Below are 126,610 nucleotides of genomic sequence, written 5' to 3'. Positions count from 1 at the left end.
GAAAATATGTCGCATGAAAATACATCGACCACAACCAAAGTTATACGCATGTAAAACATGTGCATGCACCCTCAGTTCCTGACTGCCATCCTAGTACCAATTGTCGTGTCAATAGGCATAACTTTGCAATATACAGCCTCAAATCTGTTTTCTTGTGCTCTACATTCGTTGACACGGTATACGATAAAGGATTGGTGAATCAACACGAACTCCATAACTTTTCCCCTAAGTGTCTCTAGATTCTACAAACTGATTTTTACGCAAATCAGACAAAAGCTTTAGGACGAGTTCGAAAAAGTTGATTTTTTTTTATTCAAATCGGCGGAAACGTTTTTATGATGGAAAATGATGTCAGAGGGTGCAATCGAATCAATAATTTTGTCGGCTTACACATCAGAAGTTATAAGCAAAAACGTAAGTGAAACTTTGGGCTGTTGGTAGCACTAGCGGGTTTGAAATAAGGGCTTGAACCCTAATAATATATTCAGATTTTATGTTATGCAACAGACAATTTATCCAAAGCGACTTGCAATCAATTTATAGACGTTTTCCGCAGCAACAACATAAATAAACGGCTATTGTGGACCAAACTTAACTTTCTGTAGACTTCCATAAATAATACATTCCAACAGAAGCTCTTTACAGTAGATTATTTTTGATATCAAGCTAAATAAAAAAACAGCAAATGACCTAAGTTCAAATTATAGCTAAAGTGTATCAACGATTTCACTGAGCTAACATTACTGTGTAAATTTAATGTATGCAATGTTACATTTTTATTTTCCACAAGGTATTTCAAGAGATAAGTCTAATCACCAGCCAGACCGATAAACAAGCACAAACCGGAAGCTAACTTCAGGACAGCGCGTAACCCTGGAAAAGCGTGTGCATCAGATGAAACGTCTCGGTTACATATGTAACCCTCATTCCCTGAAGGAAGGGAACGGAGACTTCACGTCGTGACCGACGAATTGGGAACCGCTTTGTGGGGACCTATCTACTTTGAGAAACCTTTAAAACGCCAATGAACTTGGCATGCAGATAATTGCATCTGCCGGCGCCGCCCCGCCGCACAGGTATTTAATGAGAGGCAGGTGCAGTTATCAAATCAGCTATTTTTTGCTGGACAGAAGGAAAAGGTCCGGCCGATATCAGCAGTGGAACAGCAAACTGTGGTGACGGGACGTGACATCTCCGTTCCCTTCCTTCAGGGAACGAGGGTTACATATGTAACCGAGACGTTCCCTTTCAGTCGGTCACTACGACGTCACGTTGTGACCGACAAATTGGGAATCCCTACCAAAGCGCCACTGAAGCTGACCCTTCCAGTGCCTGCATAAACCCTCTGACTCTCCTCTTTAGGGAGACAGAAATGGGGTTGAAGCAGAGGCCGGTCACTACTTGTTCCTTAACCCACGATAGTGAACTAGGCGAACTGGGAAGCGAACTCGTCAGGCGGAACTAAGATCGCTGCGGAAAGAGAGCCCTCTAGGGGTCTACCACTAAGGTGATGGTTCAAAGACTCAAGGTCTATCATATAAACTCTATATATCATATAAACTCATATAATACTAGAGAGGCGCGGAGCGAGCTCCGCTAAGGGAAACATGGTAAGCAAGAAACTCACCCAGGTTCTTAAGGATGCATCTAGTGAGAGGCTGGCAGCCGATGCTCCGCAACATCGGCCACCAAGCGGTGGAGGAGACAAAAAAAATTTTTTTGTAACGTTTTTGCCTTAGCCTTCAATAATGGTGCGGTTGTGCAGCACCAAAAGAAAAAGGCTCCAAGCCAACACAGGAGCCGTTCCTAGATGTTCTCACTGATCTGAAGAGAGAACTCGAGAGGATACCGGCTCAATACGAACACTGTAAAATCTAGTGAATGTATTAGGTGTCGCCCAGCCAGCAGCTCTACAAATGTCTGAAAGCAAGGAACCACGAGCCAAAGCCCAAGATGAAGCCACGCTTCTCGTTGAATGGGCTCTCAAACCAAAAGGGCAAGCAATGCCCTGTTTCTCATAAGCCAGGGCGATTGTGTCTACAATCCAATGAGACATCCTCTGCTTAGTGACAGCTTTCCCTTTCTGCTGACCACCGTAACAAACAAAGAGCTGTTCTGAGGTGCGAAAGCTTTGAGTCCGATCCATATACACACGTAATGCACGTACAGGACATAACAAAACCATGGCTGGGTCTGCCTCCTCCGAAGGCAGCGCTTGCAAGTTCACCACCTGATCTCTGAAAGAAGTGGTGGGAACTTTAGGCACGTAGCCCGGCCGGGGTCTCAGCGTAACACTGGATTCAGCCGCCCCGAACTGAAGGCACGAATCGTTGACCGAAAATGCATGAAGATCCCCTATCCTCTTAATAGAAGCCAATGCGAGGAGCGTCAGAGTTTTCATAGTGAGAAACTTAATACTCACTGGCCGCAGAGGCTCGAAAGGGGCGTCCAGCAGGGCTTTCAGGACCATGGACAGATCCCAAGGAGGAATAGAGGGAGGGCGTGAAGGATTCAGCCTTCGTTCACCTCTTAAAAACCTAATGACCAGATCGTGCTGACCCATGGATCTACCGTCTATGGATGCGTGATATGCGGATATCGCCGCAATATCTACTTTAATAGTAGATGGTGACAGCCTCTTCTCCAAGCGGTGTTGGAGATATAAAAGCACAATTCTGATCGAGCATTCCCGAGGGTCTTCTCGTTGAGAAATACACCATTCAACAAACAGGTTCTATTTCAGCGTATATGCCTGTCTCATAGACGGTGCTCGCGCTGCAGCGATGGTGTTAGATACTGCCTGGGGTAAATCACCTAAAACCTCTGCACCCCGTCCAGAGACCACACATGGAGGTTCCACAGATCGGGACACGGGTGCCATAATGTGCCCTCTTCTTGAGACAGAAGGTCCCTCTTCAGGGGAATCCTCGTCCTCTCTGACTTTGCACAAAGTCTGCGCAATGAGACTCACTGGGGGAAATGCGTATTTGCGAAGACCTCTCGGCCAGCTGTGTGCCAATGCATCCACGCAGAGTGTTCCCTCATTTAGTGAATAAAATAGGTGACAGTGGGTTGTTTCTGGAGATGCAAACAGATCTATCTGTGCTCTGCCAAAACGTTTCCAAATCAGCTGAACCGACTGAGGGTGGAGTCGCCATTCGCAAATGCATTGAAATATGCTCTTCTGCGTCAGCATTTTGAATGGCATTCTGTGAAGTGCTTGATTTAAAACGCGCAGATCCAGGATCGGTCGCAACCCGCCGCTTTTCTTGGGTACGAAAAACCCTGACCTCCTCTCGGCTGGAGGAACCGGCTCGATCGCATCCTTCGCCAGCAGGACGGCAATCTCTGCATGTTTCACTATAGTGAAACGAATGCTCGTAAACTTGGGAGGTCGCCGGGCGAATTGTATCGCATAGCCGAGACGGATCGTGCGTAAAAGCCAATGGCCGTCATCTCGGGATCGAGATCGGAAACCGCAACCCTTCCCGAAGGAGGGAGAGGATCCGGATCAACGTCCGAGAGTGACGGCCCCCCCTCCGATGTTACGACAGATACCGAATCCTCGGGAGGTCCGACGGAGGTAGAAAGTGACGCAGAACGCGCACTCTCCGTCTCCATCGGAACCTCAGCTGGTTGCGGATCCGGTTGCTGAGAGCCGCTGGACGAACCAGCTGACCGATTCAGCACCGTGAGGCGGAGGTCGTCTCTCTGTAGCTTCACAGCCGCATTCTTAGGGGCGATCAGCAACGAAGCGCGGCGTTCCCGGAGAAACGCCACACGACCCCGCAGATCCGAAGAGTCAAGCTCTCGCAAGCGGAGCATGTCCCTCCCACGACAGCCGCCTCAGCGTGCTGGAGACCCAGACACGAGAGACAGCGATCGTGTCCATCACGAGGACCCATGTATTTGCCGCATCCAGAAGTGGAGCACGGACGAAAAGACATCTTTAAAAAGACGCTTAACGCCGTGAGCAGAGAACGGCTGTTTTTAAAAGACGCAAGTTCAACTGCAGCTCTTTTAGTGAAATCACTCTTTCAGATATGCAAGTTGATAAAGCACACAGGAAGAAGAACGCACACACTCAACTAAAGACTGAAAGTGATCAGGTAGATCAAACAGAGGGTGGAAACACTCGCGAGCCCCGCTGTGGTGCCTTCGCCCAACCAACTAACACGCAGCGATCTATTCCAGCAAAAAGAAGAGAGAAAAGGGCAGCTTCTTGTGAGCAGTGAGGTCTGCCAGCTTTCGAAGCTAAAAAGCTGATTTGATACCGGCACCTGCCTCTCATTAAATACCTGTGCGGCGGGGCGGCGCAGGCAGATGCAATTATCTGCATGCCAAGTTCATTGGCGTTTTAAAGGTTTCTCGAAGTAGATAGGTCCCCGCGAAACAGGATATTATCACTGAGAAGACCTTGAAAGTGTTTCAAAAGTCAGCAGGTTTTCCAGATTAATTTAGGTTGATTGAATAATTTATGATTTTTTTAAACACGGTATTAATAAATAAAAAATTCGTAGCAGGGATTATAGTTTTATTTATTAAACGAAAACAAAACTGCCGTAATTATAATTGCAACCCAGCAAGATTTAGTTCCTTTTAGGTTTACTGTAAGTAATCAGACAAACTAAAGACTCCCTCTAATTCTGTCAATCATCAAACCTAGCTCCCCGAGCAGTCGCATGCCTGAGCAATCAGAAGAGAGACAGGCCCCCTCACCGCCGTCCATCATTAACACACAGTTATAAAGTAACCTGTAGGGACAGTCGCCATGGAAACTTTCCTCATTACGCCAAAACCGAGAAATATAAAGAGAGAGAGGGGCATGCACCTGCCATTTCACAACACAACTTTGCTAGAGTTTCATTTTGTACAGTTAAACAGAAGGGAAATGCTCTTTGATAAGAGGAACAACTTACAACCAGAACACTTTAACTGGATCAGATGCAAGTGGACATTTTTTTCTGGAGTATATTTCCACTTCAAAATTACAAGTTCGAACAAAGTTAAGTGAATTTACCCAGGATTACAAATGTATGATATTTATGTGGAACAAAGAGTTTACTTCCTGGAAAGAAGGTCAAGAGTCTAAGGTCGTTCCTTGAGAAGCACTGCCTTCTAATCAAAGGTACTTTAGGGAACATCCACACAAAAGATTTGATTTTCATTAAATTAGTCTCATTGTGTATTTGTTTTCTCCATCAGGTATTTTCATATATTACTTACTTAACTGGAGGCCTGGATCATGGGGAATAGCAACACCAGACCAAAGATTTGCCAAGTTGCACCGTCTCATGATCAAGCACTAGAAGATGAGCCCTCACTGCTTCCAACCTCAAAGTGGATGATCACTACTGTTCAAGGCACAGAGGCGCAAGAGAAAGGGATTCTGGGACAGAGGAAGTCCATCCATCTGCCTCCTCTGACAGGAAGACAGGAAGTACACCACAATGCCCATTTAGAGCCAGGTCAGATCATTTATTGACTTCAAGTATATCATAAATACAGCATTTGCTGCAAAATACAATGTTTAATCTTTATTCCTTCTGAAATTATCAAACATTTTCAACACAAAAACTTGTGAAACTTACACAAAAGTTCTTCAGAAATTACAGTATTACTGGGTATTAGTGGCAACTAGCTGCCAGTAACTTACTGTAGATTTTAAATTTATGTTATTTACTGCCAACAGTTTGTTCAGAGTTAAATGAACAAGAAACATTTTCAGTCTTTATCTTCTACAGTAAGTTACTGGCAACCAGCTGCATAATTATAGCTATTTTTTATGCTTACTAGTACACAGACTGCCATACTGTAAAAATGCGGCATTTTTGTCAAATCAACATTTTGCTGCTTTAACTTAAACAATTAAGTAAAATAATTTCAACGTGTTTTTATATAGTTATGTCAATTATTCACAGGTCAAAACTTAAAATAGTTGTTTTAACTTCAAGCTGCATTTTTTTTACAGTGAAGTGCAAGTACACTGTAAAATATTTCTGTAGAAATTACAGTATTACTGGGTATTACTGGCAACTAGCTGCCAGTAACTTACTGTAGTTTTTACATTTATGTTATTTACTGGCAACAGTTTGTTCAAAGTTAAATGAACATGAAACATTTTCAGTCTTTATCTTCTATAGTAAGATACTGGCAACCAGCTGCATAATTACAGCAAATTTTTTACAGTGTACATATGTTAATTTAACTTTGAACAAACTGTTCAAACTGTTCAAACTGTTTTACATAAATGTAAAATCTACAGTAAGTTACTGGCAGCTGGTTGCCAATAATACCCAGTAATAAGTACCTATATGATTTAAAAAGTACACTGTAAAAAAATCTGTAGAAATTACAGTGTTTACTTGCAGCTGGTTGCCAGTAACTTACCGTAGATTTAAATTTATGTTATTTACTGGCAACATTTTGTTCAAAGTCAAATGAACATTAAACATTTACAAGTCTTTGTCTTTACAGAGTAAAACTAAAATAACAGTATCAAGCAAACATTCTGGGAAACAAAATCTGAAGCAAAAAACAGAAAAAGGTTGATGATTTCTGATTCCCAGAATGCTTTGCATGAGGCTGTTATTGTATAGTTTTATTCTGTAAAGATAAAGACTTGTTAATATTTAAAATGTATTTAACTTTGAACAAACTCTTGCCAGTAAATAACATAAATATTAAATCTACAGTAAGTTACCGGCAACCAGCTGCAAGCAACACTGTAATTTCTACAGAATTTTTTACAGTGTTTTAATGAATTTGCTTTTAAAGTGTAATTTTTTATGTTTACATAATTATGTTAAAGTTTAACTTAAATTAAATAGCAACATTTATTCAACAAGTGACGTTTGTTTGGAGAAGGACTCTCTTAGTTTAACCAATAAAGAGCTATTAATAAAGCATTTAAAACTTTTTAACTAGCTTTTTATGTAGTTTTACTAATTTATTTACTGACAGAAATGAAACACTTAAGCTTTAACCAGTGTTGGGGAAAGTTACTTTTTAAAGTAATGCATTACAATATTAAGTTACTACCCCCAAAAAGTAACAAATTGCGTTACTTACTTACTTTTCATGGAAAGTAATGCTTATGTTATTTTTAAGTTACTTTTGCGTTACTTTTTCTTACTTGGCTGAGGCCTTGATCTCTTTCAGACCTTGCTGGTGTTTTTTATGACTGAGAAGTTCTGCATTCAGAAATTGCAAACTGTTCCCGCTCAGGCGCTCACGCATAGAGTGCGTAATTCTACATTACCCTCAGTTTAATTCAGTACATTATTTTTTTAATCTAATAATTTAAACTGAAAGTAACGCACGTTACTTCTTAAAAAAAGTAACTCAAATATTTATGTGTACATTTATAAAGTAAGTTGTTACTTTACTCGTTACTTCAGAAAAGTAATATTATTACGTAATGCACGTTACTTGTAATGCGTTACCCCAACACTGAGTTTAACTATCAAACCTTTTTAAAAGATTTCTCAAAATATAATTGTTTTTAATTGGCTTTTGTTTTTATGTTATTTTATTTGTGTTTAAGTTGTGACATGTCACCCACAGGATCTCAGAGTGTCTGTGATAAAACTGGTGTCAGTATTATAAAGTCTCACCCACCACAACCAGCAAAGGTCTGAACATATACTTCATCTTAGAAAGTTGTTCATACGAATGAATGCATACAGTTGTGGTTTACATTTATAATCATGAAATTTAACTCACAGGGATGGCAACCAATGGCCTCTGCCATAGGGTTTGAAGTGAATCCTGTCAAACATACATGCATGGCAGAATCTGAGGTTTTTTACGTTTCTTTATTTTCTAGGATGAAATGACAAATTATTTCTAGCTATTTTAAAGAGGATAAATAAGGGTAGTTAATGCATTTTAATAAATATCATGCATTGTCTTTTTCAGGTCACGGAATGGAAAGATGGGCCTGTCCACCGCTATTCTACTCCCAACCAGAGAGGGCACTGTGGCACCAACAACACAGTACAGGTATAGAGCTCTTTAAAGTCAGACTCCCCAGTGCTTATAGAAAATGTGAAAAAGAACAACCCAGTAACTTAATTTTGGTAAGCCATTCTCTGCAAGCATTTGAAAAAATAGGTCATTGAAATTTGGCTCCCCTTGTGATGGCAGAAGGGGATAATACTGCCGCTTAATTTGCACTATTCAACCACCAGCACTGCCATTTAGTGCAGAGATCAGCTCATTTGCATTAAAAGGGACACACCCAAAAACAGCAGATATTTGCTCACACCTACAAAGTGGCAATTTTAACATGCTACAATAAATTATCTTTTTGAGCTAAAACTTCACATATGTACTCTGGGGACACCAAAGATTTATTTTACATTTTTAAAAAGTCTTGTGAAATGTCCCCTTTAACATTTACATTCGGCAGACACTTTCATCCTAAACAACTTACAATGAATTCAAGCTACATTTTATAGCTGAGCTACAGGAACACATTTTTTGTGTTGACATTTAAAATTCATTGATCTGAACACATTCAACAAAAATGTTTACTTCTAAATATTCACTTTTTATGAACAAATGTATTTACACCAATTTGCTCTGTTGTATCACCATTCTTTAATTTATCAAATTTGCCGTGAGATCATGTTGGTAAAACTATGTTTTTGTTTGCCATGAGAGTTATGTTGCTAAATTAATTACATTAAAATTAATTATTCATGTTTAGGTGTATACATTTAAAATTTGTACCAGCTTTGCTATTTTTTGTCACAATATTATCATAAAAACAAACAAAGTCATCTGTCCATCCTCTACCGTTAATATATTCCTATTGGGGTTACAGGGAATGCTGGAGTCTGTCTCAGCTCTCATCTCTAACAGAAACAGGAAAACACCCTTGACAGGTGGCACATAATGTGGTCAGTTATGGCCTAGTGGTTAGAAATTTGGGCTTGTAATGTGAAGAGTGCTGGTTTGATTCTCATAGCTGGCAGGAAGCTACTGAGGATATCATACTTGATATGGCAAGAATAGGCAGTATTAAAGTATATAAAGTATACAGTGGGGCAAAAAAGTATTTAGTCAGCTACCAATTGTTCAAGTTCTCACACTTAAAAAGATGAGAGAGGCCTGTAATTTTTGTCAAAGGTACACGTCAACTATGAGAGACAAAATGAGAAAAAAAAATCCAGAAAATCACATTGTCTGATTTTTTAAGAATTTATTTGTAAATTATGGTGAAAAATAAGTATTTGGTCAATAACAAAAGTTTATGTCAATACTTTGTTATACACCCTTTGTTGGCAATGACAGAGATCAAACGTTTTCTGTAAGTCTCCACAAGGTTTTTACATATTGTTGCTGGTAGTTTGCCCATTCCTCCATGCAGATCTCCTCTAGAGCAGTGATGTTTTAGGGCTGTCGCTGGGCAACTCAGATTTTCAACTCCCTCCAAAGATTTTCTATGGGGTTGAGATCTGGAGACTGGCTAGGCCACTCCAGGACCTTGAAATTATTCTTATGAAACCACTCCTTCTTTGCCCGGGCGGTATGTTTGGGATCACTGCCATACTGAAAGATCCAGCCACGTTTCATCTTCAATGCCCTTGCTGACGAAAGGAGGTTTTGAGTCAAAATCTCACGATACATGGCCCCATTCATTCTTTCCTTAACTCGGATCAGTTGTCCTGGTCCCTTTGCAGAAAAACAGACCCAAAGCATGAGGTTTCCACCCCCATGCTTCACAGTAGGTATGGTGTTCTTTGGATGCAACTCAGCATCTTTCTCCTCCAAACACAAGAAGTTGAGTTTCTACCTAAAAGTTATGTTTTGGTTTCATCTGACCATATGACATTCTCCCACTCTTCTTCTGGATCATCCAAATGCTCTCTAGCAAACTTCAGACGGGTCCGGACATGTACTGGCTTAAGCAGGTGGACACATCTGGCACTGCAGGAATTGAGTCCCTGGCTGCATAGTGTGTTACTGATGGTAGCCTTTGTTACTTTGGTCCCAGCTCTCTGCAGGTCATTCACTAGGTCCCCCCGTGTGGTTCTGGGATTTTTGCTCACCATTCTGGTGATAATTTTTACCCTACGGGATGAGATCTTGCGTGGAGCCCCAGATCGAGGGACATTATCAGTGTTCTTGTATGTCTTTCATTTTCTAATAATTGCTCTCACAGTTGATTTCTTCACACCAAGCTGCTTACCTATTGCAGATTCAGTCTTCCCAGCCTGGTGCAGGTCTACAATTTTGTTTCTGGTGTCCTTTGACAGCTCTTTGGTCTTGGCCATAGTTGAGTTTGCATTCTGACTGTTTTAGGTTGTGGACAGGTGTCTTTTATACTGCTAACAAGTTCAAACAGGTGCCATTAATACAGGTAACAAGTGGAGGACAGAGGATCCTCTTAAAGAAAAAGTTACAGGTCTGTGAGAGAAAGAAATCTTGCTTTTTTGTTATTGACCAAATACTTATTTTCCACCATAAATTGCAAATAAATTCTTAAAAAATCAGACAAAGTGATTTTCTGGATTTTTTTCCTCATTTTGTCTCTAGTTGAAGTGTACCTATGATGAAAATTACAGGCCTCTCTCATCTTTTTAAGTGGGAGAACTTGCACAATTGGTGGTTGACTAAATACTTTTTTGCCCCACTGTATATCCAGAAAGAGGGATGGTGACAACACACTGTAAAAAATTAGCTGTAATTATGCAGCTGGTTGCCAGTAGAAGATAAATACTGAAAATGTTTCATGTTCATTTAACTTTAAACAAACTGTTATAAAATCTACAGTAAGTTACTGGCAGCTAGTTGTAATTTCAACTGTAATTTCTACAGAAACGTTTTACAGTGCACAGAGATGAGAGTTTGTTATGACGTTTAAAAACTAAAAGATGTAGATAAAGTATGAGAAGACTGACAGCTGGTGATCATTGAGCCTTGACCTGTGGTCCCACTGGATCTGATTACAGTGTTGGTGGAGTGGAAAGTAGATTGGGGTGCAGCAATGGTGCATCTATCTCTGGGATCCACCAGAAGGGTATAGGGAATAGGAAAAGATCCCTCTTCCACACTCTGGAAATCGTGTCGTCTTTACATACAAGATCATTTCACCATTCTAATCATCATATATTTAGATCATTTAAGCCTTATCTAAATAATAATGGTAATGTTTAGTTACTTATGTTTTTTTCACATTTCCTTTGCTTAACTCTGTGTTGTTTAAACCCATGGTTGGGTCAAATACAGATAAACTGTAATTAGGTTACTTTCAGGGCTTGATCGTGCCTTGCCGGGGCTTAAGTTTAAAAGTTGCTGGTACAATACAACTTGTTTAAAGTGCAACAGTGCAATTCACACTGATCCAACAACAACCAACTCCAACAAACACCAAAAAAGTCTCATTTACTTTAATCCAACAACTGCAAACAGGGGTTTCACACTGACCCAACTGACTCCAAAGATGCAAATAAAGAGTAAATATAATCAGCATTACAGTAACCACTGTAATTTTTTAATAACTCAGACTTGATTCTTAATGAGCCAATTTTCTAATGATTTCTAACATTTAGATTTTTGGGATGCAAATAACTTATTTCTGTCCTATTCAGCTATCAGACAGTTGTTCTTTATAGACAAAGTATTCATTTGACAGTTACTTTTTGTTTCATGTGATGCTCAACTATTGACATTTTCATGGATAAAGATCGAATATCACACATCTTACATTGTCTAAGTATCATTGGTGGCCTGTGACTTCTTTTTTTGAGGGCGCGCGTTTATGTAGCACGTCATGTGTGTGGTTCTTTTTTTCAAAATATGTGTTCTGCGCATTGAGAGATCCTGTGTGCATCACGTGTCATGTTGAAATAAGTACCTGCTGTAGACGCGTCTAAAGGGTTTATGATAAAAGATACGCTCGCGTTTGCCAGATCCTCGCATAATCTCATGCGTAATCAGAGTTTACTGTTAAGGGAGTGTTTTGCGTGTATTTTGTGAAAGTGAGCGTTTCTTTTATCATAAACGGTGTTGACGCATGTGCAGCAGGCACTTATTTTGACAAAACATGTGATGCACACGGTTCCCTTTCAGTCGGTCACTACGACGTCACGTCGTGACCGACGAATTGGGAACTTGCTTAGAGAGACCAATCTGCTTCGAATACTACTAAAACGCCAATGAACTTGGCATTGAGATATTTGCATAATGCTGGCGCCCCGCCAGGGACGTATATACAGGGAGTGCAGAATTATTAGGCAAGTTGTATTTTTGAGGATTACTTTTGTTATTGTACAACTACACTCTTAAAAAAAATGGTTCTATATCAAACCAGAAATGGTTCTATCACCCGCTTCATATATGGAACCCCCAAATGGTTCAATATAGAACCACTTTACTGGGTTCATTAAAAAGAACCCCAAATGGTTCTTTGAATCAAAGTTAGATGGTTCTATTTAGAACCATTAAAGGTTCTTTATTATTATTATTATGAGTAATTTATTATTGATAAGAAATTATAACCAATCCAGAAAATTATAAAAGTTTATTATTTATAAATTTTATTATACAGAAATATAAATCTATAAAAATTACTTAAAATCACATCTCTTTATTCTGTATTAGACAGCAAAACTTTAGTTTACATTTAAAATGTCTCATTACATTCAACCATTTAGTTATTTAATTATTTCCATTAAGCATTTTCACTTTTTAATAAACATACATACGTTTATACATAAATAAATAAATTGCATCTCTGTATTAAACACTCCAAAAAAACTCTTAATTACACTATACATTAAAAATTTTGTTCAAGTTATTTCCCTTACGCATAGATACTGTACAGTATATGCAGTACTAATTTTTAGTAACTTACATGTGTCTGAAATGATGAAAAGAAATCACGGTAACACTTTACAATAAGGTTCATTAGTTAACATTAGTTAGCTACATTAGTTAACATGAACTAATAATGAACTGCACTTATACAGCCTTTATTAATCTTTGTTAATGTTAATTTCAACAATTACTTTATTAAAATCTTGTTAACATTAGTTAATGCACTCTGAACTAACATGAACAAGCAATTAAAGCTTAAATTTGAATTAACTAACATTAACAAAGATGAATAAATACTGTAACAAATGTATTGCTCATGGTTTGTTCAAGTTAGTTAATACATTAACTAATGTTAACTAATGAACCTTATTGTAAAGTGTTACCGAAATCACAATGCATTTAAAGACAATTCATGAACAATCTATTAAATAGAATGACAATTTACACAAGTTGATTGTACATTTGTTTTGTACAGGTATTAAAACTTAAGCATATATTTTATAAATTAAAGTCACTTTGTGCTTTATGGCAAAAGGGTATTGAACATTGAGGAGAAAAAAAACGCAAACAGTTGTCACAGAGTGACTATGCGGGGCGGAACCAAAAGGAGAGTGAAGAGGTTCCGCCCGGACCAGTTTGTACAGACACCGGCACTTCCGGGTTCCCCGGGAATCCCCGCACTCGCTGAAACAAGGCACAGCTGTGTGAGTGACGTGGCGAGCGATGGTTGGGGATATAAAGAGAGAAGGTAGAAGTTACTGGAAGTAAACTTCCGCCTTGGGCAGCACAACGAAGACCAGCCTCCGAAGAGTCCGCAGGCTCTGCTGATCCGGCGACCGCTAGGTAGCGGGCGGAAAGAGTGCGGGGCTGGTCCGGGCGAAAGGACGGCGTGGTTGTGTATAGGAAGTTAATTGTCAGAGTGAAGTTTGATCGCGTTGGATATACGCTGCAGATGCCGGCTGGGTTGTTAGTCGTTCGGGTGCTGAAATACGTAGTTCTGCTACGGCTGGGAGCTGTGGAGGGAGAAGAAACACTGTTCAACAGTCAAGTAAGAACCTCTTGAAACGGAAATACACAAAGCTTTCTTGAAGATGTGTGCTGTGTCCTTGTCATCCGTACTCACCTTAGGAGGGTCTTGGACCTTTGTGGATGCGATCAGGGGCCGCCGCGACGGTGTGTGCCCAACCCAGCCAGATACGCTCTGTAGCGGTGTTCGAGGTGGAGTCACGTGGAAATCCTTCGTCCCTGGCCCCTTAATACTCCCCCTGAGGGCGAGAAGCGAGATTTTTAGATTCCCTTTCCCATTCCCCACTTTAGTTTTAGATAATTTAAATAAAGTTTCTATTTTTATATTTTACTTATCTCTGGTTTGTCTGGTCATTGGGGTGCTTTGGGACCTCCTCAAGGTGGAACTAGGAGGAGCGTGATCCGCGACAGGGGCGGTCCGCTTCTCCGACCTGTGACACAGTCATTCCACAGCCTGTGATGTCAATGTCTTCCACATATTAAGTTCACATTGTCCATTATACAGTTGATACTTTCAGATTTGAGATGATCAGGAGAGCCGTTGAACACTATGGTTGGTGTGGGACCTTTGGGTTCCTGTAAAACAAACATTTCACCTTTTAAGTGCTTTTTACCAATTAACAGAAGCCATCAAATAGACTTAAAATTATCCCATAATAACACAAATAAAGTATGACAACTAGGCAAGCGACACTCACGAACCAACAAGACTCATAATAATTGATATGGAACTGTATGCTATTTAAGGGAAAACAGAGTAATATTTTTATATTTGCATTGAATGCTACTTTAAATAAAGTGCCTCAAATGCTAACTAAATTACAGAAGACTTACACTATTTACACAGTAAAGGAAGCTGGGATTTTCTTGAAATAATGCTTGCAATAACAGAAGTGCAGCATTCCTCACCAGACCTACAAAGATACAAATTATTGTACATTAGGTACAGATATCAATTACAGGGACGTTTTACTCAAAAAAGAAAACTCATTCACTCACTCGTTATTTCAAACGTTCACAGCTTTCTTTCTTCAGCAGAACACTAACACAAAAAAAGATTTTGAAGAATGTCTGTAACCGAACAACTCAATTTAATGGACACAAAACCAATGCAGGTCAATGGGCACCATTGTTGTTCGATTACCATACTTTTTCAAAATATCTTCTGTTGTGTTCTGCTGAAGAAAGTGACGATAATTTTAATTTGTGGGTAAACTTTAACTCTTTCTCAGCCAGCGTCTCTTAATTAACAAGTTTACTCTTCAATAGCAAGGAAAAAGTTTATACTAACATTATTTTCATATTTTCACTTATAAAATTTATAGGTGCTAGAACCTTTACATTGACAATGCAAATAAGGCTACTTTACACTGGACAAAGAACAAGCACCTTCTGTGGTTTCCTCTCCAATGAGATTGGCGTAGAGATGTTTTTTACTTCCTTCTTTTGCACTCCTGATGATGTTTGGCGCCATTTTATTTAGAGATGTTTCCATGTTCTTCACCAAGTCTGTTCCAAACCTCATTGTCATTCCATGCAGCATCTTAAAACACAAAATCTTTATATATCCACTTTCAGACAAACAAGTTCCTTAAAGTCTACATTAACTTGAGGTTGCAATTGATGTATTTTTCAAAACACAATGTTCAATAAAAAAATTTGTGTGAAATATACAGAATTTAAATTAAGTCCTCAAACACTTTACAGTCTTTAATGCTAAATTCTAAATGAAATACATACAGTAAGAATTATCATTAAAGCTACAAAACACAGATTTCTTTTATTTTGCTCTTTGATGAACATTAGTGACAGTCAGGTTTACGAGGTCTTTTAAGCACCTTACCTTTTTGCATCAATGGGGTTTATATTTAAAAGCCAGTGACGTGTCTGACCATTTATTAACCATGGTTATCTGTGAGGGAGAGGAAAAAGCATATAAATTACACTTCACAAACCAAATACACATAAAAACCTGAACACGTTTGGTTTTTAAAACATTTGAATGTTAAATGTAAGTGTCTTAACAGCTACCATCACATTAATTATTTGTGGGCATCACAGAAAACATGCCATCTAGACGTGTTGCGGATACGAACGCTGCACTGCAATCGTGCATTAATACAGACCGGCGGAATGTTCTTAACTGTGGCCAGCAGTTTCCACTTTCCTTCGGAGTTTAGCTCCAACCCTGATAAAACACTCGTGAACAAGCGAAAAATACTCATGGAATATGTGTAAAACTGCGACAAACATTTACATACTGTATAATTTCCCTTACACCGTCTTTCACCTGGTTCCTTTGACCACGCGCTTCACTGAAATTACTGTCTCGAATTTCGTCTCCTTACAACACAGCTGTCTTATTGTGCTTGGCAATTTAATTTAAAATGACAAAGAAATAAAGCAGGACTGTAACGTAATTCATTAAAACCCGGAACAAAATGTATTTAACAGACCTTTTATAACTGACGGTTGACGAAGCCCGCCAGTGCTTCAACGTTACCAGCAGTATTTTTTAACTGAGGTAAATATTATAAATGTAGCTTCTAGGATCATTATTTAGCACAACGCCTACTCTTACAAAATAAATATTAACTAATTATACTAAATGTTTCAGTAATATTGTTTCAAAAATGTAAAGTTTACTTACCTCATGGACAGGGTACAAACAAGCAGAAATGCCGGTCCGGAGTCCGAACTCCTCACCTCAGTTTGAAAAAAAACTGTCACGTCACGAGGCTCATCTTCTGGTGCAACGCAAATATTCACCTTATTCCGCCACGCCCCTTTTTAATTCTTCGCTCTTCCGCATTTTGTCAACCGACTTCCGCTGCTAATATGGCACAGTGCATTCGGTGGTTAGTTTGGGGGTTAGAAGATTGTTTGTAGTTCACTATAACTTTAGCCAAATGACAAATATCGCTACTGCTGTTAATGTTTTAAATTAGGAGCACGGAGAAAACTTCATAAGACGCTCGGATAGTCTTATATCGTCCCATCAATCGTCTCGTGGTTAGACGATATGAAGCCGCCGCGGCAAGTAACCTATGGGACATATTACCTCGTCCTGTCAGGAGTTGATGGATCAGCATTGGAAATTATTAAAGTACTTATGCCTACCAATATTTACACAGTGATTTCGTCTTTTTTAAAGCAAATGTGCACCTTAGCCAGTCCAATAACTATTTCGTTTTTATGTGGTACCATGATAGAATTCATTTGCAAACTTGCCAACACTTATTCCTTCAAATCAGGAGACTTAAATCCTTTTAAGTGGAATCTACAAAGCTCACATATGGTTTAAGAAATTCCTTACAGATAATATCTGATCACACTGTAAAGGCTTATATAACTGCATGGCAGGTTACACCTGATCACATAGTAAATGTTTAATATAACTGCACAACATCTGATCACATTGTAAAGGTTTAATATAAATGCACAACATCTGATCACATTGTAAAGGTTTAATATAAATGCACAACATCTGATCACACTGTGAATGTTTAATATAACTGCACAACATCTGATCACATTGTAAAGGTTTAATATAAATACACAACATCTGATCACACTGTAAATGTTTAATATAAATGCACAACATCTGATCACACTGTAAATGTTTAATATAAATGCACAACATCTGATCACACTGTAAATGTTTAATATCACTGCATGACATCTGATCACATATGAAGGTTTAATGTAACTTTACAAAGGGTAAAGCAAGACCACCCTGCAATAAATTAAGACACAGCTTTATCGGAGTCATCAGGAGCTTATCCCAAGTGTTTATCTGGAAGCTGTTGGTGTATGTACTGGTAAAGTGCTTGGCGACTGTGTAATGGATGCAACATCAACCCTGTGTAAAGCTGACACAAAGATGGTTGTTTCTCAGCAGAGATATGTACATTTGTGCCAGCTCAACACATAGGAGCAGTTTCTCGGACAGGGTTTACAGGACTAGGATTTAATTATATTAGGACATTTTAGTTTTTACAAACAAACCTTACAAAAAACAAGACTGGTGTGCATCTTGTGACAAAACAATGGCACTCATATATGTTGAGGTATGTCAGTAAAAGGTGTTTTTAAATTATTGTAGCTCAAATATGCATTTTAGCCTGGGACCAGCATAAGCCCTGTCAGGGAAACTGCACCATTGTTTTCCCATATCAGATGTAGGTTGCTTCAGGTTGAGTTGTGATTTTAAAGTGTAGTTGTGGTCAGAGACGGATGGATCCTCCCATTGTGTTTCTGCATCACAGTTTAGGAACATGTTGATTGTATCATCCTCACAGTTGTCCACTGCTTCACTACACATCAATGCATCTGTGAAAACAATATAACCATAAACATTTTTATGTTAGCATTTAAAAGAAACTTGCATCATGAGAATTAATATATAAATGGCACCCATACTTAAACAGAACAGTGTGTAAGAGAGAGATGCATTAAACAGAGACAGTAACATTATACACACAACCTTTAACTTCAGTGTTAAACAATACGTTGTTTAATAGGTCATTATCAATATCTGAATGAGAAATGAACTGACATTCTAGCATCTGAAATCTCAGTAACTTGTAGGAATCACGTGGGCTACTGTAAGAATGCAATGTACTATAATATCTCGTTGTACTATCGTAAATATAAAAATATAGGTGGACAATTAAAACCATTCAAATAGTTGCATTTTATAAACTAACGTTACTGATCTTAAGTGTATTTGTAGAACGGACTTCACAAATCTTTAGGCGAACGAGCACAAAGTTAGCTACGATAGCTTACCTGAAACTGGCCACCTTTTCAACACCCGGCGTGGTTTAAAGTTTCCGGAACATCGTAGTCGAACCAATACTTGGGATAAGGGTGTTCCTCAGTTTGCTTAAAATTGGTAAGAAAGAAACATAAAGGCGCTCGAGTGAGCTTTTTAAGCTTAACGCGTCGCCTTCAGTCACTGCCTCAGCTGCTCATCGTCTATGCGGCCGGAAGAACGTTGACAAAATGAGCGAAATGGCGCCGCCCTTGTTGTCGTGAAAAATAAGGTGAATACGCCACCAGAGGGCACTTTTGCGATTATTTGTTTTTAATGCCCCTTCAGGTTAAATTAAACAAACATTGACAATATAGAATGTACAAAATAAAGAAAACACCTGATAATTCACCAAAAACGCAAACTGCACTGTAAGTTTCATGCTAATGTACAAACTTGCATAAAAAAGCTCACAGGAAATAAATCATACACTAAATATTAATAGCCTATTTGTTGACTCTCTCTTTTTTTGACCACAGCCTATTGACACAAAAAGGTTTGTGAATGAGTTGTGTAGGTTTGTAAATGAGTTGTGTAGGTCTGCAATTATTGTGTAATCTTTACACTTCAGTCAGAAAACGTGAATTATAGAACCATTTTAATAAAAATGGTTCTTTGCCTTCCAAGGGTTCTATATGGAACCCTTTTTTTGGTAAAAGGTTCTATTGGCCAAGTATAGAACCCAACGGTTCTATATAGAACCTCAAGGAACCTTTTTTTTTTTAGAGTGTACAGTGCTCTTGGTCAATTCAAAATGTTAACAAACCTTCAAACCTGAACATTTAAGTAGTAAAAGTGAAATTTTGGCTTTCTTAAGAGAATATTTCTATGTACATCATTATTAGGCAACTATTAGTGTGCAGAATTATTAGGCAACTAAATGAAAAACAAAGATTTTACCATCTCACTTGTTTTTTTTCACCTGTTAAAGTGAGAATAATAAACAAACTCTACATTTACAAAAAAAAAAAAAACACAATAAAAAATACAAACATTTAAACACTCAGTGACCAATATAGCCACCCTTCTTTTCGATAACAGTCACAAGCCTTCCATTCACGGATTCAGTCAGTTTCTTGATCTGGTCTGAACCAACATTTTGTGCAGACGCAACCACAGCCTCCCAGACACTGTTCAGAGAGGTGTACGGTTTACCTTCACTGTAAATGTCCTGCTTAAGAAGGGATCAAAAGGTCTCAATAGGGTTTAAGTCAGGTGAAGAAGGGGGCCATGTCATTAGTTTTTCACCTTTAAGGCCTTTACTGGCCAGCCACTCAGTTGAGTACTTTGATGCATGTGCTAAAGCGTTGTCTTGCATAAAAAAGTCTTATTGAAAGATGCAGATTTTTTCCTGTACCACTGCTTGAAGAAAGTGTCTTCTAAAAATTGGCAGTAGGTCTGAGAGTTGTTTTTTATTTCCATTTTCAACCCAAAAAGGTCCAACAAGCTCATGTTTAATAATACCTGTCTGTGCCTGCCTGCCTGTAATGTAGAAGACACTTTCTTCAAGCAGTGGTACAGGAAAAAGTTTGCATCTTTCAAGAAGACTGATTATTTTGTAAGACAACGCTCCATCACATACATCACAAGTACTCCACTGCATGGCTGGCCAGTAAAGGCCTTAGAGATGAAAAACTAATGCCAAGGACCCCTTCTTCATCTGACTTAAACCCTATTAAGACCTTTTGATCCCTTTTTAAGCAGGACATTTACAGTGAAAGTAAACCGTACACCTCTCTGAACAGTGTCTGGGAAGCTGTGGTTGCGTCTGCACAAAATGTTGGTTCAGATCAGATCAAGAAACTGACTGAATCCGTGAATGGAAGGCTTGTGACTGTTATCGAAAAGAAGGGTGGCTATATTGGTCACTGAGTCTATATATTTTTTTATTTTTTATTGTTTTATTAATTATTTTTGTAACTGTAGAGTTTGTTTATTATTCTTACTTTAACAGGTGAAAAAAACCAAGTGAGATGGTAAAATCTTTGTTTTTCATTTAGTTGCCTAATAATTCTGCACACTAATAGTTGCCTAATAATGATGTACATAGAAATATTCTCTTAATAAAGCCAAAATTTCACTTTTACTACTTAAATGTTCAGGTTTGAGGGTTTGTTAACATTTTGAATTGACCAAGAGCACTGTAGTTGTACAATAACAAAAGTAATCCTCAAAAATACAACTTGCCTAATAATTCTGCACTCCCTGTAAGGAGCACGTGCAAATAGGGAAATCAGCTTTTTATCGCTTAGAAAGCCGGCAGTATCTGCTACTGAGAAGCTACTTTACTCTGTTGGGATCAATTGCTGAAGTTGGTTGGACTAGCAGTACCACAGCGGACGCTTCGCAGTATTCCACGGCTCTGCATCTTTTTTGTTTTGAGTTTAGTGTGTGTGTTGCCTTTCCCTGTGCGCATCATCAACTGAGCATCTGAGTGAATTTCCCTAAAAGAGTGATACGGAGAGCTTTGTGCCTTGTTAAAGGCAGCCACTCTCTCGTATATCCGGAGATCAGCGTCCTTTTCAGGATGGCTTTTCGTCCGTGCGATCTTGGGTGCGGAAAGTATATGGGTCCGAAGGACGGTCACGAGCGTTGTCTTTCGTGCTTGGGCATCGAGCACGCGGAGGCAGCGTTTGCTGGGGGTAAGTGTTCTCACTGCGAGAACATGTCCCTTGTGGATTTGCGGAGACGGTTGTCTTTCCTTCGGGAAAAACGCAACCCATGTCCAACGAGTTCCGAACGCCGCCACGGAGCGGCCGTGAGGCTCTCGAAGGATGATCTCCGCATCACTGTGCTAAGCCGGTCGGGGGATTCGTCGCAATGGCGTTGCTGCAGGTTCATCAAGCGAAGGCTTTGAGGGATCTGCACGAGGGAGGACACGACTCGCCTGTCCTTTCGGAGCTCCGGGCCGCTACGGATCTGGCTCTCCGCGCTACCAAGGTTACAGCGCAGGCGATTGGTCGTGCCATGTCCACGATGGTGGTCCAGGAACGCCACTTATGGCTATGTCTGGCGGACATGTCGGATGCGGAGAAGAACAAGTTCTTAGACGCTCCCGTGTCCCAGGCTGGTCTCTTCGGTGAGTCGGTGGAGTCTTTTGCCCAGCAGTTCTTCGCCGCCCAGAAGCAGACGGAGGCGTTCGCTCAGATCATGCCCCGGCGCAAGCGACCTGCATCTCGCCCTCCAGCGCCGGCTGCCCCGTCTGCTCCTCGCCGAGGGCGCCCTCCGGCGGCTGCCTCCGCACCCCCCCCCCCCCGCTAGAACATCTTCCAGGCCACGGAGGGGGAACAGCCGTCGGCAGCCCGCACCACCCGCCCCACCCGCTTCCCGTGGCAAACGGAAATCGAAGCAGCCCTGAGACGGGTGACCTGGATTTGGATGGGATCACTCAGCGGGAGACGGTGATGGCACCGCTCATTCCACCGGTAGTGGGCCGGGTGGAAAATTTTTAGTTTCGTTTTGTTTCTGTTCCGCCGGCTTCTCAGCCGGCACCCACAAAACCACAAAAAGAGTGCATTCCTATTCCTTCTCCAGGTCTCCAGAGGATCGAGAGAGATGTGAGCGGGCAGTCAGATGCTCTTCCTCCCTCTCCTCTATCGCCAGCGGGTATTCTAAGGAGTTCGAGCTCTCCACTACGGAGACGGGACCACCAGCAACCCCTTCGGAGTCTGCGTCCTCCGCTGAGGAGACCAGACGACCTTCTCCCTCAGCGGGCTCAGGTCAGTGTCACACACACACATACTGTAGATGCTTATGCTGTCACAGCAGACGCACCGGCAGTCCCACCTGTCTCGCTTCGCTGCCCCACCGCGGGTACACCGGTAGTGCCGTTAATTCCTCTCGTGCGGTCTCTGGGGGCTTGGCTTCAGCTTCCCGTCTCGTTGGGTTTTACGCACGATCCCCCTCGGTTACGAAATTCAATTCAACCGGCACACACCCAAATTCTCAGGCGTACGTTTCACCACGGTGAAAGCGTCCGATGCACATGTACTGCGTGCAGAGGTCGAAGTCCTATTGGCGAAGGACGGGATCGAGCCGGTCCCTCTTACCGAGATGAGATCGGGTTTTTACAGCCCGTATTTCATAGTACCCAAGAAAAGCGGCGGGTTACGACCAATTTTGGATTTGCGCGTCCTGAACAAATCTCTTCAGAAGAGGTCTTTCAGGATGATTAACACCGAAGCAAATATTCAGTTCAATACGCCCCCAAGATTGGTTTGCAGCAATAGACCTGAAAGACACGTACTTTCACGTGTCCATTCTCCCTCGTCACAGACCGTTTCTCCGGTTTGCGTTCGAAGGTCGGGCATATCAGTACAAAGTTTTACCGTTCGGGCTGTCTCTCTCTCCCCATGTGTTCACAAAAGTAGTGGAGGCGGCGTTAAAGCCCCTCAGAGAGAGCGGTGTTCGCATATTGGCTTACCTCGACGATTGGCTTATAGTAGCGCATTCTCGGCGGACGCTGTGCGAGCACAGAGATCTAACGCTTCGGCATCTTGCCCGTTTGGGTCTTCGGGTCAACTGGAAAAAAGAGCAAACTCTGCCCCACGCAGAGGATCTCTTTTCTCGGTATGGAACTGGACTCGATTGATTTATCGGCGCGTTTGACAGAAGAGCACGTCCAGTCAATTCTGACTTGCCTCGGTTCATTCGGAGGGAAGAATGCGGTCCCGCTGAAACAATTTCAGAAACTCCTGGGGCGTATGGCGGCAGCAGCGGCTGTGACACCGCTTGGACTGCTCCATATGAGGCCGCTTCAGCGTTGGCTTCACGATCGAGTCCCGAGGAGAGCGTGGCGCGCTGGCATCCATCGTGTAACCATTACACCTGCGTGTCGCCTAACATTCCCCCCGTGGTCAGACCCCGCGTTTCTCAGGACCGGCGTGTCCATGAGACAGGTCTCCCGGCATGCTGTTGTCCATACAGATGCCTCCGACACGGGCTGGGGAGCCACGTACGACGAGCTCACGGCTTCGGGGGTGTGGACAGCACCCCAGTTGCATTGGCATATCAATTGCCGCGAGTTATGGGCAGTATATCTGGGACTCGTACACTTCGCTACGAAGCTGCGAGGGAAGGATGTACTAATAATCCGCTCAGACAACACTGCGACTGTAGCGTATATCAACCGTCAAGGCGGTTTGCGCTCCTGTCACCTGTCACATCTCGCTCGTCTTCTCCTCCTTTGGAATCAGAAGCATCTGAGGTCCCTTCGTGCCATGTACATCCCGGGCTCGCTCAACACAGCGGCAGACGCGCTTTCCTGAGCTGCGCGCCCCGGCGAATGGCGACTCCACCCCCAGACGGTCCAGCTGATTTGGAGGAAGTTCGGTTGTGCGCAGATAGACCTATTTGCGTCGCCGGACGATACCCACTGTCGCCTATTTTATTCACTAACCGAGGGCAGCCTCGGCGTGGATGCATTGGCACACAGCTGGCCGCGGGGCATGCGCAAATACGCGTTCCCCCCAGTGAGCCTAATAGCACAGACCCTGTGCAAAGTCAGGCAGGACGAGGAGAGCCTTTTAATGATCGCCCCATATTGGACGACCAGGAATTGGTTTCCGGAACTAATGCTCCTCGCGACAGCCCCTCCCTGGCGGATTCCCCTGAGGAAGGACCTTCTTTCTCAAGGAGGGGGCACATTATGGCACCCGCGCCCCGACCTGTGGAATCTCCACGTTTGGTTGTTGAGCGCGCACCAGGTTTAAGTGATTTACCCCAGGCGGTATCTAACACAATCGACGCGGCACGAGCTCCGTCTACGAGACGGGCTTACGCGTTTAAATGGAACCTTTTCGTCACTTGGTGCTCTTCGCAACGCGAGGACCCCAGAGAATGCCCTATTAACATCGTGCTTTTATATCTTCAACACAGGTTAGACGGTAGGCTGTCACCCTCCACTATTAAAGTTGATATCGCTGCTGTATCTGCTCATCACTCACTTATTAACCGCAGATCAGTTGGCCAGCATGATTTGGTTATTAGATTCCTGAGAGGCGCTCGTAGGCTAAACCCCTCGCGCCCTCCTTCTATTCCTCCCTGGGACTTGTCCATGGTGCTGAAAGCACTCCTAGTACCGCCATTCGAGCCTTTGCAGTCTGCGAGTCTGAAGCTTTTATCAATGATAGCTCTGACCCTGCTAGCATTGGCCTCAGTGAAAAGAGTAGGGGATTTACATGCATTCTCTGTTGACGATTCGTGCCTTCAGTTTGGTCCTGCTGTCTCGAGCGTGACATTGAGACCCAGACCAGGCTACGTGCTCAGGAGATCAGGTGGTGAGCTTGCAAGCGCTGCCCTTGGAGGACGCAGACCCAACCATGGCTTTGTTGTGCCCCGTACGTGCACTGCGATTCTACGTGGACCGCACGCAAAGCCTCAGGACCTAAGACCAGCTCTTTGTTTGTTATGGTGGCCAGCAGAAAGGGAAAGCTGTCACTAAGCAGAGGATGTCTCATTGGATAGTTGATACTATCGCCCTGGCTTATAATCTTCAGGGTATTCCTTGCCCCTTTAATTTGAGAGCGCACTCTACACAGAGTGTTGCCTCATCTTGGGCTCTCGCTCGTGGTTCCTCGCTAACAGACATCTGTAAAGCTGCTGGTTGGGCGACACCTAATACGTTCATTAGATTTTACAGTGTTCGTATCGACCCTGTATCCTCTCGTGTCCTTTCCTCTCCAGGGAGGGCACGGAGAGCAGACTCGCAGGTCGGCTTGCAGCCTCCGACTGAGGCTCCAAATTGAGTTTCAGTATGGAAGGCCATCAGAGTAAAAATGCGTAATGGTTTGAATTGCTCTTCCTCCACTGCCTTGGCAGCCTTTGTTGCGGAGCATTGGCTGTCAGCCTTTCACTAGCTGTATTCTTACGAACCTACGTGTTTGGCCAGGGCCCCACATTGTGTCCCATCGGGTTCCTTTGTGAGTATTTTTCCGTGGGGTTAATCCTACCAGCCCACGTTTCCCTTAGCAGAGCACTGCTTTGCTTACACAGCCACGGCTGTCCTTATTACTGTTTATTTAGTCCACCATTAGCCCCTAAGAGGGATGGTGGCTTCCGCAGCGTTCCTATCCCGCTCTGGTAGGGCGCTTCCCAGTCGCTGGCACTACTGTGGGGTTAAAGGAACATCTAGTGCCCGGCCTTTCTGCCTTATCCTATTTCTCCATTCCCTTAAGGGGATTTGGAGGGTTTTTTTGCAGACACTGGAAGAGGTCAGCCCCTAGTGGCGTTTTGGTAGGGATTCCCAATTCGTCGGTCACGACGTGACGTTGTAGTGACCGACTGAAAGGGAACGTCTCGGTTACGGATGTAATCCTCGTTCCCTGAAGGAGGGAACGGAGACGTCACGTCCCGTCGCCACAGGTGCTGCCACCTGCTGTTACGGCCGGTCACCTTTCCGGCTTTCTCAGCGTACAGAAGCTGATTTCCCTATTTGCACGTGCTCCTTATATACAGTACGTACGTGGCGGGGCGGCGCCAGCATTATGCAAATATCTCAATGCCAAGTTCATTGGCGTTTTAGTAGTATACGAAGCAGATTGGCCTCTCTAAGCAAGTTCCCAATTCGTCGGTCAAGACGTGACGTCTCCGTTCCCTCCTTCAGGGAACGAGGGTTACATCCGTAACCGAGACGTTTACATGACGCAACAAACACATATTTTGAAAACGCATTACAAACACGCATACCTGCATTTAAAGTAAACGATTCTACATAAATATAAAACAAGAGCTTGTACTTTAAAATGTTGTGTATATAGTTTAATGGCACATTTGATAGATGAACGCTTTATTTGTAATCACTCCATAAGGTTAACTATTGCTTATTGATCTGATATTGTCTCGTTGCGAGGTTGCTCATGTGCAGCCAACATAAACTATAAGGGAAACACCGCGGATGAAGCAAACATCTCCATCTTCTCATCTTGGCTTTCAACATACAAACAGCCACCTCTGTTCTTTCCACTATGTTTGTGGAATGACGATGCAATCCAACTCTTTAGAAAAAATTATCATACACAAGTCAAATTGCAGAATAAAGGTATTTTATCTAGACAAACAACTTTTGATAGCCTGTAGATTTCCCCAGTAGATAAATGAATAAGTGTTCCTTAGTCAGAGAGTCAAAAATGGAAAAAGAAAAAGAGAGTCATTCTCAACGATGATTGGCCGAGAAGACATAACATAAAAAGAGATGAAGTTGTAGCAGAAAGGGAAACAGCAACTGCCAAATGAATGCTGTTTTTATCCTAATCCTACCCTAAACCTAACCCTAAACCCAACATCTTGCGAGATTTAGGCCAAAGCTGTAGCCCTTCTAGCCAAAACCAAGAGATAGAAGGCATGTGTAATGCTATGTACACACCAAACGCGGGGCATCGCATTAAGCCTGATTAATAGTCATGCGTAAGCGCAACGCTGTAGGTTATCCGTAGCCACTGCGTAGCCTGACGTGCACCTCACAAAATTTTTAACACCACGTCAGTTCTATGCGGACCACAAACGCTGTGATTGGTCCACCAGAACCCCTCCCATCAACTAAATAAAACTGTGTCATAGGTATTTTCGTTTGCGATGGTGAAAACAAAGAGGAGCCAAGTTGGGGAGTGATTTAACTCAAACTGCAACAAAAGTCGCTGTTTATTTACTTCCGTCATTGCTGGTCTTCTCAAATCATACACAACAAGTTGCTGTTTCTTTTTCATTTGTGGGTTAACTTGCTAAGCTTCTTCTTCTTTGACGGTCACGCTGCTACTGTGGTAACATGCGTGGATACTGCCTACCAGCGGTCTGCGCGTTTTTGCACATCGACGCAAAAAAACGACGCAAAAGTATAAATGAAAACCGACGCAGAACCTACGCCGCTGCGGCTATGCCATAGGACTTACGCACAACTATAACGAGGCCTTTACTCGCTCTTGATTACTCGCGAGATTTAACTTCGTGTCATGCGAATTTTTCGCTCGAGTTGAATATTTTCGCAGCAAACACGCTGCCCATATCGCGTCATTCGCATAGCCCCACGTGAGGACGTGTCTTATCTCATCTTTGCATTGACTTTGTATGTAATCTACTCGCGCAAATCGCTGAACTCACATCTGGTGTGAACCCACAGTTACACGCATTTGCATTCTCCTCATAATTATGATGGTAATCGTAGGATCAACAGTTAAATCTATAAGTGAAGAGTTTCGTTGCAAAACGAGATAACCACCGTTTTTTAATTGTTCAGAAATCTCGTTTTTTAGGTTGAGCATTCCAATTAATTTCAATTCAACTGCAGTTGTTTTGTTTTGATTTAAACCTTCATAACTTAAAAATACAGCTAAGTAGCACCATAAAACAAAATAATAACATGATAACATAATAATAAACATGTTTTCACAAAAATGTTAAAAAATGGATTTATCTCGTTTTGCAACGAAACTCTTCAAGTATAGAAGCCTTATGATTGCAACGACATTTAAACAGATAAAAAGTATAGATTGAATTCACATAAAGTTGCTTGAATAGAAGCATCTGGCAAAAGCATTCATGCAAAATGTAGTTTGTTTCTCGATATCTAAATCTAACCTGAAAATAAGTTGACCTGATGTAATTACCTTATTTTAGCTATTATATGCAAGTGATACTAAAATTACATTTACACATCACACATAGCTATTCTTAGATGCATCATTCAAGCATTCTTGACCTTCACAGGGACACACGAAAGGTCTACTGCTGGCACAGACGATGCTCAGTCACCAAGCAACCAAGAAGCGGCATGCTCAGCAGAGGTGCTTCAGGGAGAAACGGGGGAGGCAGAAGAGGGTCTACACCTCTGAGGGTGAGTACCTCGAGTCACTTTATCAATAAATGAATGTTTTCTTCTCGAGTTGTGTATTTGTGCTCACTGAAGTGTCCTCAGATCATCAGATCGTTTTTTTTCTCCCTGCAAATGTGCCAGTGGAAGGAAATGACATGGAGGGAAGGCAGAGAGTCCGGCTTGTGTCCAGACCAACGCAAAGGAACATCTTCTGGGATGAGTCTGAGGGGCAGATTCTGGATGTAAGGGAATTGCTACAGCCAAGTCCACAACTGATAGACCCAAACTCAGGGGACTTAATAAAAGACAAACTGCAAACAGATCTTGGATTTGTGCCAGAGGTTGAAGACTGGAATTTTAGAGGTCCAGTGATGAAAAGCTATAGGAACTTCCAATGCTCAACACATCTAGACAGAGGTCTGACCGAAACTGGGCAAAGGTCTTGTGACTTACCTTGGCTTCAGGACTGGAGGGAATTGGATCAGAGACCTCATACATCTAAAAACACACAATCGCAGAGTAAAGTGTGTGCGTATGGACGTTACTCTGGGTTATCCATGAAAAGGTGTCAAGGGATGAGAGACGAACGGGAAATTAAAAATAGATCAAACTCTGAAAAGCACAGTTAAATGGGATGCATGCACAACATGAAAAGTACATTAAGGCTTAAGAGAACAGTTTTTGACCTTTTTGAAGTTGACCACTTGACTCTATTCATCAATGAATTGAAATGATTACAACTTGCTATGGTAAGGTAGGGGGTACGGTCCTAGTGTTTTTGAGTGAATACCATTCAGAATCATGGGCTTACTTGGAAAGCATTTTATCACACTGTGCACTCTCAGAAAAAGGTACAAAGCTGTCACTCACCTTTATATCTAAAGTGCATATTGGTACCTGAAAGGTACTGTTCATACTAAAGGTGTACATGTAAGACATTTTAAGGGTACTTTCCCAGTGTTCTCACTTTTTTCAAAATACTTCCCTGCTCTACTGCAAGTTTATTATAAAGGTCTTTGCTTTTATCAAATAATAGATCAAATTAAATGGTTAATTAAATGGACATGGATTACCTTGACCTGTAGTTATTATTGCAGAAAGCAATCTTCAAATCAGAGCGGACAGCTCAGGCACTGCACGGCTGCAGTCATCAAATCTGACTTAAAGAATACATGCATTGCATTTAAAGGGACACTCCTCTTTTTTGAAAATATGCTGATTTTCCAGCTCCTCTAGAGATTTTTATCATTTTGGAATCCATTCAGCTGATCTCTGGGTCTGGCGGTACCACTCTTAACACAATCCATAATATAATTGCATTAGGCGCAATGATATTACGCAGTGCCCGAAAATAGTCCCCTTGGTAAATTTCAATAGCAGGGGACTGTTTTTGGGCACTGCATGATGTCATTGTGCCTCCTGCAGCCATGTTACGGCAGCAAAGATTATTGATTATTATGCCAGAATGAGAGTATAGTTCCTAGCCATATCGGCCTATAAAATCATAAATTTTAATTTTCCTTCGGTCTTAGTACACGATGTAACTACAGAAGAGATGAGTTTTAAATAGGAAAAATATCTAAACTCTTTGGTTATTTTTATTGCGATGCTAATGGTCTAATCAGATTCAATGGATTGTGCTAAGCTATGCTAAACGTGGTAGCGCCAGACCCGAAGATCTGCCGAATAGATTCCAAAACAGTAAGAATCAAACGTTTAACTCTAGGGGAACTGGAAAATAGGTATATTTAAAAAAAAAGTGGTGTGTCCCTTTAAGTTGGTTATTACACGCTATTAAAAAATAAGGTGTGACGATTTGATTTGTGTGTTTTTGATTAAACACACAAATCAGTTAAACTGGAAAATGGGCGGGGCCCTATGATCACTACTGCTTAGACTCTGACTCCAATTGACATCATTGGCGCAAGATGTCAGCAGCCATTTTTTTTTTAGATATTTTGAGACACGTCATCCATCTATTTGCAGTCTATGGTGGCATTATTGCTTAAAGTGTATTTTATAATGAGTTACATAAATGATTCGGAAATTATTTGTGAAAATTTGGATTTGAAACTGCAGCATGATGAGTATGCAGAGGGAACACTGAATTACTGTATTTTTACAAAACAAAGGTCCATGGGTGAATTTATTATGAAAAGGCTTTGCTTGGCAACAGCATTTATTGTGTTTAGTCACAGTTCCTGACTTTCATTGTGCTTGAAGTCTTGGAATCTAGAATTTTTCCTCTTAGATTGTGGCTGCCATTATGGCCATCACGTGCATTGTCATGATGGCATATGGTTTCCATGGGGATTCCTTTAGGGGTGTGGCTTTCGCAGTTGGCTCTGGATTGTGCTAAGCTATGCTAAAAGTGGTACCGCCAGACCCGGAGATCAGCTGAATGGATTCCAAAATGTGTCCCTTTAAAGCCATTTCCTTCAGATGGAAACAATACCTTCAGATTACAATACAAACATGAGAGAGGTTGCAGTCGAGCAAGAAAGGGCCGATGTAAACATATCCCAGATCACCTTTAGCATGTAAACATGATAGCCTCGCTCAGACCATCATCATCATCATCATCATCATCATCATCCTCATCATAAAGATAAAGAAGAGTTCACACTTTAGGCTTTGCATTCACCTTTGACTTGTCCACCAACTCACAGCATGGGATATAGTATGTACTGAAAAAACACTATACTCTACATGAAATGAAGCGTTTCAATGACATGACTATTTCTAGCTTCAGTGTAAAAATCTGAAATGTTAGACTTATTGAACAAAACCACCTGATGCCCATTTTAAGACAAACAATACACACTATGGATAATTAAGGAAACACAACTAAAGAATATAAAAAAATAAATGCAACAGATCATGTGGCTCCTTTAAAGGTGCAGTGTGTTACTTTAGCGGCATCTAGTGGTGAGGTTGCGAATTGCAACCAATGGATTAGTCCACAGCTCACCCCTCGCTTTTGAAACACATAAAGAAGCTACGGTAGCCGCCACCGGACAAACATGTCATCGTCAGAGACAACGTAGTAAAAAAATTGTCCTTTAAGGGCTTCTGTAGAAAAATGGCAGCACAAAATGGCGACTTCCATGTAAGACGACCCTTGGTATGTAAAGGTCTTATTCTAAGGTAATAAACACATAACGGTTCATTATGAAAGTTCTTTATACACCCCTGATAATATAGTTTTGTATATTATTTTGCATTTCTGTCAAAAGATCCTTCTAAAAATTACACACTGCACCTTTAAATAAAAACACATGAAGTGCTATAAGTAAGGAATAATTGACAACGGGCCATTGAATTATAAGAAAATAATGCACACCAAGGTGGTAATGCGGCACGACGCAAAGCGGAGTGCCGTTACACCGCAGGTGTGCATTATTTTCGAATAATTCAAAGGACCGGATTCAATTATTCCTCTTATACCACGGTTACCACAAACATTGCTCTGGTGCCTATTTTTAAGACATTTAACAAGTTAGGTGTGCGGTTTACAGAAAAATAATCAACACCCATAGAACATTTCTCAGCCAATCAGAATGCAGCATTCAACAGACCCGTGGTATAATCGAAAATAATCCACAACGAAGGTGGTACTGCCGCACGATGCGAAGCAGATTTAATGCTTTATTTTCTAATTAGAATAAAGCATTCAACAGCCCTGTGGTACACATACTGCAGCTTGCAGAACCTGAGGTTGGTCTCTTTCTACAGTCTACCAAATAAAATATATTCTTGTGTCATGTGATTCAGTCTCATGTAATTATCATGTTAAAATAAACATGGAGTGGTCTTGAGTACAGCTGTCTCCTCTTCACAACAAAAATGAATTTTAACACCGATTTAAATTAATCAGAAAACAAACGAATAGCCCTGAATAATGAAGCTATTAAAAAACAACAATTTGAACTACTGCATGAAAACGATTTATTTTTACTGGAATTACTTTTACTGTGTATAGCTTCATTTGTTTATTTTTCCAAATGCCATTTCAGCATATATAGCTATATTCAAGGCAAGAACCAGTTAATCGATACACAAATTAATCTATACATTTTGAGGAAGAGCAATTTAAATTTTTTTGACTTTGGACTGTGGGAGAAAACCGAAGAACCTGGAGTAAACCCACGCTTACTGAGAGACCCAGCCGAGGGTCGAAACCGGGTACGTTCTTGCTGTGAGGCAATCGTGCTAAACACAGAGCAGCGCACTGTATAGAATATGTATTATTAAATGTATTGGGGCGGTTTCCCGGACAGGGATTAGACTAGTCCTAGACTTAAACACTTGTAAGAGCTCTCCAAACTGAAAACAACTTGCACTGACATTTCTTAAAATACATCAGTGCCCTTTGTTTTACCTCGAAATGCAGACAGGTAATGTTTTTAGTAAGGCATGTTTGTTAAAACTAGTTATATTTCCTAATTAAACTAAGGCCTAGTCCTGGATTAAGCTAATCCTGGTCCGGGAAACCGCCCCATTATGTATTGAATGAAATCAAAATCAAAATCAAATAAACATCATGAGTCGCAAGAACAAGCAAATTATTTTGTTTAAAAATCAAATAATTTATTTATAATTTTTAAACCAGGTCTGTTGTCCACTTGAAAACAAAGAAACTTCGCTAGACATTTTGAAAGTGGGAGAAGAAGGGGTGGAGAAAAATGTCATCAACATGCAAACAGTTTCTCCTCTCCCCAACAGAATGGATCCAAGTTGAGGTGCAGGTCACGCTTGTCCAGATCATCAGTTGAAAGTACAAGAGCAACACCAACTACAACGTAAATTTCACCTTTTGAGATGGTGAGAGAGTTAGCCACAAGTGCAGATTCAAAATGAGTCCCCTTATAGAATGATTCCCCGATGCAGTCTGAAGTCTGTCAAATTAGCGTCCACGTCATCTTGCCCAGCTAGAACCTGCCAGCTGATCATTACGGTAATAATGTTTATGGACCTTTGTGGTTTATTACTGTAAGCAGCCCATCAAAGTCAAAAAATGGCAGTGCAAAAACCATGATCAGAGTCATGCCAACTACAATTTTAAAAAAGAAGCAATCAACCCATATGGGTAGCAAAGGATGGCAAATGACTGGTAGCCAAAAAAGCACTACAGTCTGTCTAGGTTGGCATCTGGTGACAAATTTGTAATCGAATTTACTAAACATTAAACTTACATCTGCCATCTAATATTTGAGATGGTAGCAAATCAAGCTTGCCTTTCAATTTACAGAAGTCCATAAATGAAATACAAACAAGGATTTAAATGGCTCTAAATTATACTGTGGTTTATAACAACCACTGGGTCCTTAAAAGACGGACAGAAAGAAACCAAACTGAACAGAAACCAAACATCTGAGCCAAACTGGCATGTTCAGGGTTTTCTGTGGGGATGCGAAAGATGTACTACAATTGGGCTAAAAAAACTAAATCGAAACAAAACGGAAAACAATCAAAGATGCATAAATTTCTCTCAATCATCCATCAGCAAAACCGGTGAATGCAATTTATATAGCAACATGTTCATTTTTATCAACAATTGAGCACAGCAGCTCTGTGGGGGAAAACTTCAATGATAATTCGAAAACGACACAAAGCAAATGTCCATATGTACATTAAGCAAATCAAAAACCTGTTTCCCACTCAAACCAGAAAAAAAAAAACAAATGCAATGGTTTCCAAGAACTCATGAGCCAGCAGCAAAGCAACAAGGGGTCCATGGGCAATGAATGGAAACACAAACTAATAATTTTCTTTGACATAGACACATACTTTACAATGCGGGTGAGTGATGGTACAACCTGCCACAGCACACTACTGTTAAATACAATCCAATAAAAACATCTAGAACCACCTTCATTTTCCACCCTTTACAGAGAAATCTTACATTTTTAAATTTAAAATGTTGTGTTGCAAATGATCAACAGTCCTCAATCTTTTCACGTCTCATAAACCAGGCCCAATCGTGTATCTTGTATCCAATAAGCATGTTTACTATTTAGCACTATAGAACTGAGCTGGTAAGATCTATATGCTGCCCCCTACTGTTTAACTAAGGCAGTGGCACAAAAGGGAAATTCACCCGTTTAAATCAGTGCAAAAATGAGAAGTGCATCAGTTTGAGGTTTATTTGTCTTGATTTAAGTCAGCATAATGTGAGTAACTGTACTTGCGACAAATGAGTTTGGGCAAAACAATTAGCAATGCAAATACTAAAAAAACGGTTTATGGTCTCTGGCTGTTGTGATGCATCCAGATTCTTAGCTATGGATTATAAACACTGTTGTAAAAATGACTGAAAATGAATTGGGAATACTTAATTTGAGGCGATTGGCTGATCTGTTAATTCACTTTTGTTCAGCTACTGTTGGTGATGACAAATTTTTCATCTAAGTAGCATAAATTGAATTAAACAATTGCCTCCAAACACACACAAAAATATCCACACAATTCAGCATGGCATACTAATTTGACTGCCTTAAAAGAGCAGAGACAACATCCACACGGTTTCGCCGTTAACGTGTTCGCATATTTGCGTTTGCTAGTTTGACTTGTAGAAGTCACGTCGCTTTGATCAAGCTTCTAAAGTGGACAGAGCTCTGCTCAGTGTTTTCCAAAACATAAAATAAACACGTAAAATAAACCACAGACCCCCATATGCACAAAAAAACAATGCAAAGCAACAGGCTCCAATACAATCACAACCTGCAATGCTCCCGTGCACCCTCATTTAGAAGATAAACAATAGTAAAACAAAACAAAAAAAGAGATTGATTCGAGAGTAGTTCTCGTTGAGTCGGCTTAAACGCATCTCCATCCTGGTTTGTGATTGTTTATAAAAAATTAAACAACAGATGTGTGGTGCATTCTTTGCTTTCGTTTTCGCCGACACCGTCGAACCGTTCTTCCCGGTCTCCAACGCCTGACGCAAATACGCAAGGCTATCGACGCCTGATGGCAGATCCACCACACTTTCCTTTTCACTGTCACTGTAATATTAGTACCCAACTTTCTCTGTATTCATGTTTTTCTTTTTTGCAATAATCTCTCTTTGTTTCGCACAAAACGTTCGTAAAACACTTTATTATGATTTGTAGAATTGTCCCTCAGAGTTTCCCCTCCGTGGCTCAGCAAAGGTTGAGTGTCTTGTCAGGGGAAGCAGATGATCTGAGCCGTAGGTGGGCTAGGGCTGAGGAAGAGGATGCCAGAGGGATGAAGAAAGACTTAAGGAACCCATTAGCTTGATTTAGCGAAGCCAGAGTTTGAGCCGAAGTGCGTCCACTCCGTTTAAATAATATCTAAACAGACGCTTGTCCCTGACAAAGCCCAGATTCTCATAGAGCTTCAGGGCTGATTTGTTGGTGATCTCGGTCTCCAGCACAACCTGAAGATGGATACAAACACACACAAACATTATGTGCAAAGTGCAGATTTTAATCTTAACTGTAAAGACTGTAAAGATAGTGTGAAGGAATACAGATGATGGGCAGTGTTTGGAATGGAATACTACCATATTTTCCTTTTTAGAAATACATTGCAAATTTTTCTATATGTATTACATGAATAACCTATGACGAAAGCTGTGTCCCAATTCAAAGGCTGCGACCTTCTAAGGACGTATTTTAAGGACGTATTTTAAGACCGATTGCGGCAGCGCGACTTGATGCTAGTAAGGCTGTCCCAAATCAAAGGATGCTTAGAATGAAGCCTCAAAATGCGTCCTTATTTCTCCACGCTGTTTGGGATAGAACGAATGTATCCTTAACAGCCCAGGCTATCCCAAGATTCCTTGCGCGCCTGCAACGGCTATTTCTATGGTTGATTTCAATGTTAAGTCAAGTGTCTCGCGGCGCAGATGAGGCTTTTGGCACAGTACACGCAATTCCGCCTTATTCGCACGTCTAGTTCGCGAACTGTGCTTTTTGTGCATTTTGCGTTTGACGCAAATTTGCGGCAGACGCCCGAGTTGAAAAATTTGAACTTTGCAGGATTTTCGCGCCGCATTAACCAATCAGGAGCCCGCTTGCTGCTGTGGCGGCAGCCCCGCCCGGAGTCACTCATTCAGCATGAAGGTTTGATATTGTCCGTGAGCAGTCACCCGGTGCTATACGACACAAGTTCTTGTTTCTATTGAGACAGGAAAAAAAAGACCTCGCTTGGAAGAGTGTCAGTGAGGGCATTGGGCAACCTGGTAAGTTGTAAATACTAAGGGTGTCACGATTTCGATTTTAAATCGTAATCGTTCGAAATTAAGTCACACCCTCAAACTTCGAATTAAAAAATGGGATCGTCGATGCTGCCACACCCCCATGTCACGTCCAGTCGGCTTGCCAAGCGGGGGAAAAACTCAGAGATTTATATTTTAAACACGAGGGATGTATTGCTACAACTCCTTGAAATGCATATCATAAACAGGATTACTACCTAGTGATCCGACTTCGGACAAGATGCAGCGGGTTATATTTTAAACAAAAGGGATGCACGCAATGTGCATGTTAATGTGAAACTATAATAATAATAATAAAAATAAATAATAATGATATAGCATTTTTATCTTTCAAAAAAAGGGAAAAAAAAATGAGAATCGAATAGTGACCTTAGAATCGAAAATGTAATCGAATCGAGGATTTAGAGAATCGTGACACCCCTAGTAAATACACATTTCACTTTTGAGTCACATGGCATTTTTTTTTTAGACCCGCGCTGTTTATTTTCCCCCTATAGTAAGGTGTCCAAATACAAACCGGTAACTCTCCAATAAATGCACAATCAACATCAGCCATCCTGCAAACAGACAACCGCATAGCACTTGCCCCTCCCACAAGAAGCAGATTTTGCCTCTGACGCGCGTCAAATGCTTGCTTTTTCTGCGCGTCTACTTCGCTCTAAACGCGCGTATGCATTCAAACTGTTCAAGCGGCAAACTAGGCTCAGTAGACGCGATTTTGATGCCTGAAACGCAGTTGGTCTTAACACAGCATGAGGCTGCCCCCTTGAAAGACTCACGTTTTAAGGTCGCATGCTTATAAGGTCCCAGCCCTTGAATTGGGACACAGCTAGAATCTGCAGTGTACAAATTAATTACATTCTATCTATTACCGTATTTCAGAATGCAGTAAAAATGATGGGTAGTGACAAAACATAATAACACAGTACAGTTAGCCAGGTATTATCACTAAACCCATAAGGAAAATCAGGACTGAATAATTATGTTACGTTTTAGGGTGTTTTCACATATACACTGTTTAGGTCGGCCCAAATGACGTGTCGCTCCGAGTACGGTGCGTTTGGGTCAGTGTGAACACAACAGCCGCACTCGGGTGCGCACTAAACGGCCGCTCCGAGACCGCTCTAAACAGGTGGTCTCGGAGCGGCTGTTGCCGAACTCTGGGGCGACCCACCTGTGGTGTGAACACTGCCGGACCTCGGACCGAACCAAATACAGGAAGTTCTCCACATGTTTGAGCCACTGGGCTTCCGTTGTGACGTGAGCCGGGTGTTATATTGTGGGTTAACAACAAATAAGCCAATCTGGTCCGTTGCAGAGAGATTCGCTGTCTCCTTTACGTTTGAGCTGATGATTTTATAAATGCATAGCTGTCCTCCACACACAAATAGTGACATTACGGGCTTTTTAGCAAACGGCTCCGTGAGAAAGGCTTTAATAGAACAGCTACGCAATTTCGCGTTAAAGCAAAGAAACTTTGCAAAGACGTGCATCGTTTATCTCCACATCTTGATAGCTGCGCTCTCCCTGTCAGGCTGGTTGTCGTGGAAACGTGGGGGTGGTCATGAGACGGTAAGAGCTGTCAGAGACCAATGACAGCGCTGACCGTTGTCACATGGCGTACGGTGCGGCATTTCGAGTAAAGTAAAAAATATATATATGTGAACACGGACCGCACTAACTGAAAAATGATACAATGTATTTTGGTGCGCTCCGAGGCCGCACCGCGGTGCGCACCAACATATGTGAAAACAACCTTAGATAACGTGGCATGAAAATAGCACTGACATTACATGTTCGCAAAGTATAACTGTATATTTCGCAATAATCAATTTTTGTACGTACGTTAACGAAGACATCAACCAAGAAGTATGCAGTAGGGTAATATCTTTCCATTCCAAACATAAGAGGGTTATGAGGTCTTATGAAGTCATAGCTAGATTACTCTCTCACCTCATCGCAATCCCCTTCCACCATGGCATAGATGGCCTTTTTTACCAAGTTTGTGCCTAACAAAAGCAAAAGTAAAGCTTTTGAACATTTAATTTTTTTAATAAATAATCAATAAATCATGGTATATAATGCAATTTAATACAGTGGTTGGAATAGAAAACAGATGCGGAATGATTTCTAACAAAGTAAAAAGCAAACCTTCTAGTTACATATGACAGTAAATGACAGCACTGTACATGAACTGACAGTAAAGCTTATACCCATTTTCCCAAAAACATACATCATATAAAGTGACAAAATGTTAAATGTGCTCTAATTTGTATGCTGCTTTGAATAAAAAAGTAAAAACCATTAAAAAAATTAACATATGTAAATTTGAAATAATGAGATGATGCCTGTTACTATTTGGAGACATTGGCTACTGTGTTTTAGCGGTCACCTACGTACCAATGCCTTTCCTGCGAAATTTGGAGTCCACGGCGAGCATGGCAATGTATCCACGACGAAACATCTTCTTATGCATGTCTAGCTTACATACAATGGCACCAACACAGTCTTTTTCAACCATGGCCTGTGACACACCAGAAGGAAAGAGTCAACATGACAGTGCAATAAGCTTATTTTACTTGCTGAAAAGCATTAGGTGACACATCCTCCATCATAGTCTTGATTTAAAATAATCACACCAGCCAGACTTATAAAGACACTTATGTATCACAGTCTTTATATGGTAAATTAAGTGGAACTATGGTATGAGACCAAGTAAGAATAACCATGGCTGCCACAGATAGCATAGATGGCTTCACGTTGCAATGGTTAGTTCAATGGCACTATGACAATCTATCATAACTGATTATTGTATCAGATGGTTTAATATGGTATTTACATATCCCACAAGAATACCATCATAGTCATACTACCATGTTTAATGTCCAAACAAATTGTATTCCAAGGTACCATTTCCATCTCCCTAATAGTTTATTTGGGTGAATTTATAATTGTTACTTGAATACATGAAATACCATGGCACCATTCAGTATTAGTTAAGAAATTGTCACATTAACATGGGCAAATCTTTTTAAATTAGACATGACTGACCAGGCAAAAATTTTGGCAATATGATATTTAAGTTAACATGGTGGCATTTGGGGCAACAAATGTACAATAGTAGTATCACCATGTTTCATTAAATATAGTAATGTTGTCATACATAAGTTTCTGCACATTTACTACGAACACGTTGTGATTGGTTAAAATTAGCTTACTAAACGTAATAACCGTTATATTATTTCACATGTATTCAATAAAACCACGACGTTTCGTCAGACTATGGTAACTACCACACACACATTAACGCAACATGGTAATAACATAGTTCTCGTATTTTTGAATACTGTGGTATAACAATAAAGCACCATGCTATTAGCATCTGATGCCGTTAATGTATCGTGGTACGTTTTGCGAGAGGACTACGCATACTGCACGTGCCTTGATAACACAGACAGATGGCTGATCTCTTCAGCACGACGAGAAATAACAGAATGACATGATACATACCAGAAAGCAGAGCTGAGGCCAGTTGTGAATAAAGTACCTATAGGTGTATATGGAGTAGGGCTCAGACAAGTCTTTAGTAATAAGGCGGATAATATCAGGCATCTGTAGCTCAGACTCGTATCTCACGTATCTGATGGACTCGTCGTGTTCTTCCAGCGCGAGTCTCGACATCTCCGCGACCGGAGAGCTGTCAGTGGCCGCCGCATGCTCTACTCCAGCGCCGTGCGGGCCCGGGCCTGGCTCGACCCCGTCCATCGCCACTTGACCCTGATCTTTAGAGCCAGTCCTGCTACTTACACCACTCTCCGGTTGACAAGAACCGCACTCCGTTATAGCCATACCATCAGTGCAATTTATCCCGTTGTTCGGCGGCGGCTGGTTCTGTGATTTATCGATACAACGTTTACTTCTCGAACAATTGTTTTTCTCCGTATAATCGCCTTGTGTTTCACCGGTGCCGCCCAAATGATGATCAGAAGCGCCGGTTTGATTGTCGGTCGCCCGGTGTTGGACGTGGTTCTGGAGGTGAGTGTGGTTGCACTGGACTCCGTTCAGCTGGGCTGAGTGAAACTGGGCGCCTGATGCGTTGGGATGCATGTTGTTCTGGTTGGATTTAACGATCGTCTTGTGGTCGTTGGCGTGCTGGTATGGTCCTGGGCCGGGGGTGATGATGTCCAGTCCCCCATCGTTCCCCAGTAAGGTGCAGCCGTCCACGGGCAGTGATGTGATCTCGCTCGGGGATGAAGGCAGTGCGTTAGGCCCAGGCGGCACTTCAGCCATTCCACTGCATACAGTTAATATGATGAGAGAAACGGGGTCGGAATCGGCCTCTCACAGCTAACGACGGCAAAGACAGTCGTCCGTCCGGCTGCTGGTATCCGATAACTGTAGAAATAAAAGAAAGTTCGTGGACTATCTCGTGTCTGTTCCTGCCATTACTCAGTACACTCCACACTGGCCTATTATCTGCCGTAAAGCTGAGCGGGTGATTTACGACACTGTGTTAAAGCGCGTTACAGTAAGGATGATGGGAAATGTAGTTTTATTATTGTGTTTCCAGAATATTAGTCTAATTGTCTGACTCACTTTTGATTTTAAAAAATATATTTTATTTAAATGAATGTTTGCTGTAATATCTATACACATTTACATTAAAATATTTTTAATTTCAGTCTGGTCTAACTAAATCCATTTTTAAAGAAAAGCCACTAGATGGACCTATTCATCCAATTATTTGCTTTGTGTGCCCAATTGGACTCCACGTCTTCAAGATTAATACTTTATACTGTATTCATTATATTTATAAAGTTTTGTAAATAAATTATCAACAGACTAGGCAACATTATTAAACATTTGTGATGATAGTCAAACAGGGCTGTTCAAAAGTTACATGTGCTAGGTGTTTAATTTTTTATCCTCATTTTTTAATTTTTTTATACACAATTTGTACAGGGTTCCTGCTATTTCATCACAATTCGGAACCTATAGAATTTTCAAATAGAATTTTAAGGCAAAACAAAAAATCTAATAGTTCTCAATATCTTGACAATTACACAGCAAAAAGTCCAGTGTTAAATGAACTCTCACAGAGGCGTCAAGCGCAAATGATTTCAATGTACAACAAACACACGGATTGAAGGCAAGAGTTACTTCCTGGGATTGGTGATGTAGACAAGACCGACATTATCATAATTCCTCCTGCTTTGGACTCACAGCCTGTAAGTTAACTCCTGTTAGCAACCGAATCTTTCAAACATGGTAAGGAGCATCATGTCAGAGGTATTCACGCCAATCACAACATACAGATTAGCTGGCCAATCAGGGACACAGAGCTTTTCAAATCCATGCTTCAGGAAGAGAGTGATATCTGTAGCTACAAAAATGTACGGTATGTGAAAAATGTGTTTTTTAAACATAAACCACGCAAACACATTGTGTTATACGAAATACGCAAAATAACGTTGTTTTAGCAATGAAATAGGTGCTCTTTAAAACTAGATCAGAGTTTCTTTGACTTAAAAAAGTTTTAAATGGGTCATATGATATTATGATGGTTTTTAAGATGTGAAATACGTTTTTGGTGTCCCCAGAGTGTATATGTGATGTTTTATTTCAAAATATCCCACAGATAATTTATTATAACATGTTAAAATTTCCACTTTATATGTGCATGCAAAAATTATAATGCAAATGAGTTAATGAAATGCAAACACTGATCGCAATGATGGTGACTTAAATTAAACAGCCTTAAAACAAACTCTACAAGTAAGATGTAAAATGCAATTTTAGGTTTCAAACAGAGATGGTGAAAAAAAGAATAAAGTTACAGATTGCATTATATGAGCTTTTTTTTTTACGGTTTTACTCACCATCCGATCTGTAGGACACGTGGAAACAGAAGACTGAAATGTGTAGGCAAAGTGTAATTACATCTCTAAGGAGTTGGGTTAAAACCGGCATGATTAACTCCAACTCTAAACAACAATTTACTCTAATTTACTCTTTAGGTGTTGAATTCAACTCTCTAATTTTTGCTGTGTATGTGAACCAATAAAATGCATTATGTAGAACATAAACATGAATTTAAAGAAACAAAAAATGCGTTTCCAGTTGAGCTACAGAAACATTTAACTGTCCAGCAAGAAAATATTTATTAAAGATGCACCGGTATGAACATTTTCCAATGATGGCAATTATTTTTACTGATGTGATATCGGTCGATACCGGTGCTGATACCTACAGGTTTGTGCTTATATTAATTTACATTAACCAAATACTGAAGATTAAATTTTCTGAATGTTATTCATTCATATAATGACCATTAAAGAGGTAATTTCACAATACTTTTTTAGATGTCAAAAACATATTTTGTGTCCCAGAGCACGTCTGTGAAGTTCTAGCTCAAAATACCATATAGATAATTTATTATAACATGTTAAAATTGCCACTTTGTAAGTGTGAGCAAAAATGTGCCATTTTGGGTGTGTCTTTTAAAATGCAAATGAGCTGATCTTTGCATTAAATGGCAATGTCGTGGTTGGATAGTGCAGATTAAGGGGCAGTACTATCCCCTTCTGACATCAAGAGGGGAGCCAAATTTCATGTTTGCAGAAAATGGTTTACCAAAACCAAGTTACTGGGTTGTTCTTTTTCACATTTTCTAGATTGATTCAAGCATTGGGGACCCAATTATAGCACTTAAAACATAGAAAAAGTCATATTTTCATGATATGTCTCATTTAATATTAAACATCAAATGTTTCTTTACATTTTCTATACAGAACTCAATTCATTGCATTTCCCTTCTCTTTTGATTGATAGAATATATTGGCCATGACTATTGGCTGTTTTGAAATTATTGGCCGGTAGCTGGCAGTGTAAAATATTGCTCTTTATGATCGATACCGATTATTGGCCAGTGCATTACATTTTTTGAGAAATAATCTGAATCCAGAGGCATTTACATTACATTTACGTTTTTATCCAAAGCACCTTGCAGTGCTTTCAAGTTAATTTGCATTATACATGTTCCATGGGAATCAAACCCGCAACAGTTGTGGTGTTAATGGAATGCTCTGCCAACTGAACTACATGAGCACTTACAGACAGATGCATACACAGTGGTGTGAACATTCTTAACTCTGTCTGCTGCCAAACAAATAAAGAGTATCTTATAGGAGACAGGCTCCAATGATAAGATTGATCATGATGTTCTGAAGAGAAAATCCTTGCGAGAATGCAGACCAGTCTACTTTTCGCAAAGACATAGGCAGTCAGACATGGCAGACAATTAATCTCCCAGACAAAGATCTGCTTCAGTGGAGAGCTCTTATGTGGCTCCAGCTGAACTATTATCATCCTGCTGTCTTCTCTATTGAAATTGTCCTAATTGACAGCCAAACACAACTCACCAAAAGCTTAATTATATACGATACATACATTTGCAGTATTGGCTGCATTTTGCTGGCCAGAAACATGCTGTTTGTGTTATGGAAGGAGAATATATACTTGTTTTTCTCTTAAGAAATAGAGATGAGTACTTAGTAAAAAAAATAGCAATTGTCCTTGACTTTCTATTATAAAAATGAAGTGTGTGTTAGCTGTAAGGTGGATGACTGTTATTTTTAGGTCTCTGTTAACTGCTTTTGTTGGGGAGGAGAAAGTCCAAGACAGGCTTGAGTGGGACCTCTATATGGGTCACTTTGGAAACTAATTAAGAACCTCTTTGGATACCAGTCTGGTATTTCCCTTTAACAATCGCAGTCTCTCTCTCTTTCTCTCCCATCAGAATAAACTCTTTTCAAACTCATTAAACAAACACAGGACCAAAGTCCTCTTGTGTGTGAGCTCAAGGAGCCCCCATATAAACCAGCCAAACCGCTAACAGGGAAAACCAAAGCTTGAACACTTATAAAAACTCAAAGCCTATATCAAAAATAAAGGAAAAGTTAATTGATTTTTTATTCTTTGTACCTCTTATTAGAAAAGATAAGTTTAAAATGTATGCATTTAAAGCTTTTCTATATGTACAAAAGCGTCAATTATTCATAATGTGTCAGTACACAAAAATAAATTAATGCATGTACATAGGCAAAGACATAAACAATTTACATGATGTATTTCATTGAAAATTTAATATTACATTTTGACGTACTGTATTAAAAGAGTCCATGCAGCCTATACTGTAAATGGAAGGTAACACTGTAGGATCTACGGTCATTTAACCCGATCCTTCTTTAACATCTGAAATAAACCTTGGCGTTCATTTATTAAGGCAACTGGTGCATTATTGAGTCACAATCTGTCACAATATCATGAGACCAGAGGAGACAGGAGCATCCCCTGTGTAGTTCCAGATGTAGTATTCTGAGGAGACCAGTTCTCGTGCTTAAAGAAAGAAAAATATTATAAAAATTACATTTTATGCCCATGAGCCATCTCCAGTACTTACATGTATCGAAATATACTCACTTGTGACAATGCGTGGTTTAGCAGACGAGTATACCTGCACCGAGTGCTGATCCACACAGCATCCAGATAAAGTTAAATCTTGGATACGAAAATAAAGCTGCAGAAGTATAGATGTTACATCTCTATTAGATCGTAAGATGAATTTAACCAAAATATCATCCTTGCAACAGAATAAAAAACTAAACTGGTTTTAAAATTAAGATAAACTAATAAAAAAATGAATAACTCTTATTGCTTCCTCACTTTTATATAAGTAGTGAGTCCTGTGCAGAGAGGATCTGTTGGTCCAGCAACAGTCCCTGAAAAATGAACAGTCCCCTCCAGCGATACTTCCCTAGACTTTGGAAACTTCTGACCTGAGGACAAAAGAAATGTGTTATATTTATGACATTTTTTAAAATAATTACCAACAAACTGAAATATTAAGAGTTGACGTGCCAAGGACCCAAACCAGCAGGTTCTTCTCTTTTGACACCTCAAGCTGTCCTGAGCTCACTTTGACCTCCACGTTGCCCATTAGGTTCCTGTGAAGAAGCATGCACTGATTTAATAATTGATGTAATCTACTATATATAAGCATGACAACACTGAACCTACTAAAGACATGATAATACACTATGCTATTCTGAACCACTAGCCAATTTTCAGATCTATTTCAGTTTGCATACAAATCTCTCCAAATGTGTCACTTAGCACATGTGGAGTATAAAAAATTACTTACAAAATTTTGCAATTAATTTATTAAGCTATGCAAGAATGTGAACATCTATTACCGGTTGAAAAAAGGAAGGTGTGCCTCACAGAACTCAAAACTATTTTTTACACTTTCGTGGAGTTTCAGGACCACATTAATCTTTAGATGATTCTCCTCTCCATTCAGCTGGTAGTAGCCAAGAATGGGTGGCACAGGTACCTAATAAATAGTTATTAGGCAGTTAAAAACACTTAGGTAGTAGTGTGTATATACCATTATATACAAAATACATATATTTAAAAACATTTAATAACCTATTTATAACAGGATATCTACCTGTGAGGTGTAACTGCATAGTCTAAAAAGCTCCAAAGGAGGTGAGAACGGGAACTTGTAAGGCCCTGAAAAGGCGGAGCCATCATTTTCCTCCACGCTGCAGGCGGTGAGGATGCTTGCGTCTACAGACGTCACACACGGATGGACAAGAATATCCTGCAGTGGCGAGCCATTTGGTGGAAGAGTGAGGGTGACCGTAACATTGGGCAAAACCCCTTCCACTTCACACTGATGCCAAGAGAAAACCAAATAAAATAGTAAATGTTAAGATATCTTAATATAACAAAAATCTGAACTGGTATTCTAAAAAAAGTTATTTGAAAAGGAAGGCCACTAACTTTACACATAACCATGCCGTACACATCCCACAGATCCTGTTGGGTACTCTTGCCATACTGCATGGACCTCACCTTCTCTGTAAGTGCCACACTTACTACAGCCCTTCCACGATGGACACCGGCTTTCCAGGCTGGCTGCTTCTGAGCCCCCCCTGGGCTTGGAGCCACAGAAACAGGCATAGTTCCAGCTGACGGGGGAGTATCCAGCGGCCGTCCCAAAGGGCAAATCTGCAAAATCACCGAAGGAAGGGCTGCCAAACGGGACGCTAGCACATCAGGCTCTGGTAGTTTACCTCCAGGCCCACAGAGGAAATCCTGCAGGCCTGACAACAGAGCTAAGCCCTGGGAAACTGAGGCCAGGCTGGGGAGAGGTGGCCGGGGCTCAGGAGGGGCTTCCACGAGAGGAAGGCAGGCTAAGATTAATGCTCCTTGAGTGACAGTAAGCACAGGCCAGAGGGTTCTCCCACCCAGGCCATCCACATGGAGCTCCACAGCCGGTGAACGCTGTTGATGGGCACAGTCATCCCGTATGTCTACGTAAGGTTTGTCAGCATCCACCTGCCCTAATTCTGTCAGCAGAAGCTGAGGTAAAACACAGTCCTCTGGAACAGCCACATATTGAGCTCCAGCCAAAGATTTGGCACGAAACTCTACTGTTGGGTACCGTCTAAAAAACCAAACAAATTACAATAAGGAGGCAAACCTTCTGTGCTGTCATAAATGTTTGGAGTCAGCAAGTCTACACCAGTGAGCATGTGATCATTACTAAAAAAAATAAAAGTAAAATTGCTATGTCTGAAACATCATACTTATACTACCTATAATATATAATAATATTATTAATATTTTACGACCCACAATGCAGTGTGGTCAACTTAACCTCCCATTAGAAGTGTATCAACCATACTTTTTTATTGGGCTGCACTGTTTTTATTTAGTGGAGTTGTGTCGATTATTAGTTAAAATGTCTTTCATCTGATCAAGTAATAATTAATGAAAATAGTTCTGAAAATAAAGTCATGTGCACTGCCTTAAAAAATCTACAAACTTCATATAGTATTCATACAGCATATAGTATGGGTAGTATGGTAGTATGCTATTTGAACACAGCCACTTATCACTTTAAAAATTGCAAATAGTGCACTATTCTATTTCAAATATGGTGAATGGCAGAGACAGCGAGCTTACCTGGAAAACCGCACTTTTCCAGATTCACCCTTCTCGTGAGAGACAACCCACAATGCTCGTATACTCATTGACGCTGCTGTCTGTCTGGTTTATCTGTACGAGACTGTGACTATTATAAAAGTGCAAGCATCTAGCGAAGTATGCGATAAACGTATTATTAAATAACGCCAGTAATTATATCATACCTAGAATAATCATTATTCATAATTCTACACTGAGTTGCCAATATAGATTGTCAAGAAACATGTTAAATATGTAAAATACACCGGATAGAGGAACGCTTCTCTCATCTGACAGCCATGTCTTCCTGTTTTCAGACATCATGTGACATTTTGGGGCGTGGCCGCGTCGTGATCGAAGCTGGCAGAGCTGATGTGAGATCAGCCTTAACAAAACTGACTGGTTTAGAAGACGGTCAAATGAAACCTAAAAACTGATTCGAGACCCGTTCGCAAGCACATAGCTACATCCTTTCCTTGTATCCTTTCTTTCTATTTCCGGCCCGGTCATGGCAGCTGGATGCAGGAAGCAACTGTACTCAAAATAGAAATATACAAGCAGAAAAGGGATTATAGGGGAAACTTCTCAGTTTTGAGGGTTGTTTTCGGGCACGTCTTTATATTTAGGCGCTGTCAAATATGGCTACGACAGCTCAGTTATTCGAGGTAAGTCTGATAATTCAATGATATATGTCACGGTTTGCGTTACAGCTTTAAGACAAACTGTTTTATAGCTTAAAATGCGTGTCTCGCTTTTAAATTCACATATTAAGTGCGCATTTTAAGTGCACGTGTTTAAATCGTCAAGTTTTGACAAATATTTTGCATGTAATCATTTTGAGTTGCATTGGTGGTAAACAATACTTAATCAAAACACTATATTGGCTCACAATCCTTAGCTATTGATACTATCCTACACTGTTTATATTTAAATACCCTAAGGTAGAAATTATAGCTCAAAACAGTTCGCACGTATGTATACGCAATATCGATTTTAATCGATTGTTTTTCATTATTTAAAGGGGACATATCGTGAAAATCTGACTTTTCTATGTTTACGTGCTATAATTGGGTTCCCAGTGATTGTATCAACCTAGAAAATGTTAAAAATATTAAACCAGTAACTTTGTTTTGGTAAAAAATTTTCTACAAGCATGTGAAAAAATAGGTATTTGAAATTTGTCTCCCCCTGTGATGTCAGAAGGGGATAATACCGCCCCTTAATCTGCAGTATCCAACCATGGCACTGCTATATAGTGCAGAGATCAGCTCATTTGCATTTAAAAGGACTCACCCAAAAATGGCAAATTTTTGCTTACGCCTACAAATTGGCAATTTTAACATGTTATAATAAATTATCTATATGGTATTTTGAGCTTAAACATACATACTCTGGGGACACCAAAGATTTATTTGACATCTTAAAAAAGTCTTGTTAAATGTCCCCTTTAACTTGCTGTGATGTTAACTTCATACTTGAATTTAAAAAAAATATTTACAATATAAATTTCACCAGGAACCATTTGATGCCGATGAGTATATTGAGAGACTGGCTTGGAGAACTCCTGGAGGAGGTTCTAAAGGAGGAGCCGAGGCATTTGACCCCAAAAAGTAAGTCACTCACAACATAATTTATGATTTGTTTTATACATAATAATTGTCAGTAAACACCAACACTATCATTTAAAAGCACACTGGAACACCTTCCCAGAAGGACATAACTTACTTGATTTGTATGCATGAAGACTTGTGCATATAAGCTGTGTCACTATATGAATGTCTTTATGAAACTGTTATTTATGTCTGCACTGGACTGTATAGTGAAAGAAGAACAGTCAGCAGAATATATTGGAACTCTTATAACTACACGTTCTGGTCATATAATTAGAATATCATCAAAAAGTTCATTTATTTTACTAATTCCATTCAAAAGGTGAAACTTGTATAATATATTCATTTATTACACACAGACTGATATATTTCAAATGTTTATTTATTTTAAATTGATTAAATGATGATTATAACTGACAACTAAGGAAAATCCCAAATTCAGTATCTTAGAAAATTAGAATATTACTTAAGACCAAAACAAAGAAAGGATTTTTAGAAATCTGGGCCAACTGAAAAGTATGAATATGAAAAATGTATGAGCATGTACAGCACCCAATACTTATTTGGGGCTCCTTTTGCTTGAATTACTGCAGCAAAAAGTCCGCTCCCCTTCTCACTCTCATAATGGGAGAGGGAGGGTGTTACTGCGCCGAGTCGAAGTACTCCCAAAAGTGCTATTACGCTATAAAATATAGTTCCTCTTTTAAATCCGCTTAGAAAAGCGCTACGTTTTATTTTGTACCACCAAGCTTGCTCGTATAACTACTCGTCTTAAATAGGAAAAACGTTGATGTGTTTGGTCACTTCTAACTTTATCTCTAAATGGTACAATTGAATGAATGGGGCTAAGCTAAATGCTATCGAAGCGTCGCAGCGCGCTCCAGCGCTTACGTGCACGCACACAGATGATAGAGGGATGTATCAACAGTTCTTAGTTAAGGTAATAACATATTTTAATATTGAAAATGAGTAGACTATTCCTTTAAGTGCTCTAAGAGGCTGTTTACACTTGGCATTAACATGCGTTTTCGACGATCGGATTACAAGTGGACGTCGTTAATGCCAGGTGTAAACGGTGTTCAAAACGTTTTGAGCTCGTCCACTTTCGACCACTTTCAACCACATCCAGAGGTAGTCGAAACCACTTTCGATCGGATCGCTTTGGAGTTGCGGAACGCACATGTGGTTGAATGCGTTCGAACAGCCACACGCGACCGCCTTCTCTCTGCCCATTTATCTAATCTGAGGTATTAAACACAAGTTTTACATCGTTTTTGACTTCTGGCGTGAACATACGGTGAACAGCGCTATTTTTAGCCTTTCATTGATAAAACTAAAGCGGCTGATATCCGTAGTTTCGTTTTGAAAGCGTGTGAAAGTTGCGTGATCCTATTTCATCAATTGCGCTGAAAATTCAGAGAAAGCTCTAACATATACACGTAAAAAACACTGTGCAGCATGTTTACTTGCTAAACAAGCAGTGGACTCTGACATAATATTAGTTTCCATCCATATAAACTCATAATTACTCCCGCTCGGGTTTGAATGACAGCGGAGAGACTCGCCCACCGTCTCACAGACCACCCCCTCACAGTATTCAGCACAGAAGCGGTCAAAAGTGGACAAAAGAGACGGATTTAAATACCAGGTGTAAACGTAATGTGTCTCTCTCGTCCACTTGTGATCCGATCGATGAAAACACATCTTACCAAGTGTAAACAGCCCCTAAAACGTTCTGGTATACGGCTGCGTTGACCTTGGACCTCAGAAAACACAGTGGACCAACACCAGCAGATGACATGGCACCCCAAACCATCACTAACTGTGGAAACTTTACACTGGACCTCAAGCAACGTGGATTGTGTGCCTCTCCTCTCTTCCTCCAAACTCTGGGACCCTGATTTCTAAAGGAAATGCAAAATTTACTTTCATTAGAGAACATAACTTTGGACCACTCAGTAGCAGTCCAGTCCTTTTTGTCTTTGAGATGCTTCTGACGCTGTGGTTCAAGAGTGGCTTGACACAAGGAATGCGATAGCAGAAACCCATCTCTTGCATACGTCTGTGCGTAGTGGTTCTTGAAGCACTCACTCCAGCTGCAGTCCACTCTTTTTGAGGGTGTTTTCACACCTAGTTTTTTGAGCCCTTCAAATGCTCTCAGAGCAGTTCAGGGTGTATATGTGAACAAACCAAGTGAACTCACACCCTCCTAAAAGGACCCAAAAGGGAACCGAACTCCGAAGTTTATGAAACAATAAACTAAAAATTTTTAGAGGGGACATTTCACAAGACTTTTTTAAGATGTCAAATAAATCTTTGGTGTCCCCAGAGTATGTATGTGAAGTTCAAAATACCATATAAATAATTTATTATAACATGTTAAAATTGCCACTCAGTAGATGTGAGCAAGAATGTGCCGTTTAGGTGTGTCCTTATAAATGCAAATGAGCTGATTTCTGCACTAAATGGCAGTGCTGTGGTTGGATAGTGCAGATTAAGAGGCGATATTATCCCCTTCTGACATCACAAGGGGAGCCAAATTTCAGAGACCCACTGCTTTAGTGTATACTCCTAACACACCAATACATACATTACTACAATGCATACAATAATTTTTTTCATATTTGAAGTCCCTTCCGCAACACAAAAAATCAGTAGTTTACATCTAGGCCAGACTTTACATAAAAGTAATCTCTTTTATTATGATGATGTACCGTGTGCATCATCAAAACATATGATATTGTTCGAACGACTATTTTGACAATCATGTAACTGTTGTAGACAAAAGCATCAAAACGACAAGAAGTTTACTTCAACATAAAAGCATTGCAAAAGTGCTTTTTGACTGCCAGAGCAGAAACATCGTCCCCAATTTTACACTGAGCTCTCAAATAACCGACCATGAAGAGGCTGTTGTGAGCTGGGCGAACCATTGACTCACAAATGATGGAAGAGAACAAATTTGGAAGGAAAGAGATGGAGAGGAAAAAGAACTTAAGCTGCCAGCAGCGTTTAGGGAATTACGGTGATATGAGATTATATACTCATCACTTCAGAATGTTTTGCTACCACCCAGAGAATCCAAACTTGCTGAGTTGGAGCTTTTGACTTTGCTGTCCTACAAGTTCTTTGAATTGCAGCTGACGAAGCTTTCGGATGTATATGTGAGTTTTCCTAAATACACACACACAGCACAGGCAGGACATTGTTATAAAGAGACACAATTTATGGTAACAGGCCATTAGCTGATTTGCTGCCGAGGTAAGTACTTGTATGATCTTGACAAATATGATGCTCTGTACTTGGACGCTTTTTCATTTTCCAGTTTAAGATCAGTCTCCTGGATGTTTTCAGAGTCCGTAAAGAAGTATTCATGAAAGATAAATGAATCTCAGCCCAGATATGGCATATGGAAATAGAGCTTCAGGCGTTTTCATGTGATTGGTCCGGTTTATATAACGTTTCCCCACAGATTACATGCTAGCCAAGCTAACTTAATTTGGGACGTAAGCCTGCATCTTGCAAATCAAAGTGTGAAATGGATCCTTTTCCAGTGTTCTGTGAACACAAAGAGTGTTTTCTGGAATGCTCGGGAAAGCCTCCAGACTAGTGTCTAAAAATGATCACAGAGTTCTGGGTAAAAAATTGACTTTGTCAGCAATTCACCTTCTTGTTGCTGGTAACAATCTTCGTAGCCCTTCTGAACAATATCTGACAAAGGAAAAGCAATAAAATGAGCTTTTATAGAATTTAAGTTAAGCCATGTATATGTAAAAGAGCTTTTTTTACATTATAATTTTTATAAATGGCATAGCTTTTTATTAACTTTTTTATTTCTTTTTAAAAGGGACAGTTTATCAAAAATGCTTTTATGATTTATTTACTACTTAAATGGATAGTTTACCAAAAGATTGAAAATCATTTATTCATCCTGATGTCGATCTAAACCTGTATGAGCTTTTTACTCTGGTAAACACAACATAATATATTTTGATAAATGATGGTAAGCACACCGTTGACCCATTCGCTTCTATGGTATTTGCTTTTCCTAGTATGAAAGTCAATGGGTAACGTCAACTGTGTGCTTACCATCATTTATTAGGTTTTATCTTATTTTGTATTAAACAAAATAAAGAAACTAATACAGGTTTGGATCAATATGAAGTTGAGTAAATGATGAAATATTTTTTACGATTATGAAATTTGGCTTACGGTTATTCGTCTAATAAATTATGACGATTAATTGCTTGTTTTAGGACTTTGGCGATTATGGAGATTGTCTGTTTTATTGCTTTGACATTTTTGTCTGTTCAGGAAAATATTTTCCCACATTGTTGTCACACATTATGAAATTTGGCTGACGTTTATTCGTCTAATAAATTATGACGATTAATTGCCTGTTTTAGGGCTTTGGCGATTATGGAGATTGTCTGTTTTATTCCATTGACATTTAATTCCCATAAATTGTTTTGTTTGTTCATGAAATAATTTTCACACATTGTTGTGATTATTTAAATATTTTTTTTGCAAGGTTTACCTGGCAGTAAATATAAATAGGGGAGAGCGGGGTAAGTTGTCACACGGGTAAGTTGTCACACTGTTAATAACTCCAACACTAGAGGCTCTATCTCAAAAATCAAATAGCCACTTTATGTGACTTCTTCTTCTATAGTCAACTTCCTGTTCACATGTGGTCAAGATCACTGTAATCTGAGGTTAGCACAATTTTCTTATTTTTCTGCTTAAAAAGTAAAAAAAAATCACTTTACATTTTATGCAATACAACTTTGTTAGGTGTGAATGTTTAAAATGATTATTTTGCACAAAATAGAGGAGACCGTAAAGTGTCTTTTGATACTTTAGCTAAAGTGATATGATGAGCTAAACTTGAGATTTAGACAACATTAGCACACAAGTAAGTATGGGGCAAGTTGTCTCAATGACTTTGGGGCAAGTCGTCACATCTGACAACTTGCCCCTGTACAAACAAACACATCGAACATGCTCAGAAAACATGATATAGAAAAGAATAAGCCTCAATCTAGCAAAAAGCTGTTTCAAAAGAAAGGGAAGCAGAAATCTGGACCTATGAAAAACAAGGCAGCTAAAAGAAGAAAAATCATGCAAGAGTCATCATCAGATGATGAAGAGTGCTTCTGCCTCGTCTGTGTAGAGCCATTTTCAAAGAGTCGTCCAAAGGAGACCTGGGTAAAATGTGTAAAATGCAACAATTGGGCCCATGATGCTTGCACCTCAGGCCAGGCAATTTATGTGTGTCAGAATTGTGATTCTGGAGATGAGTCCTATTAGTCATACAGGGCATCTGTTTTGTTCAGAGGTTAAACATGTTAAGTTAAGCAAGTTATCTGCAGCGTTCCATTCAGTTATCTGGTTTTATGTGAAAGCCATAGAACATTTGAACCAAAGTTCAAAGTAAAGTGGTCTTGCCACTTAATTGAAATGTGCATTATTTGGATTGAAATAATTGTTTTTCCAGATTCTCCAGGCACGGATGTTTATATTTCCAGTTTGGTTTGAGTTTAAAAATTAAAATCAATATTCACAATTAAGTAGTTGTGTTCTTATTTTTAGATAATCTAGTGTGACAACTTACCCGCCCTAGTGTGACAACTTACCCTCCGATGGGGCAAATTGTCACAAGTGCACAGTCACTATTCAACAGTCTACAACTCTGTAATGAGATAAGATATAAAGATGTTATGAATACAACATATGTGCCCAAGACTTCCTTCTTTCATTTGGTATGAGATTTATACCATTTTGATGTATGGTGCTCAGTAAATGTTAGACAGTGTGAAAAGTGTGACAACATACCCCGCTCTCCCCTACACATAACACATATTTAAAGGTTTTTATTTAATGAATATATCTTTCAAAAACAAAAAATTCTTCATATGAAATAAACACAATAAAGTATCTGAATAATAACTGAAAATAAAAATGCCATCAAAATAAGAAAGGTCAAATAGTACACTCTAAATGTCACAGTGGATTCAAACCCCGGTCTCTCACACCAAAGGCAGCTGTCTTATCCACTGCGCCATCACCACCCCAAATATATTGGACAGAACACACCGATGGGTTAAAATTGACCCAATGCTGGGTTATTATACCCTATGGTTGCATAACATCAACCCAACATTGGGTCATTTTTAAACCAGCATGTGTTCTGTCCAATATTTACACATTATGGTTCAAAAATATCCCAGCCATTTTTAGAGTGTAGCCAATCCTACTAAGGTCTTATTAGTACTAGACAACATGTCTGTAGTGGCTGCAAATCAATTCCTTACAGATCCTTAAAAATCTGTAAGGATTTATGTCCATAAATTTGGAATTACTGTTTTGGAAATGTATGTTTAAATTTATGTATGTTTATCCATGTTGTTCAGGTTGCTGGAGGAGTTTGTCAACCACATTGAGGAGCTACAACAGCTAGATGAACGAATCCAGAGGAAGGTGGAGAAATTGGAGCAGCAATGTCATCGTGAAGCCAAGGAGTTTGCCCACAAGGTCCAGGACCTGCAGAGAAGCAACCAAGTCAGTGGCCTTTACATTCATACATTAGTAACTTTAAAACAACTTTACATCATAATTAAAGGAACACGGCGACTTTTTGGGAGTGATTAGCGCAACACTTGCACAAACTCTGCTCCTCACCAATGGGCTCAATGTAGTAGTGCTTTGCCTTCTGAGAATATAGTGCCCAGTATGTATACGGTTAAAAAAATGTCTCATATGACCTTGTTATTTGTACACACTGTGACTATACAAATCACAACATATACATAGGAAAATGTTGGTGATATTTTGTCACTTATTGGGAGCAGTATGCTAGCTGGAGCCATTTTTCTTTGTTCTAAGCTAGGCTAGTGGTGGGTGCGTCAGACAGAGTTACGGCACGCATGGAGATGATAAAGGTATGTATGAACTTATCTAACTTTGGGGGATACAGTGAATAAGCTGAAGTCCCAAAAAGTCAGCGTGTTCCTTTAAGCAAGGCCTTTCTGTGTGGAGTTTGCATGTTCTCCCTGTGTCAGCGTGGGTTTACTCCAGGTACTCTGGTTTCCTCCCACAGGCCAAAACCTTGCTGGTTAGGTGAATCGGAGATTCCAATTTCTCCCCCCAATGTGTGTGGGAATTAACTTGTGTATGGATTAACCAGTTCTCGCAATGAATATAGCCATAGAGGCTAAAATGGCGTTAAGAATAAATAAATAAACAAACATAGCTAAACATCTATAGGAACCATTTTACAGTGTGTTCCTCAGGGAAAAAAACAGTACAGACAATTTTTTTTCACATAATATAATCTTACCTTCCTTATTATGAACATTTAGGTAGCCTTCCAGCACTTCCAGGAGCTTGATGAACATATAAGCTATGTGGCCACTAAGGTTTGCCATTTGGGGGATCAGCTAGAAGGAGTGAACACCCCAAGACAGAGGGCCGTGGAAGCCCAGAGGCTCATGACGTACTTCAATGAGTTCCTGGATGGAGAGCTGCGCAGTGATGTCTTCAACAATCCTGAAAAGGTCAGATTTAGATAGCACAACAATGGATATATCAGAGATACTTGGGACTAATATTTGAGTACCTTGACTTTTTTTGAGTACCCCAACTATAAACACACGTATGGCATAATAGATTAACACTGGGATCCACTATTATGAATGTAAAATGTAAATAAATGTAAAAACAGTACAAATTAAAATTTCACTCCGAGGCCGCCATTTTGTTTAAATTACAATACATGACATCAAAAGGTTGCAATCAAAACTCGTTTTATTAATGCTACAATGAGGTAAACAAATCTTTAATAAATCAGTAGATTGTACAATGATATAGTGTCGATATGTGGCTTGTCACCTGCCTTTTTTTCAAGATTTTGATTACTTATTTACTTAACTCACTCTTCATTCAAATTTAAATTAATTTTTTTTTTTTGTGGTTCCACCACTGTGTGAAGGTGCAAAAACATTTTGTTAATATGCAAAATGTCTCCTTAGTTGTTGATGTGCACCAGCATAATTGGAAATGCCACTTTGTAACATAATCTCTCAAGTTACCCTGTATTGATGTGACCAACCCTGGGTGGCAAGTCTTACATCTTCTGATGCTATTTGCATAAGGCCACCAACATGCTTCTAGAGACCATGTGGGAATATACCCGGCAGACTTTTCAATATTTCTCAAAATGAGCACTCCTCCAGAAGAAAAAAAAGAGGTGCCGGTGAATAGCTGAGAGGGGAAAAAGAGGAATGGGAAAAGGAAGGAACGAAGGGTTGGGTTAATCCCTGTGAAAGGGAGGGCCAGGCCTAGGCAGCAAGGAGACAAGCGCCGGTAAAAACCCCCTACTGCTGGGAGACGGCTACATCACTTACATGGGATTTAGCTAATCTTAGCTGGGGGACAGATACTTAGAAAACCTCGGCGAGGAGAGCGGAAAAGGGATGGATCCACCTCACGGGAGCACAATAATGATGTTAGCTGAGGCAGGCAGGAAAAGCAGAGAGGAACGGAGGATGTGTGGACGGCAGGGCCTTTTTCTTCTCCTACGGGCTTGAAGGGAAAGGTGGAAGGGTTCTTGTCAGGGTCATGTTTTCGGCGTGAGCTACTACCTGCCAGGGGTGGACAGATTATGGGAGGTGATTTAGTGAGGGATTAGTTATAGTCCATTCGTAATAGTCATGAGTGAGTGTAAGGTGTTGGATGGGCAGCTCTTGACGGACGGGCGATAAGTTGGGCTGATGATGAGGTTCAGGTGCACAGGGTAGAACTCGCTCTTATCGTCCTTGTGGTGGACAAAAAGATGATAAATGAACATGGAGAGGAGAGGGACAGTTTACCGTAAGCCGATCCACAGATTTAAAGGTGCTGCTTCTTGCCTTGGTTCATGTTTTGAGGCATTTGTCCTGTAGTATACATGGGCTCTAACTTACCACAACCTGTTCTCATCCCAAACAGATAAAAGAAGCTGCCGACATCATTCAAAAGTTGCACCTGATCGCTCAGGAGCTTCCGTTTGATAGGTAAGAAGTATGTGGACAGAGTTCACTTGCAAACCACTGTACCTCAGAGTTTGGTTAGAACCCAGTTTCATCATGCCAGACTAGGCTTGGGAATCGAGAATCGAGAATCAAATGGAACCGGGACTAGCTTTGCGATTTTCCCGGAATCGTTCGAAAGTTTAAATTTCGATTCCTAGTTTCGATTCACAGTCCGCCGACCGGAAAAAGAAACCGCTGAACACCAATGAAGAAGCGTCTGTTTCGTGCATAGGCACGTGGAACGTAATTAAGCACCTCGTTCCTTGAGTAGAAATAAATGTGTGCTCCGTCTTTGACGCGCTGCGCCGACCGGCCTCTGCTGCCTCTTCCTCTGTCTCTGACCCCCAGCTTGGCACCGCAGTGACTGCACTGCAGTCCGTATCAAGTAAGTAAAACAATACATATACAATGAGGGCTCGCTAAATTTCAAAATCCCTGGTAGAAAAAAGAAACGCTAAAACAATGTTAGTCTCTGAAAACAAAAGGACTTATTATTTTTAAATTACTTGAGTTCGCGCTTTTTGCTGAGCACAAAAACAAGCGCGTACTTGTGAAGAGCGGACCCGGAATGCAGAGGAGCGCGAATCTCAGACGTGAACACGAAAGGAATAATGGGTTTAATTATGCTTTCAGTTTCACTTATTGTTACGTGAGGATAGTAATGACTGACAAGACGACGCCGTACATACTACCTAACAAAATCTGAGAGAATGCAAAAACATTAAAATATTTTTCCTATGATAGCCCGACGGGCAGAGCGAAGATGCATTTTGGTAACCCGACAGGAATTCGCAATAGCCCTGGGACGTCGGGCTAGCGATTTTGCGAGCCCTGAAAAGAATGCCTTGCGCCAACATTGAGCTAACAAATTAGCCCATGTATTTTTTCATAGACAATTTACGAGCTAAGAGTGCGAATGTTAGTTAGCCCATCAATGGGAGCACGGTAACATGTTCAAGTACCTGCAGCAGCATCATACACTCATGTGTAAATGTGTTTTCATGAGGTTTTCAAAAATAAAGCTCTCTTGAGGAAAATACCCCTGTAAAAATATATTCATAATTTATAATATTTATATTCAAGTTCATAGATTTGATATTTATATTGTAGTTGAAAACAGCCATGTGAGAAATGAATAGTAAAGTTCATAAAAAGTCAAAAGTTTATAAAATTTAAATTGATGGAGAAGGTCATACTATTTCCTTCAGAAAGACCATTGGTTAGCTAGCTCATTTAAAATATACTAAACATTTTTGACCCTGCCTCTTAAAAGAATCGGAATCAAGAATCGATAGGAACCGGAATCGAAACAAGGAATTGGAATCGGAATCGTTCAAATTCAAACGATACCCAACCCTATGCCAGACACACTTAGCCGGTTTCGCATCTGAACTCTTCATATACATTTGCTTATCATACCACACAGCCCCAGAGCCCAAAAAAAGAAGCAGCATTAAGTCACAAAAATGCAAATGACACATCAAAGCTAAAAAAAAATTAATTCATATACTTTACTTTGACTTTTTTCCTTTTTTAGATTTTCTGATGTCAAGGCCAAGATAGCAAGTAAGCAGCTGCAAAATAGCAATATAGCTACTCTATATGGTAAATATGCTGCAGTATCAACATATGTGATGTTTGTGTTTGACAGGTAAATATCATGATCTTGAGCGTCAGTTAATTCAGGAGTTTACAGCAGCTCAAAGGAGAGGAGAGATTGGACGCATGCGAGAGGTGGCGGCAGTCCTGCTTCATTTTAAGGTTTGTTGAATGTACTCTGAGCCCCTTAAGTCAACACAAATTCAGAATTTTTACTTTCTTTAAACACGTTTCTGAATTTATTATGTGTAATTCTTAACGCTTAGTGAATATTATTCCAAGAGAAAATCTTGCATTAAATGTAAAGCCGAAAGTATACTAGGGACGTTCGCGTACGCACGGCGTCCGCATGACGTCATTTTTGACGGCAATTTGAGACCGCGCGGACAGTCCGCATACGACAGCACATGCACGAGAAAATATTGCGACAGGACACTCCACTACAAACCAAGGCAATAGACAGCATTTGCACACACACTATCGGTTTTTCTTCTTTTATTTTCAATTATTTCAAGAACAGAAACCTGTGGAGCATTTTTGTCACCATAGAGACAGAGCGCAGTTATGCAAATTTGAAAACCACGCCCACCGGGGGGGAAATCAATCCAACGGTCTCCATTGACTTTGTATTGCGAGAAGCCGCCTCCTTGTCATTTCTGGCTTATAACAAAAAACTGAATGATGCCTAAAAGCTGCTGTGTGACAATATGTACAGCTAACAAGCCAAAGAACCCAGAAATACGTTTTTATAAGCTGTCGAGCCGTAAAACCCAGCCTTTAAGGAGAATAAAGTGGATCGCCGACTACGTTTCCCCCTAGTGGACGCAGTTCCACTAATAGAAGTACTATGAATAGTTGCCTGTATCCATTTTTGTGTCTTTAAACGCTCGTTTTTTGGGGTCGACAGCTTATAAAAACTTATTTACAGATTAAACTTAAAAACAGAATAATACCTAAAAGCTGCTGTGTGACAAGGTGTACATCTAACACGCCAAAAAAAAAAAAAAAAGTTTTTATAAGCTGTCGACTTCAAAAAACGAGCGTTTAGACACAGAAATGGAAACAGGCAACTTTTCATAGTACTCCTATTAGTAAAACTGCGTCCAATCGGGGGAAACGTAGTCGGCGATCCACTTTATTCTCCTTAAAGGCTGGGTTTTACGGCTCGACAGCTTATAAAAACTTATTTCTGGGTTCTTTGGCTTGTTAGCTGTACATATTGTCACAAAGCAGCTTTTAGGCATTATTCAGTTTTTTGTTATAAGCCAGAAATGACAAGGAGGCGGCCTCTTGCAATACAAAGTCAATGGAAACAGTTGGATTGCTTTCCCCCCCGGTGGGCGTGGTTTTCAGGTTATGACGCACTGTGCTCTTTCTCTATAAATTTTTTTTTTTAAAAAGAACCCAATTCCGTGTCTCGTCTTGTCTGGTGGAGTAAGTCTCTTGTCACACACCTAGAACACAGTATTAGATGATCTCAGAGGGGTAAATTTTCCCTTCTGCCCCCAAATTCAATGAAGAGTTTGGTTCCAAAACGAGATTTTTTTTTTTTGCAAAACATGTTTATTATTATGTTATAATGTTTTTGTTGTGTTTATTGTGCTACATGGGGGCGGTTTCCCGGACCAGGATTAGCTTAATCCAGGACTAGGCCTTAGTTTAATTAGGAAATATAACTAGTTTTAACAAACATGCCTTACTAAAAACATTACCTGTGTGCATTTTGAGGTAAAACAAAGGGCACTGATGTATTTTAAGATATGTCGGTGCAAGTTGTTTTCAGTTTAGAGAGCTCTTAAAAGTGTTTAAGTCTAGGACTAGTCTAATCCCTGTCCGGGAAACCGCCCCATAGTGTATTTTTGTTTGTTTTTTTTTAGTTATGGAGGCTTAAATAAAAAAAACAATTGGAGTTTGATTGATATTAATTGAAATGCACAATCAAAAAAATGAGTTATCTCGTTTTGGAACCAAGCTCTTTAAATACTTAAAAAAGCAAAAGGAAAATAGTATTTATTCGCTTTAAACTGTGAACTCGTATTCAAGTCTAGCTATATTCTCCCACTATATACACCCACTTTTCATTATCCAGTCAGTTACGTGCAGATAAAATCAAACTCTAATTTGTTTTAATTTTTGGAATATCCTTTATCACTCAGTAAAATTACAGTAAAAAGTGTTACTGAGGTAAATTAGTTGCAAATAACACATTTACATTTAAATTCGTGCATTTGGCAGACTCTTTTTTTTACCAAAGCGACTTACAGTGTATTACAAGGTATACATTTCATTAGTATGTGTGTTTCCTTGTATCGATCCCACAAATGTTTTGCGCTGCTAACTCAATACTCTACCACTCAGCTGCAGGAACCCAAATCAGAACTTTCTGTATATGTGTCTAATATATAATCTGTAATTATTTCTTTCCTTAACAGGGTTATGCCCACTGTGTGGACGTCTACATTAAGCAGTGTCAAGAGGTGCGCATTAGTTAGGACAATAATTTATTTCTATTAATTTCATCAAGATTTACACTTGATTTTAGGTGCACTTGTAAAGGAATGTGTGTATAATTACTAAGTAGCTTGTCTTTCTCGTTTATAGGGAGCATATATGAGGAGTGATGTTTTTGAAGATATAGCCCTGCTTTGTCAGCGTGTTAATAAGCAGGTTGGAGAGGTCTTCTGCAGTCCAGAAACCGTCATGGCTAAACTCATTCAGAGTATCTTTGAGAACAAGATACAGGTAAACGTACCACAGGACATTACAAAACATGTTTTACATCTTGCTATCATATAGTGTTACTCAAATTTTTTTGTCAGTCAAATATACATACTATATCTAGTTTTCACTAGAGATGCACTGATATTACATATTTCCACCGATACGATAACTGATTATTCAAGACTGATATCTGCCGATACCGATAACCAGTTTGGTGGTTATATTAACTTGCATTAACTTAATTCTAAAGATTACATTTTCTGAATGTTATTTATTCATATAGTGACCATTTAATATTGAAAATTAAACTAGTGATGTTTCGTTACATTTTCTATTCACTTTATTTTTTATGTAAATGTGGGCGCTGCCATCTTCGAGATCCTCTGTGTAAGACTTTTCTGGTGAGCCACTAAAGCTAGTAGTAGTCGTGTTGCAAGTGACACGAGTTTTGTTTTCACTAGCAAATTAATGTTTATTATGAAAGACTGGCATAATTTGTGCAGTTAGGGGTTGCCATAATAGCTGGTACAAATGCAGTAAATCTCTACAAAACATTCGTTTTCACCATAATCCACACACCAGAGCTAAATGTGGATGTGGCTTAAATCGTGCACCTGTGATCTGTTTTGTCATAAGTTAACTTGTGATTAATTGCAGCTTAATCGCGCATTTTATCTGTTCTAAATTTACCTTAATTTAACACGTTTCAAGTTTTTAATACCCTTATCAACATAGGCATGGACAAATAAAGATGATTTATGCAAATGTATGTTTATTATTAGTGAAAGAGTCAGCAAAAATAATTTGGATAAAAATCCAGTTAAAGATATTTTTAAGGTTCAAAATCAATATCAATATATTTTCAACTTGTTTCTTTCTTGATAATGTTACACATCAGATTATATCTGTGTAAATTCTTGTCAAAACAGATATTTTTAAAACTGTGATTGTGTCATGTGTTAGTCAGCGCGAGAGATCGTTTCCGAGTCGTATCGCTCTTAAACTCTTTTAACGTCACTTAGGTCCCGACCTTTATCTCTCTTAATAACTATTTTAACATCAATCAAGTCCTGCAATTTATTTTCTAATTCATGCAGGTTTTTAAACCGAAACCAAAATCTCAGACGCGCAATTGGGTGGACCAGTGGTGAGGGCAGATAAATTACAAACAAATCAAGAAATGATAAGCATATGAAAATAGAAAAAAAACAAAGTGACAAATAAAGTATAATAGTATATCAATACCGATTATTGGTTGATATATCAGTGCATCTCTAGTTTTTACTGGCATTTTAAAAGCCAGTTACTGTAGCTTCAAACCTGTTAGTCATCTTTAAGTAACCAAATCAACTGAACTATGTTTTGATTTCAGGCTCATGTCAAAGAAAAACTAGATGAGACCCGTAACTCTGACGTGGAGCAATACCTCAAAAACCTCTATGACCTCTATACAAGGTATTGATTATCTTTATTTAAATGTATAATATAAACTTTGCCATCAAACAGTGTATTTGTTACACCTAAGGATTGTTCATATGCAGTTACTTTACTGAACATAGTTTTATATAATACGCAGACTAGGAGACATGTAAAATTTAATGACAGTTAAAAATGAGCACAATGAAATTGTATTCTTTGTAAGAAACTTGATGACTTTTCCAGGTGGATTGATAAAAATATGCCCTCTGACAAAATATCATAGCCAGTCAATCAAATTGGAACTTCTGATTTTAATTATGTAGCCTGAGGATGTTGGTACCAATTCGATTTCAATCGCCATGATTTTGAAGTATTTTACCTGTTATTTGCAGGACAACGGCATTGGCTGCTAAGCTTTCAGACTTTAACTTGGGCTCAGACAAACACACATTTCTGTCTAAGCTGATAAAGAACATCTTCTCGTGTTATCTGGAGAGCTACATTGATATGGAACGGCAGTATCTGCAAAGCCGCAGCAGCATGATTCTTCAGCGCTTCTACGACTCAAAGAACCACCAAAAACGTCCCGTAGGTGCGGGCAGGTAAGAATCTGGATTTTGTCCTGTTAGACGGAAGTACAAATTTGCTTTGGAAGCTTAGGGCTGTTTTGCCCAATTTACGTCACATTTCCTCTCCATCTTTCTTTGACAGTATCCAAGACCTAAAAGAGAGGATCAGACAGCGCACTAACCTGCCTCTGGGTCCCAGCATTGATACACATGGAGAGACCTTGCTCTCACAAGAGGTTGTAGTTAACCTGCTACAGGAAACCCGGCATGCCTTCGAGAGATGCAACAAGGTAGCACAGCATTGTTATGAATCTGAATTGAAATTTCTCCTTTCTTTTTTATGCAGGAATTTGAGGACTATAAATACAATGAATAATGATTGAAATACTTGCCTTTTTCACAGTTGTCTGACCCTGCAGATCTACCAAAGAATGCTTTCTCCATTTTTCTTCTTTTGGTGGATTATCTCTGTGTGGACCATATAGACTATGCCCTTGAGATTGGGCTTTCAGGTATGCCTGGCCAAAGCATTTGAGTCGCCAAGTACATGTGTATAGTATGTTTTCAATCAATAAGTTTGTGAATGTTAGGAATAGTTGTGTACTTTACAGTTGCATTTATATTTCCATATTTGAAGACATTATTGTTCTAACTAGTAGGCAACGCTATAGGTTTTTCAATGTACTGTACAGAGATAATACTTGCAGTAGGAAGATCAGTAGGACGTTTCTGATAGAGAAAATTCCTAAACGGAATGAACATTTATTGTGCTTATTTTATTACACAGCCATCCCATCTGCGGATGCCAAAAATGCCAACCTGTACTTCTTGGATGTGGTCCAGCAGGCCAACACAATCTTCCACCTCTTCGATAAGCAGTTTAACGATCATCTCATGCCTCTTATCAGGCGAGTTTGACTCGTTTTTATCCTTTGGCTATACCTCTTCTGCATGTTGACTTTCCCATAACATCTGTTTTGACTTTTGACCCCTTTAGCTCCTCTCCTAAGTTGACAGAGTGCCTGCACAAGAAGAAAGAGGTGATCGAACAGATGGAGGTGAAGCTTGACACTGGAATTGATCGGTACGTTCAAAACTAATTTAGTTGTTTGAACAGCATTGATTCTTATTTAGGCCAATTTCTAACCTCATTTTTGTTGACTTAGGCCGCTAAATATAGTGTACATTTTGTAATGTTGTCTTGTTAGGACACTGAATTGTATGATTGGCCAGATGAAGCAAATTCTGGCCACTGAGCAGAAGAAAACAGACTTCAGACCTGAAGATGAGAACAATGTCATGATACAGTACACTGCAGTAAGAAATTAAATGCATGAATAGTAATTAGTAATTGTGGTTTCATTTAAAAAGGATTTTCAATGTATAGCCATACATTTTTTGATTTTGCGGTTTCAGATTATCTTTCTTGTGCTCTTTCTTGAAGGCTTGCTCAAAGGTGTGCGTCTACGTGAGCAAGCAGGTGGAGCGTGTGAGGAGATCCATGGATGGTAAGAATGTGGATACAGTTTTGACGGAGCTGGGAGTGAGATTCCACAGGCTAATCCATGAACACCTGCAGCAGTTCAGCTATAGCTCCATGGGTGGCATGCTAGCCATCTGTGATGTGGCAGAGTACCGCCGCTGCGCCAAAGATTTCAGGGTGAGTAGAAGACAAAGGTCTCATAGGATTTATTTTTGGCCACTTCAAACTGTTTCATTATAAGCAGACTCACACAAAGCTGTAAAATATATTTATAGTTTTAAAGCGCTAATTGTTTGGGAAACTGCAGAATTCAGCAGAATGGATGTTCATGATAAATAAGTGCTACTTGTTTGATAGCTAAAAGCATTATAAAATTATCTTAAAAATAATCACATTTTATTTTTTATTTGAAGTTCAGAAACTATTTCTTAAAGGAGCATTTAACCCATAGAAACATTAATCTTTATTGAAAGTGCGTCATATTTGTAGCCGAAATGTAACATACATTTCGAATTTGGTGCCTATTTGACCGAAAAAATGGGTGTTTGTAGTCTCACTCCCTCAACAAAGGTATAGCACTTCCTTCTTTCAATGATGCAAAATGATGATTTTTACATCATTGAAAGAAGGAAGTGCAACACTGAAATCTGTATTTCTCCTGTCTCAGCGGCAACTGGGGAAATGATGCATGACCATTCAAAAACATGACTGGGGTTCTAACTATACAAAGATTAATGCAAATGGGTGAAGTGTCCCTTTAAAGGAAAACATCACTTTTTTTAATATTTTACTATGTTCTTACCTCCAATTTAGACAAATTAATACATACTTTTTTTCAATGCTTGCACTTAGGGATGCACCGATATGGAAATTTTGGCCGATACCGATAACCGATAACTCTTTAAATTTGGGGGCCGATAACCGATATCTATAGGCCGATAAATATTCATATTATTTTCACAATGAAAATCTCGCAGACCGTAGACATCTTGTCTTTGCGCTAGACTAGCATACTCTTCTTAAGCCCGCAACACGTGTCATCTTCGTGCTATGTCACAGAAAGCACCAATCAAAACTCCACATGGCCAGCAATGAGCAAGTGAAGTGGTTCAACAAACCAAAATAATCCATCATTTATCGGGTTTCATTTATCGGCCTAATTTTGCTATCAGATCGATAACCGATAATATTAAAAATAAGCAGTTATCGGCCGATAACGATATGTCGGCCGATATATCGTGCATCCCTACTTGCACTTCATCTTTGTACAGCGTGTCATGAATGTGTTAGCATTTAGCCTAGTCCCATTTATTCCTTAGGATCCAAACAGGGATGAATTTAGAAGACACCAAACATTTCATGTTTTCACAATTTAACTCTTTCCCCGCCAGCATTTTTAAAAAAAGATGCCAGCCAGCGCCAGCATTTTTCATGATTTTCACTAAAGTTTAATGTCTTCCAGAAAATGTTTTGCTTTAAATATATAAACATACAATATATCAAATGAAAGAACAGACCCTCCAATGAGCCAAGTTGAGGAGTGATTAAACTCAAACTGCAACAAAAGTCGCTGTTTATTTACTTCCATCATTGCTGGTCTTCTCAAATCTTACACAACAATTTGCTGTTTCTTCTTTGTTTGTTGGTTAACTTGCCAAGCTTCTTCTTCTTTGACGGTCGCACCGCTACTGTGGTTACACGCGTGGATACTGCCTACCAGCGGTCTGCGAATGTGTGTTTGCACGCCGACGCAAAAGTATAAATGAAAACCGTCGCGGAACCTATGCTGTCACGGCTACGCCGTATCCCCTATGCACAACTATAACAAGCCCTTAAGGAATGATTAGGGCTAGGCTAAATGCTAACACATTCAAGATGCACTGTACAAAGATTAAGAGCACGCATTGAAAAAAGGTAGGTATGTATTAATTCGTCTAAGTTTAGTTAAGAACATGGTATAATATTGAAAAATTTTCCTTTAATATAATGGGTTAAATTAAACATTTATGCGCATCATTTTTGTCAATAATGAGCACAGTTGCAAAGCGTTTGTCATTACGTTCTGAAGGTTAATACTGTTTATAAGATGGATTGTAACCATTCCAAGAAAGCAATATGTGATGTCCACAAATTAAGGCACAAATTGGTCTCATTTTTGAAAAGAAAACTAATAGATATTAGTTATTGTATGTTTGTATTATATGCAATATACACACAGTCAGGTTTATTGCATTACAATAAAAAGTGAATGCTGTATAAAATAAATTGGCACATATAATATTTAGTACAGTATGATCCACTAAGGTGGACAAACTTTACTATAAAACTTTACTTGAAAACTTTACCAGGATAGGAAAAAATACATATTTGATTGAGTTTCAAACTCTGTTTTGTACAGTATTTATCTTTGGTAAGTATTTAACAAATGAAAGTGTTTCATAGTTATAAAGCCTGTGTTACCTTAATTGTTAACACTAATATTTGACTACAAACCCTCCACAGGTTGCACTTGTGCTCCAGCTCTTTGACACACTTCATGCTCTGTGTAATCTCCTGGTTGTTGCCCCGGACAACCTCAAGCAGGTGTGCTCTGGAGAGCAGTTGACCAACCTTGACAGGAACCTCCTCCATGCTTTCGTCCAGCTAAGAGTAGACTATCGCTCATCCAGACTGGGCCGACATTTTAGCTAATGACTGGCAGGCCTGCCCAATTAGCGCTCAGCATACCTTACTGACGTCCATTCAGAACTGCTTAAAAATATACAAGAGGCCAATCTCCAGTGGCTTTGTCTGTAATTAAACCTTATGTTTAAAGAACAAAACAGTAACAATTTTAAAGCCTAACATTTCGCATTTACTCCATTTTAGCTTTAAGTTGCCTATTTCATTTGAAAGGTGTTCATTTTTGTACATGCCACAATTAATAAGTCTATAATACAGAGAATATAAAAGGCTATTTATAGGGCGATTTTGTACATGATGTTAAATGAACTGAGGTGGACCTCTTAAATGATTCTGCCATTGGAGTTGGGTGGTCTAGAGACTCAATTTTATTAGCTTTTATTTTGATTGTGCCAAATCCATCTTCTGTGGCTCTGCTGGGACAAGAGGGGCAGTTCAGCGCACTGCTCTGGATCAGTGAGCTTGCCTGGCTTGTTTTGCTCAGGCTGTTGTGCACACATATGGCAACAAAGGGGTGAAAATTCCTCTTTTAAACAGAACAATGGAGATGTTATATGAATGTTGCCATGCTTTGAAAGCCTGTTCAGTCCTATTTTCATTTCATACTTATAAAATAATTAAACTAGAGGACAAATGATGGTTTTGAACGTCAATATAGGAAGTCTGTTGTTATGTTAAATGTTAAGCTTGATTTCAAAGCAGAGTTCATTCTAATGATGATGATGATAAAAGATGTTAGATCACAATCTGATGTACTTGCGTTGCTCTTGTTTTTAATGTGCTCCATGCTAAAATATTTGATTTTAGTTGTGAATTGCAACCTAACAACCATGTTTACGATGTAATCAGTAACTACTTCATCAGTGCTTACAACAAAAATCTGCCATACATTCATATTTTTTCATATAATTGTTAAAAAAAAAATTATGACAGCTTTTTTGTTTGTACGATATTGTAAGATATTAGGTTCTTGATTGGGATTTTTTTGGTAATATCTAAAAACAGAAGTGTATGATTTCCTCCAGTCACAAACTATTAATTCAAGGACACATTAATCTGATGGGTATGTGCTGAATGCAGCAATGTCATATGACTAGTTGAACTCCTCACCTCTGTTGAAAAACCAGGGGTCAAGATCTGTGACCCCTGAGCTTGACCTTGGTGTTAGATTTTAAGAAAGAATTAAGTGGTGCGATTCTGTTACACTGTTGCATTCAAACATTAATTCACCTTCAAGATGACACTACAAGCTAACTAAATCATCTGTAAAGCTACTCATCCTCAAATATTTCTGAAAATAAAATGTGTGAAATTGCCCTCTTCTTTTAATGAGGCAAGTTTAATTGAGGGTGGTCTCAAAGCCCCTGAGTAATTCAAACTATGCAGTATTTTAATGTCCTCATTATAAATCTTACTATATGGGGTAAAATGTGAAACAGTTTTTAAAGATAAAAATTATTTTAATTTTTAAGGATTATAAAGTTTAGAGGTTATATCAAGCTAAACCACCTTTATAGACCAAAAGGAAGAGAAGAAAATATTAACTAATGTTTATTAAAATTATTATAAAATGTTTATTAATTTTTACCAGACTTATCCATATATTGTAAATATATATATAAGATATACACTCACCTAAAGGATTATTAGGAACACCATATTAATACTGTGTTTGACCCCCTTTTGCCTTCAGAACTGCCGTAATTCTATGTGGCATTGATTCAACAATGTGCTGAAAGCATTCTTTAGAAATGTTGGCACATATTGATAGGATAGCATCTTGCAATTGATGGAGATTTGTGGGATGCACATCCAGGGCACAAAGCTCCCATTCCACCACATCCCAAAGATGCTCTAGTGGGTTGAGATCTGGTGACTGTGGGGGCCATTTTAGTACAGTGAACTCATTGTCATGTTCAAGAAACTAATTTAAAATGATTCAAGCTTTGTGACATGGTGCATTATCCTGCTGGAAGTAGCCATCAGAGGATGGGAACATGGTGGTCATAAAGGGATGAACATGGTCAGAAACAATGCTCAGGTAGGCCGTGACATTTAAACGATGCCCAATTGGCACAAAAGGGCCTAAAGTGTGCCAAGAAAACATCCCCCACACCATTATACCACCACCACCAGCCTGCACAGAGGTAACAAGGCATGATGGATCCATGTTCTCATTCACTTTACGCCAAATTCTGACTCTACCATCTGAATGTCTCAACAGAAATCAAGACTCATCAGACCAGGCAACATTTTTCCAGTCTTCAACTGTCTAATTTTAGTGAGCTCGTGCAAATTGTAGCTTTTTTTTTCCTATAGTGGAGATGAGTGGTACACGGTGGGGTCTTCTGCTGTTGTAGCCCATCCGCCTCAAGGCTGTGCGTGTTGTGGCTTCACAAATGCTTTGCTGCATACCTCGGTTGTAACGAGTGGTTATTTTAGTCAAAGTTGCTCTTCTATCAGCTTGAATCAGTCGGCCCATTCTCCTCTGACCGCATCAACAAGGCATTTTCGCCCACAGGACTGCCGCATTCTGGATGTTTTTTTCCTTTTCACACCATTCTTTGTAAACCCTACAAATGGTTGTGCGTGAAAATCCCAGTAACTGAGCAGATTGTGAAATACTCAGACCAGCCCGTCTGACACCAACAACCATGCTAAGCTCAAAATTGCTTAAATCACATTTCTTTCCCATTCTGACATTCAGTTTGGAGTTCAGGAGATTTTCTTGACCAGGACCACACCCCTAAATGCATTGAAGCAACTGCCATGTGATTGGTTGATAAGATAATTGCATTAATGAGAAATTGAACAGGTGTTCCTAATAATCCTTTAGGTGAGTGTACAGTATGGGCTTATAAGGTCTTAAGGACCTGCCTCAAGGATAACCGCTGCATAGCCTACTTCATGCAAATACAAATGTCTAATAGTGCGTCTGAAACCTTAGTGTGGAAAACAAAATTACGTAAGAAATATAAATAATGTGAGAAATACAAAAATATCCAGATGTTTTTTGCTGAGATTTGTATGTTTTGGATGGACAATTGAGGGTTACCAGGTCTGCGTAACAAAACCCAGCCAATGGCCAATAAAAACTATCCCAAAGATATAATTATTACATATTTGACATCACTGTATGAAACTTAAACAGTCTGTTTTCAAAAATAAAATCAACAAGCTTAAATTGGACATAATAAAGTCCTTTCACCTTTAACACATAAAATACAACCTATGGCAAGAATTTAAATTCAGTGTGAAAACACAGATTTGGCAACCCTGTCTATTCCATGTGGCCCGAGCTGAAAAGTTGCAAAAATGTACATAGAAAAAAAACTTTATTTCTTGTGTTTACATTGCATTTGTTTATCAACACTAGAGTAAATAATTTCCACGGTTGTTGTTAGCATATTAGCTGATCAAGCAAACTGGTCAGGTGACAAACATGGCGGATGACATGTCATATGCCAATACTGCACCAACATGTTACTGATAATGTACACAACACATAAGGTATGTACTTAATTTAATTCTATATATATATATATATATATATATATATATATATATATATATATATATATATATATATATATATATATATACGAGGTTTTGGACGCAGGGATCTTGTATTCTTGTATAGGGTTTATGGTAATATCTTTACCAGAAGAAAATTATTCCCTTTTTTGACTTAAAAGACAAAATTATTTTGGGGAAACTGAAACTGCATATAACCACCGGCAGTGTTTAAGATGTGTGCGGTCGTCACGGCCAGTAAGGAGAGAGAGATAAAGCGCTTCAGGGGAGACTGAGCTTCAGTTTTCAGCACACTGTGCTGTTATTACAGCGGTAAACAGTCAAAGTTAAACAGCGCTATTAATTAGGCTAATATGAATATGATCACTGCCAGGGAAATTCAATTCTCTCAGCTCTAATCACAACTGGATAGCTTGTAAAAATTATTTTGTTAGGCCCCGGTGCAAACATTGCGGCCTTTTCCAAACATTTGAAAACTATTTGTTTTGCATGGCGATTAGCATTTGCTGGTAGCGAGCAAACGGGACTCGGCAGAGACGCGATAACCGCTGAGGGACGGGAGCGCGCTGGTTCCCGCGGGAACGGCTGAGTCAGGTTGAGCGTGAACGCGGAGCGTTGCTGTTGTATTTGAGCAGGTGGCGCGGATTAGCGGCGCTGTCAACACTGGAGCTCTGGATAAAGCCTTTGCTCAACCTTTCCTCAGTCTGCTCATTAGAGCTCATCATTTTACCATTTCCATCTGAAGAGGTGAAGTTTGTTTTGGGAAAGGAAAATGTTCAAGAAAGAATCCCCATGTGGAGTTGTGCTATTTCTCCAGTTGTCGCTTAGTGTCCTTAAAGCTGTTTCAAATGCAACTTTATCCAATTTATGTAACAATGCACCTGCATTAGTTAATTTGATTTTAATCACAAATAAAAACAACACACATTTAAATGTTTACAACAAATTTCATAATAAATTTTTAGCAATTTACTATTTAATCCATTACAAAACTCCTTTATGTAGTGTGTCCTGGGCCGTATTCCAGTAGGGAATTTAATGAGCCCCTATTTTCCTATTCATGATTTAAAAAAAAATTTGGCGTGCAAGTGCACTGAAAAAAATTATTCATTGAATTTAATACATTTTTTTAAGGTAAGTGGTTGCAATCAATTTATTTAACATTTGTTTAAATGTAGCTTAAATGAATTGATTGCAACCACTTACCTTAAAAAAATTGTAGAAATCGATGCGTTTTAGAATGACGGGGCATAGAGGAGCATCAATAATATACAGTATATGTGGAAAATAATGTCTTTTTATTACCATAAATCACGCAAACATATTGCATTACACCAAATACACAAAATAACATTTTTATTTTTGCAACATCATAAGGGCTCTTTAATAATGTTCTATTGGATCTGTCATATAACATCTCACCAACAGGACGCAACACATTACCAGAAGCAGAGGCGATTCTAGGGTTAGAGCTTTAGGGGTGCTGAGCACCCAATGAGCTCCGCTGCCTCCCACCACCCGCTCTTTTTTCCTACTGAAACCAATTATATGTCTATTGTAAAATAGCTATCATTTTAACATTGGTTCAACTAACTCCAAAATAAAGATTTTTTTGGAGACCTTTCAGGCATGAAAATGGGTCAGGGGTGAAAAAGATGAGAAGAATATTACCCCTCTAGGGTCCGGGAGCATGCTCCCCCTTAGAATTTTTTTAAAATAACATATTTTAAAGCATCAATCTGATGAGTTTTCAGATGCATTTTTTTGCCAAACTTTTTATTTCTAATTAATGGTGAGCTAGCACATTTTTGCCATTAATGCCATATTAAAGTCTCAGGTGGGCTACACCAGCAGTGTGGGTATGGTTTTATGTGAATATACAGTGTATCGTTTTAAGCCTTTGTCAAAATGACAAATCTCCTAATTTATAACTTTTATGCCTACAACATATGGTAGGTTTATTAATAGTTTGTTAATTTGCAGCTTTTCTTTTAACAGTCCTTTAATTTAACCATTACCTTTACTATATGTCTAAAACAGTGTTTCTCAAACTTTTTCAGCCCAAGGACCACTTTATCTTCCAATTTTTTTCTGAGGACCACCTAACAGAATCCCACTCTAACACTCCCCCAAAAAACAACAAAATAGGAAGGATAAGCTAAGTTTAAGTTTACTATGCAACTGTTTCAAGTCAAAAACTAATTTTTTGAAAACAAATGCAATGCTATGTTCAGAAATTATTATATGAATTTTATTTCATTTGAAAAAGTAAATGTGAAATGAGTTGCAGCTTAATATGAACAACAAACTACACATGTGAAAAAAAATGCAATTAAACATACGGTAGTATAACAGCCTAGGTCCGACTTAATGTCATTCCAAAGAGCCATTAGTTTAAAACTGAGGTGGTGGGTAAATGAAGTTTATGGTTGTAACTACAATAAAATACTAAAAAAAAATTTACCCTTAATGTCCAAAATCACTGAAATTACAGGGATTTTACACATGAACAAAAACTAGTACATTACAAAACTAATAGATATGTGGATTTTAGCTGCTTTCAGTTGACGCTTGATCTTTTATTTTGACTCCTCTTTGGTTTAGCCAACCGATCCATTTTTACGTTATTAAAACAGAATGGCAAGAACTGATATCACAGTTCCGCAAGTGCATTAAAAATCTACTTAAATAAGTGACGATTGTAGACACTTGCCTAGTTTAGGTGATCTTTTGGCGGACCACTGGGTGGGTTTGGTCCGCGGACCACACTTTGAGAATTACTGGTCTAAAACAAAACACTTGTGACTCCTGCACTAAGGGTTAAAAACGTTATCCCCTTCATATTAGTCTGCATGTGACAAACTAAAAATGTATTGTCTAGTTTGATAGTCAGACAGTGATTTCACACATAACTTACCGGTAGCCTACTGGTGGTATACAGTGATATGTAGTTTGTTTTCACTCTGTTCCAAACGCCATGTTTTCATGACGACTGACCAGAAAAGACGCACGTGATGTCATGTTTACATGACTCCCGATTGTTAAAATAAGTCTCAAATTAACGATAAATCATACAATAAACTTTAACAACGGAGACACACGTATGCAACTACCCACTGAGATGCACAAAACTGCATGCGTCTTGCGGAAGAACATTGTAACCGGCGCTACTTCTCTCCATTTAAGTCTATGGACGAGTCACCCAGGTACTGTACTACTCCGCAGCGCGCGGGTACCCGCCGGACTAAAATAATCCGAAAATAAACACTTATTATACGTGTACCATGGTGATTCATTATAAGACAAAAACACGGCTTAGAAGATTGATTCGTGATGTACTCGCTCATTACAAACATAACGTAAACATTTTGTAAGATTTGAACAAAAAAGTTGCATCACAACACTTTTAACTGATTCTCGTGTGTTTCGCGCTGAATGACGGACGGGCGAAGCGATGCAGGTACAGAGAAGTAGAAGAAGAGGATGACACCATTTGCTAAGCGGGGAGGTTTTCATTTTCTACCTTATTATACATTTTAAACCACAAACTACGGAGTATGTTTTGGACATTATTTACCTGGTCAAAGACGAACGAACATTTTAGAATAATTAAATTTCTTGCCCCAAGTTTTAGGGGTGCTGAGCTCCTTTTTAGGGGTGCTGAAGCACCCCTAAAAATGGGCTAGCCTCGCCCCTGACCAGAAGTATAACTTCTGTTATTGTTTTTTACTTCTTATTAAAGAATAGTTTAATATTTGAATTTCGTTGATACAGAAAATGTATCTTCCATTAAGCAAACTTACATTTTCATTTAGCATACACTTTTCTTTTATCCAAAGTGATTGGCTGTGGAAGGTTTACATTTTAGTTATGGAGGACTTTTTGTGCCAGTTTAAAATGAAATCAGAAATCAATTAATCAACTTAATAATTCAAACATAAAAATGAAAATAAATCAAACACTTTTAAATTGACAAATTAATAGACATATTTAAAACGGTTTCTTAAATTTATGCTTTAAAATGTAGTTAAATAAATCAATAAAACTGTGAATTTTCAAACCATTTTTAAATAAAAATAAAAAATAGACAATTAAAAAAAAAATATTTATTTAATAAAACAATAAAATAGTACATTAATAAATAATTTAAATTACCATTTTAAATGTGTTTAAAGCAACACTAAAGACGTATTGCTCTTTGCTCCCCCTACAGGTTAGAACCGTAATTGTTCATTACCACTGTCGTAAATACTGCAGCATAACTGGCTCTGATTGGATTGTAGGTCTGCCGTAAAGCAAGTTTTTGTAGTTTTCACTCGAACTACAGGACCACTAGCCTGGGTGCCAGCCCATCTTAGCCCCGCCCACAAGATTTTGTAAACGGGAAGATGGGTCTGGGGTTTCTCCGTTGAGGAGCTGCTATGCTAGGACTAGAGCTGGGCGAACCAATCAAATTGTCAGGGCGGGCTTTATACGATGATGGACAGATAATCAACAGTAACGTAATGAACCACGTCACCAAAGAGCGCGTGTGTTGAATGGCTGCCGCTGTAGAGTTCAGATGTGTGGATTCTGACATTGAGTCTGTACTAAAAGATATCGACAGAGCATTGATTTTAAAAGAGGAACAGAGAAACGCGAGCAGGGCATTTGTTGATGTCCTAATTGGCAAAAGTTGGTCGCAACTGAAATGGCTAACGTTATCACGGCGATGCAACTCAGCGTGCACGACGAGATGGATATAATTAGCGGTCGTTGCCAGCTTCTTTTCGGAAGCCCGGAATCGTGGTTGAGTGGAGGGACATGCTAGGCTCCAATATTTTCAAGCAAACGTAATGGCTATCGCCGTGGATGAAGTTCACCTAACGTACAAATGGTAAGAGATAGTCTTACTCTATGACTTAGTAAATACTTCATGTTGTGATATAAACGAAATGTTGTAAACATAATAGGTGTTGATGTACATTCGCTAACTCGGTATAATCACAATGTTAGTGTCATTGTAGCGAATAACTACAAGTTCGGTCAGGCTGCAAAGACGTAATTTCAACATACGTTACACACTCGGTTGCTCTGATTGGTCGTAGGTCTATCCAATTGAGTGCAGAGGCATTTTTCAGTTGAGACACGCCTCATAATTATAGCTCAATGGAGCGGTATCAGACTCAAATTCTGACTAGAATTGAGTATGGCAACGTCAGGCTACAGGACCACTACCCGACGGTTGGAAACTTCTTTAGTGCGGTTTTGGCCAATAGAGGGCTGCAAAGCGAATGTGAAAGTGCCATTCACCCTGTTTTGAGTGGATGAACCACTGAAACTTTTTTGGAAACGTTATTTTAAGGTAAAAAAAAAAACTCTTTGGTGTTGCTTTAAATTGTGTTTTTTAAAAGCATTTGCCAATTGCTTTTCTCTTTCTATTTGCCAGTTGCTTTTTATTTTCGTTTTGCCAATTGTCGGGAGCAACCAATCAACTTTCAAGTCAGTTTTAGGATGCACCCCCTCTCCAACACGACATTCAAGGCAAATGTAAGACAGAATGTTATTGGTCAGTGTGAAAGATCTACCATCAACGTGAACATTATACTCAGTGCTGGGGCCTCATTTATAAAGCATGCGTACGCACAGATTTGATCGTAAAGTGTGCGTACGCAAAAATCCATGGCAAAGTCCATATTTATAAAAATGGTCTTTGACGTGGAAATGTGCTTAGCGCCACGTCAGGGTCTGAGCAGACGTGCGCACTTTTGCTTGTCCGATTGCTGCAGGTTTTTGGAAAATAAGCCATTTTTGCTGTTTGAAATTGGGTTTAAACATTGACAAGAGCTCTTTTATATGTCTGACATTAATTACACATTGTTTAAAGGCAGAGATCTGAAACTGATCGGCTGTGCGCACAAGTTCAAGTTCATTTGTGATTTATAGATTTAAAAGGGGTACGCGCGTTTTCTGCGCGTACGTTCGGTTTATGAATCACACGTACGCATTTTTGTTAAATGATCGTAAGATCAAATGTAGGATGGTTTTTATGCAGCATTTTATAAATGAGGCCCCTGTAGTCCAGGGTATACGCAGGTATACGGCGTATACCCACTTATTTTTCAGTCGGATTTGCGTATACCCACTTCTAAACAGTGATTTAGTGAGGGTATATGCAGGTATACGGTGTATTTTCACTTCTCTTGTAGCCAATCCAATCGCATGATGTGAATAAACGCAAATATACCCTAAAACACTCAGTAAAATAAGTTACTTATGCCATAAGGAGGACCGAGGCACCGGATTCCTTTGATGATTTGCCTAAATGCATTGGGCCAGGTTGCCGTCAATTCTGACAATACCCAACGCAATTGGATTAGAGAACTGTCAATCACTTCCTGGTTCACTGCCTGATATCATTAATAGGAAAGATGAAGCGAACTACTGCAACTTTTATTTCCAGGTTTACAAACAACCTCGCAATGCTACATCCCCGTTTTTAGATAGCAGTTTAAAGGTATAGCGGAAGATTTTCCCGAATTATTTAAAAGAACCGCCCCTCGATATTTTTTTAAAAATGCACACGCAACACTCTCCCTCCTCCCAAGAGGGAACGCCTGTTAAACGCGTGCACAAGTTTCTTCGCTCTGTTTACAAGTTTCTGTCGGCATGTTTACCGTGTCTGTGCGGTTCGTGACTTGTGCCAGGGCTAGCATCGCTAATCATAGCTTACATCAACTTTTACTAGCAGTGATTTTAAATGGATTTCTCCAAATAGCATGACAAACTTTACCTTTCCAGTAGAAACTTTGCGTGGTAAGCCCAACCTGTCCTTTTAGCTCACGCCAGCATGTGAAATAGTCTCCCATAAACATTCTGGTCTTGTTTCTTTCTTTATAGTCCTTTCTCTTCTTGTCATACAATTCGTAGACACTTTTTCTCTTGCGACCCTCAGACATTTTGAAAAAAAAAACAGCGAGAACGCAAGCTTCAATGAATGGTTGAAACCGTAGCACAACACACATACACGTGAAAGTGCGCGTGTGCAGCAAGCGAACCTAGAGGCGAGCACGTATGACGGTTAAACGTCAACATATAATCAGAATGATTGACATCTGGGATGACCAATAGTCCTGATGATCCACCCGGAAAACGAAAATCTTCCGCTATACCTTTAAGCTAACAAAATATCAACATCAGTGTTGTTAGCCAGCAGCTCAGCTAGCGATTGCCAAGCGCCCTCGTCCGCTCCATCCGCCTCGCACCCGAGTCAGAGAGGATGCCGACAGAGATGCAGCCCGTCCCGCTACAGTTTCCATCGAAGACTTCAAACAAAGTGAGCACTTTTAAAATAACAGGAACTTGTAATTTATGTTAATAACTTATCGCAGAGCTCGAATTATAATTTGCCCGGCCATCGCTGTATGTCAAAACTGCACTGACAATGAATCTGTTTAAAATCATTAAATCAGTTATTTGTTATGTCATATTTAGATAAGTGTTGCACTACCCAACAGTACTTGACATTAGGTTCCTTGACTAAAATATATAAGCATCAATTTAGAAACCCTGCATTGGGTTAAGAGTGTCATATGTTGTAAAATGTATTTAAATACAGATAAAATACTGTTATTTTTATGTTTTTATGACAATATTGAGGCTTTTATCCAAAGTGACTTACAGTGCATTACAAAGTATACAGTATATTAAAGTTTGTTAGAACTATAACTAATAACTATGAACTAATCTCTTAAAACACCATGCTTCCCATATTTTATTAATGTATTAGGCCTACCTGTAATATTTGCAAAATGTCCCCCTAAATAATGTTGGCATACTCTGGCCTACACTATCTGTTGCAAATCAGCTGTTCCAAAAGATTGTTTACAAGAGAAACTACTATACCAGACTATGTGCAAGGTGAGAGATTAGTTGTATAATTTTAATGTGTGAACAGACTAAAAAAGTGTATTCACAATTCATAATTAGTTGTCTATTCCTATAGTCCATTTCCTGAAAAATCTGCACCTCTTTGTGGCTTTAATGTCATAATGATCCTTACTCTAAGAAATCAAGCATCAGATATTAAGTGACAATGTGAAAATCCTACGATCCCATTTTGTTGTGATCTACTTGCAAGACTATTTACATGCTGTTTATAACAGAGGGTGTTTATCTATTGCTGGGACGCTTTAAAAAAATTGGGGGCAAAATGTAGAGTATACCCACTTCTCCAGGCACCACTACACCACTGATTATACTCTATACTTTACTATATTAGTAAAGTGGCAAAAGAAGCAAAAAATTAACTCTTTATAAGCATACAGACAAATCATTAACTCCACCCAATAGTCCTACATATACTTTAGCACAAGCAAAACATGAATGGGGTGTGTTAGTGCCATGGTCACATTGTTGTTTTATGCGCGTTGCGCGAGACTGAGATGTAGAGAAAAAGTTATTAACCTAGACCCATACGACCCTTAACACTAAAACTATCCACACTAAAACTATCCACTCACTTGTGATCTTTTAATATGAGCAGAGAAAAGTGTTGCTAATGCCCTTTTGTGATTCTGAGCTGGCTTGCAAAGGAATCACACCAAGGCATCTGAACACCCCATGCCACTGTGCTGCGTTTTCTTGATCTGTTTAACTACATTTTAAAGCGTCAATTTAAAAGTGTTTGATTTATTTCCATCTTTATGTTTGAATTATTAAACTGATTCATTGATTTCTCATTTTAAACTGGCACAAAAACGCCTCCATATTTTAACAGCGTGTTCTCTGAAAATCCAACCTACGACCTTTTGCACTGCTAACGCAATGCACTACCAGTTGAGCTACAGGAATAATTTGTATATTGTATGTAGCCTATATTATATATTAAAAATAAATGTTTCTACTCTTACAGGAACTTTATCAGCTGTTGATTTGTTTATATATTATTTATTTAAAACACAATCTGTGAAAAACCCAGCTAAAGCTTTCTACATAAAAACATCCAAACAATGTAAAGAACATTCACATAATTATAAAAAATGTAGATCTTGCACTCTTGGTAACAAAGTCTGCTAAATGCATAAATGTTAATGTTCACAGAGTATCATTTGCATATTGTTTTCTGTGCAACCTGTAATATATAAATATTGTAATATTGAGAAAGATTAGGGGATTATCTCGCCTTGTTTTTATAGAATCTCCCAGGAAAAGGGAATATGCAGAAAGTACCAATGTAAAATAAACTAAAACAAGAAGGCGCTTTATTCTACCTTACATGCTCTTGCAGTGTACAGTGTCCTTATCCAACAAAATACTGGTAACAAGTACCTAATGTAAGTTTAGGACTGGTAGTAATAACACAGTTATATGCACATGCAAAACAGGACTGTAAAGCAAGTGCCACCAAAACCGCATTAGGTTGCCCTAAGATGTTTGTTTGCACCAAATATGACAATTACAATATTAATGCTGTTTACTATATAAGGAAGAGGAAGTTGCCATCATTAAACCTCAAAACAATCTATGATTAGGATCATAGCCACTGATGATAAGCTTTTGATGTTGGCTTAAACTTCTGTTGCATCAATTGTCTCTAAAATGAAAATCATCAATTTTTAACCCCTTGTTAATGTTTTACCAACTTTACAGAATGTGATTAGACACCCTATACCCACACACTTAATAAGTTATTAAACCGTTAATCCAGTATTGTTAGAAGTGTTATTAGAGTTCCCATGACCGTACCTTCGGTCCACGCTGCCTCCAGTGCCCTCCAGCGTTATGGCAGCCCACAAATCCCAGCTTGAGCGCATCACTCTCTCAAATCGCCCTCTCTTTGCCTCCTGGAGCAGTGACAATACAGCATTACAGCACTCAATCCATGTCAACAGCAGCTTTGCTTAATGCCAGCTCAAAGCTTTTAAGCTAAATCTTCACCTAATGATGTTGAACGATTAGCCCTTTGCTCTTATGCCTGTCGATAGACTCATATCAATTAGTGTTTGGTACGTTCAGGAAGGAGGGTGCGTTAGGTGGATGGCAGTAATATTTGACATTCTAGCTTCAAGCGTATTGTACGTTGAGGAAATCAGACTTTTAAATTAAGTAAAATATTAATGTCCTGTTTAATCATCTTTTTTTATAAGTTTTGAGGATTAGATGATATAATGCATATGTTCAAGGTGGTTTGATTTCTGTTGCTTTTTCTGCCATATTGTTTTTTTTTTTTTTGTGTGTGTGTGTGTGTGTGTGTGTGTGTGTGTGTGTGTGTGTGTGTGTATGCATGTGTGCATGTGTGTGTGTGTGTGCACAGATACAGTGTGGTGCCAACCTTGTTTCCTGATGTGAAGCAGATGTTGCCCTCTGTCTTTACCCATCCCTGCACCTGTTACTGAGCCCATGCCAATCCCACAGAATCAAGGGTGCCATGCTAACCGAGGGGGCACAATGATGCTTTGTGAAAGGTCGGTGTGGATGGTGTGTAGTGTGGATTTGCCTCTGTTATTTTTCCTATTTTGTGTGTGCTTTCCTTAAGCATCTGCAGGGATTTTTCTTAATGCCACAAGTCCACGTGAATCTTGCCACGAAACATTTTAATGTCATATCATTTTCTACTTTTTAACGAAAGTTCAGTGTGCAATTGTTAAAATGCCAGCTTTTAAATTTTTTGCATGTTTCATAGGTGCCTTCACAATTGCAATTAGATGTTTTTTTACCATTATTTTAATTAAACAACATAATCCGTAAATAGTTAAATGTCATTTGTAAAAAAAAAAATAGGCAAGGATGAATACCGTTACAATACATTTTCAATAAACAACTTTCTCAAATAGTTATTTTTAAATTATATTACACTATTAATAACTATTATACGATCAATATTATATGTCAAATAAACGTTATACTATCAATCTATCAATAACATACATTTTCATTTATATTTATGTGAATAGAAACCTTTATCACCACGGTATACAATTTGATCAGTATGTGTTTTCCCTGATCAAACCCATAACCTTTTGCAATGTTAATGCAATGCTCTACCAACTAAGCTATGAACACTATAATAATTTTAATTCACTGTATATTTATATAACCTTATTTTTATAGAAAATAAAAGAGCATACAATATATTTTAAATTCTTGGCACTGAGCAATAAATAAGTCAATCCTTGCCAGGAAAAGCAATCCTAAATACGGCTTTAAACTTCATGCAATCCAAACCGTTTCACAGAACATGCAGTAACCTTCACGGAAAGGCAGAGGGCAGTAGTGCACTAAAGCAGCTCCCAATTCCCTCAACAAGCCCTCTCCCACACTCCCTCTTTCACAATGGAAGTGCGCCTTGGGGGGAAGTGTTGCTTTTTTAGGTCTATAAGCCCGTATCCTTAATCCCTCGCCATGATTGACAATCATGATTTAGGGTATATGGTGTCCCATTCTAATCCAGCAGCACTGCTTTCATTTGCATACTTGCCGTACGTGGCCTCATTTTCAGGGGAGGCATACTGCCTGCTTCCTTTGTAAGAGATGCAGAGAGAGAGAGAGAGAGAAGAGGAAAAGAGAAGCAGAGAGAGAGAACAAAAAGGGAAATAGGAGATAGAAAGAGAGCGGAGAGGGAAGAGAATTTAGAAAAAGAGAGTTGGCTAGCATTGAGGAAAGAGAGAGACAGAGAGAGAATGATGAAAATTAGATAAGAGAGAGAGAGAGAGATTAGAAATTGGGAATGTTTGTGTATGTCTGCCAGAAGTGAGGATAACTGTGTGTGTGAGAAGAGAAAAAGTGTGTGTACCAAAGTCAGTCTTTGCCATCTAGCCACTTCAGTATCTCTCAGTTGCCCTCCAGCTCTAAAGATGCGTCCCAAGGCACGTCGCACAGACGAGCGAGAGACAAGGAGAAAGGCTAAATTAGCATTAACTTAATTAATGAGGCATTTGCGATAACAACATTTGGGAATAACAGATACATTGGACGTCATATGACACCTGAAAATAAAACTGACAGGGTATTACAGATTATAACGGCATTGTTACATTTAGTATCATTTGTCATTTATATATTAATGAAAAGCTGGAGGTCTGCAAAATAGAAACACGACATAAGGAAATCATATATCATAATCTGACGTGTTTTCTTAAACACAGTGAAGTGTTATCATGACAGCAGAACTGATACCTGACTTTCCTATAGCCTGTGTGTATATTTCCAACTGCCTTCTGTGGTGCATTACGAAAATTTACATACTCTGTTGTCATACAATGAAAACATTTGTAATTTCCTATGATATTATTTGCAAAGAGAGGGTCAAACATTTACAGTCCAAACATTCAAACAAAAGGTCAAACATTTACAGTCCAAACATTCAAACACAAGGTCAAACACTCAAACAGTGTCATAAATAATGATATATGTTGCGTTAAAGACAAGTGTTGTTGTGACTAAATTACCAATTTAGGTTCATCACAGCTGGATTAATAAAAGATAGATTCATATTAAAAATTAAGGTTATTAGTTATGTATAAGAAGAAAATATGAAAATGTGGGAACAAAAAATTAAGAATGGGTGACTGCTATTTTAGATCATTATAGAAATTATTATTTTCAGAGACTAATTATTATAAGATAATAATAATGACACTAACAATACATTTTTTAATTATTATTATTATGGTTATAATTATTATAAGATAATAGTAATCATAACAATAATAATTATTATATATATATATATATATATATATATATATATATATATATATATATAATCATTATTACTGTAATAAAAGGAGAGGACTGGTCAGAAACAAGGAATAATAAAATGACAGCACAAATTTTTTATATGGTTTTCCGTGCATATTTGATCTGATGAAACACACATCTTTACTTTTTTGCTTTTTAAAAATTCCAATCTTGATTGTTACAGCTTCTGTATATCCTATTTTTATATATCAGGATAGTTTTTCAAATTATTTATTAAAAGTGTGTCTGTGTGCATTGTGTGTGCTGTGTGTCTCTGGGTGCATTCTTTAGCGTATCTCTGCCGAGACATGAGGAAAAAAAACCCTTCACTTGTTCACCCATTTTAAGAAATTATACTCTTGTACTTGATCCAGCTAACAGGATTTTCTTAAATTACTTTATAAAAGACCATCTTTTAACTTCCCTCTCTCACATGCAATCCATTCATTAGTAGGTCTGCCTGAAGGGCCTCCCCACATCAATTGCTTGGGTTAAACTTACAAACTTATGCGGCTCTTGATGCTCAGCGCTCATGGTGGTTTGCAGAGGCGGGGGCCAGAATTATTAATTTCTCAAGTATTAGAAAAAATAAGAGATTGAATTAAGAGTATTGGCCCTCTGTTATCCTGGGCGGCTCGCCTCAGGGTCCGAACGTGGTAGAGGACATTATGCAAATGCTGCTATCTGCTATTCTCTCTCTCTCTCTCTCTCTCTCTCTCTCTCTCTCTCTCTCTCTCTCTCTCGCTCCCACTCACTTAGTGCTCTGTCTCTTATTTTTCATTCCTAAACTCTATCCTATACTGCAAAAGCTGCCTTTTGCCATTTCCTCCTGCTGTAAATAGTTTTATTTAACAATTGACAGGGTTCCCACGGGTCTTTGAAATACTTGAAAGTTTGTGAATCTGGGGGGAAAAATTCAAGGCCCTGGGAAGTTTTTGAAAATATACATAACATAGATACAGGTCATTAAAAGTGCTTGAATCTATTTTATGCAAGAAGTTTTCTGGAAAAAAAATCCATATTCCCTGTGTATTGTAGGATACAATTTCTAGCCTTTTAAGCACACATGCTAATCTGTTCGCTTCAAATGCTTATATCTTCTTTATGCGAATGTTGATTCATACCAAAATGCTTTTTTGCATAGTTGTGTGTTTGACACATGAAAACGTCTCGGGTTACGTATGTAACTGTTGTTCCCTGAGAAGGGAACGAGACGCTGCGTCTCCCCTGCCATACTTCCTGCGTCCCTGTAACGCCGCCTTTGGCAATATTTCAGATAGCTATATAATTCCTGTCTCCCGCGTCACCCTGTCTTTGTTGTTAAGCCTCACCATTGGTTGAATTTGATATACACATTCAGACGCACTTACCACTGGAGGTGTCCCCAAAGTGTCACCGCAGTGACGCAGCGCGTGTTCCCTCGAAAGGGAACTGTAACAACTTATCTTAAAAGGTAATACGATGTAACCTTGATCTCACTTGAAATGTGTCCCCACATTTAGTCCTTGAATTTGAGGATATTTGAGGACACCTAAAAAAGTCCTTGAAAGGGCCTAGAATTTGAAGTTGATTAAGGTGTGGGAACCCTGAATTTAGAACAAACTATTTTTCTTAAAGGGGCCATGGCACAAGACTTTTTTAAGATGTCAAGTAAATCTTTGGTGTCCCCAGAGCACATATGTGAAGTTTTAGCTCAAGATACCATATAAATGATTTATTATAGCATGTTAAAATTGCCACTTTGTAGGTGTGTGCAAAAATTTGTCTTTTTGGGTGTGTCCTTTAAAATGCAAATGAGCTAATGAAATTCAAACACTGATCACAATGATGGTGGTTTGTTGCAATTAAAACTCAATCGTGCTTTTCTCAGCACTAAATGGCAGTGCTGTGGTTGGATAGTGCAGAATAAGGGCTCAGTCACACCAAAAGCGTTTATGGCAGTTGCAGGCGCCTTTTTTGAATGATATTCTATGGGCAGGGCGCGTTTGCGCGCTGTTTATGCGCGCCGAGCGCCTTGCGGTTTTCTGCCGCCTGCCGCGCACGCGTTTTTGAAGGAGCGCTGAGAGCGGAGGAGCGCCTGACGTCATTCGCGTCTTCCATTGTCCAATCGAATGAGGGGAGAGGCGGGTCTTACGTTGTGGCGAGGGAAGTTTACAGTTGCTTTGAAGAACCGGACTCCACTCGCTCACTCTCTCCTGCGTGTTTGTGCTCCTCTTATCCTCAAACAAGGTCAGAGCAAACGCCCTCTTTTTAAAGTTTCTGCTAATATGACAGTTAACAGCAAAAGAGCGTTCACGCTTCAATATTTGATTGACAAGACAGCTGACTCGGTGGTTGCTTAGCAATATGAAAAGCCGCGCTGCACTGCTCTTTTTTAAAAAAGGCAGTGCGTCGCGCCTTGCGTTTGCAAGCGTTTAAAGCGCTTTTGGTGTGACTGAGCCCTAAGGGGTGGTATTATTATAATAAGAGCTTCTTATGACATCATAAGGAGAGGCAAATTTCAACAACCTATTTTTTCATGTGCTTGTAGAGAATGGTTTACCAAAACTAAGTTACTGGGTTGATCTTTTTCACATATTCTAGGTTGATAGAAGCACTGGGGACCCAATCATAGCACTTAAACATGGAAAAACTCACATTTTCATAGTTTACGTAAATAGAAAATTACATTTTGAATCGTGTTTTCATATCTAAAAAACATTGTTTTTTGGTTAGTTGCGTGCTTAAATTTAGTTGAAACTAATTTGGGTAGTTATTTAATTTTGTATAAATATTATAATGATTACATCGAGTATCTTGACCTGCAACCTGCTTTAAGGCGCCAGCTACTTTCTCAGAAAAACGTACAAAAGCTCTCACTGGGACAGTACCTGTACCTTGATAAAAGGTCCTAATATGTACCATTTAGGTAGCCTACAGATTTGGTATCAGTACCTAGAGGTATTAATATGATGTGTTAATGTGTACTTTGAGTACACATGTGTACTCTTTTAAAGGGTACAACCCAGCTTTAATACCTTTTTAATACATTTTTTCTGCACTGTATTTGATATCAAATCAACATATATTTTTTAACTTGACAAATTGAGTTTTTATAAGTTATGTCAACGTATCATAAGTCAAAACTTAGAAGGTTAAATGGACTTGCATAACCAAGTTGTTTTAACTGCATGCTACTTCAAATTCAACTTTTTTGCAGTGTGACAGTGTAGTCATATATAATAGGTGAATAAATACTGGCACAGTTATATTTATATGATACGTATTTTAACCAGCATGTGCTCCCAGCACTCAACACTTATTACTCCGCTTCGCGCTGTGCTGCATTACCATCTTGTGTGTGCATTATTTTCGAGTAATTCAACAGCCCGTCGTCAATTATTCCTTACTTAATGAATAGGCAAACCATTTTTATAGTTTGATTTATTTTGTTCTTGTGTGTCTCTTTGTTAAAACTTTGTCTCTAAACTTTAGAATTCTTGATTTCTTCTGTCTCTCTTTCTCTCTTATTCTCTAATCTCAGAGCAGGATGAGATTGTGTCGGGTCCCATGAAAGAGACAGCTGTCAAAACACGGCCTGTTCCTGTCATACCATCCCTCCCTCTGTCTCTCCCTCTCTCTCTCTCTCTCTCTCTTTCTCTTTCTTTCTTTCTGTCTAAGGTGCTGATGCTCCTGCAATCTCTAAATGTAAAATTGGAGAGAGGATAATCTGCATCCGTGTTTCCTTTTTTCCTTCTCAATTTCACTCTGACAGCTCCAAGCTGGAAAGCATTGTGTCACTTTGTACAGCTCACAGACAATATAGAGTATAAACGAAACTTTTTGTTTTCCAAATCAACACTGGAATGACCGGTTTTCAGAATTGAGGCTTCTACACAATAGGTTTAACAGACCTGCACTCTTAAAAATAAAGCTTTAATAAAGATCATTTTGGAGAACCTTTTAAAGTTGGGTTCTGTGATGCAGGATTTTCATGTCATATAGAAGAACCATTCAAGTAAAAAATATACATCTTAAGTGTGATCTTGGTGTCAGGTCCAGGATAACCTAATCCTGGTGCCAGATTGAGATGCTCAGGTCTCTTGCTTCAGCAACAGATGTGAGGCGAGGCTGTACAGAGAGATCCATGTCAGTAAATATTAGCTTTTTGCCCGCCGCTACATTTGTATGTATATATATGTTTCCTTGATTTCTTGACAAGCTGATTGCATATTCAGAGGCAGATGTTGCTGTAGTTGTAGCGCAGGAGAACGAGAGTGAGAGATAGAGAGGAGGGGAAGGGGGGCTCCTGTCGGAGGAGAAGGTAATTGGCCCCCAGGCGATGGCGGGTACAAAAAGAGAGAGCAAGAGAGGCAATATCTCTCGCCCGCCGCTCCCCCTCACCGTCTCTCATCTCTGATTCTCTGCAGATCTGATAAAGATAAACGTGTGGCAAACGTGTCATTTGATGAAGGAGGCTCTGGGCAAACATAGGCGACATGATGAGCCTGTGATCTGCCTGCATGAGTGTCAGCAGGGGACGGGCCAGAGATCTCAATCCAGAGACACGTGCTCTCTGCTTCAGTTGGTATTGTACAACCAATGCATAGATTTATTTAATAAAACGCACTTTGCTTTCACATTTCATGATCTTGATCATTCTTTAGGCCACATACAGTAGTGTTCTTATAGCTTAACTGGTAAAGCGTTGTGGGACTGATTCCCAGTGATATAATGTATAGACTGAATGCACTGCAAGTCAATTTGGATCGCGTCTGCCAAATGCGTAATGTAAATATCTTTCTTAGACTTAAGCCACACATACTGTACAAATATACAAATGCTATTGCATTAACAACAAAAAAAACCCCACCCATAAATACCATCAAACTGGCATTTCTCTCAAATACAGCTGTACTTTTTATATACATTTTAAGTTTGTTAGGCTATAAATTATAAAACAGTAGCTACTTTAAATTTTGCAAGGAACATGAAAATATTATCCAGACTATGTTAAAAAGAGGTTCATTTGTAAGTCACTCCTTTGTTGTTTGTGCATACAAAGAATTAACGTTTTTTCCATTGATGTCATATCATTACCTTTGCATAATGTTGGGCAGTTCATATTCATTTTAATATATTTTAGTGTTTGACTGCTTCTGTACGATACAATTTTTTGGTACTGCGTTTGGTACATTCTGCTACCTTTATGAAATAAATTTGTGTGATAAAATAATTGCGTGAAAGGGAGCCAGAGGCTTTGTCAATGGAAATGTGTGCACACAAATTTTACCCAGCTTTGAAAGCCAAGACCCTTGGGCAAGGGCTGTGAAGAGCTCCAATGAAACATGCATCAGTTCCACTCTTTACATACTGACACAGTGCTGTCTTCATGAGCCTTTCCATCAGTTACTGTTGTGGTCAAAAATATTAGCCCTCTTGTTAAATATGAGCAAAGAAAGCTGTGAAAAGAAAATCCACAATGTTTCTCATTTTGAGATTTAATAAAAAAATATGTTTGATTGAAGTAAAATAATTTAAATGTGTGTGAGGGGATCCACTGCTCTCATGCAAAAACAAACTTCAGCATATTCATTTACTGTACTGGAACTTTAAACAGGACAGAGTAATTAAAAAGTGCTCCATGTCTACAGTTTAAAATACCGCCTGACCTTCATTGTTTTGAACCTAATTTTATACCAGAGGTCCTGGACATCTTATTCAGATACATGGCTTAATGGATTATATCAAATACCAACAGATAGAAAAGTCAAAACCTGACTTGCTAGCTAGAAATCTTTTAATGGACAAGGTTAAATCATTTATCAAGACATTAGTTCAAAACAAACATCAAATTCAACAAAAAATGGGTCACTGAGCACAAAATCAAGGTTCTGCCATAGCCATCCAGGTTCCCTCCCTGACCTGAACCATACTGAAAATGACTGGAGTCAACTAAAGAGGAGAGAACACCAACATTTGAAGGGTCAGGAGGAGAAATTCTGTATGGAGGAATTTTTTTTATGATGTGACCCCCCACACACACACACTTTCAAATATTATTCATCAAAGAAAAATAGGATTTTTTTTTTTTTAATTAAAAGTAAAAAGGAGAAACATTTTGCATTTATTTTCCCAGCGTTCTTTCGTCATTTTTACCGAGGGGGGTAATGTTGTCTTTAACTGTGGCTGTTTTGGCAAATTATTCCTGGTCTCGATAAGTTAGAGATGGAGACTCTTTTTGCCTTTCTAATTAATATTTTAATAAAAATGTATTTCAACTCTATATTTTATGCTCTTTTTCTATCATTTTCTCCAGCTTTGCATGTCCTTTTCTGATTTTCGATTCTTTTTTATATCTGTTATCAAAATTGACGATTGTTCAGCGTTCATGCTGTTTAGCAAGTGTCACAAAGTCAAATTTTGTGCAAGTGCACTTTAAGCCATGAATATTGTTGTGATATTATGTTTTATGTGGAATTTCCATTGAACACTAGTTCATACTGATGACTTCAGTCAGGGGCGGAGTGGGACCAAAAAATTTACCAGGAAATTTCGTATACCACAGGCCCTCCGTGGTAAAAAAAGGTCTTGTATTTGTAGTAAAACTAGGGTAATACAAATCGTAATCAATTTTCATAATTATAAAATTATAATTATAGATCATTAAATCATGGCTAATTTTCCTAAATGAGTAATTATACAAAATGATACCTGTTGCTCATGCTCATAAACGGGAGTAATATGGAATAATGTGTGCATCTTTGAATAACTGTAAGAATTTTTCCTTTAAATATAATTTTTGTCATATAAAGTTTTGAGGGATAATAATGTTTTTTCCATTGTTATTGCTTATTTAGACTTGTTAGTGTAGTTAACAGTGTTTGGCGCATTTACCTCAGAGTTTATTTCAGTAATATTGCTGTTTTTCTGGTAATAATAATACAATTTACATGCCAATCCTGCTTCCTTGTCTGTTTATTCATTTCATTATACTGTTATGTGAAGTTATGTGTGTATATTTATTGCCATATGAGCCATTATACTCACGTCTAATATTTAAATCATATGCAGAAGTATGTGTGGATCTTGAATAACTGTATGAATACAGTTCCTTTGAAAATATTTTTGTTAAAGTTTTGAGAAATAATAATGTTGTGAAGATATTTATTGCTATATTGCAGTTAAATACTCTCGTCTATATGGAAATCACATAGTAGTAAATATATTATGTGATACTGCAAAGTTACCCTTCTAATTTTTATTTATGATATAGCCATATGGAGATAAACCTTTGCAAATGTGCTGATTTGATCCATTCATGTCCTGATCACCAGGCTAGAGATTTTAAACATCCTTAATCCACACTTACTAGTCTATCCACTTGATGGATCCCACCGCATATGTACTGCAATAAACAGGCATTCTGTGGCTTTTTACATCAAAGGCCGACAGGCTGTGCCATTTGGGTAGGGGTCGTTCACTGATCCCCCTATATTTAAAAAAAATCCTAGACATGGTTGGACCTGCCGAACGGGTTGAGCACTTTTATATACTGTGTTGAGCAAAGAGGCTGCACAGTTTGACCAGAGGGAAGCAGCCGCACATCAGGCCACCAGACGGGGTTGCTATATAACTCCCAATGTATAACTATTATCAGACCGGCTCACGCAGCCTCAAAACACTACCAGCCCACCAGGAAATGTCCCGACTCTCCCAATTGCCACTCTGCTACTGACTTCAGTGCTCTAAAACAATGAAAAATTGTGATGGACAGACTAAAACGTTTAGCACTAAAAACCTATTTGATTCTTCAGCATATGTCACAACAGATTATAAGACATGTTGAAGATAACAGCACCAAATATACAATATTTACGTTTTAATAAAGTTTTTATTTTAGTGCTATGGACAATTTGGCTTAAACATATGGGACATGTCATGAAAATTGACTTTTTTCATGTTTAAGTGCTATATTTGGTTCCTCAGTGCTTCTATTAACCTAGAATTGTGAAAAAGAACAACCCAGTAACTTAGTTTTGGTAATCCATTCTCTGTAAGCATGTGAAAAAATAGGTAATTGAAATTTGGCTCCCCTTGTAATGTCAGAAGAGGATAATGCTGCCCCTTAATCTACACTTTCCAACCATGGCACTGCCATTTAGTGCAGAGATCAGATTATTTGCATTTAAAAGGACAAACCCAAAAACTGCAAATTTTTGCTCAGACCTACAAAGTGGCAATTTTATTACATGCTATAATAAATTATCTATATGGTGTTTTGAGCTAAAACTTCACACATGTACTCTGGGGACACCAAATATTTATTTGACATCTTAAAAAAGTCCCCTTTATTAGGGTGAGAAAATGATTCAGGCCAACTTTGAACTTGCATCCCTAAAAAACACCACTGCTCAGTGTGTTGGCAGCATTTATGCTAACCACTCCTCTACAGCTCCAGTACATCTACTTGCTGTTAAAAAAAAGATAGCAATCTGAAATGTCAGGTCTGGGGTCAAGTAGAACGACCTATGGCTCATAAAAATGAATTAAACCCACTTCACTGATTAAAACTTGAGGAGTCTGAGCTCCATAAATGTCTTTGCAACAATTCTATGCAACATGTCAATTGGTCATTGACACTGCTGTACGCAGGTCCATCAAAAAGCTGACGTGCGTTTGGGGGTGTGGGTGTAGGAGGAGGAAGGGTGGTGCGTTTGGAGGGTGCCTCTCCAGGGGTCATCATGTTTGACTCGTCCCACAATCCCTTTAGAACAAAGGCGTCATTGACAGGAGGAATGTGCCGGGCCACCAGGACATGCTAACACCCTTCTCGCGCTCCCACCCCTTAACACATGGGGTCTAACCAAGTGATTAGTTGGGGATTAAAATATTTGCTGTGCAAATACCTGCCGTGGCTCTCCGAATCAACGCTACAGCATAGTTCAAAGACACTCGTTGAACTCGAGCAAGACCTCTAAACTCATGCCTCAGACCCACCCAGACGTCTACCCAAACGGACAGACCTCTGGACGTCTACTAATGGCTTAGACCACAGTAACCATTAGAAGACACAAATCTTGGGGGGATGGTATTACAAGTCTTGTACAGTAAAGCTTCACAGCCTCAGTGTCAACTAAATCAAAGTTTAAAGTTTTTTCGTTGTTGTTACTTAACTAAGAAAGCTAATTTCTTGAGAACACTAGCTGCCAAATGCATTATGGCTCCATGGGTAGAAGCAGTGCTGACTTTACACACAAAAACCCCCCAAACCAGCAGTCTTACCACAACCTGTGCCTACAACAATGTGACCTGCACTTGTTTTTTGCCGTCTTGTGCAGCTCTGTTATTAAGGAGACCTAAACCCCTATGACTCCAACCTCTGGAATTATATTTAACCTCCAGCCGTCATTTGGCACCAGTTTCTCTTGATTTTCGGCTCCCCCCTCAACACACCTTTTCATTGCACTGCATTTACTTGCGTATGCTGGTTGTTGAAGCAAAGATTTAATTACTTTCTGTTAAATTAATTTGAGAAGGAAAATAAACAGGCTGGCGGTAGGTCTGAGGAACAAAAGCCATGAGTGAGTGTTGCTGAATGAGGTGAGGCACGCGGGGAAAGGAAAAAGCAGCCAGGCTCAGACAGATTTCAATTAAACCGACCCCTAACAGCTCGGACCAGTGCTACCTGCAAGACCTTCAGAAACTCATTGATGTAGTCATATATAAACATCAATCAATGTCAGGCGTCAGGGCTGTCTTGTGCTCATGTACCACACACTGTCGTGACCATGTGAGTTTATTAAGACATGAGGTCCACTTCATTTTAATCTCTTAGTCTGCAGGGAATTAACAGTAGACAAGTCTTGGAGTTTCACTCGCGTTAGCGATTGCTAGGTTTAAATCTCCAACAGAATATGTTGATCACATTACATACTTTATATATGACCAGATTCGTTGATGGATATAAATTCAATTTTATTTATATAGGGATTTTCACAATTGTTTCAAAGCAGCTTTAGATTAATAGAAGCAGGCGAAAACACAGAAAAATCTACAGACAATATAAGTAGCAAAATACACCGGCTATGAATAAACAAGCGAGCATATTAATAATGTATCGTATACAAGAGGGTGCTAAGTTGAGCCAATGTCGGCTGACTCCCCAGGGTTGAAAACCCCCCCAGGAGAAAAACCTCCCGACTTTTTTAAGCCTGGGAGATTAAAAGTCCTAGGAGGGAAAAAACCCTTGGGATATATATATATATATATATATCCTGTATACAGGGATTGACATGAACTTTTTTGCTCAGCATTTTCACTGCCCACAATGTTGTTGTTAGTAAAAATATATTTTATATGATTAAACTTGACTTTGGCATCCTAAAATGACTTTAATTAAGTTTAGATTTACTTGATTTAGCTAGATTAGATTTTAAACCCTTTCAAATGCAGATTGACCACCCAAATTAAGACTACATTTATTAGCTGGAATATACTATATATCAGTATAGATCATATCATATTTAGCTACATGAAAAACATGCTAGTAAAGCATAAATAAATATAAGTTAATAAATTAACTTCTTATAAATATATTAAAAGTGGCGCTGGGGTGTAGAAGATAAACTAAAAAGATAAAAACAAAAACCCTCGACAAACACTTTAAATATTTATTAACAGCAGTAAATAGTGTCAAAACATGTACATGAATTTTACTGTCAACTTGTTTATGCAGATTGTATTTTATAAGCTCACTCTAAAAAAACAAACGGTTCTATATAGCACCAAAACTGTTGCTTTCAATCGTAACGATAGAAGAACCATTTAGTGCCATATAGCACCGGTGAAGAACCAGTGAAGCACCAGTGAAGAACCAGTGAAGCACCAGTGAAGCACCAGTGTAGAACCATAAAGGGGCCATATAGCACCACATATGGTTCTACATAGCACTATATGGTTCTACACAGGTGCTTCACTGGTGCTTCACTGGTTCTTCACTGGTGCTATATGGCACTAAAAATGGTTCTTCTATCGTTACGATCCAAAGCAACAGTTTTGGTGCTATATAGAACCTTTTTTTTTTTAGAGTGCTTGATCATGGTTTCTATTAAAAGTGAAGCGAAAGACTTCAAGGTTGTTAAGATTTTTAATGACAAATGTCGAGAGGGCATTATTGTTGCACAAAGTATACTGTACATTAATTATGTGCGAACCTCTCAGCTCGCGGGTTTCCTCGGACAAAACGTGGATGTGTGCATTCAGGTTTGCGCTATGAATTTCTCTCCGCTCTTGCTTCAGAGTGTGCACACAATTTAAATCTTTTCAATCACTTCCATGTAATTGTTTAATCTTTCCCGAAGTGTGTATGCGCTCAGACTGCATCCCGTGCTTTCAAAAAAACTCAACCCATACTGTAGGCCTGCCTACGTTGCGCTGGATGCAGGGAGTGCTCATGGGAGTTGTAGTTTCCCAATGTGGTATTACGCATTGTATGGCATTTCGCATAACTTTTAAGAAAACTACAAAAAAAAAATTCAACCTGCGAAAGTAGCTAGTGGGATTGGCCATCCTACCCGTTCTCACCAAGATGCGTACAAATGACACGCAGTGTGATTATCGTGCAATAGATACGCCAAATTCCGATTTTGCTTGCATATGATACGCCAGTCCTTACCATTCACTTATATGGTGAATCGTTTCGTGACGTTTTATTTATTGTTTTCTCATTTGTTTTCTGTTTTTTAAACCATTTTTGCTTGGGTTTAGGGTTAGATTTCACATTTGTTTAAGCAGGTTATTTAATATACAGGTTTCTCTATGTTTTTATCTATATTTAAGCCATGGTCGCTTGGAGTTGGGGTTAGAGTTGGGGTTTGGGTTAGGATGTCATTTTTATATAATAAAAAGTTGTTCTAACCCTAAACCCAAGCGAAAATGGTAAAAAAAAACAGAAAACAAATGAGAAAACAATAAATAAAACATCACGAAATGATTCGCCATATAAGTGAATGGGAAGGACTGGCGTATCATATGCACGCAAAATCGGAATTTGGTGTATCTATTGCACGATAATCACACTGCGTGTCATTTGTACGCTTTTTGGTGAGAATGGGTTGGGCCATCTTACCCGCCACAACCAAAATCTACCTGTATTTGGCGGGTTGGCGGGTGTTAATGTCAAGCCCTACAACATATATTGGCATCTGCATAGACTATATAATTATGTTTGGTCAGTTTACTGTATAATTTAGTGTAAATGATGGAAATTGACTCAAGCCGCGCGAGGGCGCGGGTAAAGAATTAGCAGTGTTGGCAGATACCATTATTAAAAATATTTTTTAGACGTGCTTTAGCAATTAAATGTGACACTTTGGGATATTTATCAGTGGCGGCCGGTGACTTCTTTTTTCGAGGGTGCTCGATGCGAAGATCGCAGCCCAGTCACACGAAATTATGTACCTATAGTCACGTAATTTTTTATTCTTTTTCGTGATACTGTCACGAATTTCCGCAGTTTTTCGTGATCGTATCACGAATTTCTGTTTATGTGTCATTGTCATGTATTGGTTCTCAACTGTTTTTTACTATTTTCTTACCATTTTCGCTTCGGTTTAGGGTATATCTGGCAACACCCGGTGACCAGCACCTATAAGGTCATTCAGCGCGTGAAGGTTATTGCTGACAGAATACTACATTCGGTAAGACAAAAAAAGTATTAATTGACTGTAAGAGTATCAACAGTATCAACACTATAAAAAAAACTTGGGTATAAAGATGTAGAGCAGTTGGGTTTAAATGAAATATGCCACATATGTTATACATATCTCAACAGAACAGTAGCATTAAGAATTATGTGTTATTTAATTTAGTTTAGGAGTTAACCTTTAACAAATCATCCTTAAAACTTTCATAAGAGCACTAAACAAAGTTCTTGCTTAAAGTTCTTCTGGTAAAGTTCTTATATTGCTTATTAAAATGATTACAATAAGAAGCATTGTTGCATGAAAAATAAATAAATTATCCACCCTTAGTATACAGAGTCCCAGAGTGCGTACCCAAAGTGTAAAATGTCAAAAAAGGTTAAGACAGAATACATTAGGTAGAAATAATGTATATTTGAATGTACTAAAGCTACACTTAAATACTAGCAAGTACATTTGTAAGTTATGTAAAGTTGTAAAGTTATGCTACAAATATATTAATTAAAAGTAAAGTTCTACTTTAGTAGTACTTCAGTGCACCTGAAAAAGTAAACTAAATACCAGTAATAATTAAATGCATTTTTAAGTTTGCTTAAATAAATGGTGTCTCAAAATAGCACAGTTGTGTACACAACTGATGTTTTTAAATTAATCTTAAGAAGTACTAATTGATATATTGGTAGCTTTTTCGCTACAAAGAACCTTTTTCGAAACAGAGAGGTTATTTGGATGTTAAAGGTTCTTTATGGAATCATTCAGCAAAAAATGGCATCGTGAAGCATCTTTATTTTTAAAGAGTGTTCCATAAAGATCCTTTAACATCCACAAAAGCTTTCCACAAGAGCCCTACTCTCTACACCTACCCATATAACCCTACCCAATAAATACTTTTATTCTTAATAAACAATCATTAGGCACTTTATTTCCACTTTTAAAACATTTTCTTCATTTTTATTGAAAATAAATATATTTTCGCTGTGATTTGTATAGGAAAAGGGAGAAACGCGAGGTTGGCAAAAGGCAGATTTGAACCAGAGACACTGCGTCAAAAGCCACAAGCTATACTTTGTACTGCCTGCGCCATTTAAGCTGTTGGTTTCAGTGCGTTTTTTTTTTACTTTAGTGCTTCAACCAAACATTGGTGAGCAGAGCTATTATAAATAGCATTTGCACTGCTATGGTTCATATTTATCAAACCAGGCTCACTTGCGTCGTACCACTGCTTACATTTCTGCATAACCTAAAATACTTTGTGGCAGGTATTGCTACATTTCCTTTTCCTTGTCCGTTTTGATTTAAAAAAATAATGAAGTAGACTGTATGCACAAAATATAACCTGCTCATCTTTGTTAAGTAGATTTGTGCCGTCATATAGTCATTTCCACGCAAACGCATGGCGTGCCTAAGCAACTTATGGTGTTCTTGCAGTTGAATTTTAGCACAACACAGCCAACTAAAACATACAGATGTATGTTGAATGATCATTCATTACTGTACCTTTTGTAAGTCGCCACTATGTTCCTGTTACCAACATGTTCTTGACACATCTTGGCCGAATATGATCAGTCGTGACAGTAAGGACATCAGACGTTCATCCACCACAGTTACACAAACATGACCTGAAGAATATACTCAAAGTTTAGCATTGTCTGTTTTGTAACATGCATTTTTTCATATATCTCTATTCATCATTGCTGCTTTTTTAATAAATGTTTCCAAGTTTTATATCAGACCTTTCCTAATTTGTCATTAGCAGGATTACAAGGCTGGTGATGTGAGTCAGCACTTTAACCAGGCTGTGTTCAGTGCCTTGTTTTGGAGCAGTTCCAAGTCTTTTAAGAACACCGCTCCCCTCCACATGTCCCATCCATCACTTTTGTGGCCACACACATACATACTTTACAGCACTTTCAGAAATAAATTCAGTATAAATTATGTGACTTTGATACCTTCTGCTGATGTATTGACAGTGTTTGTTGTTGTTTTAAAGGGACATTCCACTTTTTTTGAAAATATGCTCATTTTCCAGCTCCCCTAGAGTTAAACATTTGATTCTTACCGTTTTGGAATCCATTCAGCTGATCTCCGGGTCTAGCGCTTGCACTTTTAGCATAGCTTAGCACAATCCATTGAATCTGATTAGACCATTAGCATTGCGCCTAAAAAATAACCAAAGAGTTTCGATATTTTTCCTATTTAAAACTTGACTCCTCTGTATTTACATCGTGTATTAAGCTAAAAAGCTCCAAAACTAAATTCAGACATTCATCATTTGCAATGTTTCTAGTTGCATCTTTAGTGATTTTGCATGTCTTCTATGTATTGTGATGCACTAAGAGGGTTTTGCAGTAAAAGTCAAATTTGTTAAATAGCAATTAAATGATTAAAGAGACAATTGTGAAAATAAATTTCAATGACTAAAAACCTTTTCATTGCCATCAAAGTGAAATTAACCTAAACATAAGAGCCTGATAAAAATGCTCATTTACAAGAAAACGTGTCATATGTACTTCTCATACATTGTTATAAATAAAGATATATTTTATAAATAATTATAACAAGGTACCAACATAGGCATGTTACATTTTTATTCAATCTACAGTATACATTTTTATCAGTGTGTGTGTTCGATCCCAAGACTTTTGCATTCCTAATGCAAAACTCCTTCAGTTGAGCAAATTCATATCTAAAACAACCTGAAATGTCATAGCTTAATTTCCCATTATGGTAAATATTTTTTGTCAAATTAAATGAAAAAATAGAGACATATTTTTCTAACACGTATGAAATAAATACACTCAAAAGTGTTTAACATTCACATGACTCGATCGGCTTCCGGGTGGTCACAGTTCTGTCTCTCAGCTATGTCTGCCCACCCACAGAACGTAGGTGTTGGTAAATGAGTGGAAAATTTGGAAGTGGGAGTCTCTGTAGCCCACAGCTGTTTAAACCCATTATGCCACCTTATTCCATAAGATCTGTGTGCTGTAAATGTAGTGAAGGTGGTTTGCAAACATTTCACCCATTTCACAATTACAAATGTTGGCTTAAAAAAACTGGCAGTCACACAAGATGAGAGCACACACAATAACTCAAGTGCCCATGTACACCTATGTACAGTTTCTGTACCTGTCTGATTCACAGCTGACTCCTTAAAGAGCACTTATTTTACACATCCTTTGGTGTGCGTGTGTGTTGGTACATGTTAACGATACGCAAAGGTACAAATTTAAAAGTAAACGATGATGTGAATTATCGTCTTCAACTTAAATCTCTTTTCTTGAGCTAAAACAAACTCACAGACTGTAGGCAACAGCTTACTTCCTTGGCCTGTTGACGTGGACACGACGGTCATTATCCAACCCATTCTCACTCCCCAAGGCGTCAAAATCTGAAGAATGTTCAAACGCCTTCAGCGTCAGTATGAAGACGCGAAGGGTGCCCCTATGCGTCACTATATCGACGAAATGGGAACTCCGTTGCTTTCATGCTAATCCCTCAGCGTCGGATATAGACGAAAGGGAAATCCCGGAAGGTGATGGCGTCACGTTATGCGACGATCGGCAGGATCATGCCACTTCTGGACGGTAACTACTCAATTTTTGTTCCAATTTTTTTACCATTGTCGCTTGGGGTTGGGGTTAGAACCACTTTCTGTTACATAAAATTACATCCTAACCCAAACCCAACTCTAACCCTAACCCCAAGCGACAATGGTTTAAAAATCAGAAGACAAAAGGTATAAACCAATACAGACATCCTAACCCAAACCGGAACTCTAACCCCAACCCCAAGCAACAGTGGCTTAAAAATCAGAAGACAAAAAGTATAAACAAACTGACATCCACACCCCAAATCTAATCCCAACCCCAAGCGACAATGGTTTAAAAATTGGAAAAAATTGAGTAGTTACCGTCCAGAAGCGGCATGATCCTGCCGATCGTCGCATAACGTGACGGCATCACCTTCCGGGATTCCCTTTCGTCTATATCCGGCGCTGAGGGATTAGCATGAAAGCAAAGGAGTTCCCATTTCGTCGATATAGTGACGCATAGGGGCACCCTTCGCGTCTTCATACTGACGCTGAAGACGTTTGAACATGCTTCAGATTTTGACGCCTTGGGAAGTGAGAATGTGTTGCATTATCATGTTCGCTTCTGACTTAAAGGGATAGTTCACCCAAAAATGAAAATAATGTAATTAATGACTCACCCTCATGTCGTTACAAACTCGTAAGACCTCCGTTCATCTCCATAACACAGTTTAAGATGTTTTATATTTAGTCCGAGAGCTTGTTGACGCTTCATTGAAAATCTACATACGGTATACTGTCCAAATCCCGAAAGGTAATAAAAACATCATCAAATTAATCCATGTGACATCAGTTGGTCAGTTAGAATGTGTTGAAGCATCGAAAATACATTTTGGTCCAAAAATAAAAAAAATTACGACTTTATTCAGCATCGTCTTCTCTTCTGCGTCTGTTGTGAAGCGCATGCGCGAGACTAAAGTCACGTGACTGCAGTGACACGTATGACATACGACACGGCTGACATGTTATCAGTTTTTTTTGTGCGCCCAGGCTTCGTTGCAGTCTGAAGGAGACACAGACTGTACGTTTGAAAAAAAAACTTTGCAAACATGTCTGAGGATAACACGTCATCCGCGGCACTGCAGTCATGTGACTTTAGTCTCGCGCATGTGCTTCACTGTGTACACTGTGCGATTTTAAATAGTCCTTTCAAATTTTTGCCATACTGTGCGATCAAGATCACAGTGAAGTCCATGTCACACTGTATGATTTCAGTTTCCATCAATGTCAGACTTTACAAGTTTAAAGACTTTAAAAAATCGGACTAAAGCAAACAAGTTGTAGTTTTACGTCATCGATCGGCGACGGCTGGGTGAAACACACGCTAAAGCGAAGGCTAGCAAATCAAAACAACATCTAGCATTAATTTTAATCATGACTTGTCTCGAGCATAAAAAAAAGAAAAAACGAAGGACACGAGAACCTGGCATTTGTATTTCCAGCACCTATGTCTACCTGGCTCTTTTCGACATTTGTCTGCGTTGGTTTGTCGTTGTCGCACTAATTGCATGAACGGGTTTTATGCTTCTATTGGTTCTTGATCTGTCGGTTGTCGTAGGGAGATGTCACACAGCAGAATTGTGTCTCAAAATTTCTGACACTGACAGAATTTTGTCGGAGGATAATTTTGATCGCAACGGTCATTAATCGGCTGTCTGTGAACATGTCAAACTAGCGATCAAAGACGGCAGATTTTAGCCTAGGATTCCAGGAATCTTTTAGGATTTCCAAATTTGTCCCATTCAGCTAAATCGTGGTTGAAATCTCACAGTTTGCACTGGGCTTTACAGCCTGTAAGTAGCCTATGTTTTCATATTTAAAGAATTTACTACTGGCTTTATTTAAACCATGACTCAAACACAAGTTTTGTGCAGTATAGAATAGTGTCACACCCCGGGGCGGACCCAAATAGACTAAAAGGGTCACACCCCTCTTAACTCTTCCACCTCGAGGAGTTTCCCAAGACCACCCCAATGACCAGACAGACGAGTATACTATAATTAAAACAAACTTTATTAAATATTTAAAAAGGGAAAAGGGGGAAGGGAAAAAGGGAAATTTAAAACTAATGTGGCTCTTCTTTGCCTCCAGGGCCACTTGGGGAAAAGACTGGGGACCGGGGCTCTGGCCCAGCAATCCGTGGCGCGCTCCGCTTCTCCTGGAGGCAGAATCAAACACAGTCAGACCAGGGTAAGTACTCCTTTGCTACTCACAGTACTGGGGGATCCTCGTTCCCACACAGAGCTTCACTGATGCAGGTAGGTAGTTGCTATAAGCACAGCACAGGTTTATCCCACAGGTTGCGTTACTCACAGTGCCGGGGGATCCTCGTTCCCACACAGAGCTTCACTGGTTCAGGTAGGTAGTTGCTATAAGCACAGTACAGGTTTAGTTCACAGGTGGCGTTACTCACAATGCCGGGGGATCCTCGTTCCCACACAGAGCTTCGCTGGTTCAGGTAGGTAGTTGCTATAAGCACAGCACAGGTTTATTTCACAGGTTGCATTACTCACAGTGCCGGGGGATCCTCGTTCCCACACAAAGCTTCACTGGTGCAGGTAGGTAGTTGCTATAAGCACAGAACAGATTTATTTCACAGGTTGCGTTACTCACAGTGCCGGGGGATCCTCGTTCCCACACAAAGCTTCACTGGTTTCAGGTAGGTAGTTGCTATAAGCACAGAACAGGTTTATTTCACAGGTTACGTTACTCACAGTGCCGGGGGATCCTCGTTCCCACACAGAGCTTCACTGGTTCAGGTAGGTAGTTGCTATATACAGTGGATTTCGCTACAGTGTCAGTGTACCGTATTCCTTCGCCCCTCCAGTTTGGCTGTCCGGGCGTCGTAGGGACTAGTGGGTCCGATGACCGGAGCCGAACGCTTCCCAAACTCCCCCTCCTTCTTCCACGACCGGGGTCACGAGCTGGGGCGAACTTTCGTCGGGGCTCCGTTCACCACAAGCTTCTGTTGAAGAGGTCAGTACACACACCGTTACGACCCACAATCCGCACGGTACACACTTGATACTACTCACTGTGTTTTACCACTGTCTGTTCTGTGTACAAACGAAGCTCTCGTTGTCACACCCCGGGCACAGGGCTTGGTTTTCTCTCTCTCTGTAGGACTCAGGCCACAACGGATGTCGTCATCTCGTGACTCGTCGGAGGCTCGGCAGTTTGAACGCTACAAGCACAGCATACACACAGCAAGTAAAGCGTAAACACCATCAATCAGTGAAACTCACCCACAGCACTCTTATACAATTTCACGTGAATTTTAGATCGTCCTTGCCACCTGACTACGACGACCTCGAGAGGATGGTTGGGCAACAACTGGATCACAAATGAGGGAGAGATGTGTGATATTCACAGGCCCGGCGTGTTGGTTATCACTCCCCTGGCTCACCTGCACTTCCTTTTTCCCACAGGGCCACTGGCTTACTGGTGAACGGCTCACTGAAACTCCACAATATTCCTTCGTCAGCTGATTGTCTCTTCCTCTCTTCCCCAGGAGAGCGATCCGACCAGCGTGGTCCGTCTGCAAAGCAGCAACACAGCGTACACAAAGTATACCACCAGCACCCCGTTTGATGTCTGCAAAGGTGTTTTTATACACTGACTCTTCTCCTTGTCAGCCTATTAGCAACCGCTGTGTTAATTCGCCCCACCTGAGCGTGATCAGGCTTAATTTTGGTTTCGGGGAAACCCCGGAAATCCCGGTGCTCTAAGTGAAGCGTCCGGGCGGAACCATCGACGGGCGGAACCCGTCTTCCACACTTTTGGTTCCGCCCTCACAAAACGTCACCTGTGACAATAGCGCTTGTTTGTCGTTTCTACAATCACAAATGCATACATAGAATTATTGTGTTAGTATCTTTACCTTACCAAGCCGTGCTTGATCGATCATCTTGGTTATCTGCATTTTCTGGAGAGAGGGACAGGGCATAGGAGCAACAATAACGTACGCTATGTGGAAAATAACGTGTTTTTTGAACCACAAACCACGCGGACACATTGTATTACAGCAAATACACAAAGTAACATTGTTTTAAGCAATGAAATAGTTGCTCTTTAAGTGACTGCAGTTCAATGGTGCAAAAATCCAAACTCTAATCTAAAGGAATTTAATCTCTTAATTACTTTATCAGTATCTGCAATCAATCCAGTTGCTCTTTGGAAGTTCAGCATAGATTTCTACGGCTTTGAGTCGTGTGACAATTGATGCATAGGCCCTGTAAACATCTCCAGGCAATCTTACACCACACACCCAATAATGTAAATCATTACATATTTAAAATCAGATGATGTACTGAAGTAAAGAATTGAATAAAGAACTCGATTTCTTGTTTTCTGGTAAAATGACTAAAAGCGTTTATAAAAAAATGTAATGTTATTTTGGTAACACTTTACAATAAGGTTCATTAGTTAACATTAGTTAACTACATTAGTTTACATGAACTAATAATGAATTGCACTTATACAGCATTTATTAATCTTTGTTAATGTTCATTTCAACAATTGCTAATACTTTATTAAAATCTTGTTAACGTTAATACACTGTGAACTAACAATTAAAAGCTTTATTTCTATTAACTAACATTAACAAAGATTAATAAATACTGTAACAAATGTATTGCTCATGGTTTGTTCATGTTAGGTAATACATTAACTAATGTTAACTAATGAACCTTATTTAAAAACAAACACTGTTAAATTAGCTTGGCTGAAATGTCTTGATAAAAACAAGTTTTTAAGTAGCCTATATACAAACACAGTTGGTATACAAACATAGTAAGTCATTTTCTTAAAAATAGCATTTTTTCCTGTTTTCAGTGAAAATATCTAAACATCCTTAAAAAAAGATTAACTTATCTGAGATGCGACATTGCCTTAGATAATCAAACTTGTTTTCCGAAAATATACGTTAGACTTTTTTTTGTTTAAAGGATATACATAAAACCATGTTAAATGTCTACTTAAAGAAGTAGTCTTAAATTTTTAATGTTTGATTCAAGTTTCTACCTAACTCTCTACGTTCAGTACTTTCATTCCCTCTAATAGCCACAGTGAAACCAACACTTTGAAAGTAATTGTGTTTATTTTAGCTTTTAGTGTCTTTATTTCATTGCACACCATTTTAACATCGCAAGAACGCCTTTTCTAACTAAAATTTGATAACACATCAGTGAAATCCCGGTTTCAACTGAAGTGTGCTCAATTATTCCCACTTTAATTAATAGTCAAGTTCCGGAACACTAGAAATCAATTCGCTTTCTGTTAATTTGTGTTCCTTTGTAAAATGTTTTCTGTGTTTTTCTATGACCTGTAAGTCCTGTTAAGAAACAGAACATTCTCTGTGATGTGCGTCAAAGAGAGAAAAAGAGAAATAGAGGGCAAGCGAGAGAATGTGATGCTTGTAACTGTGGGTGGCATGAGGAGCAGGCTACCTAATCTGCTGTGCCTCACTACACCCTAAACAAGGATTAAAAACCACGGCCAGGCCTCATGACTGCCTTGCTGCCGCAGCACACACACAGGCCGCATTTGTGTTTGCGTCAACTTCTAATCCATATTAAATAAGTTTACACAGCCTTAACAAGGCTTTTGGTCAACTGAATGGCATGTCAGCCCTCACTTTCCCAAGTAGGCTGTTTACATTCATTCTGAGGTAATTTACATGCAAAATGTATAAAAACTTATTTTTTTCTTTTAACATGCATGTAATATTGTTACATTCTATAAAATGCTGGGTCGTTTTACCATCTTTGGGTAAAATATTGAAAAACCCAACTGTTTGGTTAAATTAACCTAGAATATGGCCATATTAGCATGGAGGACCACAAGAGTCATGCAAAATGTAATAAAAAACTTAAATATTTAATAACTACCTAGACAATAAAAATAGCAATTTATAAATTTGTTTAAAAATTCATTAATTAATCTATAAATAAATAAACAAAGTTAGAAAAAATCATTATGTAACATTTTATTAAGCAATAAAAAGTGCGATTATAAAATAATGTAGAAATGAAATATGAATCCATTAATAAATAGTTCAAATTAATATAACAATTTACAAAAACAACATAAAACACTCAATAAGTTCATCATTTTAAATTGCATTTACAAATTCTTAATTAAATAATGGAATTTCAAAATGTATTTCAAAAAGCAATTTAAAAAGAGAAATAAATAAATGGATTTATAAATTGAACTACAAATACAGGTTTAAATTAGGCATTTAAAAGGGCATTTCCGTTTAACATTTCTGTTTTCATTTTCCCGATGGTTCTCCTTACTCTTTTCGCTATTCAATTTGTTTTTCGTTTTAGCCTCTCTATTTAGCTTTTCCGTGACTCTTTGGGTCCTCATCCGAGATCTATAAATCTACGCATGACATACAATCAGAGCCAATCAGTGAGCTTGTTACATCCACCTGGCCATAGCTAATTTGCATTTCTCATTTGACCATTTGCAAGGACCCAAAGAGTCACGGAAAAGCTAAATAGAGAGGCTAAAACGAAAAGCAAATCGAATAGCGAAAAGAATAAGGAGAACCATCGGCAAATGAAAACAGAAATGTTAAACGGAAATGCCCTTTTAAATGCCTAATTTAAACCTGTATTTGTAGTTCAATTTATAATTCCAGTTATTTATTTCTCTTTTTAAATCGCTTTTTGAAATACATTTTGAAATTCCATTATTTAATTAAGAATTTGTAAATGCAATTTAAAATGATGAACTTATTGAGTGTTTTATGTTGTTTTTGTAAATTGTTATATTACTTTGAACTATTTATTAATGGATTAATATTTCATTTCTACATTATTTTTATAATCTCACTTTTTATTGCCTAATAAAATGTTACATAATGATTTTTTTGTAACTTTCTCTAGTTATTTATAGATAAATTCATGAATTTTTAAACAAATCTATTAATTGCTATTTTTATTGTTCGGGTAGTTATTAAATATTGAAGTTTTTTATTACATTTTGCATGACTCTTGTGGTCCTCCATATATTAGACCCAAGTATGAGTTGAAACAAGCTAATCTAAACCCAATTGTTGGGTTTGTCCATAAGTCAAGATGTATAAAATAGAAATGTCATCTATTTTCCTCCTTTTGGACATATTCTTTGGCAGACAGACAGACAGACAGAGACATAAATATATATTTTTTTGAGATAGACTCTTGATGTTGAAGAGTCACTAGACTGCTTTCAGTTGCAGTTGTTTGCACACACATGCTTTATCCCAAAACTTAAACTTTGTTAGTACTCATCAAAGATCATCTAGGTAGAAGATTTGTATTTTCTGTGAGAAATAAATGACTTGTCTTGAGTCATCAGCTCAAGTCCAAGTAATAAGTTATGGCGACAAAATCAAATGAAGTCTCAAATATTCTAATATTTACCAAGTCAAATCATCAAGCCAAGACTTCAAAATTGTAATTTGAGTTCGACTCTGCTCCACATATGTGAAAATTAGGGGAACTAATGAACCAATGCAATCATACTTTCCTTATCGTACTTAGTAATATGTAATGGGAGCATTAATTGCTTGTGATGTAAGTATCCAAACCGTACAGTGAGGTGCGGTCCTGATGGAAAAAAGTTGGAGAACAACTGCATCTCCTAAAAGAGTGAAATCCTCCCCATGAGAGCTATTTGTCAGGGTGTCTGCCTACACTCTTTGCCATCTCTGTTCGCTACTCTGTAAATATTCATGAGGATTTAAGCGGTATAAATAGCAGAGGTGTCCATACTGCCACAACGCTCGCTATCTATGCAGAGAAAAAGACGGCTTAATGGGCTTCTTATGAGGCACATTACATCACCAAGGCCCAATTAAAAATCTCCAAAAGAGGAGAGGATGTAGCTAATGCTGGTAAACTTTACACACTGTGTTTTGAAAAGTTGCAAGCAAGGTCAACTTGTAAGTAGTAACGTTCGCCTTACTGGAAATATTGGGCATTGGAGTGCGTTTGAGCCAGTGATGTTATTTGAACTGCTCTGAGACAATAAACAAAGACAACCAAGGTCACTTTTTGAGTCATCAAGTGTTCGTTTTATGCTGTTCATGTAGCCACAAACCGTCTCCTTGCCATTTACAAAAGATGTTCGTTTGGTTGCTTGTTTCAAAATAGTGCAAAATAATTAACAATGTATTATGTCTTAACAATCTCTTAACAATATATAGAAGTACATTGATGTTACACACAACAGTCCAAATTTTTTAAGGTCTGGATGTGTGAAAAATAATCAAAGCAGGTAAGATTTTCGAGATAAAGGAGGTGGGGCGTTCTGTGGGGTGTATGCAAAGTTGAGCATTTATTAATGGTTTTGTATGGGACTTCGACAAACACCTAGAATCTTCGACACACTTCTGGGAAGATGTCATGGATGCCTGCAACTTGTGTTATAAACAAATACAGCTGCAATGGCAGGTGGGCAGGTGTCAAGAGATGGGAGCAGAGATGTAGAACAGCTTCTCGAACTGTTATAGCAAGTGGGGGGATTGGGCGCAAAGCAACGACGAAGAAGAAGGGAAGGTTAAAAACCTGCAGAGAAACACTGGAGGACAAAAGTCAGCAGGCAATAGCAGCAGGCAGCCCTTATGGCCTGGAAGGACCCTGTTCTCCTAGGCCTCCCCTCACTGGGTGCTGGTCCAGATGCGGATGTGGGCAAGTGCGAGACAATCGGGCCGGGCAGCACGATGGGCATGAAGGGAGGGAAATGGGAGAGAAAGAGAGAGGGGAACAAGTACCAGCCCCGTCGCTTTTTATCGCAGCCATTGATCGTGGCATGTGTGCATTGATCCAAGTCGACCATCTGCTAGAGTTAGATAAGCATGTGAGGGTCTGGGCATTGTACTGTCACTCAGAGAGAGAGAGGGAGCAAGCGAGAGACGGGGGGACGAGAGACAGAGACTGAGAGAGACGGGAGAGATTAGGCGAAGAAATAGTGAGACCGTGCGAAAGACAGCACGAGAGAATGTTAGAGATGGAGGAATAAAGAGATCGGGTAGAGTCAGCGAGAAAGGAGAGGAACGATGATGATGATGATGATGGGAAAGGAGGGAGGGATGGGGGTTTGCTTCTGCTGCAGGGAATTACGGAGGCAGGATTAGCCTCTTCACTCCCAGGAAACTGAATTTTAAACGGCTGTCTCCTGGCTCTTTCTCTCTCTCTCTTTTTCTCTCTCTCTTTTGCTTACCCTACCCCCACTGAGCCTCTTTCTATCTCTCTTTCTCTCAACTGTACCTCATCAGATCTGTTAACGTATGAATGTCCCAAGTGGTGGAATCAGTAACAGCCAATAACAGCATATTTACCCTGAAGGTCCACTGAGTCATCCAAAGTCCCTCCAGACTCTCTGTCTATCTCCCAGACTCAAATCTTATCTACCATTCTTTCTCTGTTCTCGTCGAGTCGAGTACGATTGGCATCATGTACCCATACTTTGTGCCCGATCCTTCCCCTATCTTCTAACCTTTTCCAATCCACACACTAGGTTATGAACACAAAATTAAACATGTACTATGACTACAATTTTTGTCTGAAAACGTGATCTGTGTGGTATCCGGACACAACAACTTCAACTTTATTCAAATGGACTGGGCATCACTGATAATAGACTAGAGCTGTTCCAAAGACATTGAAGGTGTTAAGTGCGTAGGCTATGCGTAAGCTATACGTAGCTCTGCGTAGCCTGACTTGCACCAATGCAAAATTGTAACAACGTGTCTGTTCTACGTGGACCACAAATGCTGAGATTAGAACCCCTCCCATCAGGTCCTCATTTGGAATTCCGCTAACAAGGGTAAAAACAAAGATGGGTGAAGTTGAAAAGTGATAAAGTCAAGCTGCAACAATAGTTGCTGTCCATTTACCTCCATCACAGCTAATCTTCTCAAATCATACACAACAAACTGCTGCTTCTTCTTTGGAAGGTTTACTGGCTAAGTGACTTTCTTCTTCGGCTGTTTTACTGCTACTGTAGTTACATGCGTGGATACTGCATGTGTAAATGCAAATTGATGCGGACGATGACACAGAAATATGAATGAAACCAATGCATGGCCTACGCCTTCGAGGCTACGCCGTAGAAATTATGCAGAACTATAATTAACCATTTTCCCCCAATACTCAAGATTAAACTGGATGATTAATTTGGATGATATTTGGACCTCTTTAATTATGAATATTTGGTTACACTTTTTTTCAGGTAGTCATAGATTTAAATACTGAGTAATATTGATTAATGTTTATTAACTATAGCGTTCGAGTTTGGTTTAGTGTTAGGGCGTACTCACTCGCTGTGGTGTGGTTTGGTTAATCACGCCCCAGCTAGGTTACAGAGGTGGAGTGCTTTACTTCCTGCTTTTTTCAAAAGAATCGCATCCTAATGACGAAAGCACGCCTGGGCTCAGATTGATATAAGTACAGTGTGAGTGCATGCTTCTGGGGGAGTAAGGAGGGGGGACAATCGTGCTGGGGCATGGTTTGGATAATATGAGTGCGCCCTTAGCTGCATGTAATTATGCATAATTTATTGTTATTACCATAGTAATCACATAAACAAGGTGTGTAGCACTGAATATTTTGTTATGGGCTTGGTATAGTTTTGATTGTCTCTGAATCCACTCTAAATTGTTAACATTACTCAAAACTTCTGTTTTTGAAAGTTTAATGCTCGTGTTTTCTTGTCATGCCACAATAAAGATTATATGTCCCCTATTTGTAAATGGAAACAAATGAAAGACAAGGTGTTGGTACCTAATGAGATACTTGGTTTCTGAGGAAGGCCCCCTCTTTACCCTTGTTGTTGAGTCTTATTTGTAAAATGAATACTGAGGTTATGAGGGAGTCCCACAGCACACCCTGTTGCCAAGGAGCCCACAAAAGAGCAACAACAGCTTTCCGAGGGGCACAAGGTATTCTGCCACCCACACCTCCTTTACACCCTCTGTCCTTCCATCTCGCACTCCATTCTCTCTGTTGTGGCAACTTTTTACTTCACTTCATTTTCCTCTTTTGAATGTGCACATTGGGGTCTGACTCCCAGTTAGGACTGTGCCATTGTTGAGGTGTGTGGGGGGAGAGGTTCCATTGGGTATGGGGGGGATTAGCAAGGCCGGTTGGATCATCTTACAGCCGCCAACCCCCCTCCCAACCAGACCCATGGACAATGGGGATTAAACTTCTCTTATTCTTCCCCCCAAATCGACGGGATGACAAAGACGGTATTCCTCTGGGCCTTTTAACACCGGGCTGCACAGCTGAAGTTGCGGTCGGGGGTGGCTAGGGACTTCGTGAGGGGTGTTGGGGCGCCTTGGAGAAAATTAATCCTATGGAATTTTCTTCCTCACCTCTCCTGCTCATTGCAAATGGCCCCTCTTCACTATCTTGCCCCACCAATCACAATGAACGAACACACACATACGCACGTAAGTTGTTGAAAAGAGCACGGGAAGGATAACACGGATGCCGTGCTCAGTGTTTAAGCAGGACAACCCAACAGTCACCACGCAGTAAAGACCGATAAAGATCTACGTGAGCTGATGTGGCAGCATGGGCCGAGGTGTCAATAAGCTTGTTTGGCATTTGACAGTGATAGCTTTAATTAAGTTTCTTATACACCAGTCTCCCGCTGGACATCCACTTAGTTTAATCACCATATGTCATTCAGAGGCAGCCTACACCCGTAATAGCCTTTTGAGTGCCTCTCACATCACTTCCACACCATTGCAGCTTGTTCCCACTGTATTTGAGCAGGACTGGAAATCTTGTGGCTACCTCTACATGTACTGCAGGTACAGTGAGACACATGTCCATGATTTTTCCCAAATATGATGACAACCTCCAGTTACCCAAGGAAAGGCCTGAAAACATAAGGCAATAATAATAGACCACTTTTGGTGAATAACTCAGAATTGAATTTATTCAATGAAAACCTGCTTTCAACTCCTCATCTAATGACATTTCACATGGTACGCTGCTAAAATTATAAGCTTGGACCAGCAAGAATTTCCTTGCTGGTTTTGGCCTGACAAAATGGTTTTATGCAGGTGTAGGTCATAACCGTCATAGCCACACTGATCACCAGCAAGGTTGCCCAGCATGGGCTTCCTGGAAAAGTTGGTTAATCAAGGAAGTTTTCCTGGGTTACCTAGTGAGGATGCCAAACATACACTGTTTTCTCATGGGTGTAAACATATCTGTGGGAAACAAAACGACTAAATATCCACAACAGTTTAAGTAAACTCTGTGACTTAATTTATCACGTTGTAAGTGCATAAACATCACTTTGGAATGACTGCTAGTATATTGGCAGACACATTGATCTGAAGTGACTTGCAGCGCAGATTTTTATTAGTTTGTGTGAATCAAACACATGAACTTTGCATTGCTACCGCATTGCTCCACCAGTTGAGCTACAGGAATATGATGCCACAGAAACACCATTAACATGCATTAATGAGTTGTAAACCCTATGTTGTTTTCCTGGAGGTGGTGTATGTTGGCCATCTTCACACACAATACCATCTGAATTATTTGCCTCTTAAAAATGCATCATTTTGCTTATGTTTGCATATTATCTTGTTCTTTTCACCCCAGCCTTACTCTCACCCCTTCTCTTCGCTCCTATCTTTCAGTACCTCTCTCTCACTCCCACACTCATGCATGCACGCTCACTCGCTCTTCTTCGTTCTCTGCAGTAAATAAAAGATTAAATGAGTCCTAAAAACACACACTGGTCACCAAAAGATAATTGTTTCAGCTTTGTTTACTGTGCGTGTTTTTTCTCCCTTTTCTCCCCTCCTCCCTCCTTTTTTCTTTTTCATTGTGCACTGTAATTAAAATTCCTTTATTTTCAAAGAAGTTTGACAAGAAGAAGCTAAATTGCCTTTTTTGTGTTTATGTTGCTGTCATTAGCTCGCTCTCGTATTTAATGGGAAATGAGAAAAGAGAGAGAGGTGGAGAGAGAGAGAGAGAGAGAGAGAAAGAGACTCCGAATGTCCTTGGGAAAGACGGGAAGATCCACTTCATAGTATGTGTTTATTCTGTTCATGCCGTCCTTTCACCAATCTCTCCTCCATTTCAACACTTCTTCTGTCCTCTCTCTCTTTTTGGAAAAGATCAACTCAAAGTCATTTTGTCTCAAGGGTTTGGACCTCTTTAGATGTGCTTAAATTGGATGTCTGTTAATTTGTGTCATTGTTGACGATCCTAATTGACATCACACAGAATATTGCAAATCGACAGACCTACATCCGTGAACGTAGGTCACAGATATAGCGATTCCCTAATGGCCCCGGTCTGAACCCAACCGTGCCTTTGAGCTAGCAAACATAATATATATGAATTTCCGGATCCTGGGAGGATGCATGTTCCATAATCTCCTACCCTTTCCGGTCTGTTCTACTTTTTCCGAACGCCGTGATATGAAAACTAGAGAGGGAGCTTGTTATTAAAAAGGTGACAATAAGATTTTGAGTTAAATTTTTCCACATGCCTCTTTTGTAACCCATGCACGATCAAGGCCAACTGACACCAGCTTACTGTGAACTGCCACCAGAGGACAGATGCCAACAGACTTGTACTGTCATTGCAGAGATTTAAACTTAAGGTTTAAGGAGAAGACCAGAAACATGACATACAAGTAACAGATTAAATTTTGCAATTTGATCTTGTTTTCTTAAAGGGATAGTTCACCCAAAAATAACAATTCTGTCATCAGGTTGTCATATAACACAAACTGCGTGCAATGTATGTTAATGTAGAATATAGCTTTGTGTTAATGGGTATTTTTAACTCATCCCATCTAATGAAAACTTATTTTTGTCTTTATTTCTTCACCTACTTCAACTCTTTAAGTCGTGATCATCACACTCTAAAAACAAACGGTGCTATATACCTGTAGCACCAAAAGTGTTTCTTTGCTCGTAATCATAGAAGAACTGTTTTTAGTGCCATATAGCACCGGTGAAGCACCAGTGAAGCACCTGTGTAGAACCATATAGTGCTATGTAGAACCATATTTGGTGCTATAGTGGTTCTATATGGCCCCTATATGGTTCTACACAGGTGCTTCACTGGTGCTTCACCGGTGCTATATGGCACTAAAAACGGTTCTTCTATGATTACGATCCAAAGCAACAGTTTTGGTTCTATATAGCACCGTTTGTTTTTTTAGAGTGCATATGGGTAATAAATTCCATTTGTGAATTCCAATTTTCACTTCCCTTTCCTCAGCTCATCATTTTCATAAATATAAAAAAATGAAAACAACAAATTATATAGATGTGCAGTATGTAAAATAAAACAGTAAAAATAAAAACCTACACTGGAAGGCATTCGCGCACACACACATCTCCATTTTGATCAAGCCGCCTTCTTTTGCTTAGTCAGCCACTCATAATCGAATCTCAGGTTAAGATTACTTCTAGCAGCCACACTTGACTCGGTCAAAAACAACTATTACAGAGATCCAATGTTTTTTTTACACGGCTCTTCACATTGATTAGGCAATGTGCTGCCAAGAGAACTGCACCGGATTCTAAATGACAGTCATTTGCATGAAATAAAGAGCGCGAGGCATTGGGGACTTCGCCTGCTCCAAGCCATGATATTGGAGCAGGAAATAAAGCTCGCAGCGGTGTGGGTTTCATTCACTGTGTGTTATAGTCACACTATGTGATTCAAACATATTCCCTGATGAAGAGACCCACATTGTTAGCCACCCGCATGTGTTGTGTTTTGAATGCTGGTCCCCCAGGGATGCTTTCGTTACTACCAGACTTTACTAATGTAACCATTTCTCTGGTCAGCCAGCTCCACCAGAAAGACCATGCTGGTTCACTAATCCTACCAGTTAAAAACAAACTATAATTGACCAGCATAGAGAAGCTAGGGCCAACATGGGACTTTATGCAGGTCTATGCTGGTCTTTCCAACAGGATGAGTAATCATTTTGTATCAAATGTATTATCATTTTTAACGTGTATATTAAAATACGTTATACTACAACCCAGCATAGGTTTATTAATAACCCAACCCTTATAAAATTAACCATAGTTTATTTTCGTAAGGGAACATGTGTTCAGCATTGGGTTAAAAATAACCCAGCAAAATTTAGAGTGATGTTAACACTTTTTACATTGATTCTCTGTAGGAATAAGAAACATAAATGTATTTATTAATTTATTTTAATAATATAATTTGCAAATTAATTTATGTTAATTTCTCAATTATTATAGAAATGTTGCATATCAATAGCTAAATTTTTCTGCATGTGTAAAGCTGCAAAATACCTAAATTGTAAATATAAATATAGTTAGAAGTACTGATCACTGATAGTTAGTACAGCTAAAATCTCTTTTATTTTGTAAATTAAAGGATTAGTCCATTTTCTTTAAAGAAAAATCCAGATAATTTACTAACCACCATGTCATCCAAAATGTTGATGTCTTTCTTTGTTCAGTCGAGAAGAAATTATGTTTTTTGAGGAAAACATTCCTGGATTTTTTTCATTTTAATGGACTTCAATAGAACCCAACACTTAACAGTTTTTTTCAACGAAAAAGAGAGTTTCAAAGAACTCTAAACGATCCCAAACTAGGCATAAGGGTCTTATATAGCGAAACGATTGTCATTTTTGACAAAAAAAAATGCACTTTTAAACCACATCTTCTCGTCTATCTCCGGTCCTGAAAGCGCCAACGCGAGCTCACGTTAATGCGTAATGACGTATAAAGTTCACGTGTTACACGTATGAAACGCACATTTGCGGACCATTTTAAACAATAAACTGACACAAAAAGATTAATTAGTATCATTCCACATACAATAACGATGGAACGGTCCTCTTTCTCCACACTTGTAAACACTGGGACATAGTTTCGCGTTCATCCTCTGTGACCTCTTGACGTAATGACGTATTGCATGAGGTCGCGCTGGCGCTTTCAGGACCGGCGATAGACGAGAAGTTGTGGTTTATTCCATTAAAATGAGAAAAATCCTGGAATGTTTTCCTCAAAAAACATAATTTCTTCTCGACTGAACAAAGAAAGACATCAACATTTTGGATGACATGGTGGTGAGTAAATTATCTGGATTTTTTTTAAGAAAATGGACTAATCCTTTAATGTTTTCTACATAAAATCATCTTACATAATATAAAGAACATAATGTGAAAATATAACCTTTATCTTTAATATTGTCTGAGTAAGTCCATGTAAAAAATTTTAAATTCAAGTGAAATCAATGATTGAAATCAAACTTTGATGCTCTGATTGAGAACAGATTGAGACAAAGTTAACTGAGAGATGCTAACTTGAATTAAAAGGCAGCAATATTCTGTATAAAAGAAATACATAAACAGAGACAAAGAGATTCAGTTTTGATAGGGTTTGAGTGTGTCCAACTCTTCATTATTTAAAAGAGTTCATAGAAGAAACAAGGCTGATGGGAAAGGAGGGGTGAGTGAGGAAAGGAAGGAGGCCTCTATAAAAAAAGAAAAAAAAATCTTTTTTATTTTGAAATGAAAGGCCAAAACGTTTTTCTTGCCTCCTCCTGAAGCGCTGTCAAACTCAATCAGCGGTGAGGACTACTGATGGCTGTTCATTGGCCAGACTCTAGTTGTGGACAATAGCGTTTTCTGAGAGCTACAGCGCACACACCCATACTGCACAGTGCTCGCAGCCAATCACAGCTCTCTTAGAACAAGCCTGTCAGAGAACAGTGAACAAAACCCCTAAGACACGTATTTACCGCATAAACAGAGTGGCATAAACATTCGCCACTTTCACTGAAACCATTGTGGGACATAAAAGAGAAATTTATGAAAGAGAAACTGATAGCAAAAACATAGCTAATGGGAACCTTCTATAGTGCTGCTTTGCATTTAGTATCAACGACAAAATAAATCAACCCAATTGTATGTGCAACACTTTTGTAACAAACACAAAGGTTACTTGAGCTCAACTTGCAGCGTAGTTATGCCTAGATCTTGGGTTCAAATCCCAAGGAACTTGTAAACTGATTCCTTCAGTGCAAAAAATGTGTTCCAGAATGCTAATGTAAATACACACACATCCACATGATGCACACGGATGAAAATGGGCTTATAATAAGAGTGGGGTAAAATGGCCTTGAGCCTCAAGCCCTTTGCTCAGAACCCTAAAAAGGCCATGAATAGACAAGCCTCAAATCACGTTGTCGAACAAATCTGGTATTAAGTAGAGGAAGAGAAGACTTTGCCCCAATTTACCGTCTCTGAAGACTTTAGTTAAGCTAGTTACTCTGGAGCTTAGGTGGAGATGTGGGGGCTATGGTTGTGTGTGTGTGCACAAATCCCTCTTCGTCTTTCGTAGACTGGGAGAAGGGGCCACTGGTCGCCAGACGCCCAGAGTCTGACACTCCTTCAACTTGAACCCCCCCTCGCCAAGTCTGTGTTTACCCGCACCAAACAATAGGCCTGCTATTGGCAATTAAATGGCATTTGGAGATCCCTGGTGCAAGTTAATGGTATTACTGTTGTGATTCTTTCTCTGAATGGTGTGAGGGATTTCTTTCTGCACCAATAAAACATAGCTCACCGTCTTACCAGCATTACATAGCTTACCTAAGGCTTATGATTCACGGCTGCGTGATTACCGTTTGACTGTTTCTTTAAACGGCATAGTCACAGCTATGGCTGCCGGGCCAGTGTGCTGGATTGTCTCATATAGCCTCATTACCCATTTCATTTGTCTCGCCATGTCGCCTGTTGGTCGCCAGTTGCCGTTAATCTGCAAATTGAAATACAAATCGAATCAAATGCGTCATATGTGATATTGGTAGACATCTTTATTTTCTTTTTTAATAAACATTTAGATTTTGTGACACTACTGTACTCTTCCTATTGTTTGTGTTCTATCAAATTAAAGTTCTATTAGAGTTACAAAGAAAAATTTTAAGTCCTTGTTTACCCCAACAGCATGGTGTTTCACTACCGTCATTGTTTGATGATGGTTACATGTGGATTTATTTCAAACCCCATAAAGAAAAACTGTCTATGTACGATACACAAAAAAGAGCAGTTATTTCGTCACTTTGTTACTTTTTCGACTCAACAATGTGGACCATAACTCCCACCCTTCAGTCTCACCCTCTCGTTCCCTCGTCACTTGTTTGCCCAGAGATTCTGTTTAGTGTGTCTTTTTCTCTCAGACAAGGGGCTTTGAGAGGAATATGAAAAGACAGATTTAAAGGTGAGAGGTGCTGGGGGGATGAGGGGAGGGAGAGGGGGGCTGTACTATAATAGCTCTCTCGCTACATTCAGAAACTTTGCTTTATATCAACTGGAAAAGGAGATGGGGAAGGGGTTTGCCAATATAAAATCCACAAAGGTCAAGTTTCGAGCAAAGAGATATTGAGCAGGGAGGAAAATGTCGGACTTTGTTTAACTGCCTAAAAGATGAGGTAGTGAGGACCCTCTGTATAAGACATCCTCTCTATTAACACACTGTTTTATATTCTGGAAAAATCTTAGATGTGATATAGAATGTAAACTGAAGAAGCATAGAAGAGAGCTACATACATTGGTAGATGAAAAGATACACTTATAATATTCCAGCCTAGGGCCTTATTTATAAAATACTGCGTAAAAGCCATCCTACATTTGATCTTACGATCATTTATCAAAAATGCGTACGTGTGATTCATAAACCAAACGTATGCACAGAAAATGCACGTATCCCTTTCTTTCAGATGTGAAATTTATAAATCGCAAATGATCTTGAACTTGTGAGCAGCTGAGCAGTTTCAGACCTCCGTCTTTAAACAATGCCTAATTAATGTCATTGACAAGCGCTGTTTTATATGTCTATGTTTAAACCCAATCTCGAGCAGCAAGAATGGCTTATTTTGCCAAAAACCTGCAGCAATCGGACAAGCAAAAGTGCGTAAGTCTGCTCAGACCCTGAAGTGGCGCTAAGCACTTTTCCACGTCAAAGACAGTTTTTATAAATATGGACTTTGCCGTTGATTTTTGCGTACGCACACTTTACGATCAAATCTGTGAGTACGCACGCTTTATAAATGAAGCCCCTAGTCTCACTGTTAAAGGTGCAGTGCGTAATTTTTAGAATGATCTCATGAAAGAAATGCAAAATAATATACAAAACTATATTATCAGGGGTGTATAAAGACCTTTTAAAATGAACCGTTATGTTTCTATAACCTTAGAATGAGACATTTTTATCTACATACACAGAGGGTCCCCTTACATGGAAGTCGCCATTTTGTGTCGCCATGTTTCTACAGAAGCCCTTAACGGACAAACTTTTTTACTTAGTTGTCTCTGACGATGACATGTTTGTCTGGTTGTGGCTATCGTAGCTTCTGTATGCTTTTCAAAATCGAGGGTTGGGCAGTGGACTGAGCCGTTGGTTGCAATTCGCAACTTCACCACTAGATGCCGCTAAAAGTTACACACTGCACCTTTAACACGTAGAATTAATACATTCACAAAACACAACGTATTTTTGTACATTTAAATACATGCTGATGCGTACAATGTAGACGTATTAGAAATATTTAATCATAGCATTTTTACGATTTAACAACTAGAAAACGTAAAATATTTACAAATCTTTCATACCATAAAGATTTCTGTATAATTTTCTTTCAACCATTTATCTTCTTTTAATACTATGCAATGTAATGGACAAAATGTGTGGGAAAATTTTTGTAACAATAGTAACAATGCTGCAACCCCGTCCACTCTGGAATATATGAGAAGTATTAAAGTTATTAATCCACAAAGACGTAAATCCGGTTTCTCTCTGTGAAGGCACGCATTTCAAATTTTAAACGTACTACATCGACTAAAAGACAGAAATGTCGCAAATCCGTGACGTAGCGTGCAAGAGCCAGTGAGCGTTTGATATCACTACCGTAAAGCAATATTTCGTAAAGCTTCTTGAGGCGCATATTTGAATTGGAATTCATAACTGGAGATTTGACATTTATGGTCGTTGCTGAGAACTGAGATCGTGATCGCTAGATAGTGTAATTAATATGAATGAAAATGATGAATGTAAAGAGAATTAAAAATTTGAATTTTTTTAAATCCTATTTTTATTTACACTGATATTAAACAAGGAGACAGTAGGAATACTGGGAAAAAATTACAGAAACAAACTCACAACACTAACATGTTTTGGTGCAAGGCTACACCACTCGGTTAAATGCTGTTTTATGCATTATTTGTGCATTGTTCTTATGCTGGTGAGGTTTTATTAGCAAATCACTTGAATTTATTCTGGTGTTTTGGTGAAAGAGCGAAAATACACAATCTGTAAAAACCCAAAATGCCTGTTAAGAGTTAAGAGGCATCTAAATTTAACCTGCTAGAATATGGGTTTTCAAGTCTGTGTAAAATGCCATAGGGGATATAACAATCATAACTGTACACATGTCTAGTTAAAAGAGCCAATTAGGTAATGACATAGCGGGGGTGTCAAGATCAGTGCTGCCTGAGGAAAACCCATCACAGAAACACACAGGGCTGTCATGGCCCTGGGCTCTTTCACCTCACACACACTCACTGTGTCAATACCAGCTTAGTTGCATAAACCCTTTCTGTGTGGCATTATGGAAAATATTATTATTAATAATATTAGTCTTTTAACAGGTGAATGTCACATTGAAAATCTTTAATGGGCTTGTGGGTTTCTCCAAACGTTTTAGCATAGGTAATAACCACAGAGCCAGCGAGTTCCATTCTGCAGACCTTTAATGCATTCATTTAGTTTTATTTTAGTGAGGAATAGATTTTATGTTTTAAAGATAATATTAAGGAAAAGAATGATTTTAGGACACTTTGTATGTTCGGATTGAATTAATTAGGCATTAAGTTAATTTATTATTAATTTATAAATAAAGTTTGCATTGGCAAGTTGCCTCATTAGGGCATTATATTGCACTTAAAAAAATGATTCATTCAATTTACAATTTTTTTTAAGGTAAGTGGTTGCAATCAATTTATTTCAGCAACATTTAAACAAAAGTTTTTTGTTTTGTTTTGCCTTTGATTGTAACCACTTATCTTAAAAAAAAATTGTAAATTGAATGAATCATTTTTTTCAGTGATGCCCTTACTGTAAAATATCTTCTTTTATGGTCAGTTTCTCTTTCAGACAAACTGTTATCATAGCATGGCAACAGTTTGAAGAGAATCTTATGCAAATTAAATAAGAGTTAATTAAACTGAGCATGTTAATAAGCAGCTACTTCAATGACAACACATCAAGTTAAATGTAACTTCATGCCTGTAATGCATTGGTCAAGAAATATCATTTGTGCAGTTATACAGTAGGGGGACTAAACCAATTATCAAAAATTGATAAATATAATATTGGAAAAATATTGGAAATTTCATATAATTAATTTGCCATGAAAAGCCTTCCACCATAAGGCTTCGCCAATAACAAAATTGTCAAAAAATGTTCTTTAAATTCATGAAAGGGATAACTCTCACCTTTCCCCCCAATTTAGTGTCATTTTGTGGTTTTCCTATCTACACACGCCTCCTTCAAAGCTTTAACCCTAAGTCCATTACTCTTCCTTCTGATATCAAATAATAACAATGATTTACCATATCAATGAAAAACAGATGAAGAAACCTGCCGTAATCCAACCAACACCTCCTTAAAGTGTATGACCAAATGATAACAAAATGATCAAGCAATATCACCCTCTCGACTGACTGCCTCACATTCAGAACCTAATCCCTGACCCAGGCCAGGCCCATATCTTGGACTATATGGAAAAAGAATATTCCCAGTCTTGCTTGATCCTCTCTCCCATCCCTTTCCCCAGGGACTCGTCTCCCGCAGAGCTGCAATTTAGAGCATTTCAGTACTAGCTATGATCTTAATTAGCTACACCTCCATCCGATTTCTCTATTGCATGCACTCCTTGCTTTCCTCTCTTTCCGTCTCCCTCTAATTAAGCTCGGAGTGATCCTTGGCCGAGGGCCTCCGTGCGGGCGAAGAGACGAAGAGATTCTGTTGGCCAGGGATTACAACCTTAAGCTAGGGCCACATCACAAGCAATCATCTCCCCCACCATTTTCACCCTCCTCAAATGTCCCCAAGTACCACTGCAGCATCAGCCTATGTTGTCCATTAATTTGCTTTGTACATTAAGCAGCCCCTTAACTTGACTCAAAGAGGATTTCCCACTCTCAGGCAGACAACGTAATGAGACATGTTAGAAGAGGTGATTGGTTTTAGTGTCCGAGCCCTGCGTTTAGGGTGCCCTTCCGCTTCCACTTGTGTCCTTTGACTAACATATGTTTTTGGATCCATTTCAACTCAAGAGGCCAATGTCATTATTTTAAAGGAAGATAGTTCTGGAGATGGAATTGTGTAATATTTTTCAGTTAAAAATACATTTTAAATAGATGAATATGCTTTTAAATTAATGTAGGGTTCCAGCCATGCTAAAATAAAAAAAAATTGTGCTATGGTATGACACATGTGCTTATAATATCACTGTATAAAACACATCTGATGGTTATTTTGCTGCATAGCTATGTTTTGTCATGGATTGCATCTTTTTTTAAAGATTGTTAATAAAGTTTATTGAAATTTTGATGGCTTAATACTTTTGAAATATGTATGTGCTAACAATTTAGATGCAAAACCTTCTAACTGCGTCTGACATATTTTCTTATAAATTAGCATTTTTATAAGGCTCTTTATCAGGCACTTTAATGGCAATGAAATGTGACATTGGTCATTTCATTGGTATTTTACAAATTTCACTGTCTGTCACAGCAAAACCCTCTAAGTGTAGCATTTTTGGCAAAAACCTCCACTCAGGTTTTTGCCAAAAACATAGGACAAAACATAGTAAACAGTTGCAAAATCACTAAAGATGCAACTAGCAACATTACAAATGATGAAAATCAAATGATGAAAAATTATAAACTGATCCACACATAAAACTGATCCATGTGACATACAAAAAGGGATGTATTAAGGTCCTAGTCGTTTATCCAGTTCTTCTTCTGTGCACTTATAGGACTTCCAGACTGATCTCACGGAAAGTTGTGTTATAGTCATGCAAAATTTGATTAATTTATTCGTGATCATGGCACAAAATTCTCCTTTTTCGTGCATTGAGCATGAATGCCTTTTTCGTGTCACTGGCATGAATTTATATAAATAGTTTTTTGTGTCCGTTGCACGACTTTCTTTTTCGTGTCATTTTATGTATTGTTTTCTCATTGGTTTTTCCTATTTTCTTAACATTGTCACTTGGGGTTGGGGTTAGAATCACTTTCTGTTACATTTTTAGACATCCTAACCCAAACCCCAACTCTTACCCCAACTCCAGTTTTAAAAGTGGAAGAAAAACATGTAGGAACCAATACATAAAAGTACATCCTAACTCAAACCCCAAATCTAACCCCAAGCGACAATGATTTAAAAATGGGGGGGGGGGGGGGGTAAGAAAACAATACATAAAATGACATGAAAAAGAAAGTCGTGCCATGGAAACGAAAAACTATTTATAGAAATTTGTGCGAAAAAACGAAAAAGACATTCATGCTCAAGGCACGAAAAAAGCTGAATATCGTGCCATGGACACAAATAATTTCATCACATTTTTTGTGACTATAATATGACTTTTAGTGAGGTGAGATCATGTTGAAAAAATTCGCATGCTGTTTAGCGGATGCTGCCAACAAGCCTGTATTTCTAAATTGCCTGAGTCAGTGATTAAACAGATTTTAAGCGAAAGTATTAGATAAACATATAATATTCAGTTAATATCATTACCTCATTTTTGACAGAGGTGGCATTTAGAGGCTTATGCATCTGAGTTTCTCATATATATGTAACAGAGGTAGTGATGTAGTACTCAAGTCCGGTCTCGGACTCGAGACCAGTCTCAAGACCGATTTCTGCTTTCTCGGACTCGTCTCGGACTTGTTCCTTCAAAGACTCGGTCTTGACTCGGTCTCGGACCACAGTGAGAGGAGAAGGACTCGTAATTTCAGACCGAGTCGTTGAGACCAATGCATTTTTATGTTCATATAAAAGACCATATAAAATGCAATGTTGACAGGCATTATTTGAAAATGACATCCCATGGTGCAATGCAAATATACTGCCATCAGAGCCGTTTATTTATCTCTAGAAAAATAGGTAGAAGATGATTCATGAGGTAGGGATTTTTTAATGATAGTAAAAACATAGTCCATATTAAGACGTTAAAACTGCTCCTCTAAACAATTCCCAATCTAGCTTAGTCTGTAGGACTAACTGTTAATTATTAACTGGGGTGATATTAAATCATGAATATGAAAACTGACATGTTTTTTTAGTCTTGGTCTTGACTCGGTCTAGAGTCCTAAAGGACTCGGTCTCGACTCAGACTTCCTCCCTCAAAGGCTCGGTCTTGACTCGGACTCAACTGTATTTGAAAACCAACGAACTCGGTCTCGACCCTTCAAAGACTCAGTCTTGACTCGTCCCCATCACTAAACAGAGACCAGCTAGTTAGTGAAATCTGTGCAGTAAGTTAACCTCACTCCCTGACCTCAAGAGGTGCCCTAGTGACAGACGCTAGGGATCATGGCCTTGAGCCTCCTTGTTAAAGTGCCTGACTCCCATGCTGGACAGATCGTGGGGTGGGTACGAGTAGGACCGGTTACAAATAGTTTAATTGTCTGACCGGTTTTAGTGACTGCATTTTAGTATACCTCAAAGGTACATATTGGTACAAAATGTTTACATATCTGTACTAAAATAGTACATATTAGGACCGTTTTAAAGGCTACTGTCCCAGTGACAACTTTTGTACTTTTGTTTCTAAGGGTGTTTTCACATATACACTGTTTAGGTCGGCCCAAATGACGTGTCGCTCCGAGTATGGTGCGTTTGGGTCAGTGTGAACACAACAGCCGCACTCGGGTGCGCACTAAACGGCCGCTCCGAGACCGCTCTAAACAGGTGGTCTCGGAGCGGCTGTCGCCGAACTCTGGTGCGACCCACCTGTGGTGTGAACACTGCCGGACCTCATGCCGAACCAAATACAGGAAGTTCTCCACATGTTTGAGCCACTGGGCTTCCGTTGGGACGTGAGCCGGGTGTTATATTGTGGGTTA

The 126,610-nt window shown here is 39.0% G+C and overlaps 4 protein-coding genes and 3 long non-coding RNA genes across 7 annotated transcripts; 2 read left to right on the top strand and 5 right to left on the bottom strand.

Annotated features, from left to right (window-relative positions):
- The first annotated feature begins 4,994 nt into the window (after positions 1 to 4,994).
- On the top strand, positions 4,995 to 29,722 carry LOC129418282 (uncharacterized). The gene is made up of 6 exons (XM_073864861.1): positions 4,995 to 5,468; positions 7,567 to 7,634; positions 7,728 to 7,802; positions 7,921 to 8,004; positions 28,370 to 28,496; positions 28,617 to 29,722. Exons 1-6 carry the CDS (start codon positions 5,246 to 5,248, stop codon positions 29,102 to 29,104), a joined length of 1,065 nt encoding a protein of 354 aa, XP_073720962.1. The 5' UTR covers positions 4,995 to 5,245; the 3' UTR covers positions 29,105 to 29,722.
- LOC141362551 (uncharacterized) lies at positions 12,583 to 16,622 on the bottom strand. Its single transcript, XR_012368292.1, has 6 exons — positions 16,505 to 16,622; positions 15,698 to 15,766; positions 15,244 to 15,397; positions 14,689 to 14,768; positions 13,952 to 14,430; positions 12,583 to 13,841 (listed from the first exon to the last, which is right to left on the bottom strand). It is a non-coding gene; the product is annotated as an uncharacterized lncRNA (long non-coding RNA).
- LOC141362552 (uncharacterized) lies at positions 17,307 to 18,895 on the bottom strand. Its single transcript, XR_012368293.1, has 2 exons — positions 18,646 to 18,895; positions 17,307 to 18,186 (listed from the first exon to the last, which is right to left on the bottom strand). It is a non-coding gene; the product is annotated as an uncharacterized lncRNA (long non-coding RNA).
- Positions 29,723 to 33,040: 3,318 nt separating the features above from the next.
- LOC129417748 (uncharacterized) lies at positions 33,041 to 41,221 on the bottom strand. Its single transcript, XM_073864926.1, has 4 exons — positions 40,231 to 41,221; positions 39,121 to 39,244; positions 38,674 to 38,729; positions 33,041 to 35,877 (listed from the first exon to the last, which is right to left on the bottom strand). Exons 1-4 carry the CDS (start codon positions 41,008 to 41,010, stop codon positions 35,740 to 35,742), a joined length of 1,098 nt encoding a protein of 365 aa, XP_073721027.1. The 5' UTR covers positions 41,011 to 41,221; the 3' UTR covers positions 33,041 to 35,739.
- A 3,446-nt stretch (positions 41,222 to 44,667) lies between these two features.
- On the bottom strand, positions 44,668 to 48,087 carry LOC141362509 (AP-5 complex subunit mu-1-like). Its single transcript, XM_073864705.1, has 8 exons — positions 47,758 to 48,087; positions 46,570 to 47,236; positions 46,232 to 46,459; positions 45,975 to 46,114; positions 45,640 to 45,725; positions 45,445 to 45,557; positions 45,202 to 45,298; positions 44,668 to 45,117 (listed from the first exon to the last, which is right to left on the bottom strand). The coding sequence occupies exons 1-8, from the start codon at positions 47,823 to 47,825 to the stop codon at positions 45,035 to 45,037; spliced, it is 1,482 nt and encodes a 493-aa protein (XP_073720806.1). The 5' UTR covers positions 47,826 to 48,087; the 3' UTR covers positions 44,668 to 45,034.
- Positions 48,088 to 48,233: 146 nt separating this feature from the next.
- On the top strand, positions 48,234 to 69,801 carry LOC141362508 (exocyst complex component 5). Its single transcript, XM_073864704.1, has 18 exons — positions 48,234 to 48,422; positions 49,273 to 49,367; positions 55,781 to 55,928; positions 56,729 to 56,923; positions 58,356 to 58,420; positions 59,976 to 60,004; positions 60,090 to 60,199; positions 62,470 to 62,514; positions 62,639 to 62,779; positions 64,131 to 64,213; positions 64,570 to 64,779; positions 64,889 to 65,036; positions 65,150 to 65,258; positions 65,534 to 65,654; positions 65,744 to 65,830; positions 65,955 to 66,063; positions 66,191 to 66,406; positions 68,732 to 69,801. The coding sequence occupies exons 1-18, from the start codon at positions 48,396 to 48,398 to the stop codon at positions 68,918 to 68,920; spliced, it is 2,127 nt and encodes a 708-aa protein (XP_073720805.1). The 5' UTR covers positions 48,234 to 48,395; the 3' UTR covers positions 68,921 to 69,801.
- Positions 69,802 to 103,435: 33,634 nt separating this feature from the next.
- On the bottom strand, positions 103,436 to 104,885 carry LOC141362593 (uncharacterized). The gene is made up of 2 exons (XR_012368320.1): positions 104,736 to 104,885; positions 103,436 to 104,624 (listed from the first exon to the last, which is right to left on the bottom strand). It is a non-coding gene; the product is annotated as an uncharacterized lncRNA (long non-coding RNA).
- Positions 104,886 to 126,610: the final 21,725 nt, after the last annotated feature.

This window comes from Misgurnus anguillicaudatus, unplaced genomic scaffold (assembly GCF_027580225.2).
Source record: "Misgurnus anguillicaudatus unplaced genomic scaffold, ASM2758022v2 HiC_scaffold_28, whole genome shotgun sequence".
In the NCBI taxonomy this organism is placed as follows: Eukaryota; Metazoa; Chordata; class Actinopteri; order Cypriniformes; family Cobitidae; genus Misgurnus; species Misgurnus anguillicaudatus.
Note: the sequence above shows the minus strand (reverse complement) of the source record. Positions and strands in the feature narration are given on the sequence as shown.

Coding starts and splice junctions, on each gene's coding strand:
- LOC129418282 (XM_073864861.1), top strand. CDS start 5,246: ATGGGGAATAGCAACACCAGACCAAAGATTTGCCAAGTTGCACCGTCT. Junction 8,005..28,369: donor GCACCAACAACACAGTACAG/GTATAGAGCTCT, acceptor TGACCTTCACAG/GGACACACGAAAGGTCTACT. Junction 28,497..28,616: donor GAGGGTCTACACCTCTGAGG/GTGAGTACCTCG, acceptor CAAATGTGCCAG/TGGAAGGAAATGACATGGAG.
- LOC129417748 (XM_073864926.1), bottom strand. CDS start 41,010: ATGGCTGAAGTGCCGCCTGGGCCTAACGCACTGCCTTCATCCCCGAGC. Junction 39,245..40,230: donor GGCCTCAGCTCTGCTTTCTG/GTATGTATCATG, acceptor GGTGTGTCACAG/GCCATGGTTGAAAAAGACTG. Junction 35,878..38,673: donor TGGAAGGGGATTGCGATGAG/GTGAGAGAGTAA, acceptor ATCCATCTTCAG/GTTGTGCTGGAGACCGAGAT.
- LOC141362509 (XM_073864705.1), bottom strand. CDS start 47,825: ATGAGTATACGAGCATTGTGGGTTGTCTCTCACGAGAAGGGTGAATCT. Junction 45,726..45,974: donor CACCTTCCTTTTTTCAACCG/GTAATAGATGTT, acceptor GCTTCTTCACAG/GAACCTAATGGGCAACGTGG. Junction 45,299..45,444: donor GACTCACTACTTATATAAAA/GTGAGGAAGCAA, acceptor ATACTTCTGCAG/CTTTATTTTCGTATCCAAGA.
- LOC141362508 (XM_073864704.1), top strand. CDS start 48,396: ATGGCTACGACAGCTCAGTTATTCGAG. Junction 65,831..65,954: donor CTTGACACTGGAATTGATCG/GTACGTTCAAAA, acceptor TTGTCTTGTTAG/GACACTGAATTGTATGATTG. Junction 66,407..68,731: donor GCTGCGCCAAAGATTTCAGG/GTGAGTAGAAGA, acceptor AACCCTCCACAG/GTTGCACTTGTGCTCCAGCT.